This window comes from Ictidomys tridecemlineatus, chromosome 4, assembly GCF_052094955.1.
Source record: "Ictidomys tridecemlineatus isolate mIctTri1 chromosome 4, mIctTri1.hap1, whole genome shotgun sequence".
In the NCBI taxonomy this organism is placed as follows: Eukaryota; Metazoa; Chordata; class Mammalia; order Rodentia; family Sciuridae; genus Ictidomys; species Ictidomys tridecemlineatus.
This window is the reverse complement of record NC_135480.1, coordinates 46,899,994-47,044,172: the sequence shown is the minus strand read 5'-3', so window position 1 is coordinate 47,044,172 and position 144,179 is coordinate 46,899,994. Positions and strand designations below refer to the sequence as shown.

The 144,179-nt window shown below is 42.8% G+C and overlaps 1 long non-coding RNA gene across 1 annotated transcript; it reads right to left on the bottom strand.

The window, feature by feature from the left end:
* Nucleotides 1–41,496: 41,496 nt before the first annotated feature.
* LOC144377085 (uncharacterized) lies at nucleotides 41,497–113,163 on the bottom strand. Its single transcript, XR_013437741.1, has 4 exons — nucleotides 112,671–113,163; nucleotides 107,973–108,036; nucleotides 104,297–104,367; nucleotides 41,497–45,728 (listed from the first exon to the last, which is right to left on the bottom strand). It is a non-coding gene; the product is annotated as an uncharacterized LOC144377085 (long non-coding RNA).
* Between the last annotated feature and the right edge of the window lie 31,016 nt (nucleotides 113,164–144,179).

The following is a 144,179-nucleotide window of genomic DNA, read 5'->3' as shown; positions in this document are numbered from 1 at the left end:
GCCGTAGCCTCCTAACTACTATCCCTCTGTTTACCTGAGCCCTCCTTCACCAAGGAATCCTGTTAAAACTTAAACTATGAAATTCCTTTCCAAGTTCTCCAACAGTTTTTCATCTCACTGACACTGAGTGAAAGTCAAAGTTCTAACAATGGCCCACAAGGTCAAATATGATTTGGCTTTGTTATTTTGGATATCATCTTTTATCACCTTCTGCCTCCAATGACAGTGACCTTCTTGTCATTCTTCCACAAGAGCCATTGCACTATGCTATTTTCTTCTCCAGGAACATGCTTCTCCTAAATCTTTGCATGGCTTGCTCCCTCATATTATTACAGCTTCTGTTCAAATGTCTCAGCTTAACGGACATTCTCCCTACCATCTTACAGGACCCCTGCTCCCCTGTCAGTCTCTATTCTCTCACTCTGTTGTACATTTCTTAATAGCACTAACATATTAAATAACTTTGTATTTATTAGTTTATTGCTCTTTTTCTCGACTGGCAGGTGAGCTTCTTGAGAGCAGATGTTTTGTTATGTTTGTTGTTACACAGAAATATCTGCTGTGTGGTTGATGCATATAACTGATGTAGTTGTCTGTGGCAGGGAGGGAGAGGGAAAAGTGCCAGATGACTGCAAGTTTTCTGGCTTGAACAGTAGGGTCACTGGGAGCTCCATTCACTGAGAAGAGGAAGTTCGAGGAGAGAGATTTGGGAGAGAGCTTTAGCTCGGGATTGGACGGATTGAATTTAAGATAACAACAACAACAACAAATATCATATGGGAAGGTCTAGTAGCTAATTGAACATATGGACTTGTAAAATTATACGGATTTGGGAGTCCTCGGTCATAGGGTAACCAAACATCCCATTTTGCTTGGGACTTTTCCTGATTTTAGCACTGAAATTTCTGCGTCTTGGGAGACCCCTTGATCCAGAACAAGCCAGGAAGTTTGATTACCTAAGAGTGAGCATGTAGGTGACAACTGAAGCACAGGGGCTCCATTGATGAACTCCTGGTAATCATGCCCCATCTGCCAGGGCCTGTGGCTGCCTGTGAGCAGGGGCATGATGCATGAGAGCTGCCCAGCCGTAAATACGACTTGAGTAGAAGGTGGAACAAATGAGACCCAAAGAAATGGTGGGACAGAGAGGAGGAAAGGAGAATTTTAAATAGTCGTAATCATCTTGTCATTCCCATTCTTTGCTCAAAATTCTTAAATATTTTCTCTGTCCAATAAATTCAAAGCCTACTCTACCCATGCCCCTCCCCTGCCCCACCTCATCACCCACATCTCTTTCCCTCTCTACTCCAGCTGTATTTGCCTTCTTAAACTTCAAATGGCTTTTACTCATAGGCCTTTGTATATCTTTGTACTTTTCCTTAGTTACCTCTGAGAGTAGTTAAGGAAGAAATTGAAATCAAATTGAAATGATTTCACCTCCTTTTTTTTTTTGGTCATATTAAATGTGTCTATTTTTTTTCAATCTGATGGGTATCTTCTATTATATCATTACAAAGTCTTGATTTTCACCTAATGAGTAATGACATTGAGCACTTCTTTTGGTCCTTTGGATGTTGTCTTTTGTGATGTGCCTCAAAGGATTTTTGTCTCTTTTTCTATTGAATTATCTTCTTCTTATTGTTTTGTTAAAAATTTTTACATATTCTGAGTACTAATATTTTGTCAGATACACAATCATCCCTCTTTATACATGGGGGATTGGCTCTAGGACCCTCTCATAGATACTCATTTAATATAGGTTCCTTGTGTAAAATGGCACAGTATTTGCATATAACATGTGTTTCCTCACTTGTATGTTTAATCACCTCTAGCTTACTTACACTACCTAATATAGTGTAAGTAGTTGTTATACTGTATTTTAAAAGGAAATAATGAAAAGAAAATATTCTATACATTTTCAGTACAGACTTTTTTTTTCCAAATATTTTCTGGTTTAATCCAGAGATGTGGAGCCCATGGATGTAGAGGGCTTACTGCTTATTGTAAATATCTTCTACTCCATGGTTTGCTTTTCCCTTGTAAAAACATTCTTGAGGAGTCCTTCATTTAAAACATGCCAGAGTGCCACTCTTCTTCATGGCTTGTGTTTTAAATGAGCTGCAAAAAAAATGATTTTTATATTTTTGCTTCCCCGAAGGTCATGAAGATTTTCTTCTATGGTTTCTTCTGGAAGCTTTATTGCTTCACTTTTCACATTTACCCCTACACCACCCTGAACTCTGTCCTTTCCATACTGTCCTGTGGTGCATCCTTTCTTAGAATCAAATAGCCGTGTAATGTGCAATTCAATGTGTAAGTTTTCTATCATATTTCATTGGTTTCTATGTCTATCTTTGGGTTAATGCTGCACTACTTTAACTACTGCAGCTTTATGTCTTGATACCTGGTAGTGTATTGCCTCTAAAGTTGTGTGCTTGGGCTGCTGGGAACACCTGAACTCGGATGTGGGCTGAGGGGACGGGGCGTGGGAACCAAAGTGTCTGCTCAATCTGTGTTGGTCCCGGTGCTTCTACTGTGAAATCCAAACTCCTTGCCACAGCCTCCTGTGAGGCCCATGTTCTTTCCCTGGATGTCTCCAATCTCACCTTCCTACTCTACCACGTTCCAGGAGGGATTCAGTTCCTTTGAACAGACATCCCAGACTTGTTCCAGTGTTGGCACCACAGTCTTGATTGTTCTTCCTCTCTGGATCGCTCTTCCCCAGAGAGTTACATGCTCAGTCCTCATTCTTCAGCTGCGAGGTCTCATGCCCCTTTCTCGGAGAGATTTCCCCTCCCTCTCCTGCCCTTGCCCGCACTCTATCACATTTCTTTCTGCAATTAGATTTATTATTACCTAAACTAACTTATTAATTTAGGTCAAGCCACTTCTAGTGGCTTTGTACATTGTCCATCTTTTGCATCATTGTTGTTTGTTGAGCTCCTAGAATGGTATATTTTTGGCACTTAGAAAGTGCTTGATAAATATTGGTGGATAGAATTTGGTTTTTGTAAACTCATTTGTCCTGATATCCTCTAGACCAAGTTTTCTTTCTCTTCTTATAAATATTTTGAGATATTAAAAGAACAGCCATCACTTCTGCCTGGAATTTTCCCTTGTTAAGATTAAATTTCTTTAGTTGTTTCCACTTATTACACAAGATGCATCTTATGTCTGGCTTAGATGTGTGGTTTATTATGTGATGAGTTTGTCAACAATTTGCATCACACCATCTGCCTTTATCTCTGTAGGCATCTGTTCCTACCATACACACACAAGCATACCGTCCTTGCCTTGCCCAATACTAGCCATGTCCAGGAGAGTCAGGAAATAATTGCTGAATGAAAGACTGAATGAAAAGTGTGACAATTGGAGAATCCCTGGGTGCTTGGACCTTAGAGGGTGAAAGGATCAAGCTTGGCTTCCTTAACTAGATTTATGACTCTCTCTTGCACTGCATTCTCTCACCCCTACTCCCTGGGCCTTTGTAAATCACTTGGTGTTATTCCTTCACTTACAATTTTTTATGGCTGTCCTTTTAGGGCCACATAAATTAGATGTCAAATCAGGTTATTAGTGGGGGCTATTTTTTTTCTCTTCTGTCAACAACCTGGTGTTTTAATTCACTTTGGACTTTTCTATTTCTACTTGTAATCCTTCTCTGGGATGTTAGAAAGGTTTACTCTAAAGGGATAACAGGATGAATCAGGCAAGATATCAGACAAACAAAAACAAAACAATAAAACAATGCGTAGACTTGTAAGGGTAAGGGAAGAAGGAGCCTATGAACTTTTCCTTGGAAGATGACCTTAAACTCTGAGCTAATAGGAGACTTTCTATCCTAGCTACAGAAAACATGAAAGACAATGCGGGCCCAAAGAAATGGAGAAACATCACCTTCAGGAGAGATTAAATCTTATTTTATTATTCAAAATACAGTTTAGTGAACCTGAGAGGAAATGTGGAGAGGGGAAAGGTTACCTGTTTAAGTTATAGCAGAGTTAATGGCAGACCTGAGTTTTCAACCCAGGGTGCATGGCATTTTAGATGGAAATAATTTTCAGTGGCAAAAATATGTAAAATATGATCTTTTTATAATTCTTATTTTCACCATCAGCAATTACTAGTGGAAATATTTTGACATAGTTTTGGCTTCTTTTTATGTCTAGATCCCTGTGATTTCATGCTGTTCAATTTAGGCTCCTTTTAACTCTGAGCTCCCCTGTACCCTACAGTTGTAAAATAAATGGACAATAGTCTCCACTTGTTGCAAGAGGAGAAACTCCAAGAAATACAGTGGGGGCTTGAAACCATGAGTAGTAACAAGCCCTGTAAATACTATTTTTTTTTCCCGTACACACCTGCCTATGATGAGTTTAATTATAAATTACACAACAAGAGTTTAACAAGAATAACTGATAATGAAATACAACTATTATAACAATATGCCAGAAGAAAAATTATGTGAACGTATTTCTCTTAAAATATTTTATTGCACTGGACTCAGCCTTCTTTTGGTGGTAACATGAGATGATATACTGCTCATGTAACGAGAACAATGGGAGTAAATGACATGAGCCTGGTGACATAGTATTAGGCTGAGAATAGAGGTGCTACTTGAATACAAACTCTTCCGGGTACCATGATGGTTGAGACTATTACCAAGTGACTAGTAGACAGGTGGACAAAGGGATGATTCATGTCCCATGTGGGACAGAGTGGGATTATATGAGATTTTCTCATGGCACTCAATGGCCCATGATTTAAAACTTATGAATTGTTTATTTCTTGAATTTTCCATTTAATATTTTCAGACGATGGGTGATCACAGGTAACTGAAATCATGGAAAGTGAAACTTTGGGTGAGGAAGGACTACTGTAATTGATTTTTCTGTTTTATTTACATCTTTTAAAAGTATGCACTTGTATATGTATCATGTGTTTTTTAATTGTAACCATGTCCATTTTGCAATTTTACTTTTTCACTCAACAGTGATTTTTTTTCTGAAATTTCTCCATGTATTTCCACATTGACCTGAATGTTTATTTTCATGCTGCATGGTAGCTATGTACCCCAATCTATTTCTTCATTCCTTTTATCAATTGACACTTTATAATTATACATACAGTGGGATTCATTGTGATGTATCTGTGCATGCACATAACATGATGTGATCAGTTTCATTCCCCAGTACTTCCCCTTCTCTGTATCCTCTATTATAACATAGAGGATCTCCTTGCCATACTTTACTGATCCATCCCTGGATCTCCTTGCCATACTTTACTGATCTCCCTTCTATTTTCATGAGATTCCTTCTTTATTCCTTTTTTCTCTATAGTCCCATGTGTGAGAGAAAATATGAATCTTGACTCTTTGTGTTCGGCTTATTTCATTTAGAATGATATTCTCCAGTTCCATCCATTTTCCTGCAAATGACATGATTTTGTTCTTCTTTATGGCTGAGTAAAACTCCTTTATTTATATATATATATATATATATATATATATATATATATATATATATATATATATATATCACCCATATATATAATATATCATATTTATATATATATATATCCCATTCTCTTTATCCATTCATCTCTTGACAGACAAGTAAGCTGGTTTCATAAATCAGATATTGTGAATTGCACTGCTATAAAGATTTGCATATACATATATTGTTTTAGTATGTTGACTTTCATTTTTTTTGTGGGGGAAGGGGTACATACTAAGCAGTGGGTAGCTACATTACATGGAGTTTCCATTCCTAGTCTTTTGAGGACAATCCTTACAGATTTCCATAGTGGTTGCACTTACAATCCTACTGACAGTGTATAAGTGTTACTTTTTCTCCACATCCTTACCAGAATTTATTATTATTTGTGTTCTTGATTGCTGTTCTACATGGAATGAGATGACATCTCAATGAAATCACAGTGTGGTTTTGATTTGCATTTCCTTTATTGCTAAGGATGTTGAACCTTTTTCATATATCTGTTTTAATATTTTTCTTTTAATTCCTTCTTTTTAGAAATTTTTCTTTAGGTTTTTCACCCATTGAGTGCATTATTTGTTTTCTGGTGTTTTTTGAGTTCTATTTAAATTCTGGACATTAATCCCCTATTGGAAGAGTGGCTGGAAAAGATTTGCTCCTATTCTGTAGACTCGCTGTTGCCACTCTTAATTTTTCCCATTGCTGTGCAGGTGCTTTGTAATATGATGCCATCCCACTTATTGATTCTTGGTTTTATTTTTTGAACTTTAAGGGAATTCAGAGGCTACACCAATATGTTAGAGTGTTATGTCTATGGTTTCTTCTAGAAGTTAAAATTTTCTTTTCTAATTACTAGGTCTTTGATCTACTTTGAGTTAAGTTTTGTACAGGGTAAGAGACAGGGGTCTAATTTCATTCTAACATATATGGATATCCAGTTTTCCCAGCAAAATTTGTTTAAAGGCCATCTTTTCTTTCATATATGTTTTGTTGTTGTTGTTACTCCTTTTGTCGGGGATCACATTTTCATTTGTCTGTGTGGATTTGTCTTTCTTCTATTCTATTCCATTGGTCTTCTGTCTGTTTTAATTCCAGAATCATGCTTTTTTTTGTTACTGGAGCTCTGTAGTATAATTTGAGACTAGGTATTGCAATGCCTCCAGTTTTACTATTATTGCTCAGTATTGCTTTGGCTATTCTGGGATTTTTATTCTTCCCTATGAATTTTAGGACTGTGTTTTCTAGTTCTGTGAAGAATTCATTATGTTTTAAGAGGTATCACATTGAATCTGTAGAGTGCTTTTGTTAACACAGCTTTTTAATAATATTAATTATTATTATTCTGCCTATTTGAGATTCCATCTTCCAGGATGTTCTTCATTTTTTTTTCCTTCTGTGTTCTGTAACTTCCATGGTAGATATTTTTCACCTCCTTCGTTAATTTTCTCACTTCTGTAGTAAGTGTTCTCATATTTTCCCTAAAAGTTTCAAGTGTTCTTTTTCACTTGAAGTTTGGATTTTAGTTTGTATTTTGTGTCTGATATGAGTTAGGCCAAACTTTTCATATAGAAAATCAACATTCTAAGTATCATCAACTTTGTTAGCAGGAATTAGTCTACTATAACTTTGTCAGTAGCTGATAAATTGATATCTTTTACATTTTCATAGTCTTCAAAATGGTCTTGTTAATTTAAAAAAAAGAAACCTTTTGAAATTACAAATGATAAAATACAAAGATTTCAGGGGTACTGTTTGATGAACCTTGACATATATATACACATGTAACCATCACACCAACAAAGATGTAGAGTATTTTTATAATTCCAGAATGTTCTCTCATGCCCTTTGTGGTTAAGTTTCCTCAAAATCAGGGCTGGAATTGGGTGAAGTAAATGAGGCATCTGGTACTTAAAGTTTGAGGAACTCATTCAAGACACTGCAAGCGAGTGCTTCCTTAAATTAAGTCCCCTGGACTCTTTGCTGGCCTCACCATAGTCCTGGCCCTCCACTCAAGGTGAGCACTGTTCTGATTTCTTTCATTGTGAAGAATTTAGTCTGCTTTAGAACTTCGTATAAATGGAATCACAAAGGAAGTACTCCTTTGTGTCCAGTTTGTTTTGCTCAGCATAATGTCTTTGAAATTCACCCTTGTGGTTGCACGGATCACCAATTGATTGTATTTATTACTTGCCAGTACTACATACTATGAACTATGAATTTATACAAATTTTATTCTTTTTTGTTAAACCTTGAATTGATCATAACTTCGGTCATGAATAAAGTCACCATGAATATCTGTACACATGTCTTTTTTGTAGGCACTCATGTTATTTCTCTTGGGTGAATGCCTAGGAGAGAAAGGGCTGAGTCATAGAATAGGTGTGTAATTAACTGTAAGACCCTGTTAAACTATGTATTTTCCTAGATTATTGGAATTTTTGTACTCCACCAGCAATACATGAGACCTCCAGTTGTTTTGTGTCCACAACAACCAGTCATTACATTTTATATGAATTTGAATTTACCTGAAAGCTAAAGAAGCCCAGTGTTCATTAGCTATATGTATCTTCTTTTGTGAAATGTCTGCTAGTCAATTTTTTATCACTGTGACTAAAATACCTGACAAGATCCTCTTAAAGGTGGAAAGATTTACCTTTGTCTTATAGTATAGAAGACTCAGCCAGCTCCATTGCTCTCAGCCTAAGGAGAGGCAGAAAATCATGGCGGAAGAGCTTGACAAAGAAATCTTTATACCTCTTAGAAGCCATGGAGGAGAGAGGAAGGTGGGAGCATGAAGGAGGCAGGCCAGGGACAAGACACACTGTTTCAGGGCATGCCCCCAGTGACCCACTTCTCCAACTAGGTTTTTCACCTCATAGTACTGCATTGACCTATCCATGGGTTAATCCATCAGATGAACTAATCCATTGATGAGATTAGAGTGCTGGTGATCCAGTCATTTTATCCCTGAACACTGCTGATTGCCTAACACATGAGCTTTTAGGGGACATTCCATACCCAGACCATAACAATCTATTCATTTGTTGGTTTTCCTTATCACTGATTTATAGGGGATTCTTATGTATCCTGGATAAGATGCTTTATCAAATATTAGTGTTAGGATATTTTATCTCAGTCGGTTGCTTGATTTTCTTTTTAATAGAGTCTTTTGAAAAGCAGAAATTTAGTGTTAATAAAGTTTATTTATTATTTATGATTTCTTCTTCTTATACCCTGATCAATCTCTGCTTAATCCCAAGATTGGTGAGATTTTCCCTAAACTTTGAGGAAGAATCTATATTCATTTCATGGTACTCAATACCTGGCAAGGTATTGAGTATATATCAGCAAGGTATTGAGTTTATATCAGCAAGCTAATATATACATTATGAATGTGCCAGAGTAGGAGAGAAAGATATAGGGAAAGAAAGGGGCAAAACACTTATTTAGGGAAATGATTACAGAAAACTTCACAAAATTAAAGAGATAAATAAACATCCAGTTCTGTTTTAGTTGGCATGTGTTTCTGTGACCAAAAGGCCAGACAAGAACATTTATAGGAGGAAAAGTTTATTTTGGCCCATGGTTTCAGAGTTCTCAGTGCACAGATGACTGACTCCATAGATCTGGGCCCAAGGTGAGGCAGAACATCATGGCAGAAAGGCATGGCAGAGAAAATTGTTCAAGACATGGTAATAGGAAGCAAAGAGAGAACACTGCTCACCAGAGACAAAATATAAATCCGAAAGGCACCCCCCACCATGACCTACCTTATGCAGTCAAACCCTTTATCCCTACAGTTACCACCCAATCAATCTACATTGTGGATTAATCCACTGATTAGGCCAAACGTTTCATAATCTAATCATTTTACCTTTGAAATGAGCTTTTGTGGAACATCACATCACAGGATCCCTGAATCCCAAAGAATCATAACTAGATTAAGTATAAAGAGATCTCCACTGATGTACATTATAATCAAATTCCCCAAAATCAAAGAAAGCATCTTAAAATTCTAACTATCAAACAGCAAGAGAAAAGTGACTCATTGCACACAAGGGAACTCCATCTTATAAATTAGTGAATTTCTCAGCAGAAACTTTATAATCCAGGAGAAAGTAGACTATTACATAAAGTCATGAAGTGTGTGGTGGGGACACTCTGTCAATAATACTATACCTAAAAGAGTGAACTAAAGACTTTCCTAAACAAACAAAAGCTGAGAAAGTTCAAACCAGGAGAACTTCTTTACAAGAAATGCTATTGGAAGTTCCTCAAGTTGAGATTAAAAGATGCTAATAAGTAACATGATGACATTTGCAACATAAAACTCTATATAAAGGTAAAAATATAGTTCAAATTCTCTAATAGTTTAGTGGTAATATATAAAACACTTTTAGCTCTAATGTAAAATGTGTAAAACAAAATATTAAAAATAACTTTATAATAATTTGTCAATGAGTACATAATATAAAGAGATGTAAATTGTGGTATCAATAATAAAATGTAGGGAAGGAGAAGTTAAAGCATAGAGTTTTGTATATGGCTGAACATGATTGTTATTAGGTTGAAACAAACTGTTGTAACTGCAGAATGTTTTACATAATCCTTATGATAACCACACAGGAAAAAAAAACCTGTATTTAGTTACACAAAAGATAAAGAATCAAAGCACGCCACTCCAAAAAATTATCAAATCACAAAGAAATATGGGAATAAAGGAATAAAAAAGCAAAAGAACTCCAAAAGTCAGCTAACATTAACAAAATGGCAATAGTAATTCTTTACCTATCAATAATTATTTTAGATATAATTGAATTAAATTTTCTAATCAAAGGACTTAGAGTTACAAAATGAATAAAATAAATTAAATGAGTTAAATACTTCCCATAAGAGATTCAATTTAGATTTAAGACACACATAACCTGAAAGCAAAGGAATGGTGTGTTAGTCTGTTTATGCAGATACAAAAAAGTACTTGAGACTAATTTATAAAAATCAGAATTTTTTTCTTCATAGTTCTAGAGGATGGAAAGTATAAGATAAAGGTGTTGGAAGTTTCAGTGTCTGGTGAGAGCTGCTGTATACTTCATGGATGGGATTTTGTTGTTGTGTATTCACCTGGCAGGAAGCAGAGGGTAAAGGTATGAATGCTGTGTCTTCACTTGGCAGGAGAAATGGATGGTCAAAGGGGGAACCACCTAGTTTCCTCTAGACCTTTAGTAGACAGTAACCTTATCCACAAGAGTGGAGTCCGAATATCCTAGTCACCACCTACAGGTTACATCTTAAAAATTATTACATTAGAGATTAAGTTTCAGTATGAATTTTGCAGTGAACACAAACATTTACACCATACCAGCTTTAAAAATATATTCCATGAAAATGGTAACCAAATGAGAGTAAGATGCTTATACTTCTATCAAATTAGACTTTAAGTCAATTATCAGAGGGTAATTATATAATAACAAAGGGATTAATGCATCAAAATTACTCAACAAATCTAAATACATATATACCTAACATTGGAGGACCTAAATGCATAAATCAAGTATCACCAGAACTGAAGGGAAAAATAGACAGCAATATAATAACAGCAGGGGAATTTAATAACCTACTATCAACAATAGATAGATCATCAAGACAATCAATGAAATAATGGACTCAAACAATACTACTGATCAAACAGACTTAATAGACATACACAAAAGACTTGGTTCAACAGTGGAACACATGTTTGTTTTAAATATACAAGAATGATGACCAGAATAGATGAACTGTTTTGCCACAAAACGTAACTTAACAAATTTAAGAAGATTAAATGATATCAAATATCTTTTCTGTGTATAATGGTATATAAATAGAAATAAATAAAAGGGGAAAAATTGAAAAACTCACAAATCTGTGGCAATTAAACAACACACTCCTAAATAAGCAACAAATCAAAAAAGAAAAGAAGTTTAAAAAATAACAATGAAAGAATATCTTGAGATGAACAAAAATGGAAATACTACTTATCAAAATTTATTTAATACAGCAAAAGCAGTTCACATAGGGAAAGTCATAAGCAACAAACAGCTACATTAAGAAAAAAGAAATATCTTAAACAAGGTAGATACTTGGAGAACTAGACAAGAATAAAATGTAAAGTTAAGGTAGGAAATAATAAATATCAGAACAAGATAAATGAAATGGAGACTTGGAGAAAAACTCAAAACACAAACATTAGCTCTTTTGGGGGAGGGCACAACTCAATAGTCAGGAATTAAAGATGAGACATTATAGTGGATTCCACAGAATTAAAAATAATCACCAAGAGAGAACTGAAAAAGAATCATAAAGATAACGAGGAGTTTGTTTGCCAATAAACCAGATAGCCTGGAAGAAATGTATATGTTTCTAGAAAATAAAACCTATGACGACTGAATCCTGAAGAAAGAAAATCTGAACAGATCATTAATGAGTAAGGAGATTGACTCAGTAATGAAAACCTAGCAACATATAAAAGCTCAGGACCTGAATTCTACAAAATATTTAAAGAAAGATTAACACTGGTACTTTTCAAATGCATCCAAAAATGTTCATTGCAGCATTATTAACAAAGTGAAAATATGTGCAATCTATGTGTCCATTGGCAGATAAATGGATAAAGAAAAATGTGATAGATGATATATATATTATTTAACCTTTAAAAAGAAGGACATCCTGTTATTTGCTATAACATGGATGGACTTGGAGGATATTATGTTAAATTAAATTAGCTGGACACAGAGAGACAAATACTGCTTGATCTCACTGACATATGGAATCTCAAAAAGTTGAGTTCACAGAAGCAAAGAATAGAATGGTGGTTGCTAGGAATTAGAAAATGCTTAGAACTAAATGGTGTCAAATAAGCTACATATCAAAATCCATGGGATGCAACTAAATTATTATTATCATTATTATTATTATTATTATTATTATTATTATTATTATTTTATTAGCTACATATGACATTACAATGATCTTGGCAATTCATACGTTTGAATCAATTGGGGTATAATTTCTCATTTTTCTGATTGTACAGATTGCAGAATCACATTGGTCATGCAGTCACCTATATACATACAGCAATCATAATGTCTATTCTGTTTTGCTGCCCTTCCTATCCCCCTTCCCCTCCCTCCCCTCCCACCACTTCTCTCTACCCAATCTAATGTGACACACTTTTTAAAATTTTCTTTTTCTCCTCACAACATCATACATATATTCTGTATAATGGTGAGGGTCTCCTTCCATCTTCCATGCAACTCCCCTTCTCCCTCCTTTTCCCTCCAACTAAATTATAAGATAAACAAAACCAAAAACTTAATAATAACAATAAAATTTTGCATACAAAATGTATCTAGGAAAAAAGAAAGAGAAGGCATCAATGTAAAATGCCATGAAAGCAAAAAGTAAACCTAACAATAAATACAGTGGAGAGGTAAGAAATCACCATCAGACAAAACAAGACAAACACTAGATAATTGTCTGCATGGCACAGCATTGCGGCACAAGGTCAGTGGTTCTCAACACTGCTTCTTTTGACGTATTGGGTCCTTTTTCAAAATAGTGATTCCTGGACCTCTTCCTGATGCAATAAATCACAGTCTCTTAGGGCAGGGCAGGTGTTCAGCTCCAGGAGGGAATTCTAATGGGCAGCCAGAGTCTAGACCCCCACCCAAAGCAAGTTCCAGGCTCATTAGACAAGCTCTCCACTGCCGAGGCACTAGCCCTTTGAAAAGCCCTTTTCCTCCTTCCTAGAAGAGATGCACAGCAGACCTCACAGCACTAACATGTGTCCTTCCAGCATCTCTACTATGTTTCAGTCCAGTGTCACCAAGATGCCTAAATAGCAGGAGGCTTCTCTTCTTCCATGGTTAAGATCATACCCACAGAAGTGAACATCATTTTTCAGCCACTAGTTCTAGGACCTTTGTGTCTGGAATCAAAAATATTTTCTCTTGTGTGATCCTGGTTTATTTTTGGAACCAGAATTGAGACTAGTCTAAAACAGAGTTGAGACAATAAGTAGTGATTTCTTCAAAATAACTTCCATGATACATGCATTGTATATGTGATGCCGGAGAAGTTTAGGACAGCTGAATCCCAAACGCCTACAGTCTAATTGAGCATAAAGGATACACATGCACCCATTCCTACACCCAAATGTTTATGTAGTTTTGTAAGACAGACATTAACTAAGTATGACCTTGAGTGGTAGCACCAGTGAGGATGCAGAGATAGAAAACAGAAACCACTCTAGCTATTTTAAAAGAGAGGGATTTTGCTTGCCCTAGCATGAGAGAGGCCCTGGGTTTGATCCCAGCACTGCAAAAAAATAAAAATAAAAAAGTTTAAAAAGAGAGAAATTTAATAAAGAGAATTGGGTGTTTACAAAATCAATGAAATAGCTAGAGGACCAGGATCCAGCTGGGCCCCTAGAAATGATTCTTGAGTGAAAAACACCAAACTGTCTACTAGGGAAACTGCTATCTCTACTGTCTCTCTTGGCAAGAGGGCCATCAGGAAACTCCTGGGCCACTTTCCAGCCCTAGAATCATAACCACGCAGCAGTGATTTGCAGATCATGGGTTTGCGCCAGAAGGTTCAGCTCTGAGGCCATGCTGCAGCTTCTGGGTCCACTTCAGAAAAAAATGGATGATTTCCTGCCATGTCTTTCCCCTTACTGAACTCTATTCCAAATTCTAGTCTTGCATGAGTGTGTTTCATTGTTTGAACCTGTCACAACCGAGAACTTAACTGCAAGGCAGTCTGGGACATGCAGTTGTTAATTTTCCAGGTTTGCAGTACAGGAAGGCACATCTGAAGGAGGCTGAGCCAGACAACCCCCTTGAGGTACATGGGTGTCAGGGAAGCAGAGAACTAAAATGCTTCATCAGCCTTTATGCCTCCCTTGCTTGCCGCCCCTTGGGAGAGAGCGTGCATCAAATTGGTCATCAAGCCTTGTTGATTTTTACTATATGAAAATATGTCACATGTGTCTCTGTTTTTCATGTTCTTCTGCCAGTGCCTCAACTCAAACCTTCATCATATTTTGACCTTCATCCTTTCAGACCACTGTAGCAGCCTTCGGACAACTCTTTCCATCTCAAGTTTTATAAAAGGCTATTTTTTCCATAGTATTTCTTTGTGAATCTTTGAAAAATATAGTTCACTTATCAATGCACTCACCTGTTTTATAATTTCACAATGCCATAGCAGTTGTCTTCATCATCTTTAATGCTACTACTTTCTCTATTTCTTAGCATAATATAGATATTTCAAATTGTTGGTGAATGAGTGAATAAATAGTAATAGTATTTCCCAAGCATGATATATGTAATTTGCAAAATGCATTAAAGTGGTACATAGGCAAATCATTTTTATTTTAATGGATATATTATTATAGTAAATATACCTGAAAATATAACTAGCATATTAAACCTATGATACTTTGAATTGAGACCAAAATATGTATTTAAATTTAAAAGAGTGAGCACATATTTTAAAAAGGAAATTGGAATAAATGTGAAATGCAAATATAAAAATTCATGATGACAGAATGTGAATAATAAGTTGAAATTTAGTTGAAAACAATGTCACCCTTTTGCTGACACCTTGAAGACAGCACTTTTTTAAAGAATTTTGTTTTAGTTGTAGATGGATACAATACCTTTATTTTATTTATTTTTATATGGTGCTAAGGATCGAACTCAGTGCCTCACATGCATTAGGCGAGCACTCTACCACTGAGCCACAGCCCCAGTCCAAAGATAACACTTTTAAAAGGAACTCTGTATGACAACCTCATATTCAGCTTTATCTTTTCCTATTCCCATCCTGCCCCCCTCGTAGTACATTCTATACAGCCACAGGACACTTCTTACTCCTTTCCCAATATCTTTTTTATATGTTCCCTTGTCTGCACATGCAGTTCTCTTCTGGTAATGCCTGCTCCTCACTGCTTCTTTATTGAATAGGGGAACTCCTAGTTATCTTAAAACCCAACTTTGACAACATTGCAGCTATATGAGCTAAAATAGAGATACCATAGATGCACAAGCTGGTATCACAGAGAAGTCCAGCATGTCAAGCAATATTCAGGTAAGTTCATCATGACCTCAGGAGAGGTCTGACCTCTCGCACATTCCCAACTTAATCTTTACAAATTTCTCAGAGCTGATTGCATTTAGAAAGAATGCCCCCAGTGAACTCAACAGAATGTAATAGCAACTAGAATTAGACATCACACACAGATAAGTTATAATTAAGGCTTTTTCCTTCTCAGTTCCTTTGGTGCTGCCCTTTAGGAGGATGAAGCACTGGCCCCTCCATGACAACATCACCACATGGGCTCAGGCACACCCTGGCCATCTCTGCTCTGGACCAACTGAAGACTCAGGGGTTCCCACAGTATCAGAATTTAGAATTGGTATTGCACAGCTAGGACAATACTATTTTCTCCTGCTAACTTTTACATATTGTGCAAGAGTCTTAATTGTAAAAAAAAAAAAAAAAGAAAAAAGAATGACAAATAAAAAAAGAAAAGAAAATAGTAGAATAAGCCAGGTGCAGTGGAATGTACCTATAATCCCAGTAGCTTGGGAGGCTGAGACTGGAGGATTGAAAGTTCAAAGCCAGCCTCAGCAACACTAAGCAACTCTGTGAGAGCCTGTCTCTAAATAAAATACAAAATAGGATTGGGGGGCTGGGGTTGTGGCTCAGTGGCACAGCGCTTGCCTCACATGTATGAGACTCTGGATTTGATCCTCAGCACCACATAAAAAATAAGTAAATAAGGTATTGTGTTCCTCTACAACTAAAATAAAATTTTTAAAAAATAGAGCTGGGGATGTGGCTCAGTGGTTGAGTGTCCTGAGTTCAATTACCAGTACAAAAAAAAATAGAATAAAAAATTATAAGAAGCAGAAAAATAACTCACTCATAATCCCATCACCTAGAGGCAAAAAAAAAAAAAAAAAAAGTTAATGTTTGGCACCTTTCCATTAGCCTTTTTCCACTCCTTTCCACCCTCTAGTTTTATATAGTGTCTTGTATTCTGCTTTTCTCATCACTCTTACTCTTCTGTGTCATTAAAAGTTCTTTTCAAACACTAATTGCATTAATTAACCACACCTAAACCACCAGGTATTTTGGCTGTTTCCAGGTTACTTTTTTATTACACATAGTGCTGCAATAAACATTTTTGTGCCTAAATCCCTGTCTGCATTTTATATTATTTCCCTAGGACTGATACTTAGCTATGAAATCATTGGTTCATAAGTTATGAATATTTTAAGGCCAAACTAGGAATACTCCTGCCTCTTGACTTCTATTTTGGGGCTCTTTCCACTTCAACAAATTATTACTCTCCTTTGTCAAAAGCCATGTGAAAGAAAAAAATGTGGGAGGTTTCTTTCCCTGGTCTGGCACAATATCCTCAGCAGCACATAGTTGAAGCCGTTGACACTCTATAAAAACCTCTTTAGAATCCCTGTAATGAATCTCCTGGGACACTCTTGTCCCTAATCTGGGAAACCAGAGCTATCTGTTACTATTGTGTACTTGGATTATACCCACCTCATGTCTTTCTATTTGTATCTTGGTGAGACTCTGACCTTAACCTATGGTAACGTCCTGCAGGAAACCTTGCAGTTAGGGCAGGGATTGTGATGTTTGAATGATTGAAAAAATATTCTGGAGCCTTCAGCCCTCAATTTTCCACTGATGCCACTGAAAAGATCTTACTGCTAATGGGCACAATTATCATAAGTACCTGGGACGTAAAGTGGCATAGTCATGCCGCTGACATGGCACTAACTTCATGCAAACTACAACAAACCCCTGCTCTGCTGGCACAGGCATGGTAAGTGGTCAGCACCTTGGTTAGAAGAAACAATATGCACCCTCCTCCTGGTGGGTGGATGCAGCTGCATTTCAGAGCATCCATTGGAGCTCTGCCCTCCTGCTGGCCTCCCAGTTGGACACCAAGGGCTGGGGGCAATCCTCACAGTAGGTGGGAGCTTTCCAATTCCCAGCCAGGGACTCTTCTTGTGTTGTCCCTGTGATTCTCCACTTAAGAACTTCTCCGTATTTTGGTGATACAAGGGACAGTATACTCCTCCGTGGCTTTCTCTGGATAGCAAAGGATAACTAAATATAGAAGAAGGAAATAAAATAGAAAATATATATGGCTCTTCTTCCGAGTTCTCTGACAGAATTCCAATGGGATTATGAGAGTAAATTTAATAGGGCTTCCTTATATTTTCCTGGGCTTTATATTGTAGGGTCCAGCAGATGACCACCAGCAACTCTCTTTGCCTGAGGATCTTCCTTGATGATAGGACCCCACTGTGCCCATGTGCACATTGGGTTTGAAGTGCTTAAGAAGTACTACCCCACCCCAACAATCCCCTAACTAATGAGTTACTTATAGAAGAGGGAGAGTAAAAAAGCCTTATCTAAAAAATGATATTTCATGTATAATTTGATTGAAAATATTTACATAAAACCAAATTATTAAATATTCTAAGTAGACATCTGTTTCATTCTCAGGAAGTTGAGGCACAAGGAGCCCAGTTGTTTGGCCCTTCAGATGGGATGCGTGACTCCAAGAGTTCCCCAGCAGAAGAAATTTCCATTATTCATGGAGTTTTATTTGGCAATGCATGCATTCTTGACCTTTCTATTGCTTGTCTTACTTTTTTAGTCCTTCAGTGTTTTCTGAGATTAAAACTACTGGTTTTCAAATTCTTGCCCCAAAATATAACAGAAGATGAAATAGTCACTCTGAATCAGTGACTGTGGAAACACATTTGGACTAGAGAAGAGTGAGGAAGGGCCAGTACACTTTGTAGGGATAAGGAAGGCCCAGGAAGAAAGCCCATTTTGAAACGTTTCATAATGTACCTTATCCTAAAGAAGGCTGGGATGAGTGGAGATTTACCAGATTTACACAGAGATAATGTTAAATATTGTGCATTCTGATTACAAATCTTCCCAGTATAATTCTGTTGCAGTAGCTCTTGCAAGATGTTTGCTGGGGAAAGATCACCATCTGGTTTAGTATAATATTTATTTCCAAGTTAAAAAAAAAATCTCTTCCACAAAGCAGGAATATTCCAGATTTCTTCATCTAAGATTGTTAGCGAACACCAATAGATGACACAAATAATACAGGTAGTCAATTCCCTTATAACTGGTTAATGAAGTTTAAAATTGGGATGGACTCAATAAATACATAAAGTTAGGCCTTCCTGAAAGCTCTAAGACATGCTAATCTGAAAATTTTAATAAGCATGCAATGGACCCCGAGCAAATCCACAAAAAATGGCAAATATATATAAAGGAAGCCAGGATGGGCCCAGAATTCTGGAAACACTGGGGCACATTGAGGCTGCAGGCCAGTGAGCAGTGTGGGTACACATAGCTGCTCAGATGCCTCTCCTGTCATGCTGGGCCCTGATCCTGTCCCCTGTGTGTAATGGCTCTCTGTGTCCTGGAGGCCAGGCTGAGGTGCCATCCCTGCAATCAGTGAGCTCATTACCCTGGGAAATGGTTTCTTCTCCCTTCAGCTCCTTTGCAGATTTCATTTGCATTTACCCAGACAGGTTTTCATTTCCATCAGCCTGGGCTGGCAGTCAGTACGGGCTGGGGCTGGAACGGCCTCATACTTGAGTTTCCCCCTTTAATATTGCTTCTGGTTGGGCCTGTTTGGACTTGCTCTGGCAGCACAATCCCGAGTGTCATTCAGGCAATTAAATAAGGTATTTTATTTTATTCAAGGGGGCTGTATCATGCCTATTTCAGGAGCTATTTGATGGGAACTGGGGCAAAAAAATGTCCCTTGAAAATGGCATCCCATCTGTAGCCCGATGCGAAAGGATCACAGAATTAGCTTTTCTTTAACACTATTATATTCTTTCAATAGGGTGTAAAGTTTTAGGAGATGAACTTTCATGCTCCATGTCACGGGAGCAGATTGGTTTTGCATGTGTGACAGAGCAGGGCCTGAGACTCCAGCCGTGGGGGGACAGTGCAGAAACACAGAATACTTAAGTGAGTGAGCGAGTCAAATGTCTTTCCAAGGCCCCTGTCTGCTTAAAAACTTTCCCTGGCTTCCTGTGTCTATTTCCCCAAACTTGTTCACTGCCTCTTAACTCCCAGAGTTACATTGGCAACAATTCCCTGTTGTTGTCTAGAAGTGCACTTCTTCATTAAAATGCCGGTGGGACTATGAGTCTGTGGGTGTTGAGGGCCAACTCCACATGGGAGCCATTTTGAGACATTGTGTCTTTTCTTGTCTTTGGTTTTCTTGGAAAAAATTTTTGTGCTGGCTTAGACCCACCTACCAGGAGACCGCAGTCCCAGACCTCCCTGTGCTTGAATTCACAGAGCCATCTGCAGATCCACAGCTGCAGCAATTGCAAAGTCATGGTTGCAACAGGGGAGGCATTTCCATTTCATCCTTGACTCCCCTTCACCTTCCATCTTTCCTGGGATCTTGCATTAATTTTTAGACTACAACTGAAGGAGTTTTGATATGGCAGGGGACCAAGACATGGAATATTTAGAAAACTATTTGCTCGACTTCCTGTAAAGTAAAACACCAAACAATAATTTATTCATCAAACAAAACTAAAAACATGGTCTTCAAAACCAAACATTGGACAAAAAAAATTATAGTAGTATATAGAGTGGACAATATGAAATCATCAAATTTGGTGTCAAGAATAACAAAGAGGAAAAATTCAAACTGGTTTTTAAAATAGAAATTCTTAGACTGGGGGATCTAGTTCAGTGGTAGAGCATTTGCTTAGTGTGCATGAGGCTGTTTCCATTCCCAGCACCAGAAAGGAAGGAAGGAAGGGAGAAAGGGAGAGAGGAAAAAAGGAAGAGAAGGGGAAGAAAAATTTTGGTAATATTTAAAGTTACTTAGCTATGCACAAAATAGCATAAAAGTTTGTTTTCTAGAATTACATGATATATCCTGTGATGACCAATATTTTGTTTATAAAAGGCTTTTAAGTTCTAAGAGATTTATAATTATATTAAGCAAACTTCTCCCATGACTCATGGTGAGGCAATCTAGATATGAATGCAACTCTACTGTAGAATGAGCATTTACTATAGAGAAGAACATCAATGGAGAATATCAGAGCATCCAGAATCTAGCAGGACTAATAGGAGGTGAAGAGACTACAGATCGATTTTGAAAAGAGATTTGAAAATAGAAAAAGGCCAGCAAAATGATAAATTAAGATTACAATATTACAATTTATAGTGGGTGAGATGCCCTTTGGAGACGAGTTTGTGTGTTCTTCCCTTCGCCTGATGCCCTCAACATATCACTAAAACTGACCTAATTGATCACGCTGAACTTTCACCCATTAATAAAGAGCATTGTTGGTACCTCATTCAAGGAAAAGGAGTTTAAAGAGAATGTCACCATGTTCAAGAAGATTATAATTAATCTAGGGAAATAAAATATCATCATGTGGGAAATTAAACATGAAGAAAATAATAACAAATTTGAAATATTGGGGGGAAAACACCAGAGAGGTACATAGAATATTCTACCACTCTTGAGTAGCCAGAGTAACCCACCATGGGAATCAACATTGTAATATCAAAAACATGAAAGCCAGATGACCCATATCCTTCAGAAGTTCTTGACAGAACAATGAGTTCACTGCAACTTTACTTGGCCTGCTTTAGCATCCACCCCCAATATGCCTCCTGGGATATGCCAGTTTGGCCTCTGCAGATTAATATTGTCCACAGATTCACCCAGGATCTCCCTTCTCATAGCCAACTTCTTTTTTTCATTCAAGTCTCAGCACAAGAGTCCTGCCTCTTCAATGAGAACTTTCCTGATCACTGTATTAAATGTTCCCCATCTACCCCAGCACTTCTTAAATCAATAACCTGATTATTTTCAGTATAGCATGTATCACTATGATGTGATCTTATTTAAAATTGTGTGCTTATTTCATATCTATGTCCTCTGCTAGGATACTATTATGACAAAGGCTAGGACTTGTATACCTTGCTCATACTTATGGTTCCAGTGCCTAGAGTAGTGCTGGCTTCTAGAGGGTCTCCAAAACCATCTGGATGAGAAATACACACAGTTCTTGAAGCACAACTGGCTCCATTATATACTGTCTGACGCTGGAAGGGCAAATCAAACAACCATCAAAGAACAAAGATTTCAAGTAGAATGTTAGAGGGTTATACAGAAAGGCTTATCCAAGGAATTTTATCCATTCGTAATAAGTTCCAGCTACCTGTAATCAATTTACCTATAAATCCAGGTTTCTGAGGCTCTGTCAACCTACAGGTCTGGTAATGAAGTCATAGAGATAGCACTTGAAGTCTTGAGAGGACCAGGAGGGGCAAAGGACTCCCATTTTGGGTTAAAAATGGTAATGATCTCTGACTGAGACAACTGACTATAAACCAGTTTGAAAATACAGGTTTCCAGAAGGCGACTGGCAATGATTTGGTGAGGGCATGGGATGCACCTTATCACAGAACAGGGTGACTTCATTCTCAACCCTGCCAAGAAGGATTCAGGAGTTGAAGTGAGGTGCAAGGGATCAGGGAAGTTCAGGCCAGTGAGGAGCTGGAGAGGACAGAGCCACGTGGAGGTGGGAGCTGACAGCTTCTCCCGGCAGCCAGCTGTGGCAAGAGTTAATCAGCTCACGGTGCTCAGAGGCAGGCGAAGATGAATAGCATGTGCTGTGATTACTCTTCCTTTTAAACTGTTCTGTGTCTCCACATTACCGGCAACACACTCTGGAGTAAGTAAATCATGCCCAGCATTCATCTCACACATACAGACAAATATGAAATCAACATTTCTCCATGGTAAACAAGATCCTGCTGTTCATCTGCTGCTGGTGGAGATCCTGAATGTCACCCCTTTTCTCTAAGGAATAAAAGGCTCACAAGAAGGACCTGCTTCCTCATCAGGGGCTCAGTTTAGGCATTATGAAGGGCAACTCCCTAAAATGAAAACAGATGATTATGAAATTGGACCAGCTATGCCCATTCAGGATGGTTTTAACTAGTTCAGGTGGAAGACTCCGTCGCAGTACCTGCCGTGGATCTTAATTCAAACTTTACAAGAGCAAGATGAATTGAGATGAACTTAAGTACATATTAAAGAGTATGTATAGTTCCCCTAAATAGAAAATTTAAGAATACACAATATTCATGTGCTTCTAACTAACCTATAAACACAGGTTTCTCAGGATCCTCCCGCCTACAGGTCTGGTAATGAAGTCACAGATTTCACTGGATCTGACCCCCACACAGGGCCCCAGAACTTTAGCACCCTCACCTCTCACCCAGCCATACTAGGAGACCCTGAGGGTATCTAGGCACGTCCACTCTTTTACTGGGAATGACCATGGCTCTGCATGTCCCTCTAGATGGCGATTGAAGTGGTAGGGTCGCTAGACACCAGAGCTGCTTGTGTTTGTTTTGGTTTGTTGTGGAGAGAGCTTCTTCTCCTCTTATCTCTTGGGAGTTTTCTAATACTGACAATGATAATGGTAGCTGTAATAATGACAGTAAAAAGTTATTGACCACAGGTTACTCCATGCCAGGTACTATTCTAAGTGCTTTACTTGTAATTCATTTGATTCTCACAGCAATCTGTAAAGCAAATGCTATTTTTCTGATAGGGACACTGAAGAACAGATACGCTAACTTACCTGAAGCTGCTTGTAACACAGTATTCTATAGAGTTTTAGTGATATGGCTGGGTTTTCTTACGTGTAAGTGCACACACACACACACACACACACACACACACACACACGAATGTAAAGATCCCCTCAGAAATACTTAAAATTTATAATCACACACACATACCCAAACACATACATAAGGAAATAACATCATACTATACAATGCAATTTTCTCACTCTATATTTTGTGGGCATATATTATGTGATGAATATATATCTTCCATGATGTTTTTCTTTAGCTTCTTAGAAAATTTATTTTTAACTGGTACATAAAAACTATAATCTAACATCTTTTAAAACCATGCATGGTATTCCACTGTGTGAAGACACCATAATATATTCAGTGAATGCCTTGAACATGAATATAGTTTTCTAATTTCTCCAATTCTAATACCAAAATGAACCTATCTTAGCCTGAATCTTGTGTTGCTGTTCTGTTTATATACCTATATTAAATTTCAGAAATTGACTTAATGCACCCAAAGATACACACATTTTCAATTTGGATAATATATTGTTAAGCTGCTCTATAGAAAGTTTGCTTTTTCAATTTGAATTTATACCAAGGTGTATGAGAATACCTGTTTATTCATGCCCTCGCCAACACTGGATACTATTCATTTTTCCATCATTTTCAACAGAGTAGACAAATGGCCTCCTACTTGTGTTTTAATTTGTTTCTTGAAAGCTAGTCAGGAACAGAATTTTTTTTAATGCTAGAAACATACATATTTATTCTACAAATTGCCTGACCTGAATACTTTTTATTGGAACATCTTCTTTATCCTACTGATTTGTACGAACTCTTAGAAGAGTAATGAAGTTAAACCTTTGTTTATATTATTTCTTACAGATGATGTTCAGAGTTTGTCTTTTAATGTTGTTGATGATGTGAACAACATTAATTAACTTTAAGGTGATGAGTGGAACAGGGATTGCTTTTGCTACTTACAAGTTGTGAAATTTTATATAGTCAAAGGTATTGTTAACTTTTCTTTCAGCTACTGTTCCCATATATTTTTAAGTCATTCACCACCACAAGATTACATAAACATTTATTTATACCTTCTGATATTTTAATGGTCTCTTTTTCCAAGCAAACTGAAACATTCAGAATTTATTATTGTACCAGTTATGACATAAGGCTCAAATGTGTTTTGTTCAAATGTTTGTCTACCTGTCCTTAATTATGTTCTACTGAATAACCCATTTAATAAACAGTTGATTCTTTCCTTAACATTTTAAACTGCCACAATCAGTATACACCAAATTATTTTACATACTTAACTCAGTTTCTGGATTTCTTTTTTAGTTTTATGGATCTTTCTGAGTACTTTAGTGCCACACCACAGTGATAATTTAATTTCAAATAGGGCAAGCCAATCTCATTATTCATTTTTCTTGGTCTGTTCATAACTATTCTAACACAATTATTCTTCTAAATGAACTTTAGAATCATTTGGTCAAGTTCCAAACTAAAATCTCATCAAATTTTAATTGGGATTGCATTAAATGTATAAATTAATTTGGAGAGAAATGACATCTTTAAAATATTGAAGCTTCTCATCCAAAAACATGACTGTCTCCTGATTTATTGACATCTTTTATGTCTCTAAGTTAAGTTTGTAATATTTCTAAGAGAGACCTGTCATAATTCTTGTTAGGATTCACTTTAGTTATTTTATATTTTTGTTGCTATTGCTAATCTTATTTTTTTCCATAAGTATTTCTAAGTAGTTATTTCTACTGTATAGAAAAACTATTGCTTTTTATGTTAATTTGGTAACCCCTACATTTTATTGAATTGTTTTATTAACTTTATTGTTTTTCAAATGATTCTCTTGATTCTTCTAGGCAGACAACCTTAATTATCAATAAATAATGTTTATCTCCTCCGTAATATTTACAGGACTTATTTTGGTAAAATGACTGTTTTGACAAACATGTCATAATGTGGGGAACATTTTGGAGAAGGAGAATTTTTGAAAAACATATAAAGTGATGCTAATAAAATGTAAAATCACTTTCTTCTTAAATAAACATTTTCTGTAGCAGACTCAACTGACAATTAAACATAATTTCCCTCTATTTATGAGAGACTTACCACATACTTTATTTCATTCTTCAATTACTTAAAAATGTTGACAACAAAAAGGAGAAAGAGGGCTGGGCCCTGGGTTTGATCCTCAGCACCACATAAAAATAAATAAAAAATAGGGGTATTGTGTCAAATTACAACTAAAAAAATAAATATTAAAAAAAAGGAGAAAGAGCATGAGGTTGAGATTGAATTTAATTTGGGGATTCTTAAACCAGAAGACCAAGGTTCAAATCCTTCCTCCAGTACTTATTAGTCATTATTATTTGGGACTAATTATTTCACCCATATAAGGTCACTAACCCCATTACGAGGGTCTCACCCTCTTGATTTCTAAACCTAATCATTTTGCAAAGGCCCTACTTCCAAATATCGTCATATTGGAGATTGGGGCTCTAACATAAGAATTTTAGAAACACACAGACATCCAGCTCATAACAATAACATTAGCTAATAGAGCTGTAAAGAATTATCTATACACACACATGCACACACCTTATAATAATGTTTGTATGGTTTTCTTTCCAGGAGTACCCAGCCACCAACTCATCCCTAAGCAGGAAGATTGGTGGTTCATTTTGGGGGTCACATTTTTAAAATCTCTTATGTAAAGAGGGTGTCAATATGGCTTTATATTTTCATGTCTTTTTGGATTGATTCACTTAGTTGCAGAATAATATTTAATTATGAAGAGATAGGAAGCATAGTTTCACATCCTTGAGAAGAAAGACTTTAATGCTTTCTTACGACAGCATGCTAGCTGCTAGCTCTTGGTTTCAGATAGGATTTTTTGTTATATGTAAGAAAATCTTTTTTTTTTTCTACTACGACAAGAAAAAAAGTTTAAAGCAGCAACATCTACTGAATTTTATTATAAGCCTTCTAACAGCTATTGATATGATTATATTGATTTTTTTTTTTACTTAATGAGTCAATACTAATTTATCTTATTATTCTCAAGTATCCTTGAACTTCCAATTAGAATTTATTTGGCCATTTGTTAATTTACCAAAAATATATTGAAAGATCTTGTGTCAGTCTGTTCTGACTGCTATCAGAAAATACCTAAGAATGGGTGTGACACACATAGAGCAGAAATTTATTTTTCACACTTCTGGAGGCTGGGAAGTCCAAGGTCAAGGTGTCAGCAGATTCAGTGTCTGGTGAGGGTCTGCCTTTTGGTTCATGATTGACTATCTCCTCCCTGTGTCCTCACATGGTAGAAGGATCTTCCTGAGAACTCTTTTAGACATAAGCATCAAACCCATTCATATGAGCCTTGTCTTCATGACCTAATTACCTCCCAGAGATCCTACCTTCAAACATCCCCATGTCAGGGATTAGGTTTTAACATAGGGATTCTGGTGGGGGAGACAAATATTCAGTCTATAACATCATGGTTCATTATTTTGTAAATGCCAGTTCATTTTTTTAATGTTTTATAGGAATTTGCATCTGTATTCATAAATTTAATTGCTCTGTAGAATGGTGTGGTTATAAATTTGTGTTATATGTACTATTTTTGTTAATTTTTTAATAACAGGTTTTTGTTAACTTCATGAAAGGAATTAAGAGATGTTCTGTCTTTTTCAATTCTCTGGAGAAAAGTAACACATTTTCAAAGGTCTATTATCATAATGTGAGAACACAGAAATATTTTGTTCTTTCAAGTTTCATAGACCCCACCTGAGAAACCGTTGGTTTTAGGAGTCTCAATTTCTACTACAGTGATTTGATCTACTCGATTTTAATAAACTTCATTTTAAAGAATAATCTTAGATTTCCCAAACAATTACTAAGTCTTCTATTTGTATGTTTTAATGTCTTACATTTGTCTGTTACGTTTGTTACTATAATGGGCCAATATTGATATGTTATTATTAACTTCATGATTAAGTCCGAATGTCTTCCAATTTTCTGAAGTTTTCACCCCATTCAGGACACTATGTTACATTTACTCACCATGTTTCCTTAGGCTCCTCTTGGCCATGACAATATCTCATACTGGTAAGGCTTTGTGGGGTTTTTTGGTTTTTTGTTTTTTTGGTTTTTTTTTTTTTTGGTACTAGTGATTGAACCCAGGGGCACTCAACCACTGAGCCACATCCCCAGCCCTTTTTGTGTTTTATTTAGAGACAGGGTCCTGCTGAGTTGCTTAGGTCCTCGCTAAATTGCTGAGGCTGGCTTTGAACTCACGATCGCTCGCCTCAGCCCCCAAGTTGCTGGGATTCCAGGCATGCGCCATCGTGCCCAGCTGGTCAGGAATTTTATATACTGTCCCTCTATCAAGGTTTGTCACATGTTTTTGTCATGATTTGACTGGGGCTGGTGGGTTTTGGGAGGAGACCTCAGAGGTGAAATGCAATTGTCATCACATTCTATCAGGTATACCTGCCACCAACACGATTTGTCACAGTTGGTGTTAACTGTTAATCACATGCATGAGGACACAATTTTACCAACTAGGGTACAATGCTGTGTAGATTGTTTTGCCTTTGGCCTTACAGATACCATTTCTTTCCAAAATCACTTAGTTCAGCACTTTTTCCCCTGCACCGGAGGAAGTATATCTGTATACAGATATATTTGTATGAATATAAATATATCTGTATACAGATTGTTTCGTTACATTCGGCACTCCTTCCTGGGGTTCTACACTTCCCAAATGATTTTTGAAAATTTACACTGATTTAAATTCATTCTTTGCACTATTAAGTTATATGGGCTTTGACCAGTTCATAATTTGTCAAGTTCACAATTACAGTATCATGAGATTCATTTCAATGCTCTGAAATATCTCCTGTACATTTCCTGTTCAACCCTATACCTGTATCCCTTATCCAGGCAAATATTATCCTCTGAAGGTTATAGATCTTTCTTTTCTTGGAATAATACATTACATAAACTTTTCAGACTGGCTTCTTTCACTTAGAAATTTGCATTTATAATTTATTCCTATTTTTTTCCATGGCTTGATACCCCAATCTTTTTATTGCCACATAATATTCCATCATATTGCTTGTACAACAGTCTATTCATCAATTGAAGGACATCTTGGTTACTTTCAGTTTTTGGAGATTGTGAATAAAGTTGTTATAAAACATTTTTGCAAGACATAAGTTTCCAACTCAATTAACTGAATAACTGCAGTGTGGTTGTTGGATAGTATTGTAAAGCTATGTTTAGCTCTGTAAGAAACTGCCAGACTGTCTTCCAAATTGGCTGTACCATTTTGCATTCTTACAAACAATCAATGAGAGTTCCTGTTGTTCCCTATCCCAGCCAGCAATTAATATTGTCAGTGTTTTAGGTTTTAGCCATTCTAATAGAATTGTAGTAGTATCTCATTATTGTTTTAATTTGTAATTCCTTAATGACAAATGATGTTGAACATCTTTTCATATGCTTGTTTGCCATCTGTATATCTTCTTTTGTGAGGGCTTTTGCTGGCAGTAAATTCCCTTAGTTTTTGTTTGTCTGAGAAAGTCTTTATTTCCCCTTCTCTTATGAAGGATAATTTTGCTGCCCATAGAATTCTAGATTGATGGGTTTTTTTTTCTTTCAACACTGTAAACATTTTACTGCCTTCTGTATTTGATTGGCTGGTTTCTAACAAGAACTTCACTGAAACTCTCACTTTATTCCTCTATAAGTGAGGTGAGTTTCTTCCCCTAGTTTGTTTGAGACTTGGGTCTTGGGCAGGTTGATTATGGTATATACGGCATGTATGTCTTGGTACAGATTTTTTGGATATTTATCCTGCTTCATATTCTCTGAGCTTTCTGTATGTGTGATTTTGCATATTCAGTGTTTCTTCTTTGTTCTCTCTTCTCTGATAGTCCAGTTGTGTATGATACTCCTTTTAATATTATCTAACAATTCCTGAATGTGCTCTGTTTCTTTTTATTCTTTAGTTTGGGAGGTTTCCATTAACACATCTTTAAGCTCACTGGCTCTTTCAACCATGTCCAGTCCATGGATGAGATATGACAATCTACTAATGACCAAAGACCTTCTTCATTTCTATTACAGTGTTTCATATTTCCAAGATTTTCTTCTCATTCTTTCTTAGAATTTCCATTACATTATCTCTGACTGTTCTTACTTTTTTTCCATTAGAGCCCTAATGCATTAATCATGGCTATTTTAAATTTCCTGTCTGATAATTCCAACATCTGTGTTATATCTGAGTCTGGTTCTAATGATGCTTGATTTGTCTCCTAGGCTGTTTTACTTTTTTTGTTTTGTTTTGTTTTTGGCTTGTTTTGTAATTTTGTTGAAAGTCAGGCATGTTGTGTATTAGAAACTGAGGCAAATAGGCCTTAGTGACAGCATTTGCTCTAATATGGCTAGGAGGTGGACTGTATTTAATGTAGCTGCTAGAGGCTTCAAATTCCTTTGTGTCCATGTTTAGGTCTCTCCTATTGTCTTGGGGTTTCCCTGTGCATACCTCCTCGGAAAGAATTTGTCTTTTTCAGCTAGAATCCGTTATTATTATGCTGGAGTCCTGTTGGAACGGTCATTAAGTTTGGCATGAGGGGTCTATAAACTTAGTTTTGTAGCAGATCTGGATTTAGATAAGATTTTCTCCCTGTTATGAGAGACAGGAAATCTAGAGGTACCTGAAGTGAGAGAAATGACCTCCTTAGGTCTGATAATTCTCTGGTAAGACTTTCTCCATGAAGACTATTTCTTTCTTATGAATAATGTTCTGGGTGTTTCACAGTGTAACTGTCTTCCTGCTGGTCTCAGAACCAGAAGATCTTTCTTTGTTCATCATGAGAATCCTGAGTAGTTTCTTGAGGTAACATCTAGGAGTGAGTCAGTTCCCCTAAGATTGTGGCCCCAAGAGTTTCTCACTCTTTAACTGGTTTATATTCTCCCTCCAGAAATTCATTGCAATTACCACTTGACTATTTCTATCTGTTCTGACTCAAGTGACATCTGCTCAGGTAAGCTGAGCTCAGTTTTGACCCTCTGGATTTACCTGTCTCTCCAGATTTGGAGGTGGCAGTTTTCCCTGCAATTTCATTTTGTGATGATCTAAGAAAAGTTGTTAATTTTTAGTTTGTTCAAATTTTTTCCCCTTGTAATATAGACCCAAGCTCTTTCATGTCAGAACTAAAACCAGAAATCTCTCCTGTGTTTTTTTTCAACATTTTGGGTCAAGTTTTTAACAAGATGTCTAAATATTTTCTCTTAGAGATGTAAAGGGTATTATTAGTTATTTAAATCTCTTGTATATCTAGTTTTACCCCCTTCATCATTCCTAATGTTAAACATTTTTGTTTTCTAATCCCCTACCCCCATTGCATTGCCAGAAGCATGTCAACACTTTTTAATGGCAAAAAAAAAAAGTGCTGTTGAGTTTGTCAGTACCAATTTTTTCCTTCTTCTACTTTTCCTGAGTTTTATTTGCTGATTATATTTTTTTCTCCTTAACACAGAGGCATAGCTTGTTAAATTTCTCTCATCAGTTTCTACTCATATATGAAACCATTTACTCCTCTCTTTATTATGTCTTTCCTCTTTTTTATCATTGCATTGACACAGAAGTTAATTTGGAGAAGTAGTTCTTACTTTTCATTTCTAAATGAATTTAAGTTTCCTCTTTTTCCATTAATGTCTAATTTGCTTGCATTGCATTCTTATAATATAGAATGTATATTTTCAACTGTAGGAAATTTAGGTCTCCTTTATGATCTAAGATACAAATATTTTGTGAAAATGCCATAAACTATGGAAAATAATGTGTTTTCTGTTTGTAGCTTATACAGTTCTTCATTTCCATCACTTAATGTAACTAAAGTTTTACTTCTTTCATTTGCCAACTATTTGTACTGTGAAAAAGTGAGATACGTCTTTGAATCTGTTGATACAATTGTATATTCATCAATTTCTCTTCATAATCCTAATAGCTCTTCAAAATATTTTAGCACTATGTTATTCAGTAGATTCATTAGTAATTATGATAATTTCATTTTAAATAGTATTGCCCAATTAATATTAAGTAACATTTTGCTTCCTTTTTCTATATGCATCGTTACATAAATTTTAACTAGAACATTAATAACATTATAGATATTTCTGCCTTTTTTCACATTTCCTTAGTTTGTCTCTACCCATGAATCTTTTCAGTTCAACTTACTTTTACAACATCTTCCATAAATAGTATATAGAAAGCTTTGTGACTTTTGAATATAGTTCGGGGTTTTTTTTTCTATTAATTTATTTTGCTCTTATAAGAATTACATTTTAAAGCACGCCAAGTCTTTATTTCTCTATCACAGGAAGAACATAAGCAAAATACACTGATTCTCCTACAGTATCATCACTCATGGACCCTGCTAATCATGGGGAGAAGGATCAGATTCCTATTGTCTTCTAAAGGCTGCATACAAAGAACTGTTTGTTGAAACATTGAAGCCTATATGCTTTTAATGCTCTTTCCCCATCATATCACACATTTTTGTGATAAAATACTGGCTTTTGGATCCAGATGTAAAAATTTACGTTCATAACATATTATACCTCTACCCCTTCAAAAATGTTTTAAAAATTAACATTAGGCTTTGTGTTCACCTTTTTACAAATGTTAAGATGCTAACATTTATGCATGAAAGGTTACCATCTTTATCAACCTTTTCTTCCCTAATTACATTTTTTCCCATAAGTAAAGACTTCATTTTTCTTAATTTCTTAGACATGTAAGAGAATTGCTTGCGATATATTTTTTTTTTCTTAATAAAGACATGTCGGTGTTTTACTTTCTAAGTCATTTTTCCTGTCCTTATATATTGATGTTTTTTTCCCGGTTCAGAAATTTTGATTGCAGTCATTTTCTTTCAAAAATTTTATTGACATTGCTCCATTGTTTTCTATCATTTAGGGCTATGGGGCAAAAAGCTGTGACCAAATTAATTATTTTTATTTTTAAAATAAAAATTTATTTTCCTCTCTTTAGTTATTTATAGAATTTTTCAATTAGGTCTTTATTTTTCCAACTTGTACATAATGAAAATTTAAAGAATCGAATAGTTCTGTAACTTATTCAACTAAAGTTGTAAGACTTGTAACTTTAAATAATAATAATAATAATAATACCACCTCATCTCTCTCCCATGGATTGCTCTACAAAGGCAGCCAGCATTTTTAGCTGAGTTTTTAACTGTACTTCCATCACTCTAAACAGCATACTTTCCACTGCTCTTTGAATTCTGAACAGAATTTAACCAATCCTTATTGTAGCTTAACCCCATCCCACCCCTCACTGGGCTATGGATGGTTGCAGACTGGAGTGTTCTTTGATGGAAACAGTGTACTTTCTGTCTTCTCCTACTGGTAGTTCACATCCTTGCTTGCCTCTGTTGGCTGTATGGTCACATTCGTCCTGCTTTTTAACTTCCCAAATTTCACTGCTACTGTCTTCCACATTATTTCCTTTGCTGTTTTCAGTGTTTGTCTCTAAACCTTGTTTGACTCTCATTTTCTGCAATTTGGAATGTGGTTAATATTGCCATGTGCTTAATATTGCTAGCTCTGGTCAGAAATCCTCAGAGTTTTTTTTTAATCCTTGAAATTTAAGCATAGCACCAGGTTATGTCTATGAGCTCACTCCTCTTAGCTCACCTGGGTGCTCCATCTGGGATTTGGTTCTCCAGACTTAAATGTTTCCTTTGTGCAGGGCAATTGTCTATTTTTTCTTTGCTTTTTTTTATATGCCTTTTCACTTTCTAGAATCCTATTATAAATGGATTGTCTCTCCTAGATCTAGTTTTCACATCTATCAACTTTTTGCCCATTTTCATCTGTTTTAATTGCTTCGAATTCTGGGATTACTCCTCTGTTCAACACCAATTTCATTTTCTGCATTATGTAAATAACTATCCACTATTCCATTGTGGTTGTTTTAAATGTTTCGCTCACAACCCATATTTTTAATCTGGAATTTCATTTCTAATTTTAGATATCCTTTTTGATAGATGTTCTCTTAAATCTTAGTAAGAGCCTGGATTATGGTATTTTCAAGTTTCTTCCTGATTACTGGAATGTATTTAATTCATAAGGGAATATTAGTTCTGATTCTTAAGAATAATATCCTTCTATTTGGATCAGTGAGTCTTTTTATATGCCTTTGATATTTCTTTAATCTATTAATTTTTGAAGAAGTGAGGTATGCTTGGGAAGAGTGTGATGCCCTCCTTGGAAGCCACTAGAAATCAGTAAAATGCACAAAGTCTTAGGCCCCTGCATTATAGGTGAGCAACACCATGATGAGGAATGGAATGGGAGAATAGAAGTGGCTCACATCACACCAGGACACCTAGGAAGAACTGTTCTAAACTAGCCCTCCACTAGCTGCTCCTGACTGTGCTGACCTACTATGGTCTTCTTATCAAAACCCCTTTTCCCTTTGTGGCTCAGCTCCAGACCTTGTCTTTGACACGTTCTCTTAGTTTGACTCTATCAAGGTTTAATGCAATTTCTCAGCTCTCTTCTTCGTTTTTCCAAGACAATGGCCTAGGGTGTGACTGTGTCTTCTCCAAAATACAAGTGTTGCCAATGTGCTATTAAGAGACTGAGCCTTGGAGAATGGGATTGAGGCCTTCACAACACAGCCTTCATACACATTCAGTACTTGCTTTCTGTGAGGCCCAGGGTTCCTCCCCTCTGGAAGACCCAGTAGTAAAACACCATCTTTTAAGCAGAGAGCAGCCTTCACCATCTGGACTTGTTGCACAGCTGGCTGACATGTTGATCTTCTAGTCTCCAGGACTGTGAGATATGGATTTCTATTCATTATAAGTGATCTAGTCTCAGGTATTTTGTTATAGCCGTGCAAATGAACTAAGAGAACAGTCAAGACAACAATGTTCTCCAATTTTATTACTCATGCTTCTATTATTATTAGTCCTAACAAGTACAATATTTTAATTAGAGTAGATGTATGTCAGTTCAGTTACTCCAGTTTGATTTCAGGAAGTAAGACTATTTTGTCATCTGAAATGGATGGTTACTGACTTTCTTATTAAATCAGTTGTTTAAAAAACAAAAGTGAAGACTACTTGCATAAAGATAAAAAGAAAAATAAAGAAAAGCTTCAATCTATAAAATGATGCATTGGTGTGATGAGTCTTTAATGAAAATGAAAAATGAAATTTTAATTTCGTTTATTGCCGCTCGGAAGCTTACTAACATCGTGTCTCTCCCTAAAGATCACATAGTCCAGACCTACAATCCCTTTTCTTAAACCCTCAGGACTAGATGTGTTCAGAATTCCTTTTGACTTTAATTTTTTTTTGTTTTAAACTGTTAATAAAGACATACTCCATATTACATGATAAAACACAAGAAAACATGTGAATACTAACAAAATAGGATAAAGGGAATCATTCTTTCCCAGATGATGTCAGCTTCAGTCACCAAAAGAGCCATGAAGAAGTTCTCTGTTTTCAGAGCTTTTATGATCAAGAGAACCTGGGTCTTTGCCTTTGTTCAGTTTTCTGCCATTAGTGACTCAGTGACAAAATCTGGCCTGGGAGGAGGCAAAAATGAAAAAAGAAACAATAGGCTCCAACAACAGAAGTCTGAGGTCGAATCACATCTCCTAGAAGGTAACACAGGGGAAAATGACCCTGGATTTGAAAGTGACTTGTTAGACACAACACCAAAGGCAGGATACATTTTTTAAAAATTTAATAAGCTGGACTTCATTAAAATTAAAAACTTCTGCTCTGCATGACACTGTCAAGGGAATGAGATGAAATACCACAAACTGGGAGAAAGTATTTGCAAAAGATATCCCTGATAAGGGACCATAATCCAAAATTTACAAAAACTCTTAAAATAAGAAAGAAACAGCCTAATTTAAAAAATGGTCAAAGATCTCAATAGATACCTAATCAATGAAGATATTTGAAAAATAAATATATAAAAATATGCTCCAGGGCTGGGGGTATAGCTCAGTTGGTAGAGTGCTTGCCTCGCATGCACAAGGCCCTGGGTTCAATCCTCAGCACCATAAAAAAAAAAAAAAGAAAAGAAAGAAAACATGTTCCATGCATGTATAATTGGGGAATGGCAAATTAGAGAGAGATACTAAGATCTAGAACAGAAAACACCAAATGCTGGTAAGGATGTGGAGCAACAGGAAATCTCATTCATTTTTGGTGGAAATATATATGAAATATCTGTGGAAGACATTTTGGCAACTTCTTAGAAATCTAAACATACTTCGACCATATGATCCAACAATTGCTCTACTTGCTCCTTAGCCAAAAGAGTCAAACACTTTTGTCTACTCTATGTAGATGTTTTTTACAGAAGCTTTATTGCCAAAACTTGGAAGCAACTAAGATGTCTTCCTGTATCTGAAAGGACAAATAAACCGTGGTTCATTCAAGCAGGGAAATATTATTCAGTGCTAAAAAGAAATGTGCTGGGAAACCATGCAGACATGAGGGAAAATGCAGTGTACACTACCACACGAGAAAAGCCCATCTGAAAAGATTACATACTGTATTAGCCCAATATGTGACATTCTGGAGAAGGCAAGACTATGCAGACTGTAAAAAGACTAATGGTTGGTAGGCATGGTGGCACATGCCTGTAATCCCGGTGAGGTAGCAGGATCACAAGTGCAAGGCCAGTCTCAGCAACTTAGGGAGACCCTATCTTAAAAAAAAATAAAAATGCGTGAGGATGTAGCTCAGTGCCCCTGGGTTCAATCCCCAGTACTGGAGGCTGGAGGGATGATTAATGGTTACAGGGGTTAGGGAGAAGGGAGCAATTAGATGGCGGAATAGAGCAGTTTTTAAAGGTGCTAAAACTATTTTATATGATACCATCAAGGTGGAAATAAGTCATTTATATTTGTCAAAATCCCTAGAATATACAACACCAAGAGGGAACCCAAATGTAAACCATGAACTTTGGGTAATAATGATGTGCTAGTGTAGGTTCACAAATGCACCACTCTGATAGGGAATGTCAATCATGAGAAGACTATACTCTAAAGGAAACTCATTTTTGGAAACATTGTCCTGCTCCTTTAAATGGACTCCTTCCAGAAGCATAGCTTGGAATGACATTGTCGATTATAGTCTGATGATACGGGACATCATAACAGTGTCATTAGAAGAGCTTCAATCTTTTCAGATCTTTTGGATCAACAAATGTGTTGCTAAGTGGGATGGGGCCTACAGAAGGGGAGACTATTTTGAGTCTGCAGAGATTTCATTGACTTTTCACCTTGTATCTTGTTGCAAATTTCCAAAACGATTCTCATTGTTAACAGTTCCAGCTATTAGAGCTGCAAGAGAGCTCAGTTGCATTTGCATTATCGTTCATCGTCATCCCTGGGAAATGTTTCCCCACAATCCTCATTAAAACTGTTATTTACAGGTCAGATGGTGGAAAATGATGACACAGATTTAAGAACCCAAAATGTAGACTGTCAAATGATCTTGGTACCTGTGATGGGGGTGGGCAAGGAGTTGGGAAGGAAAGGAGAATATTTTCATAATCTCATTTATTCCTTTCTACAAATAAGTAAATAGAACCCTAGAAAGTCAAAGATGAAATTTTGTCATTAGGGATCTAAGCTCAGGTACCAACAGATCCTTGTTCCCCACATGCTCCCTATTCTTATTTTTTCTCCCTCCGTGGGTATTTCCCTCTTTCTTTCTGTGGGGTGGGCAGAGGTGGTGGCAATGCAAGGACTTAACTCTTGAGACATCTTACGTGCTCCTATTCAAATAAAATTTCAGGAAACAGTGTCTCTAAACTTCAGCTTGCAGAAACAGGGTGCTTGAAGCTTGGTTCTAACATCTCAGTCATGTCCCTTGACTGCTGAGATCTTTAGTAATTCCTACCACCTCCCAACCCAACACCTTAGAACTAGGAGTCCTTGGGAGCCACTTATTCTTGTAGGGACATGCAAGAAGGAAGAAACCGGAAATCAAACGGGAATGAGGTATGAAGCACAAGGACCCCATAACCATAAAGCTGAGACAGGGCATGCTCCATAGTTGTGTGCAGCAGTCTTTCCTGCCTTAGCTTTCTTATTTCTGCTGTGCCCTTGCCCCAAAGTCCAACTTCAATGTTCCAGTCCCTGAACCTCTGCACTGTGGTTTGTGGTGTGCTCTTTGCTATGGGCATCACCTTAGACCATCTGACTCTTCTTCTCAGAAAACGCTTTGCACCACCATTCTGCCTATTGGAGCCAGACACAGAGCTAGCAGGGAGCACACTGTCCAAAGGCAGAGACTTTCCACATCTCGAGGCATATGGGGAAGGTGGTAAGAGGCTCTGTCAATCTCCTTGCCTTACCCATCAGGATGGGAGGATCTGGTTATGCTTCCACTCAGAGCCCAGTACTCCTATGACCCTGCCTCTGCCAAGGACAAGGAAATCTAGACCTTTCTCTCCAAGTCACACCTGCTCTCGGAAGGAGAGGGAGAGGGCAAGAGGACTCTCTTTTCCTGCTATGGCTACAAAACCAAGCCTGATGCCTGCCCCTCCCCCAGGGAGAGTGCGGCTCTAAGAGGCGCCCTCACACCTGCCTGCATTTTAATTAATATCATCCCACCATCTATCAACAGCAAGTCAACATGCTTCACACCAGGGGAGAAAAACAATCCTCGCCTGTCAGCCCTGCCTCTCCAGGAGCAGCTGAGGGTCTCAACCCCCCCTGACTCTGCCACCTCCTTCTCCCTGGGGTGTTGTTGACAGGGTGCGGTGCAGCACTGTACCATGGAGATGCCTTTGGCATCAGAAGGTGGCAGCATGGGAACGTGGCAAAATGGGCTGGGGCCAGCATAGGCACCGCGTGCCAACTCTGTGCTCAGGACTCTCCAGTCCTCAGAGCAATGCCAAGTGATGGGAGTTTCTATCCCCATCCTCACAGAGGGGCTGCCAGGGATTGGAGAAGTACTCAGGCTCCCTGAGATCACTAGTAACACAGAACAAGGCTGGGCATATGAATCAGATCTGGCCCGTGGATGGCACAGGGTCTCTCTGCCTTGCTTCCTCATATCCATGCCCTTGCAAGGCTGCTCAGCCCATTGGACTTCAGAGTGTTATCCTAGATGATTGATGCCCTTTCCTGATACTTGAGCAGCAGGATGAGATGTGTTCTGTCCATCATCTGGAGAAAGGAGGTAGAAATAGGCATGACTCCCATAGGAGGCCCTCGTGGGGGTTATGTATGCTCTTGTGCACACCACAAGTGTGTTTGTTTATTGGTGACTATCCATGCACTGTAAAACAGGGTGCATTGTGAGCACGCGTGGGCATGTTCCATTTGTGCCTGGAGACGAGTACTATGGAAGAGGTACCCAGCTGCTCCTGGGTGACCCTGGTTCAAAAGCACCAAATCTTTCTGAGGCCCACTTTTCTTCATCTGTAAATAGGCATTAAGACAATTCCATGACACAAAGAATAGAAAACCTGGTACGGTTCTTGGCACACGTTAAGTTCTTGATAAATTATAGGTACTAACTCGTTCTCAATTTGCTTAATCACCTTGTCATCTATCTTTTATATGAAGATAAGAATTTTATTAAGATTCACTTGCTCTCCAGCCTGGGAAGCAATGATAGAAGTGTTTAGTCCTTTGGACTGATTCTCAGGGAACCCTTACCAAGTTTTCAGGGACCACTTCCTTCCAGGTGCTCACAAAGGCTAGGCTGTGAAAAGGGTGACAGAAAATAAATAGTGACATGTGTGAAATGTTTCCAAAGCTTGTAAGAAAGAACTCCATTCTTGCTTTTCACAAGATGTGAAGACGTGTCCTTTGCTGAGCCTAGCTCCCTGCCCTGGTTTTCTCTGCGAACCCTTGGTTCTGGAAAATCTCCATCTGCCTTTAAAGCTGGCTTCTATTATCCTTATTAAAGAAAACCCCACTCAGCTGGGTCCTCAGCTACTTAGTGACAATTGTCCAATTTCCAGTTTCACTTCCTTTTATCACAGAATTGCCTGAGCAGGTGGTCCTTAGCGACTCCTCTCCTCTGGCAGGAGAATGCCTGCCTGTGTGCTCAGCCTGGCAGGAGAGGCCCTTGTGGGGATGCTGCTGCCTGAGGACTCCAGGGATTGAGTCTTTGCCAGCTCTGGGATTTTTTTCCCCCTAGTGATTCCAATGGAGGTGCTGGGCCCCTCTCAAAGGAGGTAAGTCAGGAAAGTGAGTCTAAATGGGGCCCCCCCGAACAGGGCAGAGGCCAGAAACAGCAGTGGGGGATGAGTAACAGCATGTGTCAAAACACCCCAAGTCAGGCAAAGAGGATCCAGCTATATCCTGGAGAACATCTCTGGACTTCCCAGTCTGGGTAAAGATGGCGGCCGTCTCCCCCTCTGGAGTGCCAGAGCTGCCCCCTTTCAAAGTGTTAGATCTTAACTCCTATTGCCCCGTCACCTTTGTGGAGAGAATTCTAGTTTCCCAAACATTACTTTGCTTTCTCTCTTTTCTAACTCTCTCTCCCCTTCCCTGGATCCTCTTTGATCTAATTTCATTGGGAATAGCTTCTCAATTCAAGGGAGTAAACGTTTTCTTCCTTGGCAATGCTAGGATAGCTCTGTCTGGAGCCCAGGGTCTGAAAAGACAGGAGCTCTCTAAGATGGGGCAGGAAAAGGAAATAGAATGGAAGTGGGAATAAAAATGGTAAAGATGATGAATGCAGGATCAAAGCACCTTCTCTTTCCACTAAACCAAAAGGCCTCTGGTATGGGAATTGTGGTTGTGGGAATAACGGCAGGAGGGGGCCGGAACAGTGACTGTCAAAGAGAAAGAGACAATGGTGGAGACAAGGAGGTGATGACAAGGTGGCTTGGGGATGGGAGTGGTGCAATGGTGGTGTTTTTGAAATGACTGAGGATGATAAGGGTGATGCAGAGATACCACTGGGAATGTTCTCCCCACTCCATGTCCAGCCAAGTCCCACCCATCTCAGAATGGAAAGGAATGGGGATTGGGGTTCACATGATCTGACTTTTTGGTTCTCAACTTGCTCATCTATAAAATGTTGGAATCAGAGCAAGTGAGTTCAAATGGTCCTGTCACTTCTTAAATTGTAGGATTTCAAGATGTCAGGCTTAGTTCTAGCCCTGCTTTCTTCCAATACTCCTCGCCACAAATTTCATTTCTTTTTATTTGGGGAACACCTGATGTCTAAACCAATCTTTTTTTGTTAGCACTGATGATATTAGTACTTACAGCTGTGTCCTGGTTTGGGGGGATTCCTATATAGGCTATTTTTGATTCAGTGTCTGGGACAATCACTCCCATATAATAGACTTTTAATGCATGTTTGATATTTCTAAGGGCTGAAGATCTACTTGACTCACAATTGCTAGGCCCTGATCTAGGTCATGGGAATGAAAAGATTTCAGAGCACATCTTCTGTGAGGCTCTCCTTGTAGTGGCAGCACACATGCAAGACTTTAAGTAAACCACAGGGTGGTGGATTTTCCAAATGTGCTTAGGAGCAGAGCGCAGTGGGCTTGCCAGGCAGGGGCCCAGGTAAGGTGTAAGATAGGATGTGATGTTTTAAAGTGAATCATGGGCCATGATTCTCATCCTTTCTTTGATGAGGGGAAGAAGGCATTTCGGCAAAGAGACACCATGTGAAAAGGGTCAAAGCGTGGACCTGTGGAATAGTTAGGTGGTAGGAAGGCAGAAACTGCTCTGTGAAGAGCTGAGCTTTATCCTCAGGGTGTTATTGAAGGGGTTGGGCAGGAGTGCAATAGGTTCCAGCATTTTCAAGATGGCCCTCTGATGGCCTGGTTGAGAATGGACTGTGACTCAGCCACCTGGAGGCAGGACGATACCACGGGGAAATTTCCTGGAGTCCAGGCTTTATGGTGAAACCTAACAGAAGCTGCAGGAGGACTCAAGAGGGGCAAATAACAAAGTGCAGTGGGGACTTTGGAGAAAGGATCTATAGTACAATGGCTAGAGGGTGAGGGACAGAGACAAGTTTGTAATGAATCTAAAATCTCTTGCTAGGATGACAGGTCCTATTAGAAAGAATATAGGCAGGGGGTTGATGATGGTGAGTGATTGAAGATGACACCATTTGTCTTTGTGACTTTGGTTTCTGTATGGTGCAGATATGCAGTGGACATTTGGAGAGTGAACCTTGGCTCTTTTCATAAATCCCTTGCCTACATCTGTGCAGCTTCTGAGGTTCAGCTGACCAGAGCTCTGCATGCAGAAGCCAGGAACAGGCTGGGAGACACAAAGAGGAGGAGGACCTTACAAGTCCAAGAAGTCATTGGCTTCATTTCTCAATGACCAAATGCCTCTAGCAATAAGACCCATAACCATTTTCCCTTAGAAGGCCCCAAAGAGGTCTGAGCTTGCTGGCATTGAGGAGTGAGCTGCACACCCCCCTCCCCTTTTTAGTTAAAAGCAATTTCCATTTGGTGCCTTTTGTCTCTTCATCCAAGCAAATGCCGGTGGGATCTGGCAACCTGAGTTCAATAGCCAGTCCTTTTGGTCTTTCAAAGGCTATGAATGTAATAAGAGCACTCAACCCTTCTGAAGATATGCAAATCTGTGCATTTAAAAGATTTACATTCATCCTTCACAGGCCCTGAAATATAAATATGAAATACCCAGAACCTTGTCACTTCAGTAATAATTAAGCTGATGGCCTATTATGTTCGATTGCAAATCAATATAGTATCTTTTGGTGCCACTTGAGTTCTTGAGGGTTGGCGCGGGGCCAGCTCCAGTTATACAATTGAATTGCTGCAGCTGCCTGGGAAACTTTGCTGCCGTTCCCATTCAGGAAGAATAGGCGGGTAACAATGGTGACCAGCCTCCCTGCAGTAATTGTGTACGAGGACACATTTCCAATGGGGTTTTTGTTCAGCAGGTGCTGTTATTTTAGTTTAATTTGAATTCTGAAATATGGAGGAGAGAAGGAGACCAATCTTAACAGCATCTAACCTACAGCTGTTCGAAAGAGGCCAGCAAACAGCATATGTTGCTTAGATGGAAATCATAATTGCTCATTCTCCCTGGGATGTTGGCCCACCAACGTGGAGCCTCTGAAATTAGCCGGCAGTTTTCCGGCATTTTCCACGGTGGCGGTGGCAAGGCCTCTGCGGAGCTCAGGAAGAACTATTCTAGAGTGACTCTCTCCCCGGGAGGCTTTTGTTGAGGCTGTGTTTCTGTCTCTTCCTCCTCCTTCCTTCCTTCTCCTTCTTGGTCGACTCAGATGACTTCCAGATGCTACACAAATGCATCCTGGATTGGCTTCCTCATTCAAGGCAGTGGGGAGGCAAAAGGAAAGGGGTTGGAGGAGGCTGGTGACAGCCCTTGGACCCGATTCCTCAGCAAAGTGAGCTATACTCTTGGGTCAGGGTCAGGGCTGCTGAGGGACAAGAGGAAAACTCAAATCATAGGAATAATGGCATCCATAGAGACACTCTGGTCTGGATAAGAAATACTGTCCCCATGACAAGCTCTCACCCCCGGGACCCTTCACATGCATGGTGTTCTAGATTTACCCTCATGCCTCCCTGCAGGGAGGCAATACTTTCCCCATCTTATAGAGACAGAAGCTGAGGTGCAGGGAGGCTGAAAGATAATCCAAAGCTGAAACCTGGAGTGAAAGTCCTTGAACTTAAAATGCTGCGCCCTTTTCCTATAACTGCCTCTTTCTTTTGTTCCAGGGAGTTCCTTCAGTTCCTAGTTAAGAGATCCTGAGAGACCTATTTCTTTGAGCTCCTAGGCCAGGGGTAACAGACCTATGCCCATGGGAAAGACCCGAGTCCTCGGGCCTCTGTGTTGGGTGATTTCACAATGGGTGGGAAGTAGTAATACACTGGCAGTTAGGAGTAGCGGTGATGATGGTAGGGTGGGAATGGTAGTCGTGCAGTACCACAAGTAACAGTAGTGGTAATGGTGGCACTGTACTAATGGGGGTGGTCATAGGGTGGTATTGGTAGCAGTACATGTAGCAATAATGATGGTAACATTAAGAGGCCCCGCCACTTATTATCTTGGGAAAGTTTCTATACCTCATCTTAACTGAAAACTGGGGCAAATGATCTCTCTCTCACAGCTGTGATGATGTTAACAAATAATCCAATTCCACAGACATCTACTGAGTGCTTTGAACATATGTGAAATTGCCTATAGCCTAGAGTCTGTCGCATGGAATTTCAAAAAATGTTAGATAAGTTTAAATTTGAAACCCCTCACGGGTTAAGTAACCAGGTGTTTTGCCTTCGCTTCCTTCCTCTGCAGACAACACAATGACCTTGCAGAGGAAGAAAGCCAGACTGCGAAAGTGAAACCTGGAGAGTGGACACCAAGGGTGAGGGCTGCCTGGTCTCTTTCTCACTGGGTCCCGCGGCCTAGCACCGAGGCTGGCATGACGAGTGTCTAAGGAAGTGACAGGTTTGCCCTTTGAATGACTGCAGAACACCATGAGGAAAACTGCCACGTTGCCCCAGTAAAAGGAGGGCTGGAGGGCCAGAGGGCTCCCCCGGAGGAAGGTGATGAGACTTCGGCTTCTTAGCCTTTAGTTGGGACAGAAAAGAAAGAAACTCCCTCTGGGGACCTGAGAGCAGCCTGGATGGAAAAGCTTTGGGTTCCCTTTGTGAATAGAGGAGAATCCGCTGTGTGGCTGCAACTCTGACTCCGTGTTTTTACTCTAAGCAAGCCAGACAGACCCAGGATGTCCGTGGGTGGAAATTTATTTTGGCAGCTCAAGCCATGAAGGGAAGCCAAGAGCCTGAGGCTCTTCAGTTAAACACCACATGTTAATCTCGACCTGTTTCTCGTAATCCCAGCAAACATTTTGATCTCAGGAAAGGGTAATCCAAGAAGAAGCTGCTACCGTGAAAGGTTTATTCTCAGCACAGCTCAGTAATAAAGGAGAGTATCAGTGAGGCCTGGAGGAAACTGTCCAGCACAGACCTGCTCAGGCCTGGAAGCCCATTTTATCCACCAAATTGTGATATTGTGAGCATGGGCCCCCTGACCTGCTAATAATGCCTGAGGTATAAGGTGATGGTTTTGCCTCTTTGAATATAAGAACATTGGTGCTGTGGTCTGAATGTGCCCCCAGTTCTTGTGTTGTTGGCTTAATATCAATGCAAGTGTGCTGGGAGGTGGAGCCTAATGGGAGGTGTTTAGGTCATGAGACTGAGCGTCTCACAAATAGATGAATGCCTCTAATAAAAGCAGTTGCTGGAGTGAGCTTGATCTCTACTGCTTTTCCACCATGTGAGAACAGAATTAATTTCTCTCTTTTGTTTCTTCCTTCCCCTATGTGGGTGCACAGCATGAAGGCCAACACCAGATACTGGCCTTCTCTCTATGCCCCCCACTACATACACGCACACACACACATACACACACACACACACACACAGATACTGATGCCTTAATCTTGGACTTTTTAACCTCTAGAACTGAATGATTAATTTCTGTTCTTTATAAATTACCAGTCTCAAGGAGTTTGTTATGGCACCAACAAAAAGACTAAGACAGTGGGCATTGGAACCCATTGTAAAAAAGAAACAAAAACAAAAAAAGACATGGCATCTGAGAAAATGGTAAAAATGTCCCACCTGAGTACTTGCCCTGCTAGGGCCTGATGGGGTGGAATCAGGACGATGTAGTTTCTGAGGTCAGACTGTCTACATGAGGAACAAACAGCCAAAACAGTCTCTGGGCCATGGCCCAAAAGTCTTGATGTGGTACAATGAACCCTGATGACTCTGAGAAGAGACTCATGAAGAGTTAACCCTCTGCTAATTGGTGTCTCTTGTGCATCCCCATCCTCCACACCATACTCTCCTGTTCACAGTTAATGAATCACGAAAGAATCTAATTCTGGCCAAGATGGGGTTACTGGGAAATGACACCTATTTCCTTAGTATAAGAATATATAAATGTATCCCTCTATGTGTATATATATGTATAGATAAATATATATATATATGTATATTCACATTAAACTGATTTGAAACATCACTCAACACTCTCTATGCCCCGCCATTGCACGCGCGCGCGCGCACACACACACCCACCGTATCTCCCATCAATTCCATTTTACAGGTAGGAAAACTCAAGCTTGTCCAAGCTTTGACGACTCAGCACGAGACAGACGGTGACTTACATCTTCCCACTCCAGATTCTCTGTTCTTCATGTTCTACACGCCGCCTCCCACACTCAGACGCTCTTCTTCTTAATGTTTAGAGAGCCTGGCACTTCCAAATCGTCTGTGTTTTTCCAGGATGATTTTTACGTGTATCCAGCAGTCCAAGAGTGATGTGAGTCTCTGAGGTAAATCATCATGGGCTCAAGATACAAGGGGTATTGTTTCCATGGGCTAAAAAGCAATTATTCAATAGGAGTAAAAAGCATGTGTGTATGAGAGAAAGAGAGAAGACATATATAAAGAAAAATATATGTGTAGATATACACAAAAGTATATTCAAGTTTGTATGTAAAATTATACATAATATAGATACGGTACACAATTTTTTAGTGTATCTGATATAGTAGCTTTTTGTTTGGAATTGGTTCATGAGTGTAGTATGAAAAGCTTAAAATTAAATCCTGATTCTGCTACACATAGAAGTTTAATGACTTTTGTGCAGTCACTTTCTCCCAAATTTAATTTTCTCACTTTAAAACAGAGATGATGATACCTACTTCCCAGGGTGATGGTAAAGGTCCTATTGGGTCATGCATTATGTCAGGAATGCTTTCAGTTTTGAGTGATTTCAATAGTGATTTAAATACATCCAGACTGAATTTCCTCACACAAAAAGAAATCTGGATGTAAGTACTGCTAGGGTTAGCTTGGTAACTCTATGTGGGTTGATAGCTTTCTGATTATCTTCTCCTTTCTTTCATGGTTGCATTATGGCTGCTACGACCCCTTCCATTACATCTGTAATCTGGTAGGAAGAAGTAAGGAGAAGGAGGAGTCTTTGTTAAGAAATCAAACGTTTTCCCACAACAAGCTTCCATTTATTGTGTCCAGAGCTGTGTCGTGGGACACATCAGACTGGAAACTGGAGAAGAAGAGGAAGCTGGGGAGTGTAAATCTATGTCTCCCAGCATAAAGCCCACAATAAGACATAACCATATTGCTATTGAATGAAAGCCCTCATTTGACGGCTCTGATGAGGGTGCTAGGAGCTCTGGAGTGGAGGAGGAGGATGGGGTTGGTGAGATGGCAGCTTCTGGTTTCTCCTGGAGGCCGGGGTTTGGTGAGGCCAGACTTATGCAGGCAGCCTTGTTGGTCTGGAGGTTCGTGAATAAGATGAGGGAGAGCTACTGAGGACCAGCAAAAGGAACAACATCCCCCACCCCCTCTCTAGTCCCACCTGCCACAGCTGGGCTGCTGGACACTTCCATCTGGACAGGGCCTTCAGTCCCATCACAGGCAACAAACTGGCATTTGGGGTCACCAAATCATCTTCACTGGATCTGACTCGCCACAGGGGCTGCCCCCACTTCCTGCTTGCCCAGGCTGTGAAGTTCAGAGCCCTGAGAGGACTTAGTCACCCAGAGACAGGGAAGTGCAGGACAGAGGGACAGTCAGGCAAGGGGCGGGGCATGAGCTGGAGGGAACCAGTCTTCCTTGGGGGGAGGGGGGGGCAGAGTAGACTGTGAGATCTCTGTCCTGGGGAGGATCCCCTGGATAATTCAAGGTGGGTTTCCATCCATATGGCCTAGCTTCTCTACTCCCTCTCTGCTCAGGCCAGAGACTGTTACTCACTCCTCTCCAGTGCCTCACTTAACACATGTGTAAGATGGGAAAATAAGGCCACCACTGGAGATCTACTGTTAACACCGAGACAATTCATGGGCTTCAAAGGCTAATTTGGTGGGAGTTTGAGTGATGAAAGGACAAAAGGAGTAGGTGGGCTTTGGGTTTCTCACTCCAGTTTCAACAAGGGCAGCTCTTCTGCTATCTATTTACTTATTAGGCTTCTGGAAAAATATTTATGCAGAAAATGGTTTTTGCAAAAAGTAAACAGGGCAACCACCAATTTCTGTTAAGTGCATGGCGCTTAATAAGTGTTGCTTATTTCTTACCAAGCTCTTTAAAAAAAAATGGCAATTGCCTTTCCAGTGGCTTTTGCTCTATACACTTTTAAAAGTTTAAAAAAAAAAAAACAACAACACTAAATACTTGACACTCACATCTAATTATAGGAATGGTTGGGTCCAGTGATCCTGTGTGTCGAGATCACAACTCCGGTGCTTATCTCTTAATCCATCAGTTCCAGATGACCATCCAAGGACTCATTTTTCTTTGGTGTGACTTCTTTCTGCAGCCAACATTTCCTGGACCTGCCTGAGCTCCCAGCTCTGTACAGCTCTCTGCTCCCTTTTCACTTAGCAGGCCTGATAAATGGCCAACAAGGTCTGGTGGCAGCAATGGGCACGTTTCACTAGAAAACAATTAAAGTGACCAAAACCTGCTGAGATCTAATAAATATTCACTCATCGGCCTGAACAGATGCCAGTTACAGCAGAAGAAAAATAGAGTGCCTGGAGTCAGGGAATTTGCTCTGGTCTAGAGCTCCTAGCACAGGTGTCTAAAGAAATGGAATGAAATGAAGATAATCTGGTTATAGATAAGGGCATCAGGGAACAAAGAATGATGGGGTGCAGGTGTGTAGGTTTCTACATCCATGTGACAGCAATGCTTAGAGAGGCCCAGGCAGATCTGTCCCTTTTTAGCAAAGGTGGTGTTGACTTGGATGTGTAAGCTCCTAGTTAGGGATGGCACAGTACATCTTTGGATCCCTTTGTAGTGCCCACCACGAGGCCCTAAGATTCAGAGGTCCTTGTCAATCAAGGCTGAGGATATCGGTGCTGCCGGAAACCTGGGGATGCACAATTTCTGTGATGAAAGACTTGGGGCTCCTATAATAGTGATGGCATTGCTAGATGAAGTACGAGGAGATTTGCATGGGGTGGTGGATAAAATCAAGGATTCTAGAATTTCTAAGAGGAAACCACCTCTGCTGGAGGGGATTCAGGCAACTTATGGTGGAAGCGGAATTTAAAATAGTAGCTGAGATTTGGGATGCAGGCAATTGAGAAGGAGTATGGGAGGAGAGGATGTGGACTATGTTCAGGGACACCTTAAAGTCCTGGAAGATCTGTGGTTTGGAGACAAAAGACAAAGTCCTGGCCCAAACCTTCTTTTGTTCATGAGGTGTCTGAAGCTCAAAGAAAGAAAGTTATGTGTCCAAATTCACACAGCCAATTAAAGGCTTCTAATGAAGTTCCAGAGTGATAGCTAACCAGCTACTGAAGTATCAGAGGGCGGCAGGGGATGAACTTCAGTGAATCACCACTTGACTAAAAGAAATCTTCAAGCTCTGGGATACAGTGCTGCAGGTGACCGGAAAAACCTTCCTGGAGAAGGCGCACTAAGAAAGTTCCTCAGAGGAGAATAGAAGAGAAGAAGCCAGGCAGGGAACTGCAAAGTGAGGTCCAGACATGGGGTCAGGCACCATATGCACCTATTTGACAAGAAAATTAATTGCAGTTCCTATTTTTGATGACCAATTATATGCTAGGTATTTTATTTAAATAATCTTTAAAATGATACTTCCAGGTAAAAATTGTTATTCTCCTTTTGCAGATTAGAAAACAGAGGGTCAGGCTGAGTGCAGTGGAACATGCCTGTGATCCCAGGTACTTGGAAGGCTGAGGCAGGAAGATCACAAGTTCAAGGACAACCCTGGCAATTTGGCAAGAATCTGTCAATCAGTCAATCAATCAATGTGACAGATTATGTAGCTTTGTGGAAAAGAACCCTTGGGTTCAATCCCCAGTATTAAAAAGAAAAGAGGGTCAAAGGGATTAAATACCTAACCAAATCCACTCTGAAGTCAGGATTCAGAGACAGAAATACCAATATCAATAGCAATACCTCCTGTACCAGGTTGTTTGGGTTGTTTATTTACTTTGGAATCAAAACATGATTGCTATTGTATTTCACATACTAAAAGACAAGTTTAGAGTGATTAAAGAATGTCCCCAAGATCATGCAGCAGGATGTGGCAAGTTCTAAGGGCAGAGATGCTGCCTTTTACCAGATCACACGTTCTTTCACCATTGTGGGTTCAGATGAACCTGGTATGGAGGGTAGAGCAAGAGGCCAGTCTCAGCAACTTAGTAAGACCCTGTCTCAAAATAAAAAATAGGACTGGAGACGTGCTCAGTGGTTAAGCACCCCTGGGTTCAACCCCTGGTACCAAAAAAGAAGAAGAAAAATTGCAAAGAGGCAGAGGCTAGAGCAAGCATGTCTACCTGTAGGATTGTGAGGCCACCTGCCTCCTGTCCATCACACTGTGTGGATCACAAGTGCACAGTACCTTAATCTTGGCTCTGTCTCCTGCTCTTAGCCCAACATCTTCTCTGGCCTCACTCCAGTATCTTTCCCTCTCCTTATGTTATGCTTTGAGTGATGAAAGGTTGACGTTTGAACTTCTCTACCTTCAGCCTCTCTTCTGACTCTTGGACACAGCTGTGTACCAACTTTCTGTCTTTCTTATCTCTGGTCTACTCCTTTTATCTCTTTGATCCTCAGTCTCTTCCTCTGTAAAATGGGAACATCAATCACCACCTTAACAACTAAGAACATTAAACAGTGTTAACTAAGTGATTAGAAAAATGTCTGGCATGTGATTGGTACTCCATTCCTGGTAGTCATAACAACATCATTGGTAGTAGATGGTGCGACTGTTAGCATGATTATTTCCATCTTCACCAGGCACTCCATCCCCAGCCCTAGAATCCACCAGACCTGAACCAGTTAGCTAGCATCCCTGTGATTCTCTCCCTGATGTCATGGACTTCCAGTGAGATTTCCTTCTGCTATGTGGGAAGAAGGACTGCGCTAGAAAGATAGAGTAGGGGTGGAGTATGCCTGGGCAGAGCACCCAGGAATTTGGGCAATCATTCATGGAAGTGATGGCAAGACCTGGGTAATAGCAGATAAAAAGCGGGTGTTGCCCCGTGGCCAACCACGACTCCCTAGGGAAACCAATTTCTGAGAAGAAAATGAATTCTCTTTCCTCCCGCCCCGCTCTCTTCATTCCTACCTCGCCCTCCTTTGCTAACTCTGGGCTCCAGCTGGTCTGGGAGGCAGCTCACCTCTGCCTGGTCATTAACAGTTCATTTGCTTAAATACCCATCATCATTACTGCCAATGGCTCCTCAGGGCACCATTGCATCCCAGGAACTGCGGCAGCCATTCTCCTCTGACTGATGGCCCCATGCTCGGCCCTGCCACCTGCTAATGACTCCTGGGCTGACAGCCCAGCGTAGGGGGCAGCAGGATGTGAACACTGAAGGAGGTCTGTGTTTCTCCTTGTGCGTTCCTCTGACCCTCACGGTCCTGGAAAGGACTTGGCCTCGAGAATGACAATGCCTCAGGTCCTCCGAGTAGGAGGAGACGGAAGGCATGCCCAGGGCCCTCTCTAAAATCTCACTTCCTGAGAGCTCGTCACTGCTCAAGCTCCAGGAAAGTCTGGACTTCTTTTGAGCATGTGGGTAGACCTGAGATCCAAGAGAAAGCAGGGTCCCCTAAGTAGATGGGGTGTGCTCACTATCTGCATAAGGAATCCAAGGTTCACAGATTTGGGGTGAGCTTCCCAAGTTCACATGGCCAGGATGTGGCAGAGTCAGCTTGCAAACTCAGTTTGGTCTGAATACAAAGGCTGTGCTTTTTCCCATGCTCCAACTATTCAAAGAGTGGACCTAAGGATTCTGCAAGACTGAGAAGCCATCAGGGCTGGGCCAATTGGGCAGCTGCCTTGTGTCCTAGTCAGTTTTTCATCACTGTGACCAAAACATCTGACAAGAACAATGTGGGAGGGGGGTTATTTGGGGCTCATGTTTCAGAGGTCTCAGTCCATAGAAGACCAGCACAATTGCTCTGGGTCCAAGCTTAGACAGAACATCATGGTGGAAAGGCATGGTGGAGGAAAGCAGTGCAGGACATGGCACCAGGAAGCAGAGAGAGCTTGTCCTGGGGACAAAATATAAGCCCCAAAAGCATGCCCCAGTGACTTATCTCCTCCAGCCTCACCCTCTGAAAATTCTCACATTGTCTTAACACATGAGCTAAGGGGACACCTCATATCTAACCCATGACACTAACCCATAGCATTTTCTGTTAAAATTTTACTTGATTATGGAGACATTTTGAGTTTTTGTTTATTTGAAGAGAATCCCATTAATTTTTCTTTTCCTTGACTTGCTGGCTCCTGACCTCCTCTTCTTGCTGAATTACTTACAGGATGCTGTTTTAGTTTATTCCAGGATGAGGGGACTGCTCTTGTCTGCAATAATGCCTCACTTCCCTCGATGTAAAGCCATGCATGTGTTAAGTCAATGAACATTTACAATAAGCCTGTAAAGTGATTCTTGTTACTGAGCACATTTATAGATGAGGAATAGTGGACAGAGAGGCTAACTAACTTACTCAAAGTTGCCACAGGTGCTGAATTAGATTCTACACCTTAGAATTCTTCAAGGACAAGGTGAGAGGGATATTTCTTTAAGGGCATCATTCTTGTGCTTAATCCAGCTATTGTGTAAGCAATAATGTCAGAAGGGAGGGATCACATTGCTGTAGAATGAAGCAGGTCTGGAAGAGTCTGAGACCCAGATGTGCTCTGTGATGGGCTGTGGCATGAAGGCCAACCCGGTGATGGCAGGAGGGGGCATCTCACTGTCAGGCAAGAGTAATGTGAGCCAGCCAATTGTCAGCAGCAGGAGGGAGCAGAGGAGGAGCAGGTTCCATAAAATCTGAAAGCTACTGGAAGTTCAGCCAGGAGGCTAGAGGTCACTAACAGGGCTTAGGGAGGCCTGGATCCTGGACCTGCTTCTGGGCCAGGAATCAGGAATGTGTACAGTGGGAGGGCCCTTGTCCCTAATGGTGAATTTCTGGTGTGGTCAAGGAGTCAGGAAAAACAAGCCACCGCTTCTCTGGCTCCCTGGATATTGCAAACATCCTTTTTGTCACCTTTACTTCTTTGTCTAGCTTGCAAAGTTAATTTGTGTCACCCCTCAGCTTAAGATCTTTGAGAGGTACCACCACATGGCTACAGGATAAATTCCAAACTCCCTAAAACAATTTACAGGATCATCCACAAGCCTGCCCTGCATTGCATTGGTCTCTTTTCTCTGGTAATCTGTTTCATCAATACAACATGCCATCCATATCACAACAGGTTCCCTCTCTTCCTCACAGCAAATACTCATGGTTCTCTCTGCTTGGAAATTATCCCTGCCTCTCCCCTCATAGCCCTACAGCATGTGCTCACTCCTACTCTCCGTTGCCTGGAGAACTATTTATTTTTTAGCTCAAACATTGCTGCAACTGGGAGCCATTCATAGCCAGTCCCACCAGAACCCTGAAGGCCAGGCCAAGTCTAAGTGTCCCTGCTGTGTTTCCCCTTAGTAGCGGGTACTTCCCCTGTCACACACTTTGCCCACTGGGTAGTGATTACCTGTTGTCTGTGACAGATCTTTCACCCTTAGCTCCATGAAGATAGGCACTCTGTCTTTTTCATCATTAGTCTGACATACAGTAAGTGGTTGATCCATAGAGCTGGATGATTAAGTGGCTTCCATATTTTTGTTAGTGAGACTGTTGCTTTTCTAGAGTGACTCAGAGGCTGTGTCTGACTCATCATTAGGATTCAAGGGCTGCCCACAGGGTGGGACCAGAGCTGACAGAAACACACTCTGAACTAACTGAAAGTAACACAGGCAATGGAGAGCCAGGACCACACTTACTCCAAGTCTGGAGTGAAATGGTCAGAAAGTCAGGCCCAGGGATTGGGAATGGAAGGAAGCCAGTTGGTGACGGGCCCTAAAGTCAGTGTCAGCCTGTCATCCAGGGAGGCCACATAAAATACCCTCATACTCTCAATGGCTACTTAAAGTACTACAAGTTGAGGGCAGGACTGACCCTGAGACTTGTTTAGAATTGACATAAGACTGGTATCAGGTGACCTTCTTTGTGGAAAAATTGAGACTGCGGGAGATGGAAATGAGGCAGAATGGGCAGAGGGTCCCAAAGAAAGAGCAAAAACCGAGAAACAACAACCAGAGGAAGGGGAGGAGGCTGAAATGTCCAGTCACAGGCCAAGATGGTGAGTGACCAAGAGCCACACAACCCTCTTCCTCTTAGCTTTCCAAGGATGAACCTGGTTCTGTCCCTGAAGGGTCCCCCTCAGTCAGCACCATCTCCTGGAGAGGCCCAGTCCTGGGAGAGGATGCCATCATAGTGAAACCCCAAAGGAGCACTGGCCCTGCCTGAGGCAGATCATGGAAAAGAGCTCCAGGGTCAAGTTTTGGCTCAGTCATTGTCATGGGTAAGCCTTAAAAAACCTCTTCCCACCTCTGAACCTCAGTCTCCTTGTGAACAGAATGAAGGAGTTGGGCCTAAGGTCTGCAGTTACCTAACCCACTCAGTCTGACATGCAAGACCCCGCTGTGTTTGTGCTCACTTGTCACTTTTATCAATTTGACCTTACTAAATTTTAATCTATACAGAGATCAAGAGCCTAGGCTCTGGAATTACATTACTGTGGTCTGAACTCTGATCTTGCTGTTTGCTGGATGTGGGAGCTGAGTCACTTCTCTGTGACTAGCCTTTCCCATCTGTAAAATGGGAATAGCATTTGTATTTAATTGGCCTTCTGGTTTGCACCTTAAATGTCCCTCAAAGGGTTATGTGTTAAAGTCTGAATCTCCAGGGTGATGCTATTGAGAAGTGGAAGAACCTGTAGGAGTTGAGGCTTAGTGGGAGGTCTTTAAGTCATTGGGGACATGACCTTGTTGGAGACTGTAGGACTGTAGCTCTCTCCTCGCTCTTTTGCTTCCTGACCATGAGGCAAGTGGTTTTGCTCTGCCATATGCTCCCACCATGATATGCTATTGCCTTGTCACAGGCCCCAAACCATGGGGACAATCAATCATGAATTGGAAGCTCCAAAACCATGCACCAAAACAATCCATTTTTCTTTATAGGTTAATTATCTCAGGTATTTTTTTTAATAGTGACAGAGAGCTGATTAGCACATGGGACATATGTCAACAGATTCTTAAAAGGACTGCCTGGATGCAGGCAAAAGCTGGCAGGTAATATGCCCTTGGTACCTGTCAGCTAGCACTACTCAGTCGGAAGCCTCTAGCTTTTGTGAACACGTACAATTGATTTTCACTTTCTCTTGTCTTTTTCCTCCTTCTTTTTTCTCCACCTCTATCTAAAGCTAACCCATCCTAATGGGTTAGAATTCTCCAGAGAAAAAAGAACAAATTGGATTGATTAATTAATTAGTTACAAAGAATTGGCTGAAATGATTTGGGGACAGGTGACATTCAAGACCTGCAGGGTGAGGCAAGCAGGCTGAGAATCTGAGAAAGCTGATGGCTTAGTTCTAGTCTAAAGGCTGGCAGACTTGACCGCCAGGAAGAGCCAAGGTTTCCGTGCAAGTCATCCCAGTTCAAAGACAATCATGGAGGCAGGAGGAATTCTTTTGCTTTTGGAAGAGTCAGCCTTGTAGTTCTATTCCGTCCTTCAACCGATTGGATAGTGCTTGCTCACATACGGAGGGCATTCTGCTTCACTCAGTCTACTGATCCAAATGTTAATCTCATCCAAAAAGTCCTTTACAGAGCAATGTTTGACCAAATGTCTGGGTCTATTGTGGCCCAATCCAGCTGACATATAAATGAACTATCACAGGTGGTTCAAGACCCACCCTCCCCAAGAAACTCACACACCTTCCATTACCTTGAGGTCTCTGAAGGCCTTGGGAGAGTCTTTAGGTTGTTTTCTTGTTGTTGTTGTTTGGTTGGTTGTTCTATTTATTCTGGCAATCTGTCACATAATGACTTTGTATTATAAAAGAAGAGCCAATGTTTATCTAAAACTTACTATGTTCAGCCACAGGGTGACCACCATTATTCTTTCCATTTTTAAGATGAGGAAACTGAGGCTTAAAAGGTTTAAGAAACTTATGTAAAAATATATTTTAAAAGTAGAGGAGCCAAGATCTGAATCTAGATCTGTTTCGCTGCAAACATACGCTCTTTCCAGGGCACCAAGAATAATTGACCAGTGTGTGCTTTCCCTTTGTCATTGCATTGTATAAATTGATAAAAGGGAGGAGTACATAATTCTATGACTCTCTTACTGACCTTAGCATGGTAGTTAACAGTAAAATGGACATGTGTCTGATCATGATTTAGAAAGTAATAATAAGTATGTCTATGCTGAAGGATAATGAGCTTGAGGCAGGGAATTTTGCTCTGGTCCCAAGGCTGTGTTACTTTTTCCAGTTACCATGCATCATGTCTTCGGTTTCTGGCCTGAGAGAGCACATTTCTCAGGAGGATGAGAACCTGTCAGCCCTGCTCTGTCTTCCTAGTCATCATCTGCTTACTTTCCCTGCTCTGTCTTCTCCCGGCTCCTCACCTCCCTAATCATTTTCTTTCAGGCCCATTCTTGCCCTCTCTGTCTTCCCCCTTCTGGATCATCCTAATTCAAGCAGGAATACTTAGCTTGCACTTTCCTCATTCATCTCCAACACAAATGCTCGGCCACTTTGGTCTAGACTTCTCTCAAACTCCTGGGCTCAGCTCATCTTCAGCTTGGAAGCCTTTTGTGTCTTCAAATTCCTTCTTATTCAAAGATCATCCTTTGCTGCCAGATCCTAATTTGAGCGGGATTCCTTGTGCAACTAAGAGAGCTCTGTCTAAAGTATCTCAAAGACCCAAAAGTTTAGTGTAAATCTTCCTTCATTTTTGAGTTGACTTTTTCTTTTCAAAGTTAAGCAATGAAAGCAATTAAATTTTAAAAATGCCTATTTATATTTCAACAAAGGACTTTTATCTTGGAATTGGTAACCAATCGCATCTTTAGAGTTAAAAAAATTTTTATTGTTACATAATAATTTTACAGAATAGTGGTTTCATGGTGACATGTTAATACATGCACATAACATAATTTGATCACTTTCAGTCTTCAGTGCCTTTCCTTCTTTTTCCCCTTGACCCACTTTCTCTACAGTACTGGTCTCCCTTCTATTTTTATCAGATACTTTAAATTTTTTTTTCCTTTAAGATACCTTTTGAAAATAATGTAAGAGTGAGAATGAAATCTGTTAATTTTCTCTACTCAAAGAATTTAAAAAATCAAACTGCTACATTGTGTCCAAAGACAGTGCAAATAGGTCAGTGTGGCTGATGTGGAGCAAGGAAGGTGACTACCCAAAGATGGAAGGAGGGATGGCAAGGTGACTGTGGAGCAGTCTGTAGCCCGAGGGAGCACCAGATTGCACGGAACTTTGTAGTTAGTGACTTTTGACTCCATTTTTCATTCTGTTTTTTTTTTTTAAATATGTATTTATTCTTTGTTCTGAATGAGATGGAAAGCTCTTAGGAGATTTGAACAGAAGAGTGACACGATCTGAATAGAGTTTTAATAAAATCTCTTCAGCTGTTGTATTGGGAGGCAGAGTGCGAGCAGGCAAACCAGACAGGAAACTATGGCAATAATCCAGGTACAGGGTGGTGGCAGCCTGAGGGCTGGAGGATGAGGTGAAAGTGACCGGATATGGCGATGATGGTGGTGTCTGATGGATTGGACTGCATCTGCTTTATGAAGGCAGAAGAATGAACAGGAAGGTGCCATCAGCCTGTTCCAAACAGAAAACACTGGAATTTTACAAATCTGGAAATCCATAAGAGTGAGATTGTGTGTCAGCTTTTCACTGCTGTGACCAGAAGGCTTGACAAGAACAATGTAGAAGAGGGAAAAGTGGGGAGTGCTCACGGTGTCAGAGGTTCAGTCCACGGGGAAACTTGCCCTATGTCTCTGGGCCTGAGGTGAGTCAGAATATCCTGGTGGAAGGGCATGGCACAGGGAAGCTGCTCAGCCCATAGCAGCCAGGAAGGAGAGGAAGAGGGAGAAGGAGAGGGAGGGAGAGAGAGCGATGAGGGAGAGAGAGGAGAACCAGGGACAAAATATAAACCCACCAGTTACTTTCCTCCTTCAGCTTCATGCCACCCCCACCCACCAACAATTACTACCCACTAATACATTCAGCTATGGATGGACTAATTCAGAAAAGGGATTAACTCACTGATGAGATCCAAGCCCTAAGAACCCCACCTCTGAGCCATGCTGCAACAAATGGGCTTCTGGGGAGACATTCCAGAATGTCCAGGCCATAACAGTGGTATATGGGAGGTTGAACATAAATATGGTGTGTGTGTGTGTGTGTGTGAGAGAGAGAGAGAGAGAGACAGAGAGAGAGACAGAGAGTAGGGAGGGAGAGAGAGAAAAAAATAAAAAAGAAAGAAAATTTTCATACCTTCCTAGGAAGAGAGGCTTAGTTCTCTGCCTGAGGAAGATCATGAAAAGAAACAAGGATGCATAAATGTGGGACTGGACACTGGACCCAAGCCTGCATGGCTATCTTGGCAGACTTTCGCCTTAAGAAGGGGCTCTGTGAGTAAATTTAAGGAGGGGATTCCGGGCCAGGGAAATGGGCTGAGCAGCTCTTAGAGAGGTTCTTCTCCTCTGGTCCCTTGAAGAACCCCTATGGCCTAGCCAGTCCCACGGCAAAGCCTGTAGCAGGATGCTCACCCCCTGACTTCAAGCTCCATAGGCAGTGAGACTGCAGCTCAGCAGGGGAAGGAGCAGTGAGCAGCAGAGCACGGTGTCGGTTTGGATGGCCCACAGGTCTTCTGGGACATCGGGCCTCCAGGTTTACACCTCCTTTAACGCTGAAAGGCTAACAGATCATGAAACAAATCTCACTCTCCATCCTGCTAAGTGCGACGTAATGGCAGAGCTGTCAGAAAAGACACTTGGCAGAATGCATCCTTCTTCTTGGCATGATATAATTTGCACCATCTCGACAAACTTTTCCTAACTCTTCCCTAAAAATAGTGCTTCAATTAGAAACTGACACAACTTCTGGTGGGGAAGGTGTGAACATCGGTGAAATGCTCCATAAGGCAAGGAACAGGTGAGACCCCAGTAGATCATCAAATGCCAAATGATATACTATAATGTATGGTAATTGGTTATTATTAAAATAGTCTATTGCTTATCACACAGTAGCTAAATGGCCTTTCAGTTGCTCTATAATTACCCAGTGATGGGTGATCTGTTTTCTTCTCTGGGAGCTGGGTACCAACGGGATCAGAGCAGCATCTGTCACAACACAGGAAGAGAGCTCAGAGAGGGGAGGGCTTCTGTCAAGGTGCGGCCTCCCTGGGTTCTTTCAAAACTCCCTGCCTGGCAGGGCTGAATGCTGTGTGGGGTTCCCCCAGGGCCAAGGAGCACACAGTGAGGTTTGGACTCCGCAGTTCTTCCCCTGCCTTGTATCATTTCTTGCCCATCCTTGAAGCTCTCTCTTTACAAGTTTGCTAAAGGCTTTTGCTGCCAGTAAAGGAAAGAAATATCTGCATGAAGTTGGAGATGCTAGACTCCACTTTCTGCTCCTTCATGAAAGCCACTAGGAAACCTGGGACTCAGAGGAGGTCATTAATCCTGAGTCTCCGAAGATAAGAAGTGAGATGAAGACCAGCCCAGACAGCATGAAGAAGGAGAGGGAGCCGAGACCAAAGGGACCCAAGAAATGGAGGGTATACAGCAGTTGTGCAAATCTCCCATTTGTCCAGATGAGAAAGAGGGAACTCGACAGGGAAGAATTTGTCCAGAGCCACATGCTGCAGTGATGTCCAGAGCTCGGGTGACAGTTCTGGTCTTCTGAACTCATCTGAACATGCCCAAACCTGAGAATGCTGTCAAAACTAAGAGAGTTTTTTGTTTTCCTGAAACTTGGAGAAAAGGAAGCAGGAGAAATGCATGGTGCCAATTCCTCTTCCCCTTTCCTTCACAGTGCTCCAACAGGCTGTGTCCCAGCCCCTGGTGGCAGGATGAGAGGAGGGAACAATTCTCCAGGAAAAGGGCCAAGGTTCTTTACAATCCCACAGGGGCAGGCTGCAAGGGGAGTTCCTGCGGCTGCTCGGCTGGTTTGTCTTTTTCTGAGCAGGTAATGAGAGAGATGGTGGAGTGGAATCTAATCTTGCTGAATGAGATGCATGTAAATCAGGAGAAAAGTCCTCAGGAAAAGCCTCAGCACCTCTTATTTATAACTGTCCTTTCTGTTATTTTTTCCAATCCAACAAAACCCAAAGTCTCACACATTCTAGGTGCCTACCGAGTGTTTGTTGAATGACTTTAAGAATGAACAGAAGGATGTACGTATGCCTAGCATCATGAACAACTCATTTCTACTTCCTTGTTCTATCACTTAAATACCTGGATTGTGTGACACTGCCTGTGGAGAGCCTTGCGGGGGGTGTGTATCTGTAGCCGTGCATGATAATGTGTGTCACCAGATTGTATGGGAGGTATCTGTTGTGGTGTCTCTCTCCCCAAAACAGTTTTATTTACTGTATCCCCAGTCATTAGCACATGCCTGACATAAACTGTTCAGAAAATGTTTGTCTAATGATTAAGTATTCAAACACACACACACACACACACACACACACACAGACACCCCACGTGATTTTAAACTGTGAAAATGTAGGTAGAGAATTTTGGGGAGTAGAAGGCTACAATTCTTTTTCCCATTCCAACAAGATCTCAATAATTTGGAGAAATTACTTTCCTTCCCGTTTTTTGCAAGTTTGCTACAATGGTAAATACAGATGCCTTCTTTCCCATCATGGAAGCCAAAGGGGTCCCTAAGGACTACTTGGCTCAAGGCACATTTGTGACCAAGGTTGGCCCATTGATGTTCTCCGTGAGGAGTCTCATTTTTGAGCAATTAATATAAACATGAAAGAGGTGGCCAAAGTTAATTTATCCCTGCAGCTCCCTGACCCAACTGCTTCTTTTATGGAAATACACCTCAAAATATTTCCAAATTCAACATTATTTGATTCCATCCTATATCTGAGCCTGGGTTATCCAATTTTTCTATTGACTCCTTAAGCTACTGTTATCCTCCTAATAAATTCCCTTACACTTACATTAGCCAGCATTGGTTTTATCCCTTGCAACCAAAGACTCCTCACTCATATAGTCACCAATTAATTTCTGAGCATGAATGAATGCACGACGGAGGGCCTGGTCCTTCCGTGAAATGCATGAATTCTGCTCAGCTGATTTTCTCTTATGGTTGCCATTCAGAAGTGTTCACTGAAAATACTGATTTTCTCACAAACATCATCAAAGCCTGAGAATTTGAAAACAACTCCAGATTTCTCTCTTGGCATCTTCCAGGTTGGGAGGAATGAAATATAGATTCTGGCACCTGCCAAATGTACTTGGGTGGACATTTCAACTCGGGGGTGCTTGGACTCTGCCAATTTAACCTCTGCTGCCTTTGCTGAGGGAAAGTACCAGGTTGCTTGAAGACAGCCCCCTGTGCTCAGCACCTCTTCCCAGGGTGGGTGTGGGTGACGGAGAAGGTAGAGAGTGAGGAGGTGCACATGTGTACACACCCAGAGAAAGAAAAGAAAGCTGAGCATAAAGATTTTCCCTAAGCCAGAACCACTTGATTTTCTGGTCAACCACTGAAAATAAAGGAGTCTGGAAGCATCTTTCTGAAGAAGACATTTGCCTTAGCCTCCACGGTGGCTATGGCCTGGTGACTGTTACTAGTGTCCATAGACTATCCAGAGAAAGACTTTGCTGATTGTTCTTAAAGAGGTGACATGTATTGGATGGGAACATCTCATGCTCTCTGTGAGAAGTTGAGAACCAAACCAGATGGGTATAGATGCATCGTTGATAAAGAGCCCAGCATGGCCCTTACCCTGCATCCTGAGGGCTAGTGTTGGAATTGAGTTTCTAGAACTGAATGACCACCAGGGCTATGGGTAGAGACTGGCTCTCAAAGTCCCCAAAAGACATTATTAGAAGCCAACCAATCAGGGAAAAGCAAATCATCCAGAAACCATGGAAGGCAATTTATCCCATCAAACATACGATAACCACAGATGGAATCAAGCATATTATAATAGGGGTGGAAGACAAGGTCCAGAAAGTTCAATAATTTGCCTAAGGTTATAATGATTAGTAGGAGAACTTAAATTTGAGGATGTATTCTGTGATTCCAAATCGTCTGCTGTTTCTCATCTACTGTGCTGATTCCCTATGCTTTTGTGACTTTGGGGAAATCATTCATGTTTCTGAATCTCCATGGCTTCCCCCAGACAATGGACAGACTGGCTCAATCGTGTCTAATATCCTTCCCATTAAAGGTGCATTTATTTAGGACCCAAATTCCAGGACCACTGCGCCCATAAAAAGCAAAGCAAACACCACTGATTTGATTCTGATAATACAGAGGAATTCAGTCACTCTCAGATGGTCAAGAGCAAGTCCCTATTCCTCAGGAAGGAGGAAGACATACAGATACGAGTCTAAAAAGCCCACAAGTCTCTGATGGGTGCTACCATCCCCAATTTAAAGGACAGAGAAGGCTAAATCTGAGAAGAGTGCTTGAGGGAGAGGAATGGAATGTAGAATTGTAATTGGCTCTTATAATAATGGGTAGAAATTAGAAAGGGAAATCAAATTTAGCATTTTAGGCAGTGATAAGTAGTAATAGTAGCTAAAATTGAACAAACAATTAATCCTCTAAGATCTTTGCATGTAAGCAACATTTAATTATCACCACGGTCCTCTGAGAGATAAAATATTAGTATTTCTACTGATAAAGAAACCAAGTCACTGAAACCTTACAAAATTTGATCATGGTCAATGTAGATGTTTTGTGACACGTTTGGTAATGGAATCCACAATGGTTTCCCGAGCTCATTCACGCTCAGAGTTGAAAGATACAGGGAATGAATGAAGACTGGGAGGCAAGTCCCCTGGTCATAAAGGAGAGGAGGGGAAGGGTGAAGGTGCAGCAAACAAGAAGATTTTGGAGGTGTCAGATGTTAGGGGAGGCTTGAGTGACAGAGCGATACAGAAGAGCACAAAAGAGTGAGCAGTGTTAATTCCATCACTTCTCCAAATATTTAGGGTAACAACTCCAGCTAAAGGCAGGGTAACCAAACTAAGAGCTAATTTGGTGTAACTCTTACCATGTGCCAAGCAAGTATGAATATTCTCATACCTGAAGTGTTGTCTGTGTTAACTCTATGAATCCTTGCAATGGCCCTGTGAAGCAGACAGTTATAAACCCCATTTTGGATGAGCAAACTGAGGCACAGAGAGGTTCAGTAACTTGCCCAAGAGTTTTAAGCTGAATGAGTTAGCAATCAACTCCAGAGCTGGTGGCATGGCTTGGTGTTTTGGTTTGGATGGGAGGTGTCTCTCAAAAGCTCTTGTAAGAAGGCTTGGGGGTGAAATGATTGGGTTATGAGAACCTTAACCCAATCCGTAGAATTAATACCCTGAGAGGATTAACTAACGGTGCTGGAGGTTGGTAGGGTGTGGCTGGAAGAGGTCAGTCCCTGGGGGCAAGCCTTTGGGGTAGGTTTCTGGTGGTGTTGAGGAGAGCTCAACACTTTCCTCCACCACACTCTTCTGCCATGAGGATCTCCTCTCTGCCTTGCCCCAGGCCCTGAGGAATGGAGTTGGCCATCTCTGGGCTGAGACCTCTGAAACCAGGAGCCCCCAAATCAACTCATCCTCCCGAAAATTGTTCCTGTCAGGTCTTTTGGCCTTGAATTCAATCCTTGGCACTAATATATATATATATATATATATATATATATATATATATATATATATAGAAACAACACAAACCAAACAAACAAAAAAACCCCAACCAAACAAAAAACAACAACAACAAAACACAAGGCGCAAGGCTTGTATAGCCGCCACTCTGCAGGCTGCCTGACCAGGCTCAAAGGGGAAGAGAACACCGACTCCGATCAAGCCCCACACAGGTGGCCTCTCTGAGTCTGTTTCTGCATCTGCAAGGGCGATGACACTACCTTCCTCCTAGGGTCTCCGTGAGCATTGCGTGAAGTGATTGAAGGGGCGCCAAGGCAGGTGGTTTGAGGTAAAGGCGGGCTCCCTCCCAGCCTTCAGCTCCTTCCTCTTATCCCCAGTCGGTCTGCTCCTTTGGATTTCTTTAGATTTCAAGTCTCCTTTCCAGGGCTTCTTTCTGTGACCTTTGATGCAGAGAACTTTGAGGCATTTCAACACAAATGTCGCTTTGCTGAAGGGTCTGACAACCCTTTCTTTCCCCACCCAGTTCAGAGACTCTGAGAGTCTTGAGCAAATATCTGAGATTTCACATTGCTATGACTTTTCTTTCTTTATTAATTTTTGGTATTGGGAAGCTCTCTACCATGAAGCTACAGCCCCAGCTCGTCTTATTTTTGAGACAGGGTCTTGCTAACTTTTGCAAGGTTGGTCTTGAACCTGTGATCCTCCCGCCTCAGCTTTCCCAAATAGCTGAGACTAGAGGCATGAGCCACCAAGCCTGGCATTGTGGCCTTGCTGTGTCTTTTAAAGTAAAGAACATTCCTAAAATGTTCCCGAGACTCCAGTGCTTAAAATAGACCCCTGTGAATTGTTTGTGCTCCTACTGGAAGACTGTTGGTGGAAAAATAGCTTCAATGATGTGGCATTTTAAAATTCTGATATTAATTGCTCTGACAGGCTCCATTTCTGTTCAAGAAAGTGGCCTCCTCGTAAGGGAGAGTGCAAGAGAGAAAACAAAAAGTCAATTTTTTCCCAAGGCAGCGGAAATACGAGGCCCAGCCTTTTCCACGGCAGACAATGAGGCCAGCCCAACATGCAGAGAGGCTCTCCCCGCTTTCCCCTGGAGTCAGACGAAGAGATCTTGCAATCACTCTCATTTCCTAGAGAACTGAGGTCCAGAAAAAGGAGAGACCCACCCAAGACCAGAGGTACACCCTCTTGTGCAAGGAGGCCCTTCAGTCTCATTTTTAAAATTCTTCCAGCTCAGGCATCTCCCAGATTACAGATGAGGAAACTGAGGCTGAGCAAAGTGGGCTCCTAGAATCCTGCTGACTGTATAAACTTGAGCTTGTGTTTGGGGAAAGCCCCGGGCTTGAAGTCCTGCCTGGTGGCCAGGGGTTGGACACCTGGGTCTCTCTGGGAAGAATGGCCACAGGCCGTCCTGAATCTCACTTGTTCTGACCATCTGTTCCCAGCATGTAGGACTTCATTCTCCTGCCTACGGCATGTTCACTGCTGTCTGGCTGAGTATCAAGTCCACGGTTAGACATGTGGGCGCCAGATGTGCACAGTATTGCATGCAGCTGTGTTTCTGCCAGCTGTAGAAGGTACCATCTGCCAATTTCTACCCATCTAACATCTGGAGAACAGGTTCCACAAGAGAGGAAACTCCTAGACAAGGTATCCATCTGGGTAAGAGTTGAAACACCTTCACTCTCATGATGAGCCTAATGCGAAGCTGGGAAGAGAATTCTGGTCAATATCTTCAAGTAGTAATTACTGAGTGCCAACTCAGTGAGAGGGGCTAAGTGCTAAGTGCTAGAGATCTAGTGAAAATGAGACAGAAGAAAGGGTGTGGAGGACGAAGGGAAAGCCTGTAATCCCCGAAGCAGCCAGGATGATCTTCTAGAAAAGTCAGTGTAGTCATGCTCAAAGTAAAAAGGCCCACACACCATAAAAGCCATAATCATCACCATGGCTTTCTACAATCTAGCCTTTTTCTATTTCATAAACTCAGCTCACTACTGTCTCCCATTTGTCCCATCCCTGTCAGTTATACTGGCCTCTTTGCATTCCTAAACTTGCTTCTACCCCAGGGCATTTGCACTTGCTATTCTCTAGTGTCAGCAGAACAGTAAGGACTCTTAGTTTTTAGTGCTTTTCCTTTTGTTCCCTTTCCTTCCCACGCCCACCAGATATCTAAATGTTCAGCAGCTAGTCATTACAGGTAATTAAAGAAGAAGCAAGGCAGATGTACCCTAAGCTCCTGTCCTGCTCCATCCCACACTCCTGTTTTATGCTCACGCTGAACCCCAGCTACTGACCCAGATGTCAACTTAGAGATCAGACTGACCATGGGCTGGTCTGGAAGGCTCCATGAGCATAAACAACCGGCTCTTCTTCCCTGCCCCTGAAGGAGTGGGCCACTTTCCAGACACATCCCAGGCAGCCAGCCTGCTCTGTGACACTGTCAAGCAGTGAGGAGCCTCAGGAAAGTCACAGACATAAACAAGATAAAGATATGACCTTTCAGGGCACTTGGGCCTATGGAGCAGAGAACTGTCAATGGCTCAGCCCTTACCCTGACAAGGGAGGGCAGCAGCATTCCAAGCCATGCATTTGTCTCTCAGACTCGGGGAGGGCAACGGTGAGCATCCTGGAGAGACTGGTGGGGGGCAGGAGAGGATGGCGGGGGAGGACTCCCTCCAGCCCCACTGCCCTTGCTGTCCCTTCAGCCCAGCTCAGCAAACACTTCTTACCTGTCACCTCCTGCCTGCCTGGTACTTCTAGGGGCAGGGGTGCTGGAGAAATCTCTAGAGCTGGGATCCCAGATCCAAGGAGCTGCCACCAGATTCTCCAGGACCATGGATATCCATAACCTACGGGGCCAACAAGAGGAGAAGCAAAGGACGAGGGAGGAGACAGTCACTCTGAGGTTGGGGGAGTCCAGGAATAGAGTTCATGGATAAAGAGGGGCCCGAGGCAGGCTGTGAGCTCGGGTATGACCTTTCCAGGTATAAAAGTCCAAGGAAAACATTCCAGAGATTGGTGTGTTTGGAAGCCCAGAAGAAGATGACTGCAGATGTGCCGAAGTGCACGGTGCTGCCCGTGGAGTTGCAGCGAAAATGAAACTGGAAAGACAGAACAGGAGGGACCGCGACTCCCTGGGAAAGAGGGGGGGTCTTCCCTAGAAGCCACAGGAGCCAGGGCTGGCTCACCCACGGGGCACTAACAGGATCAACTCTGCTGATGGAAGGACAAAGAATGGAGGAGGGAGATGTGAAAGGGGGCAGACAGCGGTGCCACTTTCCAAGAGATTCTGACAGCAGCTGGAGGGTTTCTGGAAAAAGTGGATTTTTATTTTTTCCTTTTCTGAGATAGACACCAGCAGCTGTAGAGTCACCAAAATGTGTATTGAACATCTGGGAATGAGTCCCATGTCAGAAAAAATATCCAGATATAAGACTATATCCCATGGAGACACCTCCTCGCCACCACCACCGAAGGACCCGCTTCTGGAACCCCTGGAAGTGCCTGGGTGATTCTTTGAAAACGTGAACATGAACCTGATCTCACTGCTCTCATGTCACTTTCCAAATGAAGCTCAAGTTCTTCTTTGACTTGTCATTTGAAGTTTTATTGGGTCTATGGTCCCAAAACTTGTCTGTACATTCACATCACCTGGGGATCTTTGAGAAATCCTCAAGCCCAGATCATAATCCAGAACAATTCAATCACAACACATTTCCCCAGATGACCCCCAGGCAGGCCTGGGAACCCAGGTAAAGGGCCAAGTGTACTGGCCAGCTGTTTTCATCATGGGCCACTTGGAAGTCTCAGGGGCTTACAATACACGTTTATGATCGTGCTCACGTAAATGCAGACCGACTGCAATTTGGCTGGTAAATCCCAGGCTCAGCCCTGTATCATGTTAGCTGGGTTTGACTCCAGGCTTCATGCTGCACTGGGTGGGGGGAGTGTGTGGGGGGGTCAATGTCCCTCATCTTCCCTGGGGCAACTTTTCAAGGTGATGAAGAAGCCCAAGTGCCTGTTGAGATCTTGGCTTTTAGCTGGCACCCCTTCCTTTCACTCACATCCCACTGGTAAAATCAAATCCCATGGTCAAGGCCAACAGCAATGGGGCAGGGAAATGGATGCCAGCCACTCTCCAGCTCTGCAAGTCACATGGCAGGAGGGATGGAGAATAACCCATCTCGCAGGTGATACTGTGACCTTAACCTATGGAGCCCAGTTTCCTCTCCTATGGAACAGGAGGGTTCCCCTGGATGGCCTTGCTCTGCCATAAATGCCACAGTGTCATTGCCTCTCCCAGTTCTTCTCAGCCACACAGACCATGTAAACATATGCATGGCCATCTGCTTATGTCCACACTACACATTTTAATCATGACCATTATTTTAAAATACTGTGTAATTTTCAAAATGCTTCACACACACACACACACACACACACACACACACACACACACTCGGGCCATATGTTCCCAGGCAGATATCCATACTTGCATGCACAGTTCTACACAATCATTTATTAATTACTTTTCAAACACATGGTGTCATGTGGACCTATGTCATGGTCTCATATAAGAATGCACCCAGAGGCACCCACGTGCGTGTGTGTACTCAGCCATACTCACGTACACACATCACATATATTCTCAGACATGTTTGGTTGCAAATACACCTTCCCCCACACTCGCTCACCCCAGCTCATGCACCCCCCACACACATATTCTATACCTCTGTGCGCACAGCTGTCTAATCAGAATCAGGGCCTGCTGATGAGGCTGTTGTCTGGCGCCCCGGGAGCTGCATTAACTCTTTGTTGCCCCCATAAAGACTATACTGAGTGTCCTCCATCTGCGGGACCCAGGGAACAAGGGACCAAAGGGGAGACGTGTGGAACTGCTTAATCTGCAGGTCCGGGACTTACTCTGAGAGACAGGATCAGGGAGAGACAGAGGAGACAGCACTTTGGGCTTTATTCCCCTAGACTTTACTTCCCCCTGACTTTTTTTCTCCCAACCCATCCCCACTTCTCATGTCCTGTGTGTCTGGAGTAGGATAAGCAAAGAATGTATCATCCAGAGCAAGACAGCTCTTCGAGTAAAAGGGATGCTGTTAACAATGCTCCAAGACAGAATTGCAAACCAGGCAAAGGCAAATGAGGCTGTCTGGTCCCTTACTAAAGATTTCACATGGTTGCCTGAGCTCCTGTCTCCACCCAGCTCAAGGACAACCCAGTCTACAAGAAATGCACAGATTAAATCTGCTCGTTTTGGAGTTGAAGGTGGAGAGAAAAGCTGGGAATGATCCAAAGTCACACGGTTCTCCCTGACCTGGGGTGTCTGTTGTTCCTTAGAAGTAGACCATGCGACGGTCACCTTGGGATGCAAATATTCATTGAGGAGACTTGAGGGGGAGAAAGCAGGAGTGACAGTGGACTTGGATGATCTTACAGGACCCATGGAGCTGGGGTGGTCCTTCTACGTTGTCCCAAATGAGCACAAGAGTGCCCAGGCTTTGTGCCCGCAGGGAGGAGCTGTGACGGTGGTTAAGCATACCCTACAGCTGAGAATGACTCCAGAGAGGTTCCAGCAGCGCTGCCAACTAGGACATAAATGCTTGGGTCCAGAAAGGAGATGTGGTAGCATACTACACTGTCCACTGTCCTGGGACCTGGTGGTGCCCAAGCTCCAACCATTTGGGGAAGAAACATCTGGGGAACGAGGTGGTCTAGCTGAGGCTTCTCCCGAGGACATGAATTCCTCCAGGAGCCTCTGTCCCCTGCCAGCACCACACAGCCACCTCTTGCAGTTGCTGCTGCATTTTTCACTCTCGTAGAAAGAATCACTTGCTTATTTTCCCTTGATCCTTCTGCATCACATACTGATGGAAAAGGAGAGGGTGGGAGGTGCTGGGCTCTATGGCAAGGAAATCAGATTCTTTTGACAAAATGTTTCCCAGGGCCTGTCTTACCACCCAACAGATTTTCCTGATGAACTTAATCAGGGGGCAGGGGCATCGAGAGCAGAGACCAAAGTAGGCACCCGGGGCCTACAACTGGCTGAAGCACAGCTGCTCTGATTGGCTGAGACTTGTCGACTCGTTACAAAAAAATACACTACTAAATTAGGCTTTCAGTTTGTTTATATGATAAGTTAGGTTGTAGTTTGTTATGTAGGGAATCTGGGTACAGAGTCATCCTCAGGCCAAATTCAGATTAATATAACACAAGTCAACTATAAATTGTGGACGACTCTATTAATAGAGTGTCGTGAGGATTCAGTGAGGTAAACTGGGAATAGAAAGGGGGGCTGTGGTGTGCCAGCACCCTGCCAATCGTGCAGCCTACAGCCTCACCTCTCCTTTCCACCAGATGGCAAGGCGAGCGCCCCAATCCCATTTTACTGGTGCACATACTTTCCCAGGGCCCAGAACTGAGCTCAACCTGAGACCCCATGATTGCATGGTCCTTGCTCTTTTTAGTGCTCTCTGAAGATTATTCCTGACATGAAACAGTTTTTTACTCTAATAGGGCTGGGAAAGAGAGAGAGAGAGAGAGAGAGAGAGAGAGAGAGAGAGAGAGAGAGAGAGAGAGAGAGAGAGAGAGAATATTCTGGCCCAAAGCAGGGCTTGGCATTTTATTATGTTTCCATCATCTTGCATGTAGTTATCAAGAAGAGCAAAATACTCCTTCTTAAAAGCCCAAGAATTTCAGTGCCAAAAAAAAAAAGTCTCTAGACAAACATGCTCCAGAGTTTTGTTTTTTTTTTTCCCTGAAGGCCCTGAAGAATTATTTTTTACAAAAGATGGCTAATGGCACAGGGTTCCTCTGGAGAACAGATCAAATGAATTATCAGGTGTTGGGTGGGGGGGGTTGGGGGCTCTCACTTTCCCAGTCATGGGTGGAATGCTGGCCTGGCTGATGGTAGGGGTTACTCAGGGGTTATTGGCTATAAACACAACTCCTCCAATGTGTATAGCAAACTTGTATGTGCCAGGCTCCAACCAGGGAGTTCATATTCTACTGGGAATATGAACATAAAAACAGGAAATTACAACATGGAAGTAATATCATAACATGGAGTAATAGAAGCAAATACAGAGTCCCCAGATAACCTGGAAGTAGTGCTCAGCTCTGTTTTGGAGGCTCAAGGAAGATTTGCTGAAAAGGGAATCAAGTAATTCGGGTTCTGAAGGTTGAATAGGAGTTATTGTTTTAGAAACTGTCATTTGCTATATGTGTGTGTGTGGGGGGGGTACTGGGAAAGAAACCCAGTGCTCCATGCTTGCTAGGCAAGTGCTCTACCATTGATTTGCATCCCCAGCCCTTTGTAATTTTGTTTTTTGAGACAAAGTCTTGCCAAGTTGCCCAGGTTGGCCTCAAATTTTGATCCTCCTCCCTTAATCTCCAGAGTGGCTGGCATCACAGGCATAAACCATTATATCCCACTCTCATTTATTTTTAATAATTTTATTTTCTGCCTAGAGAGTGGGGAGGAGGAAGTAGAAGAAGGGGACTTACACACACTGCATATGCATTATCTGACAGACCGTGTTAGACACTTTGCACATGTTTGAATATTTTAATTCTCACGATAATTCCATGAGATAAGGTTTTCATGGGGAAGAAACTTAGGATCAAAAGGGTAAGTTGAGTAATTTGCCCAAGGACACACAGCTAGCAAAGCCTGGAGCCAGAAATCCATCCTCGTTCTTTTGGCTCTGACTCCCTGGCTCTGTCCCCACTTCTGACTTTGGTTGCCAACAGGAGGTATACATTAATGGAGTCTATTTGTGGCATGCCGTCGTGCGCTTTTTGAGATAGAGTGATGCTAACTCATTAGACACTGATTTAGCAATTGGTCTTATTCAGACTCAACCTTACAACATCCTCTCATTTGTGCACAGAAACTTTAAGTCTATCAAATAGTGTCTTATCTATCTGCCTATTTCTCAGCTCAGCCCTGTGACTGGGATGGGGGTGCCGCTCTTCTGGCAAGTCAGGAACAGAGCCAGGACTAGACTTTCGACCTCTTGGCTTCCCCTCCAGACCTCTCTGCGTGACACCGTGTTGCACATCTGTTATGGTTTAGATGTGAGGTGTTCCCCAAAAGCTCACATGTGAGACAATGCAAGAAGGCTCAGAGGAGAAATGAATGGGTTATAATAGTATTAAACCAACCAGTGAATTCATCCCTGGATAGGGATTAACTGAGTGGTAACTGAAGTAGTTAGGTGTCCCTGGAGGAGGTGGGAATTGGGTATGGCTTTGGGGTGTATATTTGTATCTGACAAATGAAGACCTCGCTCCACTTTCTGATCACCATGATGTGAGCTGCCTGCCTCCACCACAGTCACCCGCCATGATGTTCAGCCTCACCTTGAGCCCCAAGGACTGAAGCCAGCCTTCTATGGACTAAGAAACCATGAGCCCTCAAATAAACCTTTGCTTCTCTACAATTGTTCTGGTTGGATCGCTTAATTACAGCAGTGAAAAAGCTAGGACACCATCTCATACCTTTTGCATGTCAGGTGCCGTAGAGAAGGATCAGAGATCCTGAAGTTCCCGGATTCCCTCTGCATCCTCCAAAAGGTAAAATGCTGCTTAGCGCAAGATTGAGGCTAAACATAGTCCTTTCCATAAAGGAGCGTAGTTTTGAATTCCTATGTTGACCACTGCTTGTGTGACCTTGGGCCACGTGACCTAACACTGCAGAGTCTAAGTCATCTAAGAAATGGGGCATGGAGATGAAGAAATTCTACCCTATAGGACTTTCATATAAAATAACTGGGGCAATATTTCTGTGACCCAAAATACCTGGTACTTACTAGGAGCTCATCAGATGTGAGTCACTTTCCTTTATTCTCTGAAGAGTCAGAATCTGGGTCCAGGGTCCATGATTAACCTCACTCCACCAAGAACCTAGGCATCCCAACAAAAATTAAGGCTTTTCTTTTCTTTGTGCAGTAATTATCTGCATATTGGCCAGTCTGGATCCAAAGTTATAGAACAGATCCATGGTTTTCCATCTGGAAAGAAGCTCTGAGGTCTTGGGCTGTGGTCCAGGGATGAGGGTCGCCAGTGGCCAGACCTCAGGCCACCCCCACTCACTTCAACAAAAGCAGCATATCTTTGATGTTTATTTATATGTTGGGCTTCAGAGTAGAATTTCATTTAAGAATGACATCAAGTGTTGAAAATAGAAAATTGAAAACTTCTGTTGGAGAGGAATAGGGTTTAACATTAGAGCTTTGCATCTCAAGCCAGCCATGTTCTGCCCTCCTGCGCTTCTTAATGGCCGAAGCCCAGTTCCCACCCACCTGGCTGCTTCCACCAAGACATGGAGACCAGTCACAGGAGGAAAGATGAGCTGATGTGTTCGCTGTGAACTGGGGCCCTGAGCTCTCAGCACATTGCAGACAGAGACGCTACTGCTGGCTGGGGAGTCCTGTTGACTGATGTGGGCTAGAGACAGGGGAGGAAGGTGCTTTGGGGCCTAAGATGACAGTGTGAGGGAGAGAAAAGTGCTGGAAATGAGTAAGTGACTGTGGGAATGAAAACTTTTCTTGCAGGCTGCTCCTCTTTCCTTCTGGCACCAGCAAGATGGAAAACATTGAGTTAAGAGTCAGAAAGAGCCGAGTTCAAATCCTGAGTCTGCCAGCTGTGCAGTTGTGTTTTCTTGATCAAGCCAACTCCTTGCAGTCTTCCTGCCTCATCCTCAGAAGGGGAATAGCAGCACTGTTACAGAATAAGTGTGTGATGTGCATGCATGCATGCGTGCGTGCATGCATGCATGCGTGCGTGTGTCTAAAGAGAGTACATGAGATGTTCAGTAGAAAACAATTGGTGCTTACTAGGTGCACTGAATAAATAGCAGTCCTCCTTCCCCATATATTGGGACCTGGAGTTGTGGTAAGGATTAAAGAAATGTAAATCAAATTCTAGTGCAACTCCTTGTACAGTAGGTATTGAGTAAGTGTTATTTTCTCCACACACTCCACCGCCTCCCTGTGCATAGCAGGTTTGTAGCAATTGACATCCTGATTACCTCATATCTGAGAGTTAAGGTTTGGATATTAGGGGTGTGCCCTAAAAGCTCCTGTTAATGAAGGGATGTTCCCCAGTGAAACTCTTATTAGACTCTGAGAGCAGTAGCCTCATCAGTCCATCTCAGTTTGAATGGACTAACAGGGTGGTAACTGTAGGCAGGTGGGGCAAGACTAGAGAGGATGGGTCCCTGAGGTGTGCCTGGAAAGGGTTCCACTGCCCTGCTGCCCCTTCCCTCTCCCTCCCACCTCTGCTTTTTGACTGCCATGTCCTGAGCAGCTTTTCTCTATGGCCACCCTTCTTCCATGATGTCCTGCCTCACCTTGGGGCCCAAAGCAATGGACTTGGCTGACCATGGACTGAACCTCTGGAACCATGAGCCAAAATAAACTTTCCTTACTCTGCATTGTACTTGCTGGATGTTTAGGTCACAGTGACAAAGTCTGACTAAAACACTGAGTTACTGACTCAGCCTCCCTAGTGGGTTACCCTGTCCCAGGCCTCTATTCCTATCTCCTTGGTATGTGCAAATCTCTTATCTCCACCTCCTCAAAAAATAAACAAGACAAATGGAAAAAGTCCACTAACATCAAGTTGTTATGTTCCAGCATTCACTGGTTTAATTCTCCATTTATGTCTCAAATCCATCCATGAGGTCAGTGTTAATAACCTTTTCCCCCTTATGAGGATGATCTTAAGGCTAAGAGATATTGGCAGTCCATAATGCTCCTCAGCCTGGTGGTGACATGGCAGACATTTGAAATCCCATCAGGTTTGTCTGCTACCAAAGAAGCTTCTGCAATATCACCCTGCACCCTGTAGTGGGCAGGCTGGGCTCTGAGAGTGGAGAGACCTGTGTCTTAGCACAAGCTCCCTATTGGCTCATTGCATCTGAGCCTTTTTCTTCCTCTGAAAGTTGGAAGAGTCCCTTCCCCCCTTACCCCACATGTCTGCACCCAGATTTCAGGGCCAGATCCAAATGTTCTCTGGGCTCTTCACCTTTGCACAGGCTTTTCCCTTCATCTCAACTACCTCCCTCATCACCCTATTAGAATTAATTTCTAAGGTTTCACTCCATCTTGCCTCCATCTTAAAGCCTTGCTAGATGACTCCTGGCAGAATCAAGTGCTCCTGCCTCTAGGCCTCCGTAGCCCTGCATCTCAACTGCAGCCAGACCCTTTGCCTGTGTGTACATTTGATCATAGACCATCTTCTAGGACTGCGAGCTCTTGAGTGTCTCATCTGTCTACCAGTGTCTGTCTCAGGACAGTTGCTTAGATAATCCTATTGTGGTAAATGCAGCCATGGTTGAATGAAGAGAGAGGACAAGGGAGGGGCTAAGTGGGAGCCCTCATGAATGCATTCGGGGTTCTGTTGGTTCCAGCTTCACAGTCCATGACTTAGGAACAGTGTCACCATTACACTGCTCCATTGTGGACTCTGTGCCTCCCTGAGGATCTGTGGCCCATGTTCACAGCCTCCTTGTGCCATATCATCTGAGTCTGACCTGGGGATTTGGCCTTGGAGCTTGACCTTGAATCTCTGTGACAGTTATCCTCCCTGCCACCTGTTCCTATCTGGGACATGGACGCTCTGCTGGGCTTTCCATCCAGCTCCAGGGTGACGGGTTCCACTCCTCTCTCCAGCTCCCACTTGCCACCCTGGCTAATGGCAGTGCTGATGGACTTTCCAGATGACCACTGCCAGCCTGGTCTCCTCATCTCTATGGTCTCTAGGGTCTCCACCTTCCAATGATCATAGCTGGGAGAAGGCCGCATCCTCACCTGCCAGGTTTTACCCCATGTTAGGAGCCCCTGATGTCAGCTCCTGCCTCAAGAGCAGAGGCCCTGTCCCAGGCCCAGCCCTTAGGGCAGTCCCAGACTAGTGATCCCTTCCAGTCTGCCAGTGAGACTCTGGCTGTGCCTACTGTACCCTAACCTGGGACAGAAGGAAGCATCAGGGCTGAAGGTCACTTCTGATATAAACCCGGCCTTTGGTGGTGGTTCAAGCTGGATCTTGCCATGGAAAATAAGAGATGGCTTTAGGTACAACCCTCAGGCTGTGTGCCTTTGCACAACTCATTTGACCTTTCTGTGCCAGAGAGTTTTCATCTGCAAATTAGAGATGAAAACACATAGCGCTACTTCAGAGGACTGACTGATGTGAAGAGTAAATTAGATCATACCTATCAACCCCGTTCTGGGCACCTGGTAACCCTAAATGAACAGGAGCCTTTTCCTACATCTATGGCTGCGGTATCGTTGATGTCCTGGCTGCTTTGTCACGAAGAAGGGTCAGCGGTATCCCCAGGTACATCTCCTGTGCTGCTTCTTTTCTTCCAACTATCCATTAATATTCTGAAGGCCAAGTCAGGGAGGGCGTCGTAACACACCAGGCTTAAAATTAATCAAGTTTCTGTCAGTCCAAATGAACTTTTCTCACTGATTCTCAGATCTTCTGCATCTGCCTCTGAGTGCATTTTTTCCCACATAATGAAGTTTGGGCGGCACTGGCTGGACACTGTCAGCTCCTGCCTGGTCCCCAAGTGTGACCTCCATGCAGTCACAGCTGTTCTCAGGCGCTGTGCTGTGAGCCTCCCCCCCACCCCCACCCCCACCCAGGGTGATGCGACCCCAGCAGATTAACATGATGTCCTTGTAATTCTGCATCCAAGACACATGTCATTTTCCTTCAACACATTTGGAAGGAGGGCAAGTTCTACTTTGTAAGGACCGTCACTTATTTTAAACTGGAAGAAAATAATTTATTTGGTCCAAAGTAGTTGTGTTTTTCCATTAAGGGCATCTATTTCCCTTTTGTAATAGAAAATGGGGGCCTTTTGGATCCCCACAAAGTCCAGTCTCCAAGGTCATTTTAGTCTAGGGCTTCCTTCCTCACTTTATTTCAACGAGTGACTCCAACAGCTAAGAAAATGAGTCGTCAAGGACCAATGCAGAGGAGGGTGGGTTAGCCAGAGTCCCCATCTTCTGAATGGAAATCAATTCAAATACTTCCTAGTATGAAAAAAGAGATGTCTTAAAGGGTTCTTTTTAAGATTTGAACGTCGGTGCTGTGTTCAGAAACCCTGCTGGAGTCTGCAGGGCTACCTATCACCCAACTCAGAGGGTTTCACAGCACTGTTTTGTAGCTGGGCCGTCTGGTCTGGGATACCCCAACTCAGAGATACCTCTTAGGAGGCTGAGGTTTTATCAGTGGCAAACCGGAAATTTTACCACTTGAACGAAACTGCAAAATCTCAGGCTCTGGAAAGTGATGCATGTGGGGGCATTTTCAACAGATGCTAAATCTTTGGATCTGGAAGGTGTGGCCTTTTAAGCCACATCATTTGGCTATGCAAATGCAGCTGGAACACAAAAGAAAATTGCTCAGACATTCAGGCAATTACCAATATGACTCAAAGAAAGAGAAGTTTTGTTCAGAGTCACACAGCCAATTACTAGAAAAACTGAACTTTGAATCCAGGTTTGCATAACTTCAAATTACACCTTTCTGCAATGTTGTTGCCTGGAAGGAAAGCTTAGCTCTGAAGAAATCCCAGGAGATACCTACTTTTCCCAAATCAGTGAATGCTTCGGGTTATTGCCAGACCCCCGCCATCTGCTCACTTCTGGAGGGCTTCTTCAAATACCAAGCATCCCAACAGGTGGCCTCAATATCCCCAAATATTCCTGACACTCACAAGCTCTTTTCTTGCAAAGAAAAACTGGACCCCACTCCCCATATTGGACAGTCGCTATAGGAAGTTTACTTGGAAGTCTAAGAAACAGGGATAGAAAATGAAAAGTCACTAAGGTAGTGGTAAGCTTCTTCCCCGGGGAGGGAGCATGGTGGCTCACACCTCCTGCATGGGCTGGGGTTTGCATTTGTGTTTAATAACAACTTTGATCTCTTTGCCAGCGGCAGCGGTCATTGAGAAATCCTGACATAAAGAAGGTATCTGGGAGATAAAGTTCTGCAAGCGATGATTACTAGCACTTAAGTTCTCTTTTTGTTGAAAGGAAGAATCCCAGATTGAACAGTGCATTGAATGATATGACAAGCAAGTACTTGATCCCTGTCCAGCTGGAGGGGGGATTGTACCCATCAGCAGCTTTTTAGCTAAGGACGTCTTTATATTTCCCTTCTTTGTCTGGGCCTCTCTAGTTCCTCCTTTTACTTCATGTCAGCACTATATAGTAGGTATGCCAAGTGGTTTTGAAATTTAAATTACAGTCTCTTTTTCAGATGTTATTGGAAAGAACATGTAATTTATAACCACGTGTTAGGAGTACAGGATGTTCATGGTCCACTGCCAATTTTTCTTTTGTAAAGTTAATAAAACTTTCATAAAACACTTATACACTTGTATATTTCATGGTAAAGATTTTTTTTTATCTCATAGGCTAATGTAAAGATTTATTAAAACCATTTTTTTGTTAAGAGGAGTGTCAATAGTTTGCAGCTGAGTGTAATTTTGAATCCGTGGAAGATGACGGTCTGATGGAAAATGACAGTAACAGCTTTGTTGATTTAGCACTAAAAATAAAGGAGCCTTTCAAATGAGAGAATGCTCTAATATCCAGAGTGGGCTAGGACGCACTCAGGCCAACGGAGGCGAGCTGGAGGAGACGGCCACCAACACTCCAGCCCCTGGCAAGAGCAGAGCAGGACTGGATGGAGCCCAGGTGGGAGGGAGCGCAGAGCCCCCAGGGGTGAGCGGGAAGGGAGACTCTTGCTGTGGAAGGAGGGAGGAGCCAAGAGGGGTGTGGGGCCTGCATTTACTCCCTGTAGCAGAAAACTCTGGTATCTTTCTGCCCCCACTGGCACTCTTAGCCCTGCTTATTTCTCTGGGACTTGGTATTCCTGAATGTGATGAGCCAGTTAGTTTTACCTGGCATTCTTCCTCAGCCCCCACCCCCAATCCTTCCTGCCACCTCTACCAATCCATATCTACCCCAAACTGGTCTCCACTGAAAGTTTATTTCAAGGAAACTCACTTAACTTTTTTTTTTTTTTTTTTTTTGAGCTGGTTAATGGATTTGCATTCCTGTGTGAGGCTGGGGGTTCAGGACTGGATTGACTATGGAACTCAGTAATTTGGAGACTCTATTAATCTTCTGCTCTCGTTTCCAGAAATGCAGATGATACCTCTTACTTTCAGGCCCATTTCTGAGACCGTTCTGAGTGGATGCACATTAATGGGCTTTACAAACTCTAGGCAGTGGATGTGGGAACTCTTCATCTTCTAGCCTGGGGATTCTGCTCTGCAGAAAGGTAGTGACAGAAGACATTCTTATTCCATCAAGAATCCTTATTCCATCGTCCAAAGATCCTTATTCCATGAAATGTTGAAACAGGCTGAATTTACAGACAGATTAAGAAATTAAGAATAAGTAAAGAGGAAGAGATGGATTATTAACTGTGCACCACAGATCTTTGCATTAGCCAGCCCTAGGATCCTTGTTTTATAGATGATGAAAGTGGGACTAAGAAAGATTAAGTATTAAGCTCAAGATTACAAAACTATAACCAGATTTCAAACCTAGTTCACCCTGACTTACTTTTTTTCTGTTGCAGAATGTTAGAAGCAGCAAACACTCGTGAGTGGCTGCTTACATGCCACCCATCATGCTGGGTGCTCTCTACACATCAATGCTCACGGCACTGTCTTCCTCAAGCAGGTGACAAGTGCTGAGTGGACTACACGGTCTAAAGTAGGTGTTCTCCACCCTGATCCTGGCTAAACCTCCCTTTGCAGTTACAGTTTTACAATTACTCAATTATAATTAAAGCAAGAGCCAGACATATTCCTGGCTTTGGGTTACTGTTTCTTTTACTGGAACCCCCAGCAGCCACCTCCCTCACCCCATTTCCTGGCTCCTATTCCTCACGGAGCTTTCTGCTTGATGTCATTACTTCAGACCTTTCCTGACCCCCTGGCTCCATCAGGCCATCTCTGTGAACACTTTCGTATCACCTTGGGTTTTCCCATCACTTTTCACAGTTAGAGTTAATTGTTTACAAAGCTGTTCACTGCCTGTGATGCCTGCCAGAACATAAGCTGCAAGAGGGGAGGAGCCACGTCTGTCTCATTCATGGCTGTATCTTCCATGCCCGATATAGCACAGAATGGATCCTCTCGTGACCAGTATAGCACACCATTGATCTTCTCAACAAGCTCACACCACAGCCACCTGTCCCTTCCCTTCCTGACAAAAGCCCAGATGGTCTCCTGACCTCACATACAAAAATGAAGCTACAAGTATCCAGATGGTTGGGGAGGTTAGCTCATAGCCTAATGGCTTCCATATCTCAACAACTCTGAGATGAAAAGACATAGGGAGTTCTAGGCTCCCGGTAGAAAACGTAAAAGGAAAATTGAGACCCTCAGGACAAGAAATCCCCCCAAAATGAATAACAGACCTCTACCCAATCTTACTATCTGCACCAGCAAAGACAGAGAAATTAGGAGCAATGAGTCCCACCGGGGCACAGGCTGCCATATGCATGTGGAAGTTTGACTGACAGAGGAGTCCTTTTGGTCAGGTCAAGGAGGACACTGGAGTCCTGCTGAACAGCCACCTCCTGATTCACAGGCTTGCTCCTTGCTGGGGCTGGTGGTTCTGCAGCTATTGCTGCTTATAGATGAGGCAAGTGTGGTCCAGCAGGTGGCTACCTCTAGAGCTGAAAGGTGCTAGCCTAGGTACTGAGCACCTGGGCCTGGAGCCTGCTCATGCACCATGCCTCCCAAGCAGTACTCACCGAGCACTCAGGCTGAGGCCCCTTGAGTGAAATCAGTCGGCCCCTCCTGGAGTTGCCTATTGCATGAGCATGCTCACAGACCTGGAGGATCCCATGGTCCAACTACTTAGCTTGAGACAGTTTAGCAGAGTGGACAAGAGTTCAGGTTCTGTAGTCAGACCTCAGCTTGTTAACTTTGTTGTCTTGGGCAAATTACTGAGCACCTTCACATCTCAGTTATAATTATAAGCAAGGGCAGGTTTGTAGGCAGATGACCCATACATTTGTCAGTCCCTTGCCTCAAAGGTAACTGGGCTTGGTTTAATGCTCTGCTTTTCAAATTCTCAGTGATTTTTTTAAACAAGGAACCCTATATTTTCATTTTGCACTGGGCCTTGCAAATTATGTAGCTGTTCCTTCTTATAAAATAAATATTTATTACAAAAGTAGATACAAAATTATCTACTCAGTGTAAAGAGCAATGAGATAAGGCAGGTCTGTGACTGGTATACATTGAGGGCCTAATATAAAGGGAAATATATTATTCTGGTTTCTTGGGTTACCTTCCAAGAATTTGCTATTTCTCCATCTTTCTGGCAGGTGGCTGGTGAGAGGGGACTTCTCTAGGCTTCAAGATAATAGAAAACAGAGTTCCTTGAATCCCCAAAAAGGACTCATAGTGGATTAAACACTCAAGACCTCAGCTGGGTTTGTGGAAGATTTCTCCAGGGACCTTGTGGGACATGAAATAAGGTCTATCTATGAGATAGGTGGCAGACTATGGAGAGGTGACCAGGGGTGACTGGCTGTCCTCAAATCCAGTTCACACTTCCCCTCTCCTTGTACCTCCATCTTCAGTAACAATGCCATTCTGTTGCACCCAGAGTTTAAAACTTTTCTGTTTTGTATCAGGGATGGAACCCACAGGGGCTTAACCACTGAGCCATATCTCCAGTTCTTTTTTTATTTTTTTATTTGGAGACAGGGTCTTGCCATGTTGCTGAGGGCCTCGTTAAGATACTGAGGCTGGCTTTGAACTTGCGTTCCTCCTGCCTCAACCTTCTGAGCTGCTGGGATTACAGGAGTGTGCCACCATGATGGCTCAGAGTTTAACGCTTCTGATGCTGCTTTTTTTTTTTCAGCCAAGTGCTCATGTGGTCTCCCATGTCTAGGACTCAATGTCTGGTTGTACTTTCAAGCTAGGCACAGGCAAGATAATAGAAACAGAAGTCTGCACATGTGGCTTCGCTGTTCATTGACCCTGGTTATCAAAGATTACAGGACTCTTTGAGCAAATGCTTTTGTCCTTATGGTTCTGAGAAAATTATCACCATTGCTGCCCCCTTTGGTATAATCCTAGAAAACTGAACCCCTTTGCTGAAATGAGGTATCTTCTATTCTACTGGACCCAAGTCTATTTTTGAACTGCTCTCATTTATTCACAAGGACTAGCAGCAAAGCAGAGCATAACACACAAATCGTGTAACTTTCTAGACCTAAAGTTTCTCATGCAATCCCGGATACTCTTTAATGCAGGAGGGGCTAGGAGATGCATGGTGGGGGTGTGGGGTGTCTTAGGAGATACAAGTGGTGGTGGGGGGATCTCTTTAATTGTGGTATAGTTGAGGAACCAGAGAGACTTAGCAGGTATCCACAAAACTAGGCCTTGAAAAAGGATCTCTGAAATTCAGCCCAGTACTCTTTCTTCCTGCTGCAATATGTTTGTCTCTATTGAAAGATTCTCCTTCCCCAAACACAGAGCACAACAATCCCATTGAATGCGTTGCCAATGATAAACTATGCACGGACAAATAACAACAGTGACAAAACCGCGTACAGAGACAAGGCAGTCTGTGTCGGGGAAGAAAGAGAAAAATAAATGAAATTAACAGTGGGAGACAAAAACAGAGGAAAACCCAGCAATTAGATTAATCATAGACTTCCAGGAAATTGGCCCAAATTTCTTTAAAATCTTGTTGATTGTTATTCAGATTGAAGGGTTCCCTGCAAGATTAGCCAGAGCCCACCAAGCTTGCATACCAATCTGTCTCATCCCACATATGAGCTGCTCCGATCCTGGGGCTCTGTCCCTGCCACTGTGGATCACCTGTGTTGGGGTAAGGTTCAGGAGGAGGGTCCAGTGCTGGGGTCAGGAGGTGGCATTTCTGGTCCAGATCCTCTGGTAAATTCATTTTTGGAATTGGAACAAATCATCTAACTTTGTAGAGCTCACTTTGCATATCTGTTAAATAGGCACTGCTAGATGCTAATCTTAAGTCAATGGGTTTTGAGAGGCTGAAGAAAGAATACAGACGTGGAAATCCTTGGATAGGCTGAAAGTGCTATGTAAGCGTAACATGGCTTTTGAAGTATTTTTATGGTCAAAAAGAAAGTAGGATATTGCCCAAGGTTCCCCCAAGTGCTGGGGTAGCGAAAACGCAACCTTCTGCTAGACCTAGTCAGTTGCTACAAAAATGTTCTCAAACCTTCAGATTCAGTAAAACCCTCAGTACATCTTGACCTAAATATTCCTCCCTCTTTTATGATCTGCATTTAAAAGAAAATTGAATGACCTATCTCTGGATTTATTAATGCTTAAATCATTAGTATCTTGGCTTCAGAATGTTCCTGGGTTGCCAGAAGGATGTCAGAGCTCTCAAATGCCTGGAAGCCGCCCTTCACCCAGGGTGAAATAATCCAAGCATGAAATGGTTTGGGTTTGGTTTGAAGGATTGTATGCCTGAGTTCTTCTTAGAATTGAACTCTTCAAATATGACCAGTTTTGGCTTAAGATGAAAAATTGTTATTGGCTGCCTACTAGGTGCTAGGCTCGGTGCTAAGTGTTTTCCATGCATTATTTAACTTAATCCTTACCCAATGTGGTAAATTCTATTAACATTCCCATTTGAAAGATATAAAAAACAGTATACCCTTCAACTACTATGGAAAAGATGTGGACCAATTTTTCTCTTGACTTCTTTCTTTGAATTTTTCAATTAAATGAAAAGAATAATCTGAGGGCTGAAGAGAACCACAACAACCATCCAATATTACATCTCCCCATATGAGTCTCTGCTAGATTAAGTTAGCATTTGTCCGTCAGATAAGCCAGGAATGGGGAGGTGTTAAATAAGCCTCTTCACTGTAAGACTTCTCAGGGCCTTTGCATGATGTTCCTTGTGACCCTCTAAGAAAGGGATTTCTACATCTGTATTCTTTCAAGATTACTTGATGATGGATCTTTTCCCAAGGTATCCTAAAATTCTTTGGAAAATCCTTTAGAAAACCTTGACATAAAGCATCATGTCATTTTATAAAGAAAGATACCAAGGCTCAGTTAAAGAGAGCAGCTTGCCTCCAGGTCCCAGGATGTCGATGGTGGAATAGAGATAGGAACCACAAGTCCTGGGCCTAGGCCTAGGCTGATTCCATGTTCCACTACAAGAAAGGAAGGTGCTCGGGGGGCCAGTTATGGGTCCTCCACATATTCAAGACACAAGGACCATACACAGGATCACAGATCACAAATCACATATTTGAAGAATCGAATAGTGACTGGGACTTGAAGCAAAAGAGAGGATTTTGTTTCAATAAACTCTTTTTGTGCTTGAAGGGGCTATATTAGTGGGGATACTCCAGGGAAACAGAATTAATAGGATTTGGGAGGAGAGAACTTGGGAGGAGAAAGTGATTTTAAGGAATTGGCTCAAGCCATTGTGAAGCTGGCAAGTTCAACACTTGCAGGGTAGGTCAGCAGGCCAGAGGCCCAGGGAAGTGTTGATGTTGCAATTTTGAATTTGTACACCCTGGAGGTAGAATACTTTCTCAGAGAACTTCAATCTGCTTTCTTTTAAATAAGTCTTCCACCAATTAGATGAGTCCTACATATGATGGGGTGAAATCTTTAAACTTTACTCAAAAAATGATTAAAATGTTATTCTGATCTGAAAAATACCTTCACAGGACTATCCAGACTGGTGTTTGACCAAATATCTGAGTAAGATGGACTTAGCCAAGTTGACCCACAAAAATAGCCACCTCTCCTAGGACCATGTTCCCTCCTTTCCTTAAAATGCAGGTGACACTTCTTTACATTTTCATCCTTGTTCATAGAATGTGAGAGGCACACCCAGAGATCACTGAGCTTCAGGCTGCACCTGCTGTGGTCTTAGTGCACAGAAGTGTCTTGTGGTTTCTCTTCAGTGCATGGAGCTAGGGGTTGGGCAAAAGAAGAGCGCTAAACCGGCTATATTCAAAGATTTCTACTGAGTTCTCTTCTTTCAATAATAATAATGCCATTTCTTTCTGTTACGTATGAGACTTCAATTTAAACCAGTGCTAAAATCTATTGGAAATCCTCTTGGATTTCCAGCCTTCCCATTCAAAGTGCATTCTCAGGACCCGTAGCATGAGCACCATATTTCTGATGGAAGTGCAGAATCTCAGGTTCACACCAGACCTAATGAATCAACATCCTCATTTTAACAAGATCCTCAGGTGACTTAGAAGCATATTTGAGACTGAAGAGCAGGACTCTGGACCTCAAGCTTTTGGAAGATAGACCAGCCACAGAAAGTTGAGAATTAATTGTGTTTTTCCTGATTGATGGCCTGATGTAGAAAACTGAGGGGTGAATAGTGACACAATTAATTAGTAGAGCATTAATTAATATTTTTAGCAGAAAAATAAGAATCTCTGATCATTTACGTGTTCTTCATAGAGGAACATGCCTCCTCTCTGGAGAGTGAGTGCATCATTGTTTAAAATTCTTGTCTCCCATCTGATCATTTCAGACACCAAGAAAGTTCCAGTGGAAGCTTCCAAGTTCTTTGTATTCATGGGAGAACTCCCTATTAGGAGTTTTGTCCAACAAACAAAATCACTTTATCTGAGTAAGCAGGCTCCCCTGGGAAGTCCCCTTGGCATGGGTGAAAACTGAACTATAGCTTTACCTTTTGGTACATTCAAGTTGAAATAAAATTCCTGTTAGGAAATTGTGGAACCACTTGGGGCTGCCCTTTCAGCCAGGATGTGAGAAATTCTGAGCAGATGATCAGCTGAAGAGTTAATTTGCTGCTGCCGTGCTAAACAGCCAGCACTGAGACTGTCATAGGGGAGAAGAGGAAGCTAGAGAAGAAATCTTTGATCCTCAGTTCAGCCAACTTCTTCCAGAAAGTTGAATGGGAGATCAAACATGAACAGCAGTGCCGGCTCTGGGCTCTGTCCAAGGCTATCGGAATCCAATAGTCCAATAATCATCCAACTTCGACAGAAGTCAACCCAGGAAGCCTGCCAAGGAAAAGGCTTGACTAAGAAGAGGCTGAATCTGTGACAAATGAGGGAGAGAGAGAGGGTTGCAAACGTCCTTGGGTTGTCTTCGTTGGAATACTTCTCTTGTGAATCGCCTCCCTTACGGAGTCAGCCTTTCATACAAAACCCAAAGGAGGCAAAGATGAAGCCGGATCATCATCTGCACTTCTAGGCTCAGATGAAAGTTCAAGGCTCCAGTCTTGATTTCCCTGTGCTGAGGATTCACACCCACTCAGCCCAGGGAGTGGACTTGCTGTCCAAACAGCACTGTGTTCGATGGGTCTCTCCAACACTACCATTCAGACTGCGTGTGACAGTCACCATAAAGACCCTCCCGTCTGTAGTTACAAGGCGTTGTCACATTCATTATCTCATTTGTCCGCAGGGGGGGTCTATGTGCTCTGGGACTCAGGTCTGATTACCCACTGCCTCCTCATCTCATTTCTTTTTTTTTTATTGTTATTAGTTGTTCAAAACATTACAAAGCTCTTGACATATCATATTTCATACATTTGATTCAAGCAGATTATGAACTCCCATCTCATTTCTATTCCAAAAATCCTGGCCATAAGTGATACACAGGACAATTTGATCAAAGTCCAGCAAGTCCTGTAAATATGGTCACTCACAGCTACTACAAATGCAGAATCTCATTACAGTCACTGGAGTCTGGCCAACTGCACTTATATTTGCCAGGAGGCATGGCAGATAGGCAGAGCAGTGCCTCTCCTCACTGTCTGAGTGTTCAGACCGATACCACCCTACACTGATACACTCACACTCATTGAAAAGAACAGATACTACATAAAAGCTATACCTTCAGACATATTCTGTACTCATGGACTTGGTCCTAAATCATATTTTTCATTCTGTGTAGCTCTTGAATGTTCTGGCCATCTGCTGTAGCATGGATCCTCCCTTTATTTCCTATCCCAAGAAACCTCCCCCTCTCCTGCCAAAATGTACCTTTACAACCCTGACCTTTTATCAATATCAGCCAACTAACTTAGGTACACTGTAGTTTAGTGTCATTCTCTTCTCGTTCAACTTGGCACAAAGGACACTGTGCATCAAAGAATGAGCACATTGGTCTTTTGGGGGCAGGAGTTTGAGAAAACCAACATTCTGAGCTGTAAAAATACCCAACTTGTCATGATCCACTACAGCTCTGTAAACTGTAAAACCTAATATAGTAGGTTTTGGAGTATTAAAGTGTGATAGTTCACCCATCACAAGGTGACTTGATATGACTCATAATAAAGGTAATAAACACAGTCGCTTCCTTCAACTGGTTTAGGATCCATCAGGGAAAATATGCATTCAACATGCAATTGCAGCCCTGAGGGTATGTGCTGTGAAAGTGCTCTTGGAGCCCAGCACTGTCACACCAAATATCTATTCACATCAAATAGGAAGGTAACAAAATCTACTAGTCTAGGAAAGTCCTTGGCATTGATTCTATGGAACCTGACCACATAATGCTTGTCACGTTCATAAAGACATGGCTGTCTCTGACAAAGGTCAGGACTCTATCCTACATGATGAGGCTTCTCAGCCGAATGAGGGCCTCCAACTCTCCCAAATCCAGTATTGCTTGAGAGAGGCTCAGAGAAGAACAGGGTAGATACCTTCAGAGGGCCCGTTTGGCTTTAACGTGGAGAAAAGTTTGTAGGTTCTGTACTCAGAAGTCAGCTCCAGATCCACTAACTGCGGGCTCCATGATCTTGGCAACTTCAACTTTTTGATCTCTGCTCCCTCCTCTCTCTAGTGGGTCAGCTGATAACCTTCTCACAAGGTTTTTGGTGGGGATGAAGTGAAAAATGCATCTAGCATTTAGCTGTCTCTGCACAGCTAATTTTTTTTTCCTTTTCTTTCTTCCCTTCCCTTTCCTAAACTTCATAACAATTCCAGAATTCAAGAGTTGGAAGAGAATTATGATTATCTAATCCGAGTTTTATCATTTTACAGATTTGGAAGCCAAAGCACAATTTGGAATTAATCTGATTATTAATCACTGAACCACTCCAAAAATAATATTAAGCAACCCTTGCTATCTGCTTAGATTAAATCATTCTGAACATGAATAGAGGCTTAATGGTCTTAATAGTTTTCTCACTTATGAAACAAGGATAATAATCCTGACCCTATAGAACTACTATAGGTTCTAATTAGGTAATGTAGGTAAAATATCAGTATTTCTATTAAGTTTTAATCCTTAAGGTCACAATCTGCCTTGAGAAAAACAGAGGTAAGGAAAACAAAGAACTTGTCTTTGTTCTATCTAGTATTTTCAAAATACATATTATTTGGAAGTGGGTAGCCATAGCTGTTTTGGATAGCAGAGGATGTCAGTGAGGAACAGAGGGATATCTTTGAACTAGGGTGGAGGCTGCCTATCTCTTCCTGCCCTGCTGAATAGGAAGGTACATTCAGGAGGAGAGAGAACTGATGGGATGGGGATGTTCAGTTTTGAGACATTTCCTTCTGAGTCAAGTTTAAACTAGAGCTTTCTCCAAGTCCCACAGCAAGAACTACCTGACTTTCTATAAACCATCAGTGTTTTACCTTAACTCTCTCTGAGGAGGTAAAGCCATAATTGCTGCCAGCATAGTCCTGTACAAAAGCCTGGAATTATGATGCTTAATCCAACTGGCAGGGATGTCCATTTTAATGGCAGTCTGGCATCTGATATTTACAGAACACCAAGTGTATATGAAGCACTGTGATAAGCATGTTGTATACATATTTTCATTCATTTAATACTCACATCAGTCTGCAAGTGAGCCATTATTCTCCCAGTCTCCAAATGAAGCTCAAAAAGTTCTACTTGCTCAAATCTATTCTGCCAATGAGAAGTAGATCTGTGATTCAGAACCAAACCTGCCTGACTCTCAATCCTGTCTGCTTCCTCCTGGACCCCAGGCTCAAGTCTGCTTCTGGGACTGGCTCTCTTTCTCATAGTCCCCTTTGCAGTTGTCAGATCTCAGTTGATAAAGAAGTCCACAACTTCCGCCTCTGAATTTACTGTTATTCAGATCTTGCTGTGCATCCGGTGTTACCTGCCCCTTAACAATGGTCCAAAATCAGAGCTGAAAGACCAGAAAGACGGGGCGGAATTAAAATTGTGTACCTGCCCCTTACAAGCCCATGGCTGTGGCCAACCTGTTTGGTTGGGCCTCTGTTTTCTTAGCTATCGAATGAAAGGCAAAATCTCAGAAGGTTCCTTCAAGGTTTAAATGAGAAAATGTCTCTAGCAGGTTGCAGAACTAGAAATATGACTTTTCCTTTTGCCAAAGCAGGCACTCTGGGGTGTCTGGTTTATATCGTGACTGTCTAAATATAGGCCCTTCCCTCCTCTTCCTCCTTATAAAATGGGATCATATTAGTGTTTCCCTTAAGGGGTTGGTTAGTCCTGGGGTGAGAAGCACATATAATTCATATATGTAAAGCACTTAGAATTGCATAAAGGAGGTTCTATGTGAGCATGAGGCATATTTATGTTTCCCTTCCGTAGTCTTCCCGCCTCCCTCTGGCTGCTACTGTCCACTGTCTTGACAGAAGATCTCCTCCCGACAACACAATCCATTTGAAATTGTCCATTTTCAGATGACTGATCGCCTCTCAGCATCAAAAGAGTTAAGATCCTTTCAAAACCACACGCCTGAGCCACATACTGCTCCCTCTCCTTTATAGAGGCTGAGGCCTTGATCATTTCTTAATGTAACTACTTCAGGAAATTTGTCGCGCTAATAATGTTAATATGCCTTATTTCTACACTGCTCACGCCCTGAGCTCTCAATCACTTCAAAACACAGTGATTGAAATTTTTCAAAAGTCTTTGATTTGGAAGTTGTTATGTAGAACACTAGTCAAGTATAAATATGGCAGAGTGATTTAAGGCGGTTGGAGCAATCCAAATGTTTAAGCTTGTTTCAAATAATTATCAATCTTTCTGCTCTGCATTTTCAACACCCCCCTTCATTTGAAAGAGTGGCCCTCGGTGAGGCCTGGAGCACGCTGTTGAGGCAGCCGAGTGCCTCTCTGTTCCCCACACTGTGTCGCCGTGTTATAATTACGTTATTAAATCCTTAATGGCTCACGCTGCTCCTGGTGTCAGACTTGAGTCAGAGAGAGAACTGGACACCTGGAATCAAAAGCTCATCCTATGTCTGCATCGGTGGAGGTGGACTCCTCCTGCGTGGGAGTGCTGAGATGAGCAGCCCAGGGGACAGTGCCCTGAATGCTCTCACATCAGTCCATTTAGATGCCCATGAGGAGGCTCTGGCTGAACATCTGCCTTGAAATGATCATCTCCAGGAGGCCCACGTGATCCACTCATTTTCGAAGACACCTCTTCCTGGACCACTTCTCAGCCTCAGCTCCAGCCACTCCTGCCCGAGCACGTTCTACTTGGATCTTGACCAGATTCTCACTGGGGTTTACTGACATTGCTATCTTTGCCTAGGTGCACATCACCTACCTCCCTCTTTCTGACCTGAGCCTTTTCCTACTTTAAGGTGACAGGCATATGCACGTGAAACCAGAAATGCAGCCCAGAAAATGACCAGAGGACCAATGGAAGAGAAAGATGATGGATAAGTATGCCCCTCATTCCTACTGCAACCTGGAAATTCTAAAACAACATTTCTCAATGCTCGTTTCACAAGGCTTACCCCGGGAAGATGAGCATGAGTCGGTTGCAAAGGTTCCTTAGCACATTCTCATGCTATTTCACTCTGCTATTTCACTCTCTCAAACCCTCATGGATGTGCCCTCCCTACCTAAAGAAAACTACCTACACACAATTGCCTTTGCTTGAGACTGTTTCCAGGGGAACTCAGGAATTAAGCAGGAGAGTTAAGCTTAGAAAAAAATACCAGGTCCCCACAAATTGACTTGGAAGAACCAGAACACATGAATTCCAAAGAACAAAAGGAACAAAGCCAGGAACACCTTCACATAGAAGGACAAGGTGACCTAGTTGCCTAAGCACAGAACGACCAAGCTACCTCTACACAAAGGGTCTGCTCGACATATTTGTTTTCAGAGCTACGGAACCACTGGACAGAATAACTTCAATGAAATTAATGCAGATGACACAGGAACCACAGCATAGAGCACCGCATCTGTGCACAATAAGGAAAATAAACCCCATCTTGTCAGATAAAAACTTCGGGTACAGAAGCAGTTGCCTCCATGTAAATAGGCCAAGGCCCAGAATTTGCTCAGTATGTAGGAGTAGAGGCCCAGGTGTCTGGATTGGGGACTAGCAGCCACGTCCTTGCTGTTCAACCGTTGCTTTCACTTATGTTTGTGGAAAGCACATGATGAAGAGCATAGGGTTTGGGCTCAGAAGAGCTCTGCCCCTGACTTGATCAATTTCTCTTGAACCATCTGAGAAACACTTTCTTCCTTTATTACTAGAAAATAATAAAACATGTAGGAGTAGATATTGATAAGCTCTGCAAACCTGTACAATATTCTGTACTTGATGGTGACAATACCATTCCATATAAAACAGATATTTTAGAGAGGCTAGCAGAAATGTAAATTTTTCATTATCATGTGTATTATGATTTGTTATTAAATAATATTGACCTAGTTCTAGTCGACAAAGCATTTCCATTTGATCTTATCAAAAACCTGCCTGGCAGGTTACATCCTGAACTCTTCATTCCACAGAGGAGAAAACAAGCTCAGTAAGTGTGAGTCTCTGGCAGTGAGCAGGGGACCTGAGGCACAAAGCAGGACTTCTGGCTCCATATCCTTTCCTGTGTTCCTACCCCAACATGCCAGAAAGGGGAGTTGGGTACCAAGGGCTCCATGTTTTCCGGCTTTGATTGGAATAATGTATGGAGATAATGACTCTGCTAAAGAAACCTGAGATGATAGTGGTCTGTCTCACTTCCGCGGGGCCAGGCCTGGGTAGCACTCACAGCATGCAACCATGTAGAGAGGCATCTCAGGCCTATGTTTAAGTAATAATACACCACAAGCTATGTATTTCTGGGACATTACTTTACTCCCGGAGTGGTGGTGGGATGCTGAGGCTGAGGAAATTTCTTTGAGCACCACTTTATCATTACAAAATATTGTGTATAAATCAAAGGAGGTGGGAGCTAGTCAAAGAGGCCGATGGCCACTTAGAAAGCAGGTCTGGCATGGCTGTGACATTACCATCAGCCAACCCCATGGCTCCTCTTTCTTACCAAATCCCCCAAGAGACTTGATCATTTGAGACCTACGAAGCATTTAGATTCAACGTCACCCCTCAGGGCTCTGAAATTGTCAGGGTTTGTGAAGTTGGAAGGTCAATCATCTTGTGGCGTCCATCCTGAGCCAGTGTGGTGTGACCTAAGTGAACCTGGACTTGGAGAGGCTGTAAGAAAGGGCCTCCCAGCAAACCCATACTTGCCACTGGGTAATGGCTGGATTTGCACGTCTCAAGGTCTTGTGGGCTGTGGTTGTGGTTTTACACTCTATTTGGGGGATAGGCCTTTTCTCTCTGCCAGGTTAAATGACTAGCAGACCTTCAAGATGCCTGCCAGGATGATCAGAAACAGACCTCTAGACTGATCTGCAACTAGATCCCTGAGCTCTGATGTTTCAGCCAAGGTTTGGCAAATCCAGGCCGCACGCCTGGTCTCCGTGGGGTGTTCTCGTGTGCGGCAAGCAGGCTGTGATTAGGAACAGTAATATTTTCCAGAGACTGCCCTCAGGGAACTGACAATCTGGAAGAAGGTATAAAACAAATATACTGAGATAAATCCAATATGGGGCAATGAAAAGAAAAAAACTAAGACCAAGTCACATTTAGCCACATTCTTAGTACATGTCACTTAAGGATGATAGTTTCTCAGCCCGTGCTTATTGAAGGGATGAGAGGCCTTAAGGGCCCAAAGTGGGCCTGGGGATGTGGCTCAAGCAGTAGCACGCTCGCCTGGCATGCGTGCGGCCCGGGTTCGATCCTCAACACCACATACCAACAAAGATGTTGTGTCCGCCGAAAACTAAAAAATAAATATTAAAAAAAATTCTCTCTCTCTCTCTCTCTCTCTTTAAAAAAGAGCCCAAAGTGCTAAAGAAGCCCAGGTGCTTTCAGCCCCCATTTATTGTTTTTTTAGACTGTAAAGAAAGGAGAGTGGCATACTTGTCCTGCCTTTCTTGCAAGATTAGAGTGAGAATTAAAATAGGAACATTTCATGGTAAGCCTCAAGCACTCTCCAGTGGTTAGTGATTGACAGTGGAGGACATGATGGGGCTGGCAGCATCCTGACAACGCTTAGAGGACTCTCTTGATGGTCTGGGCTCTTTGGAAGTTCTGCTGGGCTCTTTCCCCTGTTCCTGGTCTCTACAACCAGTGAGTTGGACTAGACCTGGGCTGCAAAGAGGTTTCATCTATTGATCTTTTGGTCATATCTGCCTTGTATACCAAGTTGGGTGAAATTCCAAAATATCATCTAGACTCACAAGTGCATCTGTGCACCTGAAGTAAGAAATAGTAGCATGTGCACATTTATTTTCCCAATTCTTTGTCTGGACCTTCGTTTTCTCACTCAAGTGGAAGAACTTTCTACTTGGTCTCCAATAACCATTATCATCCAACCCCAATTCATTCTTGCTTCTGCCACCAAATGGGTCTCTTTCCAAAATGTAAATCTGACCATGGCATTCCTCTACTAAAGTTAATAGAGATTTTTCTCTTTCTTTCATGAAATGTAGCCAAGCTTCCTACAAAGCCCACAATGCTAAATCATTGCTGGCCCAGAAGCTCCAACCTTGCACTCTAGCCATGCCAACTTCCTCCCTGAACACACCTTGAGCAACTCACTAGCCTAAAGCCTTCTGCTTGCCCTTAGTTCCTCATGCATTTATTTTCACTTCTTCCTTCATCCCCTTCAAAGATCTATTTTTCATCATCCTTAATAGCACACCATACAGCTATCAATTATAACATTTATCCTGCATAAAAAGTACTTATTTACCTCCCTCACTAGAATGTAAACGATGTAATACAGCAGTCTATGTTTTATTTATGTGTCTTTGTATTCATCCTTGGTACTGTGGCTTGCATGAGTATATGTTCAATAAATATTTGAAGAATAAATAAATGAGTTACAGAATGTATTGAATTGGGCTGCCAAACATAGATACCTTCCTATAAGCCTTCTTCATGACTATCCTTGGATCTGATCAAATCTAGGGAGGATACAGATCTAAAATAGCCATTCTGTACATTGGATAGTACCTCGTGAGGAATATTCTAATAAATGGTATCAATCTACATGCTAATCATGAAAGGATGAATCAGTTCTCTGTTAACTTTCTGAACTTGAGATATAGGAATTCAGTTAATAGTAGAAGCAAAAAGAAAGAAAAAGAGATGGCCAGCTTTAACCCCATGAGATGTCAGAAGCTATGAGTAACACAGAGTAGAAACTAAGGAGATCTCTTGGTAGCAAGAGAGTGAAACAGTCAACTCTGATCTCTAAGGGATGGGCTCTGGAACTATCTTGGATCCTGAACAAATTACTAGCTTCCTTATTACATTCCAATTGCACGTTCATTATGCCTAAACAATTTTATGTGATGCTAAATTTAGAGGGTCTATTTGGGACGGTCTATTTTAGAATGTAAAGCATATTGCTTAATAAATAGTGCAGGTAGGATTCAACAGGCCAGAGCCCTTTCAATTTCACCACTGGAAAAGCTATTTGAAGAGCTGAAAAGCTGCTCTTTAAGAGATAAAGAGCATACATACACTATATGAGTACTTCTCATACTTTAATGGCACACAAATTACCTATGATTCCTCATTTCTAACAAGTGTACAGGTGATGCTGAAGCTGCTGTCTGAGAACCACACCTTGAGTGGCATGAAACTATGTAATCCCAGAGGGAGGAACAAGAGCTCATGGAAGAAAGTTAAAGGAGGACTGAGTTCTAGTTAAAGAACTTTCCACCTGTTCAGAGCATATGGAAAGGAATGCGATGCTTCAGTATCCTGAGAGGCCAGGTGGAAGCTAGGCAACAATTTAACATGTGCATATTGTAGAGGGAATTTCTGTTCTGCAGGCAGGCAGACTATCACATTCCATTTCAAACTTTTTTGCTCATGTACTCCCTAAAATATTTTGACAACTTATGTACCTATTTGACCATCTCTACATTGACATCTAAAGTTCAAATAATTCACATGTTCAAATAATTTATTTCTACTAAGATGGAAAATGTTAAATAGTTAATTGCATAAAACAAAATGAGGATTAGCTAATTTAAGTAAATACTTTATTAGGTCTAGCTCCAAAGGGTAGGAAATTGTTTTTTTTTCCCTGTATTGTTCTCTGATGTGTATCTAACATTGTAGATGCTATAGATGCTTAATCAAGGTTTGAATGAATGAAGGCGCACCAAATCTGAACGCAGACATGCAAACATTTTATCCATGACATTTATCTATTGTATCTCAAAAAATTTGGTATTTTTCCCCCCCAAATTTTTCACTTATATTTCAAAAATGATTTTTTTAAAAAGAGCATCTTGACCTATACTGCCCAGGTTATTCTAAATTCAGTGCCTCTCAATCTTGGTCAAAATGCACCATAGTTTTTAGTGGTGTAAAACATAATGTTATTATCAAGGCAAGGAAAGAAAACAAGCCCTTTAAAAGATAAAGTATCTTGGTTAATTTTTTTTTGAAAGAAAGCTTTTATGTAGACATCCCAGGGCTATCTCTCTGATTAAGGTTTGCCTTTGGATCTTCATCATCCTGTCCCATCTATATATCAGAACATCTGGGGTCTGGGTTAGGACCCCACATGCCAACTTCATCTCAGAAATATCACAGGGTAACTACTTTCATGCTCTCAGGGTGTCACACCCCACATGGAATTTCTCCTCCTGTGGGCAGACCCATGCCAGGTCTCTTGAGAGCCAGCACTTTTGTACCAGGGTGGTGGCATCTGAGTGGTACTGGCCACCATTGTTCAGCCCTTTGAGCACAAGCAGCATCTTCTCATGGCCCTCTGACCTCACTCATGCTCTCAACCTCCTTTATGGGCCATTTTTCTCTTACCCTTGACATTCACTCTCCCCTCCACATTGGCTTTCTGAACTCTGGTCCTTGGGTCAATAGACTAAGATGGAATCTGCCCGGGGGTCCTGTTTCTGCCCCCCACCTGGACTCGCTTTCAGCTTCCTTTCCACTTACCTCACCATGCCCACCCCACTCCAGAGCTTCCTCTACCCTTCTCCTCAGACCACGGTCTTTGTTCTCTCCCTGCTCACCTTCCCTATAGCCATGAGTGTTCCAGAAAGACATCAAGAGATCCCTGGCACCAGCCTCCATTCAGCTTAGGTTGTCAGAGGGGGAGATCCAGCCAGGCCATAACTGCCTTCCTGTTGCTCATTTGAGCCCATTTCTGAAGGCCACAAGTCAGACCAAGCCCCTGCTGTAATGCTGTAGTGTTCTCCTGATATAGAGACGGAAATGGATCTAAGACTGAAACTTTGCCAAACAAAAAATATTTTTAATTGTGTGTTTTGTTTTGTTTTTTTTTTTTTTGAGACACTCCATAACTCGTCTGCCTGGGGAAAAGTGGTGAGATTCCAGCGTCTGCTCGATAAGCACATCAGACAAGCCCACAGACCATGGGAACCGAGGGAGAATGGTACAGCAGGGGTGACAGGAGCCTCGGATGTGTTCCCGGACAGAACAAGTGTTATTGTGGGATGACACAGACCAGAGCTCAAAGCAGATGCTGGTTCATCCTGTTCTCAGAGGAAAAGCCAGCTAGAAATGGGGCTTTGAGACAGGGTCAGAGCAGCAATGCTCTTTCTGGCTGGCAGCCCTCATCCCAGCCTTCTCTCCACAGAATCTCACTGGGAAAAAGACAGAATCCAGAAAAATCTATGTGGCTGTCCTGAGAATTAATCGTGATTGATATTCATCCAAGAGAATGAATGGATCCAGGACAGGGAAAGAGATTTCTGATCAGAAGTCTAAGTAGGATAGCTTGCAAATTTGCTTTCTATCCCATTAAAATCTCATCAGGATAAATCCTTTGGGAGACCCAGGACAGTCACCCTGGAAGCATTTGGAAAAGCAGATATCTGGGCAAGGAAGAGGGTGTCCATTTGGATGTCTTCCACTGTGTGGGGAAAGCAGCAGAAAACGGGGCAAACAGAGTCATCGGAACTGGTGAGAACCTTGCAGTTCATCAAACTTAATCACCTGATTTTAGAGAGGAGAGTGAGGCACAGAGAGAAAAAGGGACAGGCCCAAGGTCACTACCCCATGGCATGGGTGGGGGAGGTGAAGCAGGACCAGCCCTCATTTCTCCTGATGTCCAACTCCAGGGTTTTTCCTTGCACTCAGCCTTGAAGGACAGCCCAGGAATTGGCGAGGACACTGCTTCCCTTTGCTGCTGCTCTGGAACTAGGGAGAAATGGGCCAGGTCCTAAATGCAGCTCTCAGGGAAGTCTCTAGCAGGTTGTCAAGTGCTCCTGCCAGTGCTGAGCTGGCAGATGAGGGTGGGGAGAAGTGCTTAGAAATCCTGAGCACTGAAAGGTGGCCTGTAATTGTAAAATTCCATTTCCTTTCAATTAGCAGCTGATTGCATTTGATGAGCTGCAACATTGTTTCCTCCATGTAGATTAGGAGTCAGAGCAGTCAATGAGCTGTGAAATTCTCTCCCTGCTGAAACAATAGACAGTGATTAAAGCGCAGCTAATCCGATCATTATAGCCAGAGCCCACTGATCATTAGCTGCTAACCAGATCCCAGAGAGCCGCTCCAGCTCGGCCAAGGCGGGCAGGATGCAGCAGGTCAATGCTACCAATACACCGCCTCCCTCCTCTCTGTGCCCAGAAGTCCCCAGTGGACCCCAGGGCTGGGGCGAAAAAACAGGATGCCACAATGGATGCAGGGAATGAGCCTGCCAAGGGCAGCTTGATGTCACCTAGAGAGAGAGAGCTAAGACTTTGGAAGCAGATGTACCAGAACTGGGACCAAATCCCTCCCCACCCCAGGTGTGGTTTAACCTCTGAGCCTGGGATAAATGATTTGCCCCAAATCCTTAATAATACCTTCCTCACATGGTTGTTCTGAGGATTAATATCACAGCCCAGGTAAGAGCCCCGGCATAAGCTGGAAGTCAGTAATAACACCAACTAACATTTTCAAGTGTTTGCTACGTGCCCAGTGTCGTTCTAAAGGCTTTATAGGGATTAACTTGTTTAATCCTCATAACAGCCCTGATAAAGTAGATGCTTTTACCATCCCCATTTTTCCAATATGGAACACAGAAGTTCAGTAACTTGCTGGAGATCATTTAGCTGTGAGTGACAGGGCTAGGATTTGAACCAACTCAGAAGCCCTCCCATTAACCGACCCCCTTTGCTGCTTCTCAAAAAAAAATGCCAGCATTCATGGACTGCCTTCACTGGGCCTGTGGATTTCAAACTTGACTGTGTAGAAGAAACAGCCAGAGAGAGAGTTCAACATGAAGATCATCAGAACCAAGCTACGGAGACTGTGACTCAGCTAGGGACAGGACCCAAAAACCAGCAAGTTAATAAGCTGATGTTACAATGCTGATGCTGTGGCCCAGGACCTTCCTGGGGAAATGCTCTACGTTTAAGGGAGCACAGGTGTATCTGTCCAAGTCCGGTACCCCCTTTACTTTGCTGCTTCACTTAGAGCTATGCCCAGTTGCTGATGAGGAAAGTCTTTTTTTTTTTTTTTTTTTTTTTTACAGAAGACTGGAAGAATGCAAAAAGGCAGTTTCCGGAACCACATGTATCAGGATTTGAAATTGTCCCTTCCCTTATAGGAGTTGTCATATATACCGGTATCCAACACAGGGCACTTTTGAAAGTGGGCGAACTCATTATTGTTCCTAGGACTATCTGGGCAGGTTGGACACAGGTCGTTGTAGCAGACACTGCTGGTCCCCTGCCCGTCCCATCTTTTGCTTGTCACCTTTAATGCTGGGGTCTGCTTACAGCAAGCATCTTCAGTGCATGATCCGCCTGAGCATAGGGCAAGTAGGATAGGTGGAGGGTTAATGTCCCCAAGTGCATCAACCAATGTCAGATAGGGAACCTGCAGGTAAACACCCGAGTGTCCTTGCCTCTAGGTCGGAGTAATAACTCAGAACTGTTCTGCTCTTTCTCCCAGAGTTCCCTGGCAAGATTGAGCTCCACTTACCCATCATGGTAAATAACTCGATGACTCAATTTCCATTTCCTTCTTTTCCTTCCCTATGTTATGTTTTGTCTTTTCACCGGTAATTTCCTGGAATCACCTCTCAAAATCTTTTCCTCAGAATCTTATTCTGAGCTCAGAACAGTCACTTTATCATTTATGAGCTGTGTGACCTTCAATTTCACTTTTCTTAAGAGTAAAATGGAAAGAACTGTAGAGAATACACATCAAGCACAGGATATAGCAAGCACTCAATAAATGAGATTCTATTAGTAATAATATTTCTATCAGAAACAGTAATACCATTGGTGATTGCTCTGCCTCACATCTGGAAGCCCCTTTTCTCTCCTGTCTTGCTGCTGTGGCTTCTTTTCTCTTTGCCCCGCTGTACATTGCCAAACACTCCCCCACAGCGCTCCCTGCCCCCAGCCTCTCTTGTACCCAAGGTGGCCCCTCTGTGACATCCAGGGTACTGAACTTATTTCACTGCTACCATGGGCCTCCTATGTATCAGGCCGTGCTAGACTCTGAGCATATATTGTTTCTAAGTTTGCTTTGAGAAATGATTCCCAATGGCCACTTTGAAAGAGGAACATACAATTTATTTACCCACTACAAAAGCCTAACACTTGTATTGAAAATCAACACACACTTGTTAAGGCTGGTGTTGATCATCACCTCTTTCAAATACCTTTCACTGCTGCCTCTGAACAAAGTCTAAAGGAGGCTTCCAGGGCCCTTCACCACCTCCCAGTTCCCAACAGATCTGCTGACACTGCCTTTGCCCAGAGGCTATGGAAAACCCCTTTGCGTGGGGTGGCTCTCCCTCTTCCTACTCTTCCTTCCCAGCAAACAAATGGGAGGTGTGATTGCCTACTCCTTTTTAATTTTTTGCCAAGCACAGTTGAACAGCTGATTTCAGTCATTTCTACCTATGGTTTCCTCCTTAAAGCTAATTAGTTTCTTTTCAAGTAATTGCAAATAGTACATTTTCCAGGCCCTTGGAGTCAAGGCTGACAACTAGCTGGCTGGAGTGGGCTCTTATCAATAGCTCACGGAAATTAGACGCGCAAACATCACACTGGGGCCCGAGGGTTGCTCTAAGTTGTTTAGAATAAATAGCTCATGGAAGTCCCAGGGCTCTTTTATGAATGGACCTGCTAATGCAAAATCTCTGGGATGTGGTGGGCAACATGAGAGTCGGGAGCTTCCTGAAGCATCAGCAGGGATTCAGCTCCACCCGAGGCATCAGACTCCGCGCTTTGAGTGTGGTCAGGGGGCAGAAGCTAGGGGTAGGAGCAGATGGTTGAGGAGAGAGTGGGAGGGGCTCTCTCTGCCAGAATTACACAGGTGGACAGTGAGGTTAAGTGTGGAGGAAGGGTTGGGGGCTTCACAGAGTCATCCTCATCATCGTCATTGTCACTTCGCTCCTTCAGTGAGCCTGACTGCCCAGTCACAATAACCCAGTCTCCAGGGATCAGTGAAGTGCTTGTGCCTATAAAATTCTCACTTTCCTCTTTGAGACTCAATGTGTGCTCACTCTCAGATCTGCTGTTGTTTTGTAGAATCTGGTTTTAGATTTTGAGAAGGTATCTTTCTCTCTCCCTTTAATTTTAACATTGCTGTCATTGCTACTGCTGCTGCTGCTGCTGCTGCTGCTGCTGTTATTTGGGAGCTCCTCAGTATGCTCGAGGTATGTTTTTTGGTCATCGCCATGAGTACCCATGAGTACCTTTACCCCAGGAATCATTTCCTATTACTGTTGTTCACTACCACAAAGTGCATGGCTTTAAGCAACACAGATGTGTTATTCCACAGTTTTGTAGGCTCAAAGTCCAACTCAGTTCCCACTGGGATAAGATGGATGTGTTGGAATCCACGGAACAACATGCAGTCATTAGAAGCATCAAGATCACTGCACACAGAACAATGTGGGTCCTCTGCAGAGCTCACCCTTCCTCCCACTCTTCCTCCAAATGAAACAAATGGATGGAAGCATTCTTTTTGCAGGAGGCTCTAGAAGAGAATGTGTTTGCCTTTCCCTCTTCTAGAGGGCCCCACTTTCCTTAACACGTGGCCCCTCTTTCGATATTCAAAGTCAGTGACTTCAGACCTAGTCCCTGTATGCTGCCTTCTCTCTTAAAATAGTCACATCTTCCTTTGACTGTTTCCCTCCTTTCCTTTTAAGGGCCTTTGTGGTTATGTTGGCCCAGGTGCACAATCCAGGATAGCCTCCCACTCTGCTGATTAGCAACCTTAACTCCATCCGCAACATGAATCCCCCTTTGTCATGTAACAAAACAGTTCCACAGTTTCTGGGACTAGGATGGGAACATGTTGAGGAGAGGATTACTCTACCTACCACAATCTCCAATGCTACATCTATTCCTGGTCCTTGTTGATATCTAAGGTATTTTGCACATGCCCTGAAATATGCCTGTTTCCTTTGGTGGTGTCTTTGTTTTCAGGGGACATGTGTGCTGCTGTTCTGGGTTCCATCTGTGGCACTGTTTTCACATTTTTCCTTGGACACTGTTTTTAAGCTCTTCCATGTTGTCTGTATTCAATGTTTGATGCCTCTAACAAACTGCACACTGTTTCATGGTTTGCATCAAACGTATCCACTGCCTCAACTGATGGGATCTTAGATCACCTTTACTCCACTCTAAATAAGTCATGATAGATGTCCTTGTTTGGTTTCGAATGAGCCCATTCAAGAATATCTCTGAAAATATACTAAGGCAAGGATTTCCGGGTCACAGGGTCTATGAGCTTAATTTCATCAACCAGTTATCTGTTGCTCTCTTGAACAGCATGTGCTGGTTGTCCTGTACTAGTATAGTTGCTAAATCTCTCTTTACCATGATGGTGCCGTAGTGCCTTCCTATGTCAAACCTTTTGCTCAGATGCAGAGCCCCAAGTCCTCTCCTGCATCTCCCCCCTGTTCTTTGATTCCTGCACAGGTTTCATGACCACTAAATAAATGTTCCTCCAACCTAATTTTGAATCCTCAACCACTCATCTCTACTATGTGCTAGAACTGTTCTGGGCACTGGACTCCATCAGAAGTCTATACTTTCATTAGACAAGCCCAGAATTGTATTTCTTTCCCTTTTCCCTATCCTCAGGTCCTTGGACTCTGGTTTCATTAATTCAACAAATATTTCTTGAGTACCCACTGGCTCAGGTACATTACCCCCTTCTCTCAACCCCAGACAGTGGGGTTGTAAAAGGAACAAATCAAGGGAACTCCATTCTGGGATCCTGTCAACTCAATTGCAAGAGTTAAGCCTGAATTCATTCATTTCTTTCCAAAACTGACCTCATCAAAGCAAATGACATTTTTTATCTGGACAATTGCATTTGTCTCCTATTTGGTCCAGTTTCTTCCACTCTATTCTCAACTAGTCCTTTCTTCATGTAGCAGTCAGAATAAACACAGAAAATTATAAATCAGATCCCATTAATCCTTCACATCTGTTGACATTCTGTTGCCTATAGAATAAAATCCGCACCCCTTAGCCTAGTTTGCAAAGCCCCATGGCAGCTGACTGCCACCTGTCTCTCTGACCTCATCCCATGTCATTCTTTCTTCATTCACCATATTTTAACCACTTTGGCCTTCTTTCCATTTCAGAAATAGATCAATTCCGTCCCTGCCTCTCAACCTTTGCAGTAGCTGTCCCCTCTGCCCAGAATGTTCTTTCCTCTGAGATGGTCAGGGCTGGCTCCTTCCCATTGCCCATACATCAGGCCTGTTTTTATTATCTGGAGGGCACTATGTCTGTGTTTATTCGTGGGTGTGTTGCCTGTGTTCCCCTATAGTGTGCAAGCTTCCTCATATTGCCGTTAGCTTTCTTGTTCACAGTTCTATCTGTGTCTCTTTTATGGCCTGGCACACAGAGGATACGTTCAAGGAATAAATGAACGAATGGTTCTAATGCAGTGGTTCTTGATCTTAGATCTCCACTTTCAGGAATCCAGGCCCTATCGAGAACAGTTGAATCTCTGGGCATATGGCTCAGGTATGGACACTTCTCAAAGCAATTAAATACGCATCTAACACTATGAATTATCCATTTGAAAAATGCAGACCATCTCAAGCAGGGCAGTTTAGAAACTTGCCCTGAATTTTTGTATTCAATCACTAGAGAGAGCTGACTTTTCCTTCTGGTGTCTGGTGAGCATACTCCAAACCTAGAGGTATCTGCAGCCACCATCCCTGGCTACAAGGAGGAAACCAAGCTGTAGGTAGAAAGAACAGGACCAACTTGCTAAGAAGTTGATCCAAGTCAAAGCGGAGGGAGGACATGGCATGAAGTGATAAGAAAAATGCTGATGTTGTGGTGGGAGTCCTTGGAGTCTCTGTGTCTAATCCTATTTAAAATTCTCTTTCTGCTCAAGCCCCAGCTTCTTCCACTTGCAACTAAAAAAAAAAAAAAATCCTGACCAATATTTGATCAAAGCAAATAATTGTGGGTGGAGAAAAGATGATTTATATGGAATCCAGGAGACAGAATATTAAGGCAGTGCCTTTATCGATAAATCTCTAATTCCAAATATAGTCTGTGCTGAACTAGAAGTAATACTCCGCTTCTCTTATTTCAGCCGATGTTAGCGTGTTTACAAAGTGTCGCAGTTAAGCATTTCCACAACCAAATGAAAAGCATTAGATCACTTACTCTTAATAAAGGCACAGCTTTGTGATGGAACTGCACTGTGCATTCTGCTCAGGGCACTGTGCAGGCCAAGCCTCCTGGCCAGGGGGACTCCTCGCCCTGCCCTGGTTTCGGAGAGAACTCAGCACCATGGTTGAACGCTGAGTCCTCTGTGATTAGCCCTGGACTCCAGTTCTAATCACATGGGCCCTTTTGAGCCCATGCTGAAAGGATGGAGGCTTTGACTTCAGAGGCTGCAAGGTCCCAAACAAGAGAGGAGTAGGGGGTAGAAAGATGCCCAGATGCCAGCCTCCAAGAGGCACCAAAAGGCGATGCTAAAAGGTTGTGAGAACTAGAGGGAGAGACAAGGAAAATTGCCTTTCAGAGGTCTCAAAGAGATTCTGTATATAATTAAACAGCGCAAGTCTGTGCAGAGTGAATGTGACGCTTGGCACATGCTTTCAGAAGTAACTCTCTGAAAAGCAGTTATTTAAGCCTTGAAGGTAGACAAGCTCTGCCTCGCAGAATCCCAAAGGCAATATACTTGATTCTTGCCATCATCCTGCATTCCTCCAAATATAAGCTAGATGAGGAAGAGAAATAAATAATACTAACCCAGGAAGATTTCCTGGTGCTTCTGATTTCTGTACGGAGGCAGTAGACAGGGATACAGTGAATAGATTCCCTCAGAGAAAGAATGTAAACAAGGTCTCTAAACTGGAGGGTAGGAGTCAGGTGTCCTGTGTTATGCAAATTGGGTGGACCGAGCACCTACCCAGGTTAGAAGGCTACTCTGGCTGATCTCTCTGCCCTCTGAGGTTGTGCTGTGTTCTGGAGAGCTAGTCAATTGTGTAGCAGTCTGCAGAGGTCAGCAACAATACTGGGCCAAACACTGCAGGATTTAATCCAAAACAAAGGAAAATTTGACTTCAAAGTGTTTTTCCTGTCTCAATAAAAGGTAGGATGTCAAAAACCTGTGCTAAAGCTGCAACTCAAGAATGGGGAGCAAGGTTAGCTGAGCCTTTTGATTTTTTTAATAGGAGTATGCAAGTTTGGGGTCAAGTAGAAGAGCTCAGTGTGTAGTCAAGTTAAGCCCCAATTCCAAGGGTCTTCAGTCTTCACTTTTTACCAAGAAGTGATCGGCTTACCCAGTATGGAAGTGTTGAACAGGTATCTCAAGTCTATGAGTTTAAAAAAGATCCAAAACTTCTTACCTGCCTGACAAGTCACCTCCTTTTTTCCCTCCTGCTCAAAGTCATGCAGCAGTCCCCTTGGTCTCTGAGACCTGAGGTGGGAGAGAAGGGGAGGTGGATTGTCATCCTTCCCAGAACAAACACCATGAAGAAAAGTGTACACAGTCTACCCAGAGGTCTCTTTTTAACATTTGTATTACTTATATTTTAAGTTGAAATGACCTTCTGTCCACTTGGACTGTCTTCCTGTGGACTCTCTGTAAAATAATTATATTGTATCAGGGGGAAATCCTGGATAAGATTCTCCATCAACAAAAACCCTAGAGCCAATCTAATGGTATCTATTAATTTGATAAGATTTTCTGGACACATATCATACATTCAGTGATAAACTCTCTTACTGGAATAAAATTCCAAATATACCCCGTAGCACTAGCCTTCCAGTTTGGAAAGGCAGTGGTCAGGGGCTTCCACCAACTCTGTCATTAGCACTCCTCTGGCTGGAGCTCATTCCTCATCTCCTGACACTCTATCTTAGGCTCATTTTTTTGTTAATACTCGTTCTCTAACATGCATGTACTTACATACACACATAAATCAGTTCAAATAAAGATCGATTCCCAAAAAACCCTGTAAAACAACAAAAAAAATATTTTTTTAAAAAAATGATGGGCATATAATATTCATTTCCGCCCCCCTCCCAGTACAATCTATATATACGTCTTCACCCCATGAATATTGGGTTTGGCCCTGCTACTTGTATCCAATAGGATGTTAATGAATGTGATATGAGCAAAAACATGAAATGTTTTGTATCTCTGCCACTACAATGCAAAGAGCAAGACCCCACTAGCTCACTGGCCCAAGGAGGAGGGACCCCTGGGGAAGAATTGAATGCAGGCTGCAGGTTCAAGTCCAACCACATATGTACAGGACCTTCTCCTGTGACAAAAAGCTTGTTGCCCTCTAACATAGTCCTTTTGGATAGATCCAATTTTTATAAAGTACTTCCAAGTATTACCATCGATTTAGATTATCGGACAGGGTCTGACTTACCAGGGCCTGACATGATTTTCAGACCTCATGATGGAGCAAAAAGTGATATGCAGTCAGTAGAAATCATACCTCAAACTCCGAATTTTGATCTTTTCCTAGGCTAGCAATATCCTGACAGAGACTCTCTTATGATTCTGAGCAGCAGCAGGGAACCATAGCCCCCAGTCAGACGTTAGACCACAAGCATAAAAAAAAAAAACCCTATAGTCAACAGCATACTGTGTGTCTATGCTCTCATGTTTGGTGGGTTAGGTGTGTCCAAGGCATTTTCAGCTTATGATTTTTTCAGCTTATCATGAGTTTGTGGGGTATCACCGTTGTAAGTCAAGGAGCACCTCTTTATCTAAATCTGCTACCCTTTCTTTTCAGTTCCGTTTAATTTTCCCAAGATAAGGACTCCATCTTATTTGTTCTTTATTTACCATAGCCAGGCTGAGTTGGGAGTAGGAACATTTTCTGGAACATTAAGAAATGAGGATGTGTATTTTTACTCTCCAGTTGCAGACTCAGAGCTACGAAGGATCTCAGACGATCCTGTTAAACCCTCACTACTAACTGCTCCACAGGTAAGGAAAATGAGGCCCCAAAGGGACAATGAGTCCTCTGATGTCCCTGAGCACGAGGTCAGAACCAGGATTCTGAAGCCCTGAGCCAACCTTCTTTTCTACAGGTTTCGTCAATAGTAGAGTTCTAAGGTGGGGTTTGTTCTCTGATCTGGGAAGGTAGTGAGGGCCATCAGGTGGTAACACATGAGGGAAAGGTGGCTGATGCATGAGCTTTGGAATGAAACAAATGTGAGTACAAAGACCAGTTCTGGAATTTATATAAAACTGTGCCACTGGACACTTTACTCAGCATCTCTGAGTCTCTGTGCCCTCACAGGACGATAATAGCAAAGTTACTGTGAGAGAAAGTGAGATGAAGTATAAAAAGCACTCAGCACAGTACCTGGCAGAGGGCAGGAGCCAATTAAACGTGAACTCCCTTCTCTTCTCCGCAGAATACCTCCGGAGCTAAAACACTTCTCATGCACCAAGGAATTAACACCACTGTTATGAGATTAATTCACAGCAATGCACATGAAAACAGTGATTCGGATCATGGCAAAAAAAACTATAATTAAAGTATCTGGTATTGTCTGATTACAGGGTTGGCTTCACTCACTTTAGCACTTGGTGGGCAGAGAGCAGGCAGCCTAGACCAAAGCACGGCTTTATTTTCTGTGAGGTTTTTGTTCACTTCCCAGGACAGGGAGGTGGTTATTCCTCTGATCCTTGTTTTCCACTGACGAATCTGTGCCAGGGTGGGGTGGAGTAGAGAGGAAGCCTCCATTTACTGAGCATCGACTATGTGCCAGGCCCATGACAGACTCATTCTTACTTTAGGCTTGCAGAAATCCCAAAGGGTCAATGCACTACTCGTAGCTGCGCTTGACAAACCAAGAATTCTGAGGCTCATAGGTAAATTCAGTGAGTTATTCAAAGTCATTCCCAGCAAGGGATGGGAGTAGGATTTAATTCAAATCCACTGAACTTCAAAGGCTGCCTCCTATTTTAGGCACTAAATATACCAAGAAGTATGTAACAGGCCGTATTTTAAGTACTTTAAATATTACAGCAAACACTAGTAGTTAACTATTCAATTCTGTGCCCCACTTTTTGACTAAAAAAAACCAAACAAACAAACAAAAAAAAAAAAAACCAAGCTTTTATTCTGAGTAGTAATGTGCCCAACCATAGATCATTGTTTTCCCATTTGCTTTGTATCTAAGGAGGCCCAAATGATCTAGGACATGATTGGTTACGACTCATAGAAAATGTCCTAAAAAGATAATGATGTATTGGAGAGACAAGGCATTATTTTCCCTCCACATTCCTTGTTTTTTTTGTCTAGAATATGGACTGAGACTTGGTACCTGGCTGATCCTGTCAACCACAAAATTCAGGAGATGATGTTGAAGATGGAAGTAAGTTCTAAAGATGGTACAGAAGAGCGGCAGAGGAAGTCTCTGGTGCCTGTCATCTGAGGAGCTACTTGTCAGTACTGGAATTGCCCATTTTTACATGAGAGAGAAATAAGCCTCTACTAATTTAGATTATTTTTTTGTTGCTCTCGCAGCTGAACATAATCCTGTTTGGCCTACAATTTCCAGGTTTTCTTTCTATCCTCAGGTGAAATAGTTGAAACACAGAATGGTCAAGCAACTGACCCCTAGATCACGGAGCTGGCATGCAAGGGCGAGTGGATTTGAACTCAATCCAACTTCTGCAACACTCTTGCTCTTAATAATCATATTAGATTGCCGAGTCGGACTAGACATCAAAGACCATTTTCCCAAGCCGAAGAACTTTCAAGTCTCAGCGGAATTTTCCTTCAGAATCAAACTTTATTTCTGATGGCTTGAGCCCTATTTGCATCTGGCATGAGGTTAGTTTTTCACTTTGTAAGAAATAACATTCTAATGGGTTTTTAAGGGCCCAGAAGACTTGTTAGCCATTCCCTGGCTGCCGCAGGACAAACTCATTAAAAACATCTGAACAAAACCAACAGAACTTGAAGGGCAACAAGAAAATGAAGACACTCCGCGGGTGGGGTTAGAGAATCCATTCAGTGAATCACAGATGTTAGCGGACCCACTCACCCAACTATAATTGGGACTCGGCGTCCAGGACATGTTGCTTCTTCACATTCCAGGATCACCTAGGCTGGGAACAAGCGTTACAGTCACTTCCTCATTTTATCAGAATCTCTGTCAATAAAACAATCTGGATATCCCTGGGGTTTTCTCTTAGCAGGATTTTACCTCTATCGAAAAAGAGCTTCCTAAGCAAATGAATGAAGCAAACAAGATTGGAAGAGAAATGTTTACAGAGCTAAAGAGACTAAATTATTTGGCAGCCCTGGAAAAAATGTCCAATTAGAGCAAAACATGGTTTACTCAGAGTTCTGCAGATTGGAGGTTGCTGTTTTCTTAATTGGATCTGTAAAATGGGGATAGTCATGTTGACGTCTCAGGGTGCTGGTAATAACGCATGAGAGGTGACTTAGCACAGAGACTACCACAGAGGCTTGTGATGTGCTTATATTCTTTTAGAAAGCTCTAGCACCCAGCTAGGACTGATCACCATGTTCTCTTTTCCCACCTCTGGGAAGTCGTCTGCAGAGGATACAGAGACTATTTTCAAAATAATGAGCAAAGAAAAGCAGCAAATCTTTCATTGCCCCCAAACAAGTCAAGCACAGAGCAGAAAGCATTAGCCCTGGTATCTGCAAATAATCTTGCAGATTTCCAGGTTACCTGGTGTTTGGAAGCCCCACCCGTGAGCAAATCTCCTGACCCCTGGACCATATCAAGAGGTAGCACAGCATAGTGGAGAATGAACTTCATTGGCTTTAACAAATCCTTGTTCTTCACCTACTTGGCTGTGTTGGTTAAACATTTCCAAAATAGAGCTAGTAATCATGCCAGTAGTTGATTATGGTGAGAGCTCAATCAGGTAATGCATGTAAAGGGCTAGAAGCATATCTAGCACATAGATAGTGATTCATAATTAGATGCCAGTGTTAGTGGCTACAATTATTAGGGCAGGGTCTCGCATGGTTTTCCTTCTCCCTTTTCTTCTAGGACTCTAACTCTTGGATATTAGTGGCAAAGAGGGCTTCATAAGAAAGGAACCTAGCACAGAGATAGACTCAAAGGGAGGCCCTAAAAAAGAAGTTTGTTAGGATTCCATGAAAAGATTAAAACCTAAATTTTGGAGTGTGGTCCATTTGCATTTCAATCCTAGTTTTTCTGATAACTAGCTTGCTCAGTAACCTCCAGCAAGATCTAGAGTTACTTCAGAGTGCACATGTACATCTCTGTATCCCTGTGAGGTTTGCTAAGTGAAGAGTCAACGTACAAAGAAAAGAATCCTTAGGAGTTTCCACTTTGTGAGCAGTGACCTGCTCAGTTCTAAGGCTGTTCTGAACTGGCCGACAAGGAACAGGCTTAGGAATGGTTCATGTAATTTCATTTAAAGATCAGCATAACAAACCACCCCAAGCTTTAGTGACTTAAATCAGCAGCCCTTCATTTAGCTGATGACACGGAGAGTTGCCAATTTGATCTGGGCTCATTGGGGAAGTTCTTCTGCTGGTCTCAAATGGGTCCATTCATATATCTGCAGTCAATTGCCAGTCAGCTGGGTGGCCCTGCTTCAGAGTTAGCTGGCTGTTGTCAGGGGCATAGAAGCAACAGGGCTTCACGTCTCTCATTCAGCAAGTGAGCTCAGGCTTAATTACATGGTAAAGGTCATGGGGTTGCAACAAAAGCAGAATGAGGAGTCCAATACACAAACATTTTGGGTGTTTTTCTTCTTGGTCACAATGACCAAAGCAAATCATGTAGCCAGATCCAAAGTAGTGTATAGGGAACTTTCCAAGGGTGTGGATATCGGGGAGGTATGGAACAATCAGGAGTCATTATTGCAACAATCTCCCACAATCACCACAGAACCTGTTGGGGGAGAAGAATTTCTGAAATAGATACCTTGTGCACATGAGGCCAAGGTGACGTTCCTCTTAGTGAGCTCTAAGGAAAACCATTCAGCCCAGTGCTCTGGCCAGTCTGACTAAAGTAACTATTTTCTTCCCAACCAATCAAAAGTTTGTATCTTGCATATGGGTTTCCTCGATCTGCAAATTAAGGTCCCTAGAACAGGTGGTTTCTAAATCCCTTTATATGCTCTGATATTCTATGATTCTATGCTTTTCCCTTCCAATCTGAAAGCATATGAAGTTCATCCCAAGAAAGCTCTGTCTCCTTATCCAATAAGGCAGACATGAAATTTCAGTCCAATTTAAAGAGCAACTGGTCAACCATGAGGATTCTATGATCCAACCATGGATTCAAATGCCTCAAGAAATAGCAAGCTCCCGGTTACTGGAGGCGATCGACTGGTTACAGCCATTTTGGAAATGAGGTAAAGCTGTGGTTTTGATTCTGTTTCTATGGAAGGACATCAAAATTTTCATGTTGCTCCCAGGGGCTCTCATGCCCACTGGGGCAGGTCATACAGAAAAGTGGAATCTGCCCCTGTATTAGGTAAAGTAGTTAGAATAGATTAGATTCACTCACCAACAAACGAGCACTTACTACAAACAAATCAAAGTATTTTCACATCCTACAACTTCCTTAACCGTGGTGCCAGTGACCTTTTTTTTTCCTCAAAGGGAAGAGCATATGCTCTGAGAGGTAAGAATATTAGCTCAAATCACTCCCAACCAGTACATGTCTGAGTGGTTCTTTCATCATACTCTTAGTGACCTTGCTTTCTTTCCTTCTTTCTGTCCATCATTCTTCATTTGTTTAGTCTTTCGGTTATTCATTCTTCCTCCCTCTTGAAATTTCTGTCGAGTGTAGGGAAAGAAAAGCATTCGCTATTCCCAGAATATGGTGGCACCTCATCTTGCACACCTTAAGGTTTGGGAGAGAATTAAATTAGATAACATAGGTGACACCCTGAGAGCAGTACCTGGAACTCTCCGTGGAGCCTGAGTAATATTAGTATTTGAAGGGAAATTTGAGGCTTTTGAAATTGAACCTGAGCACAGAGAATCTGAGACATCCAATCGGAAAGAAACACATAGAAAGGGTGAGAGGGCAGTGACCAGAGCCCTGCATCCTTGAACCCTGTGTCTGTTTCCACATTCCTGAGGAGAGTGGGGACATCCTGAGCCAAGATGCCTCAGGGTGGCCAAAGGAGCAGGTGACACCCACTGAGTCTTACCTCTTCCTATAGCTTACGCCAAGACTGACCAGCTCCTTGAAATTGCTGGTCTTTGGAAGAAATGTGCATTTCTGGAGACTTCCAAAAAAGTGCACAGCTGAGACCAGAGTGGGGGCTTGACTCCCTGGAGGTGGGGTCAGGACAAGCAGGCAATGGAGGGATTAATCCTCTCTCCCTGCTCTGTGCTCCCACAGCCCCTCCTGATGGTCCTCTTGGGCAAGACCTAAAACAACCCCACACAGCCTGTCACTCACAAGTGGCTGACATCTGGTCTCCAGAAAACACTCAACTAATTCCTGCCTGGCAAACTCGGGGAGTGTGGGTCACACCCAACAGCTCACCACCTTCTCCGTGGCTCTGAGGACATGACAGCTAGCCAGGTCCTAGTGTGGGCCCATGAGAATTCTAACTTGCATCAAACCTGACCACCCCATGGCAGGGGACATGCAGCAGTTTTTTTTTTGCATGGTCTTTGTCACACCCCTCTTCCTTGGAAGGACAGAGGACAAAATATTCTCTAAAAAAAGAATCCTTTTAAGCAATTGTTTTAAAGTATTGTGTTGATGGGCTGGGCCTGGGGCTCAGTCGCAGAGCACTTGCCTCGTATGTGCCTCATATTTTTTATAAATAAATAAATATTTCATTTATTTATTTATAAAAATAAATAAATGAAATAAAGATATTATATCCATGTATAACTAAAAATAAAGATATTATGTCCGTGTATCACTAAAAAAAAATTTTTTTAAAAAAGTATTGTGTTGATAAGGCAATTCTTAAGATAATGCTAAAAAGAGATTTGAGGTAGTGGGATGAAAGGCATCACTGAGGTGTCTCGTGAAACAGGTGGTCCACCTTTAATGTGCTAGTGTTAGGAAAAGCATTTGCTATTGCTTGGTTGAGAGCAAGGGCCCAGCTTTGCCAACACCCTCTATTACTGAAATGTAGCTCGCCCTGGGTCCAGACCTGCATGTCCTGGCACAGAACACCCCAAGCACATGGACATCTGGGAGCCTCTGCCATTCCAGAAGCATTGTTAGGACCCCAGATAAATGATTTGGCACAAAGGGGTAAAGCATTGGCATCCAGAGTCGAGCTAGTGCTTCCAGTGTGCTGAGGGTTTTTGTTTCTGCTTTTGTTTTGTTTTAATACAGAATCTCATTTTAAAAGGATGGCAAAAAAAGACAATTTTACACCATCCTTAATGCAGTTTGGTGCCTCAGTTTACCAGGTGATCCTTTCACTGTTCTCCCTAAGTGGTTTTCTGTTCCTGGAAGGCCCTTTCCCTGCATCTCTCCCCACTGTGGTCCTTGCAAATCCAACCCCAGTCCTTTCCATGACACCTTCCCTGGTCTTTCCTCCACCACAACCACCTTCACCCCGAGTCAGAATTTCATCACATGTGCATTCATGCTGTTCCATAGTTTTCTCATCTGTAAAATGGGCATAAGGTAGTCTCCACCCCACAGGGTTATTGTGGGAACCAGACAGAGTGCTTAGAGTGAAGTTAAGCACGTAGTAAACAAAGCTCGATAAAACAACTGCTGCTGTCAGTGGATGTGACTTACCTCCTTCGCTCTGCTGTGAGCTTTTGCAGGATGAGGTCTTCATCTCTGGACCCGAGAGCCTGACAGACAGCCTTGATACCCAGATACTCAGGCTCAGGAGAATGATTGACGTATGATTGCAGGAGTGGCAAGAGCTAGTGACAAGAGCCATCACGGAGCCAACAGACACCCTGCTCCTTACCCGTGCACCTGCCTGGCTGTCTTTCTGGGATACCCAGCACCAGGAGACTATTGTCCAAAGCCAGGCACCCTATTCAGCCAGCAGCCGCCAGAGAGGCTGATGCGCAGGCTGACAGTCACCAAGGCTGCCTTGGGGGCTGTACTCCTCGGGCGCTGGTACAGATGGAACCTGTGTTCCTGGCAAATGGAGGGGTGGGGGGTGGGGGGGTTCAGCATTTCTGCGAGTCCCGTCCTGGGCACCCATTAAAGTAACGAACACAGCACATTTGACTTTTTCTGGTCTCTCTTGCTTCTCGGCACGGACGGTGCGTAATGGATGTCAGACTTCAAATTTCTTATCATGTTGTTTATATCTAATAAGTGAATCGCCCTGTTTTTTTAAAAAGTCAGCTTTTAAAAATACTGTGTTTGAACATCTGTCAAGGGCTGGGGATTAGCTGAATAGGCACTGGATGCCAGGATATTATATTCTCTCTTATCCTTTATACTGTAATTATCTTGATCCTCAAACAACTCAGCACCAGTTACAACCACTTTCGCAGACTTGTTGTTGCTGCAAATTCAAAAAATTATTTTATTTGAATCTAAATTAAACTGATATGTAACAAGGTTTTTTTTTTCCATGCGAAGTCTCAAAAAACAGTATCTGCAGATGATTAAAAAACAGTAAAACACGGACAATTTCAAAGTTTATTTCAAGAATAAACTCATGAAAATTCATCTAATTATGCAGCAGTGTACCAAAAATAATCTTTTCCAAACCTAAATTTGTTTAACAAAACACACAGTCAGCTAAGCCAAATGAAAGCAAACGTGTGTTTATGCCATAGTCACCCCCCCTTTCCCCGGCTGCTCCGGTGGGCACGAGGGCTTGGCAGGGTTCAGAAGCCTGTGGGTGGCTTCTGAGTTCTGACGCTTTGCTCGTCCTCATTTCTGATGAGGAAGCCACTGGCGTCCACTGGTCACAGAGATGGCCCCTGTGGCTGCTCATGTGAGTGGTCTCTGTTCCTGGCATGGTGGAGAACTGGAGCAGACAGGATCTAGGGCATGTGACTCTCAGGAACTTAAAGGGAAGGAGAGGCCACCAAAATAGAAACATAAATCCCTGCACTGGGCAGCATCCAATTATGATTAATAATAATGATAACAGCTGCTGTTTATTGAGCTCTCACAATGGGTCAGGTATTTATTTTTAAATTCATTTATAAACTATATTAATTCACTATTTATTTTGAAATTCATTTATTTTTAAATTTATCCATTTTTATAGTCGATCCACATAACCAAACTGGGAACTGATTACCATTGCCCCTACATTACAGACGCAGAAACCGAGCTTCAAAGGCAAATAGCTTGTCATGACCACACAAGTGATTGGCTGTGCTGGGATCGGAATCTGCATCGTGTCAAGAGCCAAGCTTATAGTCTGTTAGCGTCTTCAGTGTCGGTTCAGCCCGGGCCAGTCTCTTTAAGGGAATCCTTGGGAACCCCAGCTCTCCTATTCCAAATCAAGTTTCAGGTCACTCTGTATCTCAGTGCCACATAAAACTTAAGGTAAAACAAAAATTCCCAGACTTGTAAAATATTATTATTCCATCCAACTAAACATCTTCCGAGGGTCGAAATGTGTTTATTTCATTCGTCATTGCATCCCTAGTACCTCCCCTAATAATACCACTCACCGCGTTTGGCATATGGCAGAGGCCACTAATGTGGGGGCAGAGACATAAGACAAGTTTCCTTCCCGTTGGTTGTTTATAGCTCTTTGGGGAAGAAAAAGCAAATTACTGTGAGCAGATGAGAGAATAACCCAGCGAGAGCGTCCTCTGAGAGATGATAATTAGCTGCTGATGGGCAACCTATCCACACTGTCCCCACCATCTGGGTGTCTCAGTTCCCTAGTTCTGTAAACCTCTCTGAACTTCTGTAAGCGAGGCGTCATAAGGATCTCCCTCTGCTACCCTCTCGGCACTGTTGTGATGACCCGGGAAGTTCAGAAAGGCCTGTCACAGGCTGTATGACATGTCACGGCGCTCAGGACGACTTGTTCTAGAAACAACAAAGCTGGGGAAATGAGGCTGGCCACACGGGAAGGAAGGGCCAGAGGGTCCACCAGGAAGGAGAAGCCCCTCTCTGCCGTGGATTACAACGTCTCCCAGGAGGGACAGGCAAACGGAGGGCTACACCCAGTTCATCGCCTGGGTTTCCAGAGGCCTGCAGCCTCCCAGGGATTCTCACTCACTCTGCCGCGTGCCTCCCAGTGGCAACGTGAGGCACTCACTGGATGTTTTTAAAATCAAGTTCATCTGTCTCCACAGCAATAAATGAACTGAGTAAATGGAGGGATTTCAAAACTCACTTAAAAAATCCACCTTGCTACAGAACACAGAGCAAACCAAACCGCCCAGACAACCAGCTCCACCCTTAGGGGCTGTGTGCTGGACCTTTCCTCTCTCTGGGGTGGGGAGTGAGGAAGGGGCCTGGTGGCAGGGGACAATGAATGGTAGAGGAAGACCCACAAGGAACACCTCCCCTCCTCCAGGAAGAAGGAGCCGGGGTTTCCAGGACAACAGAACCACCCCTCAGCCCTCACGTTCTCTGACACATGCTTTATAAAATTGCCTCCTACAGGAGGTTCTCTCCTCTCGGCTTCCGTCTATTAATTCACCAAGTATCTTTGGCCCCTGCTGCCAGCCAGGCACAGTGCTAGTCCCTGCTGCGCCTTCAGGATTTTCTAACTTAAGGGACTTTGGCGAGTCCCTGAAACTTGCTGATCCTCAGTCTATCTAACTGTGAAATAGACATCATTTGCTATGCCTCCCAGGATTATAGGATGGAATGAGATTAAAATGGTTGGCACCCCGCCTGACATCTCGTGATTAAAAGAAATGATGGTTAATACATTGAAGTTTTTTTAAAAAAGGAAAATTTCTAGATCTAGTAATGGGTTAGGTTACAGGAAAAAAAAATAATGATCGTTGGAATTTGAAAATAATGCATGCACATGTCAAAAAAAAAAAATCTTTTAAAAGAAAAAGGATGTGATTGGGATGATCCCTGTCTGAAAACCTCTCACTGTCAACTATCCATTCCAAATGAGCCCTAGCTCCTGAGACCCTGGGCACCTCTGCAGACCCATCTCTCTCAGCCCTCTCCCCTGCCTGACACAGGTGGAGTTATCAGTAGTTCCTTCAGGCCTGCCTGCCTGCACACAGCTATTCCCTCTGCTTGCAGAAGATGGGAAATAGACAAGAGCTAGCTCAATATCAGCCCCTCTGGGAAACCCCCGGGAGGGCCCTCCTGTCCAGCAGTTTTGTTCTCTCCTCTCGTCCCCCAGCACCTGGACAAACACCTGAAGCAGTGTTCTTTGTGCAGAGCTGAGTAGGAGCTCCTTAAGGGAAGTGGCCTGTGGGTTCACTGATCCTGTGTCTGGGGGCCTCCAGCCAGTGCCTGACACAGGGGCCTGGTGAGGGTGGGGAGAGGGAAGGAGATCCAGTACTTCTGGGCAGCAGTTCCTAAAGGTGGGGGTGGATCCAGGGATCGGTTGCTAAGAGTCACCTGGAGAAATTCTGAAAGCAAAACAAAACACACGCATAGCTCCCACCTCCTGAGAGTCTGCTGGTGTGTGGGCCCCAGGCAAAGATGGATTTAGTGTGAAGCTAATGAAGTTTACACTTGAAGGCCCTTCACTTGCACAGCCTCTTCCAGGGCCCTGAGAGGAACTCTAGCAATTTCTTATTCATAATTTTATATTTAAACAAAAAACACTTTCCATATGGAATGAGTTCAGGCCCTGCAAAACCTGGATTAACCTCTGGCTCCAGGACCCACAGTTTTAATATGCTTGTCAAGTGATTCTGATACACAGCCAGCCTTGGGGATTGCTTGCTACTCTACATGTAATGCACAGACCAGAAGCATCAGGATTATGGGGCAGGAGGTGGGGTGTTAGAAATGCAGAATTGCAGGCCCCCCACAGACCTGCTCTATCTGAATCTGCAATTGTAACAAACTCTCTGGGCAGTTTCAACAAGCAAAAAAAAAAAAATTAAATTTGAAATAAAATTGTGAAGCCCTGCTCTAATAGTTTCTCTGAGAGAAAAGTTCTTTCCAGGTGTGAGATCAAGGAGGACTTCTTGGAGGAGGTGAGATTTGAACCAAGCCTTCAAGCAGAGACAGTGTTTGGGTATGTGACGAACATTCCAGCAGAGGGAACAGCATCCGTAGGATCATGGAGATGAGAAGACTGAGGATGTGTACGCCTGGTCTCTGACTTTCTTGTTAGAACCAACAAAGAATCATGGGCAGGTTGTCTGGGTGGGAGGGAGGAAGGGAGGCTGCTGATATTGGATGCTAATTAGAGAGCAATGTGGAGTCTTGGTGTTACACTGAAAAAGATATAAAGAGATCAAACTGCAAAAGCAAAATATCCCCTAGGATGCGAAGCTGGTCGCTGATATTTATTCATACTCTGGCACAGATTATTTATGTCCATGTCTTTTCTGAAAAAAAAAAAAAAATCAAAGAAGGGAAGGGGCAGGGAGCCAGAAGAGAGGCCAAGAGCACTCTTGAGGGAGGCCCTGCATTTTTTCCTGCCCTGGAAGGTGGGTAAGAGTGTCTGTCCTGCTCCTATGGTGTCTGTCCAGTGGGATTCCTTGCTGACTGTGGCTCACAGAGCGAGGGAGCTGGGAGGGGCCCAGGTGAGTCCTGTGAATTCCCCTGTCTTCCCAGTCCCTGCGGGCTCCACTTGACAGCCTCTTCTGTTTAGCTCATCCCTGTAACCCCAACAAAAGCTGCCTGCAGGGTTGGAAGGAGGATTAAAGGGGATAATAGAGCAAAGTACCTGGAATAGATGAGGATCTGAAAATTACAAGTCGTCCTTAGAACCTTGGAGTCAGAGTTCCTGGTGCACGAGTTTCTCTAAGCTATCTCCGGGACCAAATTCTAAGTCATGGTAAATTCTCAAAGAATGCTTAATGGGACAAACAGCCCAAATACCACTGAATGGAGAATATTCCATTTGGCCTGAGAATGAGTTTTGTCAAGACGGTGATATGGTGCACACCTGAATGACATCACCAATAATAATGAACACTGACTACATGTTGATCACTGTGCTAAGCATCTTACATACAGCGACTCGTTGAACACCACCATGCACATGAGGAAAGGAAAGCTCAAAGCAGTTAACTATTTTGCTCAAAGTTCCATCAGTATTAGGAGGTAGAGAAGGAGACCGAACTCGGTATCAAAGTGAGATCAAAGCAAGTGCTCAACCCCAAAGCCTGAGATGTACACCACAGGTGAAATCCATTCCATGCTGATTTGGCTTCTCTCCTCCCTTCCCCACTTTACTCAGAGTCAATATCATGTTTCCAGTTTATGGAATTGTAGTCTTATAAAGGCAGAGAAGGAGAAAACATAGGGGTGATTTTGTTCAATGGTGCTGTCTTAGAGAAGCAGAAATAGAGGCCCAGAAAGGTTTTTGACTTGCCCAAAGTAACACAGCATAAAAGTGCTGGGCCCCAGGTTTAGGTTTCTTGACTCCTTACAACATAGCTTATACATTAAGATAAAAGCAAAGACTAAAGACAGGAGATTGTCTTGTTTTACTCTACCTTTCCTTTTTCCCATCCTGTCCCAAACATTGGTGTTCTGCTCTCTTCATTTTCTTATTCATTTATCTGTTGGCTCAGTGAGTATTTATTGGTGCATCCCTAGTGAAGTAAGTTACACCCAGGGAAGAGGCAAGGACTAGAATAAGTAAGAAAGAACAAGAGAGAAAAAAAGAAAAAGAAGCAATGATAGAGAAGGATAAGGAAAGAAAGTAAAGAAAGAAAATGAGAAAGAAAAGAAGGAAGAGAGAGGGAAAGAAGAAGAAAGGGAGGGGAGAGAAGGGAGGAAAGAAAGAATCAGTAACTGAGCACTTGCTATTAGACAGGCACTTTTCTAAGCATCTTGCGTGTATTAACTCATTAATCCACACAGAAACCCTGCAGGGGAGTCGCCGCTACCATCTCCAGTTTACAATGAGCAGCCTGCGGCACAGACACCGCCCATAAATTTCCCACAAGAGCCAGAAGGTGGCCAGACCAACATGAAAACCCAGCAGACCTGGCTCTGGATACGCTGTCTGGGACCTAGGGTGGCCCGTGTTGCAACACTCCCCCTTTGTCCTGATGGCAACTGGCAGTGGCTGTGATGCCTACAGGGACAGTGCTGTTCTGAGTGCCACTATTGTTCCTCCTCTGTTGTTTTCTGGAGAACCACTCTCAGGTGGCTTCTTATGGATCATCAGTGCCCACGGCAGGAAGGGAGGACTACACTGCACAGAGGACCACAAAGCAAGGATGTCACGGTGTAGAGCCAGGAGCGTGATCTAGCTGTGTCCCTGCCACTCCCAGCTGTGACACAGGATGAGTCAATTCATCTCCAATTCTCTGATTCCTCATCTGGAAAATGGAAGCAAGACTCAGTTCTATCCTATGTCCTTCAGGGGATTAAACTGAGGCAAAAGCAGTTCCTGACATCAAGGATCAAGGAGAAGGCAACACAATGACCGGTCCTCCTAGGCGTCTTTTTGTGTAGATGCTTATTTAAAAAGAAAGAAAATTTGCAGGGGTGGAGTATGAGCTTGGGATGAGCACACTGAGGAAAACCCAAAGACGCAGGCTCAGGAGATGAGCTCCCTGTAGGTAAAATGGGGGGGGGGTGGTGGTGGATGCAGGACATGACAAGACATTACCTGCATCAGGAGCCACCCATCGGCTCTTGCTTGTATCTGAAACCCTCTTCCTTGAGTTTTTCACTTGGTTATTATCTTTTATTTTTAAATCAGCTTTAGTGAAGTGTACTTTGCATGAAAATCAGAAACAGCCCAGGAGAGAGTTAGTTGGTTTTGGATGAATGATGGTTAAGGTCATTCATTGTTCATTCATCCAGTGAGTATTTATCAAGTTCCCCCTCCCCCATGTGCCAGGCACTAGGTAACGGTGATTTGGGGAAAAGACATGGGCCTGGTCCTCATAAAGCTTATAGTCTGCAGAAGGTCAAACACAGAACAAAGTAATGCAAAATATAAATGCATAATTACCAACTGTGACATGTGCTGTGAAACAAAGAAGAAATTTCTATAAGATGGAAAAAAACAACATTGGGTAGATGGGACGTATCGGAGGACTCAGTGCCTGCATTTTTCCATCCTTTCTCCCCACCCCCCAATTCCACCCGCCAGCTACTGTTCAGAAGATCACAGGTCCCTGCTCCATGCAGGTTGGTGTGATCCTGACTCAAGGAGCGATCTTTTGAATGTCCAATAAAAACGTGCACATATCCCCAGGTGTCAGGCTGCTTTCAGTCAGTCCTGGCTGCAGCCCTCTTTGATGGACTCCTTACACATCATGATTATTTGTGTTTTACAGATTCCGAAATTGTTTCACAACAGTACAACGATTTGTCCAAGATGACAGCTAGGAACGTCAGACCAGAGCGTGGGACTTTTGATAGCGAATCAAAGGCTATTTCTGTTCATCACACTTAAAATAAAATCCATAGCCCACAGGTCCTGAATGTCACAGCCCAGCCTCATCCCTTGCCACCTCCTCTCTTCCTTATCAGACTTCATCTTCACAGACCTTCCCAGGACATGACAAGACATTACCTGCATCAGGAGCCACCCATCGGCTCTTGCTTGTATCTGAAACCCTCTTCCTTGAGTTTTTCACTTGGTTATTATCTTTTATTTTTAAGTCAGCTTTAGTGAAGTGTACTTTGCATGCAATAACATTTACTCCTTTTCAAAGCCGTTTTAGGAGTGTTATGGTTTGAATATGAGGTGTCCTCCAAAAGCTCCTGTGTGAGACACTGCAAGAATGTGCAGATGTAAAATTCATTAAGTTAGGAGAACCTTAACCTAATCACTGATATGGATTAACTGGGTGTAACTGTAGGCAGGCAGGGTGTGGCTGGGAAAAGTAGGTCATTGGGAGTGTTCTTTGGGGATTTATATTTTGTCTTTGGTGAGCAGAGCTAGCACTCGCTCTCTCCCCTACCCCCTCCCTCTGGCTGCCATGCCCTGAACTGCTTTTCTCCACCACACCCTTCTGCCATGATGTTCTGCCTCATCTAGGGCCCAGAGTTATGGACTGGCCGACCATAAACTGAACCTCAAAGTCATGGGCCAAAATAAACTTTTCCTCCTCTAAATCGTTCTTGTCAGGTTTTTTGGTTGCAGCAATGAGAAAGTTATTAACACAAGGAGTTTTGACAACTAGGTAAACCTGTTCAAGCAACCTCTGTTAAGGTCGAAATTCAGACAATTTCCATCACCTATAAGGTGTCTCCCGCCCCTTTGCAGTCAATCTTCTCCTTATACCTCTGGCAACCATTAGCTTTCTCTTTTTCATTCTTCACATTTTTTCTTCATTATTATCTCCTCAGAGGCTTCTGGGAGGGATTCCTCCCACCACCACCTTCAAAGCTCTCCCTCACCCCCACCTCCATGATTCTTTCAGAGTCCCTGGCTATTCTCTTCCTATCACAAACACACCCATTTTATTCATTTATTTATTCACTCTATTTCTTTCTTCTCTAAGCCACATAAATTCCATAAGAGGAAGGACTCGGTCCTCATTTATACTCTTATAAGGCACACTGCTTGGCACATTTATGAGATAAATGAATTAATTAATGCACAGATAAAGCAACACTGCTTCTGTGTGTGGTGGCTGTGGGTTCATGGCTGAATCAGAAAGAAGTTTAGCACTTAGGGAGCTCAGGATCACATGGAAGTCTTGAGAAGGATGCACAGATGTACTAATACATATAATCCCTAAGGCTCTTGTAATGCACTTCTTATGCACCTACAATGCACTTAACTGTGTGCCAGGCTTGTTCTAAGTCCTTATATATATTCACTCATTTAATCCTGGTGACAACCCTATATATGGAGAGCACTACTGTTGTTTTTAAAATGAGAAAAAAATAGGCACAAATGGGTTAAACAATTTACCCCGACTCAGCCTTGGAGAAGCCAGGATTGGGGAGCATTCTTTTTGTGCGGGGTTGATTGATAACATGCCCTAAGAGAGAATAAGGTCAGGGATCCAGAGTACGGAGAAGGGTAAAGGCTTGTCCTGCTCAGAGGAGGTCAAAGCCTGACGTCAGTGAAAGACTAACTCTTGGGAAACTAGAAACAGTGGCAACGTTCTCTGGAAACCCTACAACCGGTCCCTTGTGGATAGCCAGAAACAGCCCTTCAAACCCAGAGGCAGAATTTTCAAGCCTCCAAAGTGAGGTGTAGTCAGATGGGACGGGGGCTTGCCCTCGTATTGCTCTCCAGAGGTGTCCCATCACCGCAGGAACAGTACAGACCAGAGCACCAGGACTTCAGGCGGCCTGGCTGAATTGGTTCCACACAACCCAACACAGAAAATACTGGAAACTGAGGCTCCAGTCACAGGGAGGGCATGCACCCAAGGATCTGTCCCTCCGCGAGGCCATTTCCCAGAGGCCTGCCGCGCCGGGCTTGCAGTTCCCTGATGAAGACAGTAGGTGGCAGTAGGTCGTGAGAAATGTCGGCCCTCGCCAAGCCCTAGGTGCGGAGACCCAGCCGGGAGAAAAACGTGGCTGGGCTTGGGCGGCCGCGCCGGAGAACCGCGCCCCCGGGGTGGGGCGTGGGGCCGCCCAGCGCTGCGCGCCTTCCCGAGACGAGGTCAGCGAGGACCTGGGAGGCAGCGCCTGGACAGAGCTGGACCGCGCGGGCTCCTCGGGGCTCCCGGTGGCTGTGCTGTCTGAGGAGTCCCCGGGACCCTAGGCACCCTGGTGGGAGCCCAGAGCGCCGCATCCTGCCCAGACTGTGTACCCGGCGTGGGGAGTCACTGCCTGGACAACCTTTCTATTATTATTATTATTATTATTATTATTATTATTATTATTATTATTATTATTATTATTATTATTATTATTATTATTATTTAAACTGAAGAAAAATCCACAGTTCAGAGAGGTTAAAGGGACTTGCTGTGGCCAGATAGCTCCTGTGTGGCTGCGTGGGGGTTGATTAAAAGCCAGTCCCCTCTAACAAGGCTGCGTTTTCCCACTGTGCAGGTGCCCCCCGAGGGAGGGTCCTACTTTAAAATGCCGGGGTCCAGCCAGGTGCCCTCTGCTCTATGTTTACTTGGCTCAGCAGCCGTGTGGCCAGGAGCTGGTGTTTGCACTACTCGGAGGCAGTGCCCAGTAAGGGAAGTGGCACCTCTGGGTGCACTTGGGGTGCTCTGAGTGCCTTCCCGAGTCCTAAGTACCAGGCTGCGGGGCCCTGGCAGCGTCCCAGTCTGACCCAGGCTGCCCGGCAGGGTCTTAACTCGGAACCCCATTTGTGTCTACATCCTCTAATCTCTATGCAGCATCTCGAGCCCCTGTCACCACCTCTTGCATTTAAAGCACGTTTTCTCTTGAGTATCTTTACAACCACACTATGAGGAAGGCAGAGAAGAGTGTTTGCATTCACAGGAGAGGAAACCGAGGTCTCAGAGAGGCGATTTGCCATGGGGGTGCAAAGCAAATTCACAGACAACCGGGTCTTGAACCCTGGTCTTCCAGGGGCTGCCTCTCCAGTAACAAGGCCTCAGCAGGGGGTGCTGGTGCTGGGGCCCAGAGCCTCTGGCCGGCCAGGCAAACACCGCAGCCCAGCCGCAGCCGAGGCCGCCCGGGTGCTCGGGTGCCTCTTCCTCTCGCTCTGCAGGCGGGAGCGCGGACAAATTAATTCACGCTATCTTTACATTATGTATAATGCTGCATGATTTTATTTTGCTTCATTCCCGAAATCTTTTACAGTAATTAGTAGCCGAGTAAAATATAAAAATTAATGCAATATAACACTTTAATGGTAATAATACACCATCCTGTCTAATTAATAAAATCTGTTGTTTCCAAGCACGATTATTTATTTGACAAATTGATAGCACACATCCTGTTCGTACCCTCTTTCCCAGCTCCCATCCTTTCAGTTTATTGAATAAAATTGTAGCAGGAAAATAAACAGATTGTCTTCTGACCTGACAAGCAAGTGAGAAATAAACCCCTCACTCAGACATCCCTAATTGTTCTCAACAATATTCTCTAACACATGTCCAGATTGGTTAGAAGTGAATCTTGATTCCCCCACCCCACTTTTTTTTTAAATTGTGCTTTCTTGTTTTAAGGGGGGGGAAGAGATCTAGCTCCCCTTTTCCTTTGGTGGTGGCTTGTATTGGGCCAGTTTGGGGAAATGAATTTTGTGAATGCATCCAGAAATTCTAATGGCCTTCCTCTGGCTCCCCAGAGAGAGAGGAGGTCCAGGCTGCTCTGAGCTGCTGTCTCAAGAACACTGATCTCATCATGGTGGAGGCAAAGGAGACAATCAGAAGGGGATCCTGTTGCAGTCAGATTAGAGGATTGTCATTAGGAGTGGCAAAAAGAAAACAGAAGAAAGAGTGCAGAATACACAGTCCTGGCAATATTCGTGGGTAGGGAATGGGTAGGACAATGTCCAGGGTGATCATTCATTTGTGAAACTTAGGAGGAGACACTGATCTAATTACAGACCTGAATGTATGCTATTTTATGTAACATGGGGACATTTTATATGCTAAGTGTGAAAATATGAAACCATTTTAAGCTATAAATAGAGCTTCAGAGAGAGAAGCAGGATACAGAGACACAGAAACAGTTGGAAAGAGAGAGAGAGACAGAGAGACTCAGAGAAGGGATGGGGTGGGGGAACCCAAGAGCAAGAAAGAGAAAGAGAAAGGGATTCACCATCTGCAGGTTATTTTGCTGCATTTTTCTCTGAAAGAAAAATTATGTGATGTGATCTGTGTTCGGGGAAAAGCTCTGCTATGCCCAGCTTTCAAGCTACATTTACTGTAATAAAAAAGGAAAAAAATCTCCAAGTGCACACAGGTGAGGAAAGTCACCCCCTCATGGAAACTGGCCTCAATATACACAGGGATGTGCGTGCAGGCGCACGCACACACACACACACACACACACACACACACACACACACACACACACATGAATACACCTGCTTGTACAATCCATGGATGAGTCTCCAGAATCCTTTCTGATGAAAAGTTCTATGATTTTATGTGCATTTGGTCCAACACACACACACACAAACACACACACACACACACTGCTGCAGACTCATGCATACCCCATAAATGCATACACACCCTGCTGAGCTCAAGCCACAAAATTAATAATCATTCATCATCTCTAAGACTTGCTGGGTCACTTTCTGGACCACCACAGAAATCCTCACTTCTGCTGAAGTCTCAATAATCTTATCAGCCCCTCCTCTTGTATTCCTCTTCATCTACCTCCCCATCCCTACCACCAATTTTTGCTAATGCATTATTTCAATAATAAATGTAATAATAACATACAAATTCAAATAAGATTTACCCATGCAGTAGGCAGTAACTCCAAGCTTTATGCTGGTGCACAGGTACACAGAAGGTGACTAATAAATGCTGTTTGAATCTTTACCGTTTTATAAAATGCTTCCCTCTAAAGTGTTTCAAGACAGGGATTGCCATACCTATTTTATAGATGAGGTCACAGGTAGTTTCTTTCTAAGGGGAAATAGTTGAGATGTTCAAAGAAAAATTATTTATTGAACAACTTTTGGTGGGTTAAGTACTATTTAGACACCTTATTAGTCATTATTTCATTAAATCCTCACAATAACTCTGCGATGGGTCCAACAATTACTCTCAGTGTTATAGTTACTCAGGAGGTTTGTGTAATTGGCCTAACATTATACAATGCCTACATAAAAGGATGGGGTTTGAACTCACATCTGTCTGGATTTGGAGTTCCTCAAAATCATGCTATAGTTCCAACTCTGACATTAACTGTTGTACTACTTTTAATGGCATTTCTGAGACTCAGTTTCCTCAACTATAAAACAAAAATAAAAATTCTCACTGTGTTGAGTATGATAGCTTCTCCCCCAGAAGTTGCCACAAAGATAACTCAGTTGGTTGGGGCTGTACCTCGAAGGATCTTGGGGTTTCAAGCCTTGGTCTTTATCATTTGCAAAATAAGGAAGTAACTTGGTGAAGATAAATTGAGTTAAAACATGAGAGGGCAGCACAGTGCCTGGCCGTTGGTTGGACTAAACACATATTTTTGTGAAAGAGAATAGGAGGGGATGGAGGAAAGAATCAGGAGATTGGTGCCCTAGTGCTCCAGAAAAACCTGTGCCCCAACAGCTCTCAGGGCCTGGGACTGTCCAACCTGGGCTCTGCCAAGGAGTGGGCAGGAATGTTCCAGCGAATGGTGAACGTCCTGTAGACATGCTCAGTGCCATCGATCAATATGTTTTATGATGAATCTAATTAAGCTCTCTAACGAGGGATCACGAGATAACAATTTATCCCAGAGCCATCACTCATTAAAATGCTATTTCAGGAGATGACATCGTTCTAGCCTTAATTGGCGGAGTTCGCGTGACTGGAATCCCTTGGGAGCAGAGATGCCCCTTGTCATTTACTCGTCACCTCTGTAGTAAGGGGGCTCAGAAGGGCCCTGAAAGGCATGAATTCATCAGGCATGCAACAGTCCACACCCCATATTCCTGCTTCAGGCAGCTCCCTGGAGCAGGTGAGGCAATGGGTCCCTAAGGGGGACAGCAACATGCAGAGGCCAATCCAGAATCAGAAGCCCAAAACTTTAGTCAGTTCCACGAAGAACTATGAAGCCTTGGGAAATGACTGCTTCTGCTCGAGCCTCAGTTTCCACAGAAAAGGTCCTCCCTGCCTGCCTCATGGGTCATTTGGAAGATAAAATGAGACAGCAGAGAGGAAGAGCACCCAATTGGAAGTGGATTCTCCAGGCTCAGATCCCTATTCTAGATCCGACTGCTGTGCAACCCTGGACAAGTGAATTTCTGCACATTTCTGAACTTTGGCTTCTTTAAGTGCAAAATGAATCCCCAACAGTGCCTCCTTCCATAGGGTTCTTAGAAGGACTTTAACAGCTTTATGATCAGCCTGATTCCTGAGGATCCTGAAGACCTAGATATGATATAACACATGGCAGTTTTCTGAGGGAGTCTGTGACACAGAATATTATCTGTCCCAAGGACAAATTACAAACCAAAGCTACAGAGGACCTGCATGAGTCATGCTGCTTACACCCATGGGGGATCTAGAGACACTGGAGTTAGACCTTGCGTGGCAGATCTTTTCTAGTTGAAGAATGGGGGCAAGAGCATCCCAGATTGAGGCAGAAGTCCTTTGAAATAGGACCTGGAGTTGGAGGGAGTTAGTATGTTCAGAAGCCAGAGAGCAGAGAGGAGTGCTGTGGGTGGGTAGAGTGGGTGGCACAGTGAGAGAGGAAAAGAGGAATAACCAGGCAAGCAGAGGGCAGCGTAGGAAGTCCTTGAGTGCCCTGCAAAAGCATTCGGAGTTTATTATGAAGGCCATTGAAACCTCACAAGGGATGAGTTTAATGAACTCTCATTGTAGATCTTGGACCTCAGAAGGGGAGGTAGGCAGATTCAGGTGGTTCTGCCAAGGGAGAGGGGCTTGGAGCCTGCAAAGCAGAACTCATCTGCCCACCTAGACAGGAAGCCACTGGCCTGCCTCCCTGTGCTAAATGCCACAACTTTTTCTGAACCACATGGGACACCAAAAGCCAACAGTGCCTTGAATTTGGGGCTGCTTTTCTCCAGAAGAGACTAGTGGGCTGGAAAGTAAAATTTATGAAGCTACTATCATGTATCAGGAATGTAGCATTTCATTCTCCACTAGGTGTGATTTTCCTATTGCAAAATCAAGTCATTCCCTTGACAAAAAAAAAGGCAGTTCCCATTTTCCAAATGATGCATTTGAGACTCAGAAAGAACCAGTGGCTTCCCAGAGGCTACCCACTAATAGGAGCAGAGTCCACATTTGAACCATGATCAGTTAGTTCCAAACCAGGGCGTCTATCAATACAATCTCTCTTTCACCAAATGTTGTCACCTCTTGGACCCCCAGCCCTCTCTGGTTTGAAGTATGGGTGATTTGGCCCCATTTTTCAAAGAAGAATGAGACCCAAAAAGTTCTCCAAGAAGCATGATGCCCATGGACACTGTCCATCATTTCACTTTCTGACAGAGATGCAATTCTGCTCTGACAGGGATAGCGTTGAGGAATATGCTTTTGCTGGCACTGTGGGATGGATTTCATAACCAGATTCCAACCAGCTTTCCAGAAGCCATTTGCCCTTGCTCATTCCTGACTCCCAGGGTTGGATCTAAATGACAGTTCCTGGCTCTTTTATTTTTGAGGGGTAAAAGTATAAGAGGGGAGGGGATTGAGCCATTTTCCTATTGCATAATCAAGTCATCCCCTTGACAAAAAGGCAGGAGCAGAGTTTTCAGTTCAAATGCTTAAAAAAAAAAAAAAAGGGAAAACATAGTTAAAAATAGTTGAAGAAAGAATGCACCCCTAAATGTGAAACTGTTGAGATGTATGTATTTGTAATAGGACTCAAAGTGTTCATGACAGCTACTACTTACACTGTTTAAAAAGTTGCAATTAGTACCAAAAGGCTTGGATGAAGAAAACATCATATCATAGGCATATTTATAAAACAACTTCCATCAGCCAAAGGAAAAATGGACAGAACTCTATTACAAGCTTTTTATATTTGAAGAGCAATTTCTAATAATATATCTAGAAGCCATTTCTGAAATTGACTTAGTGTGCATGATCTGGGATTAATGTTTTCTGCAAAATCACATGCTCGTTTGAACGTAAACATTTTGCACTTCCGTTCCACCTCCTGGTTCAGAAGAATGCACCTCCAATGTGTAAAATGATCTATCAAAATTAATTGTGAATGCCCTAATCCAATCAAGTCCACCTCATTAGGCAAACATTTAAATTATTAAGTTAAATAGTGGGATATTTCAATATAATCTTGTTATGCTATTTTTATGGCAGTACAAATGCTGGCTACAGATGGGCTCAGCCTCTCAGCCTCAGCATTGTTGATGCGCTCACCACCTCTATGGCCGGATTTCACAGGGGCATGGCGTTGGTCTAGTCCCAATGGTGAACTCATTCCATCACCCCCTCAGAGATTACTGATGGTGCACCTACTATGTGCTAAAATTCAAAAGCTAGAAAAGGCCTTCAGAATTATTCAGTGGCCTCTTTTGCAGATGCAGGAACTGAGGCTCTGAGAGACTGGGTGCTTTTTTTTATGATTCACAGAACAAATTTGTGACAGAACTGTGTGTTGAACCCTAGCCTGCTAGGTCTGCCTCTAAGCCTCTGCTCTCCTTTCCCTGTTCATTTCTCTCTCTACTTAAATTCAAACACAACTATATGAATAAAATAGTCCCAGACTGTTCATATTTTAAACAATTAAGCACTTTGTGAAATTATTCCTTTCTGTCCCCATTTGATACAGATCTTTTCCCAACCTGGTTGTGCTTCACAGAGCTTTAAATAGCTTGTTCTTTTCAAATGCCTCCGGCCGGCAAACAGCTATTCATCATTTGTTATTTCCTTGAAGTCTAGACCAATAAAGATATGTTTGGAAGAAATAAGATCTCAATGCCTCTGATTCTGGCCCCTAAATTAGTCAGTGGGTACATGCAATGTTGAGAAGAGGAAACTAACTGGAAATAAAGCAGGTTAGAGGAAGGTCTGGCTATGACTAGGCTCTAGATGCCTAAATTGAGGTCCACTCTAGAAACCAGAGAAAATAATCCTGTCCTTATCAAGGACTCCCACTCCTCACTCTAAGGGAATTAAATCCATACTATCTATAGGTTCAGATTTCACACCAACTCTGGAGGCAGGTCTAAGGAACCCCTAGAGTCCACCCTACCTGAGGCCCTGACGTGCAGTGAAGAACTTCAAGTGGCCCTTTTACTGGCTGGTTCAGGTAGACATTTCTCTATGGAGTTGGAACTATCAAAATGCTATTCCCAAGGAAAACTCAACTTAGAGAGTACCATTAGTTCAAATAATCCACTCCCCATAGTATAGCTGATTCATGACTTTCTTGGACTCTAACCACTGAAACTTTCAAGGGCTCTTTCCTCCTTTTAGATAGAGGAATATATAGATAAGTAAATTAATCCACACACACATATAAATTATATTTTAAGATTTTATTGACATAAAGAGGCATTTATTAGGATTATAAATCAAAACATTTTCTTAGACCCCAAAATTCATTTTTTTCTGTTTTTTATGAGAATAGAATAAGATCCTTTTTATGAGTCCCTGAATGTCTTGTGGGCCCTGGACACTCAGCCTACTGTGGCTAATGTACAATCTGACCAGGCAAGGCCCAAAGACATGGAAGTCCAAGGAGAAAAAATCACCCTCTCTACCTCCATTTGGCAGGTAGGTGCTGATCAACCCCAGCACCCTGGCAATATTTGGCTTCTTTGGTTCTGGGCAAGAAGAAAGAGACTTGTCTCCTGTCCTCTTACTTCAAATTCCCCATCTAGGGACAGACTGAAAAATGTTGGTGTGAGGAGCTGATGTACTCCTTAATACTAATCAAACTCAAGGCTCTTCAAGATTGTCACTGGCGGGGAAAGTTGTTCTTTGCACTGGTCTCACATGGAACAACATTGTTCATACACTAAAACATGGCTCGGTCAGGTTTAGCACTGGCAAAAAGACCCTTCCAAGGGGAAAGTAAACACAGAGGGTACTGTGAGATTATGATTCAGAAGGACCTTTAAGAACAGAAGATGTGGATATTCGAGTCTCAGCAGAGGGACCTGGGTAGCCTTCATTTACAGACTGCAGGAATGGCAAGTTTTAAACACTGCTGGTAAAAAGCCAGTTTGGGAAGCCAGCAGTACCTCCTGAAGCTGAATGTGCCTGTCTCATGAGCTGACATTTCTACTCTTATTAGATTGAGCCATATGAAATTGCCAGTATTGGACTTCTTGATGTACAAAAAGGAGATTCATTTACTTTGATTCAACCCAGTGTATAACCAACATAAATGCATACATATGGTCATCAAAAGTTATGTATAAGAATGGTCTAGCAGCACCATTTATAATTGTCAAAAATAGGACACTACCCCAAAGCCTATCAACTGTAAAAATGGATAAATAAGTTGTGTACATAGAATAGAATAGTACATGTGATGTGAATAAATAAATCACAACTCCACATAACTTGGATGAATCTCACAAACAATATTTATTGAAAGAAGCCAACATAAAAGGCTATATATGGTATATATTGTATGATTTGATTTATATAACACTACTAATCCATGGTATTAGGAGTCAGAAAGCGGTTGCCCTAGCTAAAGAGGAATAGGTTTTCCTTAGACATCACCCACGGGACACTTTCTTAATCTGACAGCCAGTTTCATGAGTGTGTTCACATTAAGAAGACTCATCAAACTCTGATGATTTGCACAATTTTCTATATGTATGTTTTCCTTTCTTTAAAAGTTTGCTTTAAAATAAATAAAAAGCGGGCTATAAAAGGATTCAGGCAGCTGTTGGGGCAAAGACAAGAGCAGCTGGCTCTGGGAGGGCCTCCAGTTCTTGTTTGTGCCTGGGTGGAGTTTTTGATCAGTACAGAACGCAGGCTCTCTGGCAACTACTTCACATGTTTTATGTCACTTAGCCCCTAATATCGAGGTGGTTCCTATTATTATCCCCAGCCAATGAATGGGTAGAGAAACTGAGGAAACTGATACTTTGACAGTTTTGTACTATTCTCTCTCAAATACAAATAACTCTCCCAAACGTCAACAGCTTCCCTGTGCAGAGCCAGTACCTGACCCCAGAACCCTGACTCTCCCAGGCCTTCGTTCTTCATGCCCACACTCCAACCTCATCTAGGGGTAACCCAGGACAACAACAACACAACTCTATGATTTGGGCCCATGTCTTGCCTCTCTCGAATTTTCTCACTGGTCCCTGTTTTTATCCCTGCCCACCAGTATAGGTACCTACAACCTGTGAGATCCTTCTGCAGGGGTCAGGGCCTCACAACTATGAATCTCCTACCCAATCCAGCAAAGACACAATTTTATTCACACTGTCTAACAGGCTCAGGCCCAGCCAGACCATTCAGGCCACAAAGAAGCACAAAGAAGGAAAAAGACACCTTCTGTGAGAGGCAAAGGATGTGAGGTTAGCTGATGGGAGACCTTCTTCCAGCTCAGCCACTTAACTTTTATGCCCTGGAAAAATGTCGCCGCCTCTCTGGCCCTTATCTTTGTTATATGTGCAACGAGAGATTTGTTTATTCCTGGTGGCTCTCCCAGCTCTAGTACTCTGGCATCTATAAGGGGGTGCTCCTTCACCTGGACCATGAGGTACTGATACCACTGAGGAAACCTAATTTGCCCCGAGAATGGAAAAGGCGGGAAGAAACTCATCCCCTTGGTCTTGGCTTAGGTTTGTGTCTGAATGACAGAGACAGTCATAAACTTAATCTAGAAGGAACAGGGCCAGGCAAGTCTGCAGGGTAGCTGAAGGGTGTGGGGTACTAGACAGAAGAAGGGCTTAAGAAGCAGCATTCTGAAAGGAGAACTAGAATATCACCACATCCATGTGCAAACCATTACAATAGTCTCTTCCTTTTTGTGTTCATTTCTTGGCTTCTGCTCACCCCAACTGTTTCCTATAACTCAGTAGTATTTAATACAGAAATCATACCCTTTGAAGTTGTTTGCAAAATAATACATAGAGGTGACCATGAACATTATCTGGAACCAGAAATTTTTATTAGATTCTCAAAGAGTTTAGACACACTCACACGCACATACACACAAGGTTAAGAGACATGCTTCCATTTCAAACATACTTTTTTTCCATCCCCACCATATGCACCCTGGTTTGGAACCTCCTCACGAGTATCCTGGGCTATGGCGATCACTTTCTAACTTGCCCTTGGCTCCAACATCTTTTTCCTCCTATGTAGCTTCCATGGAACCTTCAACATTACCTTCCTCAATTCTGCTCTAAACATCTTCCTTGATCTATATATCATTCTAGATAAAGTTCTAAGTAGTTAGCCCACCACCCAAGCTCCTGCAACTCGTGGCCCCAAACTCCTTCCTCAGTACCACCTCCTGACAACCCCCTTCCTCCTCATCTTTAGCTGCAGCCACACCCATGACATCAAGTTTCTACACTTGCATATTTTTTTCTCTCTGATAGGAATGGCCTCCCCCTTAATGTGCAGTACTCCTAGCATGTAAACACCATGAGAAAAAACTTAGTCTTTTGGTTCATTTCAGATGAACACATGGAGAGTGTTCTGGACCCTGACACACAGAGAGTACCTGGCACATGCAGGCACTCAGTAGATAAGGCTGTGAATTAGTGATTGAATGAATAATCCTTCAGGATCTATATTAAGAGTCCCTACCAAGTGACACTTTCTCAAACCTCCTACTAAAGGCAGTTATTGTGTTGAACCCATACCTTTTGATTATTTTTATATTATATGTGACTTGTGTTTCATTATATCGTTGAATTAGAAACGTTTAAGTTCACAGGCCAAGTTTTTTTTTTTTTTTAAAGAGAGAGGAGAGAGAAAAAGAGAGAGAGAGAGAGAGAGAGAGAGAGAATTTTAATATTTATTTTTTAGTTTTTGGCAGACACAACATCTTTATTTGTATGTGGTGCTGAGGATCGAACCCGGGCCGCACGCATGCCAGGCGAGCGCGCTGCCGCTTGAGCCACATCCCCAGCCCTCAGGCCAAGTTTTTTATGTTGCTTGTTTGTTTGTTTGCTTGTTATATTCCCAGCAACCAGACTATGGCCAACATCTACCAGTTGCTCCAAGTAAATGTTTCTTAAATGGATGAGAAAATGAGTGAAGGCCCTCTCAAACTCAAATGCTAAGGCCTTCGATGCCCACCAAAATTCTGTCTACTTTAACCTGTATCTCAAATTCTATTTCCGTCCTTGATTCTCCCTTCCCTTGCCTTCAAATTAATATGGTTTCTAGCTTTTCCAAGCCCCTGGCGTTTCCTGGACCTCTCCTCCGGGATGCGCTCTGCCCACTAGTTTGCACATTCCTTGAGCCCTGGAGACACATGCAGGCTGTTCTATCCCCACCCTGTCTTGCCTAAGAACCCAACTCTCCATAGAACCCTCTCCCAGTTTTTGTCTTGATTTATAATTTCCTCTCATTAGTTGTGTAACAGCTTCAGTTCTTCTCAAAATCTTGCTGTACCAAGAAGAAAGAGAAAGCCTGGGAGCATGTGTGGGAACAGCCTGCCCCTTGTGTCCTTGTTGTGAACACACCTTAAACCAAAACCACTGGGAGGAGGGCCAGCCAAACCCCCAGGAAACCCAGCAAGCTCAGGCATTCACACTTCAGAAATAAAGATGCAGAACGGGAGGGGAAAAAAAACATGGGCCGCAGCCACCGCATAGTGAGAAGCACTAATTATTCTGTGTAGCTTGAGTTTTTCTTAGTAGGCAAACTCTTTTGAATATTAACAAATATTTATTTAGGAATTAATAATTGACATCTATTAAAGCATAATTTATGGAGAGCGAATTCCTCTTGGTTTGGGTTCCCACTGCTCTGCTATATCTGGAAGCCACTCTTTCTTTTGTTAAAAGCGAGATGCAGGGGGAGAGTGCCAACAGGCGACAGGGACACACATCAGTGACCTCATATAACAAAGCATGGGAGAGAGGGCACCTGGTTAGGACTCAGTCAGAAACCGACTGCACCCCCACCCCCTGCCACTCCTGCCTGTGGCCCCTTCCAAGACTAAGACTCAGACAGCTTCATGGCTACCCTTATTTAGCTGGACAAGCTAATTACTAATTACTTGGCTGCAAGTAAAGAAGGTATTTTCAGTTGGTTTGAGAAATGATGGGGAGTTTGGTAAGGGGGCAGGTCACCTCCTGGAGCCCTACAGGGGAATGCGGCAGGGCATCCGGCATCACTGGGAGCCCAGACAGGTGAGCCTCAGCCCTGTCTCTGCTTCCCACCTCTGCTCTTTCCTACATACCTGCTGTTTTCTTCCCTTTGCTTTCGGGTTTCCTCCACTTCTTTGGTCCCCATGACCAAACCACATCCTCCTCCAGAGCTCCTGAGCTATCCGGGCACAGATTGAATCACCTAAGACAGCATGAATGTCTCTTTCTGTTCCCATTTCACCTTGTCCCTGTGTACTGCTGGCTGCTTAGTGGAGAGATGGCTCTTACGCAACCAACATGGACAGGAGTGCAGACATTTAATAAAATGCCTTCCAGGCACCACCATTTATTCATGCATGCATCAATTAATTCAACAAGCATTGAGAGCCCACTGTGTGTCACGCAAGCTCCAGGTGGAGGCAGAAATGTGTGTGACCAGAGACTGCTGCTTCCTTTAGGACAGGCTAGTCCGAGAAGGAGCATACCAGGGAATGGACAAGAAACCACTCACCAAATCTGCCAGGCAGTGTGGAAGGCACAGCAACCATTCTGTGCTTTTGAAAAGTTATAAGGGGTTACTAGGGTATTAGACATTTTCAAGGGAAAAGACTCAAAGTTTAAAAAAGGAGAAAAAGAGGAAAAGAGAGGAGAAGGAAGAGAAAAGGTAAGTCTACAGAAATAGTAACAGTGGAGAGGTTGATTTTAGAGGGATATAAGAATTATTTTCATACTTGGAGACTTTGAAAAATAAAGTGAACGCTTGGGAGCTATCACCAGAGAGTATTCAGGCCAAAGCTAGATACCCTCCAATCTGAGTTTCTTTATGGGCCACCCAAAACCAGGCAAGTGATAGACAAGTTGACTGAAAGGTGCCTTCCCATTTTACAATTCTGCCAACCAATTTTCATGGCCAAATTCAAAAGATGAAGGCAATGCCACACTCTGGCCTTCAAGGAGGGATGTGGCTTGTCACCTCCCCTGGCCTCCCAAGACAAGAGCTTACACCTCATTTTAACGTTAAATAAAGAACAGCATTTCATCTCCTCTGGAATGCAAAACTGTGAATTTGAGTGAAATATGCAGTTTTCATTATGTTAAAAGATCTACTCATTACAATCAGGATAAGAGGATGTGAATAAGACAAATTGATCACCACTTTAAATGTATTAATCAGCTTGCAACTCTTGTCACCAGTCAAAACAGAACAACCAGACATTTATTCTGTCTCAGTTGTGTTTTACAGCCCGTCCCAGGAGGTCACAGAATCAATGCACTTCCCAACGGCATTTGTGGGGAAACAGTCACAACACATTACAAAAGTCCTTGTCTGCTTAGAATTGGGCTACACAGATACAATAAATATGTTTAATCACCCCACATGAATTTACTGATCACACCTCTGCCTTATGTGCTGAGCATTGTGTGAGATGCTAGAGACAACAGTGGTTAGTCAAAGACCGGCCCTTGCCCTTCACACCCCTGAAGTTGAGTCAGGAAATAAATGTGCAACCAATCCATGACGATAAAGTATAATTGGGGAGAAATCAATGGTCTCCATGCAGAGCCATAGCTCTAAGACCACTGTGGAGGTTGTGGTTGTTGGCAAGTGGCCAGGCTGGAAGGATGCTCTGTACAAATGCTGCCTAAGCTGTAAGTTTGGGAGGGAACAAAGGCTCTGGTGAGAAGAGAGACAGAATACTACAGGTGTATAAAGAGGGTAAAGGGGGCCCCAACACTAAATTCAGAAAGCATGGCATTATTTTAGCCTATTAGAAGAAACCAGGGTTGATAACTGGGGTTGTGTTGGCTGAACTAAACACCCAGACCAAAGGACATTCATGAAATTGAATCTCAAGGGGAACCCTTTCCTTCTCTCACTATCTTTCACAACAGGAGTTCAGAACTTTGTAGGCTGAGGGGCCCATGGACCTGGGGTGAGCACAGAGAAAGTAGTTGATGGAAAGGTTTATTCAAGCAACATAAAGGCACCACCCCCAAAGAACTGAGCTTCTGAGAGAAGAGCTGGGAGGAGGCCCCAGTGGTGGGGCTGGGTGAAACCCAGAAGGATTCCCACAACTGAGAATCCTATGGACAGTCTCTATTCTTGGGGGACTGGGTATTGATTTGAGAGCTCAGGTGCAGATAGAGCAGAGTCGCTTGCCAAGTTTGAGACCCAAGGTGGAAGTATGGCCAGAGTTGGGGTACATCAAAAATGAGGCTCAATGTTCAATACCAGCACCTTCAATCCTCCCAACCTAAGCAAGGCCTCGCTGAAATGTGTGGGCAACTCATTCTCAGCTGGGGGCAGCAGAGGCTGCAAGGACAGAGCACCTGACAGACGGTCACCAGCCCTCTCTTCAACTCAGGCCAATGCTCAGGAAAGTGTTCACAACCTTAGAGGGAGAGTCACAGCAAGCCTGTTGTGTTAGTCGGCTTTCCATCACTGTGACAATACCTGAGAAAATAACTTAGAGGAGGAAAAAATTATTTTGGTCCCCAGCTTCAGAGGTTTTATTCCATTGTCAACTGACTCCATAGCTCTGGGACTTCATGACAGAAGGGTGTGAGGGAGGAAATCTGTTAGCTTATGGCATACAGGAAGCAAAGAGATGGGGGTAGGGAGAGAGAGAGAGAGAGGAAGAGAGAGAGAGAGAGAGAGAAAGTGGGAGAGGAGAACAAGGAGGAGGAAGAAGAAGAGGAAGGGGGTTAGTGACAAAAAAGCCTGATATTCTCCCAATGACCTTCTCCCTCCAGTCACACCTCCCAGCAGTCCATTCAGCTATTGATAGATGGATTCCACTGATAAAGTCAGACTCCTGTGATCCAGTCACTTACCCAAAGCCCTACCTCTGAACATTGCTCTACTGGGGACCCAACTTTCAACACATGAGTCATTCAGGGGTATTGCAGATCCCTACTGGAACACCTGGTATCTAACTGAATTCCGTTTGGGACTGAGGACTCAGTCATCAGTGGGAAGGTGAGGAAGGAGCTAAAGCCCTAGAATGGGAACCTGGTCACAAGATTTCTTTCAGTGCCTTTGCTCCAAGCCTCATAGAAAACATGGAGTAGCCATTTGGGAATCAAAGAAAGCCAGGCATCTTCTGGTGTAATCTGCTTTTCCTCCAGGCAATCTATGAGGCCAAACAATCAATGCACTGACTTGAACTTTACAAGTTACTGATTTTTTAACTTCAATTATCTGCTGTTGACAATTCCATTATGGGGAGGGAGAGAGGTGTAAACTCGATCTAGGGTTCTCGGGAGCAAAGCATTTATCTGGTTTTATGAGACTACAAGAGACCATAATGTATGTTTTATGGGCCCATTCTCATTTTTAATCTGTTTTGATAAGATCGCTACGCTGGAGGATAGAGAAATTCACTGACAGGCCAGCCCAGGAGGGAGACTGTTTCTGGCATGGGAAGGCTTTGCTCCTTCAAGTGGGGATCCTGGGGTGTTCCCTGGATTTGGGATCCTGCTCAGTTGGGGCACAGTCCTACCCCACCCTTTCAGACATCCCTTCTATGTGGCTCTGGGTTGTAACTACCAATAGAGGGTATGGATCATGTACTGTGACATAGTTAGTAACCTTAACCTCTCCTTCAGGCCATAATAGTAGCAGCATTTTCCAGTGAGGGGTGCCATGTATAAAGATGGGGAAAGATGTGGAAAATGTGCTGCGTAGGACACCATTCCAGGCATAGCCTTCTGATCCTATCCCTTAGTGTCAAAGGTTGGCCTAGCCAGACCAGGTTCCCTGCTCTAACCCATCATCCCAGCCTTGACTGTCTCCAGTCACCTCTCGATGGGACCTTCCAATCCTATTTCCCACTTCAGTCCTCCCATCAGAAGGAGAAAACATAAACACTTGCTGTGTGGCACACTACCCCTCCCTGAACCTCTCCCTGCTCCCCTCCTTTGGCTGGCCTCCTTTGCAATTGATGAGGCACATGCCAGATCAGCAGTCTGGGAGTAGAAGTAATCTGTGTCGCTTCCAGTGCCAAGCAGTTCAGGACAGGTGTGAGTTCTCCACACACTTGCCCATCCACAGGGTGGGGAATGTGGAGACCCTTGAGGTACAAAAGTTGAAAGGCAGAAACTGGATTGGTACCCAAGTAACTATTGGGAAAGTGTCTCTGAGAATACTTGAGAACACGGCCTGACACACAAGGGACTTGGTTAAGTCACGGAGGCTTGGGGATTGTTTGTTCTTGATGGCTGGTACAGCCCCCACCTTCTATGCCCAGCACCACACTAATAATTTCCTATAATTATCTAAAAAAAAAAATCTGATGAAAGTCTACTCCAGGAGAGTTTGACCTAGTGCAGTTGGGAGTGGGGTAAAGGATTCCTACAACCCCCTATATTTAGTGGCTTCTGGTACACCTCCAGACCTTATGCCAGACCCTGGGCTTTAGGGACTCTTGATTTCTGCCTGGTCTCCAGGAGTCTTCTGAGAACCTGGGCTGCTCTGTCATTACCTTTCACCTGCACTTGATAGTCCAAATGCTGAAAGAGCCACTGTTTTTATTGAATTCAGTTCACAGCAAGATCACTGAATGCACATAAAATAAAAAGTGCCAGATTTGATCTGTATTCAAATCTTAATTGACCTTACTCAAATCTCATCACCACATTCATTCATTCGTTCATGATTTCACAACACATAAAATGATCTGGGCATTACTGTGGACTGCTACAGTGATCTGAACTCCAGACCCAAATACCCTGCTGCCTACTCAGCATCCAACACAACTAGTGCTCTGGATTCCCAGGGCTCCCTCCAGGCTTCTCTTCACCAATAAATGGCACCTCCACAGGCCCAGATGCTCACGTTGGACTACAGACAGCCTCCAGTTCTTATCTCATTTCTACATCTCCCCTTCCGGTCCAGGTTCCTATTCCCTAGCCTGCACCAGATAAATAGCCTCTTTGCCGTAGTCTAATAACTGCACTCCATTCACTCTCTACCTGCAGCCCAAGGATCTACTCAGGACTTACAAGAAGAAAATTTAGGAAGAAAATTCCCAGACTCACGTGCAGCCTAGAGTGATCAGCACATTGCTGCTTCCTGGCCCTCCTCTTCCTTCTCTCTGCACAGTCATAGAGGCCTTCTTTCAGCCCTTGATCAGGCGCTCAAGGGGGCCCAGCTTGCCTCCCTCCTCAGTGCTTTCTTTCTAGTGTCCCAGCCACCCTCCACTCTTCTTTTAGAACTCAAATGTCACTCTCAGAGACGCTTTCACTAAACTCTCAGTTTAGATTTGCCCCCTAATATAACCCCCTAAATCTGTCCAGTACTTTTTCTTTATTTCACAGTTTGTAGCTGTATATTTATGAACGTGGTTCTTTGCTTAATATTACCTTAGGCACCAGACTATCAGCTCTACAAGTGCAAGGACTAGGCACCTTGTCTAGTACCTAGCTTGCACCAGTGGAGGTAGGAATGTTAATTGGGTGGAAGGCAGATGCTGCGGCTGCAATGGTGAGCAGGAGCCCCAGCTTCAGGGATCAACTAAAGCATAAATATGCAAGAAGTTCATTGTATGGAAAGCTCTGAGAAGTCTATGTGTTCAAAATAACTGAGTTTGTTTGATAGAAAGATGAATTTCAACATAAGCAGAAGCTTATAGGAATTCTTCAATAGTTAATATTTATACAGTATTTATTATGTGCCAGGCACTGTTAAAAAAATAATTGTATCCTCAAAGATTCTGAGGCAGGTTCTGTTTTGGAGCCTTATTTTGCAAATAAGGAATCTGAGACACAGAGTGGGTTAGTGATTTACCCAAGGCCACACAGCTAAGAAACATCAGAGCCAAGATTCTAGTTTGGGTTTTCTACATGCAGAGTCTTTACTCTAGGCTACTCTGTGCTGTGCTAGAGTGTTTTCTAAAATGGGAGATGACTGGTTGACAAAATTTTTTCCCTTTAGTCTCCATCTCAGATAGACACCTAAAATCAGGGCATACCACTGAGACTTCAGAGAGATCTTAAGACACAGCAAGGACTCAGCAATTTCGGGCAATGGTCAGGAAACTGAGTAGCCCTGGCTTCTAATCTTGGCCATCTCAAGTCACTGTGTGGCACTGAGAAAGTCACTTCACTCTCTTTTTTCTCTATAAAACAAGGGGATTGACTAATTCATCTCTGAAATTTCTTCAAATCTAACAGTCCAGACTGGTGTGCCTCTCCAAGGAGCAACATTAAATAAGACTTACATCCGCCTTCATTTATTATAAGAAATTAACCAGAAGAACCCACTCCTGGCTGATCCTTTAGTTATAGAGTGAGAGTTGACAACTGCACCAAAGAAAGAAGGAGAGAGAGCAAGAGAGAGTGAGGCAGTGGAGGGGGGGGACTGAGACAGAATGGAAGAAAGAGAAAGTGTCATAAGAAAACTGAGAACACAAAAAAGAGGTAGAAAGGGACAGAGTGAGCTGGGTGACCAGGACTGTCCCCACTGTGAACAAGAAAACACCTCGAAGTTTGTAAATTGACTTGGTTGCCTGTTGCAGTGACTACACTGTCAGAGGCTTTTGACTTGCTCTGAGTTGAGACAGAGAAATGAAAAGGATGATTTAAAAGGCACAAACACGCACAGTAAAGATTGCAGATACAGAACAATGAATGTCCTGGTCAAATTGCCGATTGGAGTATCTGAACTAGGCCGTGTTTGTAGTCTCTGCGTGTCAAGCGATGGAGAGCCCTGATTGTGACCAGGGAAGTCACACAACAATGGGGCCTGATGTTTTGTTTCCACTTTTCAAAGGCGCTCCTTTTTTTCCTCCTGGTGATAAGGCCCAGGAAATGGTTAGTGACATGCTCGTGGGAACCTATGGAAAAGAATACACCCCGTATCAATGGTGCAGCCACCAGCCCGGGAGTAGAGCGGGTGGGTGGGGGAGCTGCAGGCTCTCAGCGTGGGCTGTAGCAGTGAGATAGCATTGAGGAGGCCGCCCAGAGCCCTGCGCCCCCAGTCTGGGGACCAGGCCCCTTTATCCAGCCAGAATGGGTGGAAGGCCAGACAATGTAGCGCTATATTTGGTTTGACAACAAAAGACTCTAGAAAGATTTGATAGTGCAGGGATGGCCGGGAAGGCGGCGCGGGCTGCAGCACAATACAGGTTTTGCAAAGGTATTTAGCTGGGCCCTTTATTGCAGGAACATGGCAGGGTATGGATGTCGTCCTGATGTCTAATGGTTTTTGTCTGGTTCAAGGTTCTGTTTGCTAGTGTGAAGTCTCTGGGCAGGGCTGAGAGGTGCCAAGGGGGCTCTGAGGCCACTACACTTAGGAACCACCTGCAGTTACATTCTGTGACTTCCTATTCTCTCTTTCCCCTAAACCCAGGCTCCAGGAGGGCCAGAAAAATCCCAGGTCAATGGGAAGTAGAAACAGGAACAGCTGGACGTTTGCAGTAGTCACACAAGTTATCCTAACCAGAGGGGCAGCTCTAGATCCATTCTTGGACAGAATTCCAAAGGGAAGACACCCAAGAGGAGGGAGGAGGGGGGAAGGAGGAAGGTACAGTGTGGCAAGGGTAGAACAAAGGACATTGAATGGGCCTGGATACCAAACCCCATGGTTCTGAAAATTTCAGCCAGAGGTAAAGTCATGGGCGCAAAAGAGAGCCCAATCCTGCACTCCAAGACTGGCTAGCACCTAAGAAAATGAGCACCAGGATGTGGCAATATACAGGCAGAACTTTTCCTGCCCTAGATCCTGAGGCCTTCTGAAGCTGGGGGTGGGGAGATAAAGACAGCAACCCCAGAAACACGGGGGAGATATGCATCGAGGTTAGGCAGGCTGACTGGCTCTATCAGAGAGGTGCTCTGGGCCAAGGGTGTAGGAATGTGAATGACCATTCCATAATGATTCCAACACACTCAGGGCTTCAGTCCCAAGCAAGGGACATCAATGAATATTCATTCATTCCATTGGTTTTTGTTTGTTTTGAATTTAAAACCTTGTATGCCCTGTTACTGGTTCTAGAAAAGAAAGCTGGCAACAGGCAGGCTGGGGCTGGAACAAGATGAGGAAGCATCCTCTTTGTTCTGCTTCCTGATGTCACCTGGCCCTTCAGACCCAAATCTCTTCTAAAACTAGAGAAGTCCAGAAAAATGCAACCTTGGTGGGAGGGGAGATCCCTGTTCTAGAAGTGCTTCCTTCCTATTGACCACTTTGCTGATCAGGATTAACTCTAGCACAGTGCAAGAGTTCTGAGACAGCTCCCCTCTTCCCTAAGGAGTCTGCTCCTTAGACTTATTAACAGCTCCATGAGAACTTCCGGCAAAAATCTGTAGCAGAAATGCTAGAAGTATCTAGCAGAAATCATTCCTTTTTTCAATTTTATCAGTTACATCCATCTATATAATTAGGACTCTCTCCTAGGTGCCAAGAGTTACCCCAGATACTAGAAATGGAGTACTGAACTCTGGAAGCCTCCACCTGGTCCTCAGACTAGTAAGGAGGACAGTGGTCTAAACACACAAGGACCACTACAAAGTGAGAGAAGCAGTTGTTATGATAGCTCATAACAACTCTCTACCTAAGAAAGCCCAAAATTACCTCATGGGAAGGTAATATATATTATATTTAATAAGTATTCTGGGTCTATAGGCTAAATTGTCTACTCCCCCACCCCAGACATCAATTGATATGTTAAAGTCCCAACCCTTTGTACCTGAGAATGTGATGAGATTTGGAGATAGATTCTTTAAAATGAGGCCATTAGGGTGGGCTCTAAACCAACATGACTGGTGTCCTTCTAAAAAGAGGAAATTTGGCCACAGACACAGAAAGAAAGCAATATGGAGTCTCAGGAAGAGGATGCAATTGCCTATCTACAAACAAGGAAAGAGTCTGGAGAAGATGCTTCCCTCATGGCCCTCAGAAGGAAGCAAGATGGCCATCATCTTGATCTCAAACTTCCAGCCCCCAGAACTGTGAGAAAATACATTTCTGTTGGTGAAGCTATCCAGTCTGTGGTACTTGGCTATGGTAGCCCTGGTAGATTGATAGCTACCACTTCCAACACTGAGACATTCTTTCAAACAAAGAGCTCTTCTTGAGTGTCCATACAGTGCTTGACACCTAGAAGGTGCTTAATAAATGCTGAACTGAGTGGAACAGTAGCTCATTTTTATCTTCCACTATATCAACCTCAAGTCGATCTTGCAGGTCATAGAGAACTGCCCTGTTCCTAATTGGTGTCTAGTCTTTAATCTCAGCTTTCATTACCCATACTCAGTCATTTATTCAGTTAGGAGTTAATTCAACATATATCAAGAACTATTCTTAGGGTAAGCACCAGAAATTATAGTAGGAGGAAAGTCCCCTTGAATGAAGAAATTCCTCCTTGGCTGATCCTATGCTAGGAATGTGTGTCACAGGATCCATCTCT